General features: G+C 42.6%; 1 pseudogene; it reads right to left on the bottom strand.

The window, feature by feature from the left end:
- Window positions 1-97918: 97918 nt before the first annotated feature.
- On the bottom strand, window positions 97919-98062 carry LOC118654888 (annotated as a pseudogene).
- Between the last annotated feature and the right edge of the window lie 46117 nt (window positions 98063-144179).

Raw genomic sequence — 144179 nt, 5'->3', positions numbered from 1 at the left:
AGGTGACAACTAAGTTCCTCTGAATATCCACTTACCCCAATTTGCCAATTTACGTCAGTTTGAAACAACATTTCTAATTGCTTTCCAGTGAGGGGAAGATAGATGCATTTAGGTTCTTCTCCTCTAAGCTCCCTGCAACGCTTCCTAAGCTGATATATTAATTGAGCCATCAGTTCTATATAAGTAATAGTAGTTTTAGAGGACTGATGGCCTAGGTCGACCCATTCAATAATAGCGGGAGTGTCTTTATTTTGGAAGATGACTCCAGTGGGACTATTTGCTGTGTGGTTAATCTGTCCCAATAAAGGCAATTCAGGCTGTACCCGTGCTACTTGAGCTGAGGATATCACCTGTTCAATTCTTAGCAACTCCTTTCTGGCATCATCTGTTAGTGTTCTGGGTGAAGAAAGGTCAGAGTCACCCCTAAGTATATCAAATAAATGTGTCATTTCTCCCGTAGAGATTTTTAGGTAGGGTCTTAGCCAGTTAATGTCCCCTAATAATTTCTGAAAATCATTTAAAGTTTTAAGACAATCTTTTCTTAGTTCCACCTTTTGTGGCCTAATGCATTGGTTTTCAATTATGGTTCCCAGATATTTAAAAGGTGTTTGTTTTCGTACCTTTTCTGGAGCAATTTTTAAGCCCCATTTAGGGAGCTCCTTCTCTAACTGGAAAAATATTTCTAAAGTCTGCTCTTCCCGTGGACTTGCTAAGAGCAAGTCATCCATGTAATGGATAATGTAACATCGGGAATATCTGTCCCTTAAAGGTTGAACAGCTTGAGCCACATATTTTTGGCACAAGGTAGGGCTATTGGCCATTCCTTGAGGCAAAACTTTACACTGATATCTTCTCATGGGTTCTATATTATTAATAGATGGCACTGAAAAGGGAAATATTTATTTATCTTGAGGTGCCAAGGGAATGGTGAAAAAGCAATCCTTAAGATCTACTACTATGAGAGACCAATTTAAAGGGATTTGTGAAGGTGCTGGGAGTCCAGGTTGCAAAGCTCCCATGGTATGCATAGTAGCATTAATTGCTCTGAGATCATGTATCCATCGCCATTTCCCTGCCACCTTCTTAGGTATAATAAATATAGGCGTATTCCAAGGGCTATTGGAAGGCTCTATATGACCAGCTTCTATTTGTTCCTGTATCAATCCATGAATATGACCTAATTTCTCCTTGGTTAATGGCCACTGATCCACCCATACAGGTTTATCATCTTTCCATTATATAGGATCAGCATGGAAGGGAGGAGACTGAGCAGTGACCACTCCTAAAAAGGTTGATATCCTCGCCTTCCTGGGTTTTTTACACCTTGATCACTCTGATGTCCCATCTGAGTTATAAGCTGCTGCCCTTTGCCAGTAATAATACAAGCTTGTAAACCTTCTAAGACATCCCAGCCCCATAAATTGACTGTAATTCCAGAGACAATGTAGGGCTGAAACCATCCTGTCTGTCCTTCCTCATCTTGCCATTTTAAGACTGCAGCACTATGTTGTGTGTTATCAGGAACTCCCACCCTTCTAATTGAGTCCATAGCTTCTACCATGGACCCACTAGGAGGCCAGAATTCTTTGCTGATAACGCTGACATCTGCCCCAGTGTCTACTAGGCCTTTAAACATTTTTCCTTCTATTCTCAAATTAATCATAGGACGAGTTTTGCTAATTTCCTGTATCCAATAGATGTCTGAGCTTTCAAGTCCTTGCATTCCTCTTTTCCTATTTATAGCCTTGCCTTGTTGAGCATAAGGTAGAAGTAGTATTTGAGCAATTCTTTGTCCTGGGTTAATTTGCATAATATGATTGCATTCCAATATAACTTTAATCTCTCCCTCATAATTTGAATCTATGACTCCAGGCAAAACAGTTAATCCTTTCAGAGTGTTTCCACTTCTCCCTAAAATTAATCCTAAAGTTCCTGATGGCAGAGGTCCCCAGATTCCTGTAGGAACAGCTTGCTGAGCCATATCAGGGGTCAAAGTGACCACTATAGTACTGTTAAGATCTAGGCTTGCACTTCCTGGAGTGGCCCAAATCAGAGATTCCACTGTGAGCTTTGCAAGGCAGATCTCCCCTTTTATTGACGGGGCTGGGGGTTGCCCCGTTGGCCGTTTCCCTGCGGTTGGCCATACCCTGTGTCTTGATTTAACGGCTGCCCATTTTTGTGGAATCTCGATTTACAATGGCCGGCCCAATGGTAGCCCTTCTGGCATCTAGGACACAGAGAGGTTGGATCTGTTTTGATAGGCTCACTAGGTGAGATGTTAGCGCCTTTCCCTGGAGCGCCTCCTTGTGTCCTTCTTGGTTGTCTACATTCTTTTCTAAAGTGTCCTATGTTTCCACAGTTATGACACCTTTTATTTACAGTAGCAGCAGCAGTGAGTAAATTCACTTGAAAAGTGCCTGACCCCACATTCTGACATGCTCGAATCATTTCTGTAATGGTACTACCTTTTCTCAGAGGCATCAGGCATTTCTTACAATCATCATTGGCATTTTCATAGGCTAATTGTTGAATTAAAATGTCTCCTGCTGCCTCATGTTGAATCTGTCGTCTCACTGCTCGAGTGAGACGAGCCACAAAATCAGAAAATGATTCTAAAGGCCCCTGAAAACATTTACTAAAAACTCCCTCAGAGTCCCCTTTTGCTGGTAAAGCCCACCATGCTTTCCTTCCACAAGCTCTAATTTGCTCATATGCCAGTTGCACATAATCTAACTGGGTTCGCACATCGTTGTATTGTCCCAGTCCTGCTAGCATTTCGTAAGTTATTTGAGCATTCAGCCCTCGGTTTATTTGGGCTTGCTCCTGGCATCTCTCCAATAATTCTCCTTTCCATAGTAAATAATCTCCTCCATCCAGAGTTGCACGTGCTAGAGAATACCAGTCATGAGGGATTAGGAAAGCTTCAGAAATACTATGCATAATTTCTCCTGTAAAAGGAGCTGTTGGACCATTTTGGACTACACTTTCACGAAAGGCCTTTATCATTTTAAAGTCAATTTTTACATGCTGTCTGATTACCTGATTCGGTAGCTGTGGATCAGGTACCTTTATGATAGGGAAAGCAAGCCTTTCTTCTGCCGGTATTTCCCTCAATCCTTCTCTGATGGCTTTTTGCACAGGTGATTCAAATGACAGCGAATTAAGCATATCAGAATTAGGACGTGCATTCGGACGTGGAGAGGACCATGAAGGCCATTCCTCTAACGTGTGTTCCCACTCCTCACTAGGAGGAGCGGAGGGAACCAGTTGAGGAGACTCCTCCTCAGCCTCTGTAAAAGGCTTTAGCAAATGCGATATTATGTTCCCCATGGAAAAAGTTTTTTGAGATGAGGTTTTTCTTGCTGCTAACCTTTTTTCAAGTTCTAACTAACTTTTTTGGCAACCTTTTAAGATCTAATGTACCTTCTTCAAGAAAAGCAAAGGTGATGTTCTATAATAACATGCAAAAACTGTAAAAGATTACCTTCTAAAATTTTAACACTTTAAACATGCAAATCAAAAGCACATAATACAGTTTCTTAGTTTTTTAAAAGCCAAATATACCTTTTTAAAGCCGAATCTACTTTCTTAAAGCCAAATCCTGCCCCCTTGGTTAGCCTGGTTAAGAAAACGTTCCCAGTTTACTTACAGACCCGGGCTTCTGTAGTTGATCCTGGGCATTGTGTCCGGTAGAATCCCCCTCACCTTTTTTCGGTGAGTTTTCCACACCTTTTCGGTGAAAACTTCCTTTTCTCGCTCCAGCGAGGCCTGCACTTACAGATTACCCGTCGGGCGCCAGATGTTGAGTATTTCCTTCCACGTCCCGTGTGGAGTAGGGTTCGGTATCTGAAAGGGGAGCCACACAACAAATAAGAGAAAAAGACACGAGATAATTTTGCAATATTGGAGGGCCAGGCGGACAAGTCCAACTCAAGGAGAGGGACTTCCACCCATGCTCAGGCCTCACCAAGCTTTTATTGATCTGGGATGCACCCATAGCATAGCACTTAGGCAGGCGACCCCCATTAACAGGCAGACTAGCCCATCAGCAAGGATTTACATAATAATAAATGGGGGAGTAGTTTCAGCTACCACTGTCTGGACAAACAGAGGTGGCGCCTAGCTCCGACCTTTGCTAGGGCTTCAAAGGCACCCAGCCTTCGGGGGGGGGGGGGTTTCGGGGGGTTTTCTGTCTATGCTTATCAGATAGTGAAGGCAATAAACAGTTATATATATATATATATATAATGTCTATGTTTATCAGGGGTATTGGGATGTAGTTTTCTTGTAGTATCCTTATCTGTGTTTAGTATCAGGGTAATGCTGGTTTCATAAAATGAGTTTGAAAGTGTTCTTTCTTTGTCAGGTGTTTGGAAAAGTTTGAGAAGGATTGGTGTTAATTTTTCTTTAAATGTTTGAATTCACCAGAAACCTTCTGGTCATGGCTCTTTTTTTGGGGGGGGGGGGAGAGTTTTTGATTACTGATCCATTCCCCTTACTTGTTATTCCTCTGTTCAGATTTTCTATTTCTTCATGATTCAGTCTTGATAGGCTGTATGTGTCTATGAATTCATTAATTTCTGCTAAGTTGTATGATTTGTTGGAGTATAGTTAATCATAGGAGTATCATATGACCCTTTTTATTCATGTGGTATCAGTTGTAATGTCTCTTCTTCCATTTCTCTGATTTTGTTTGAGCCTTCTTTTTTTTCTTAGTTTAGCTAAAGGTTGGTCAATTTTGTTTATCTTTTCAAAGAACAATTCTTAGTTTCATTGATCTTTTCTATTGTATTTTTCATCTCTATTTCTTTTATTTCTGCTCTGATGTTTATTATTTTCTTTCTCCTGCTAAGTTGGTTATATTTTTTCTTCTTTTTCTAGTTTCTAGCCGTGCAATGTTTGGTTATTTAAGAGCTTTCTTTGTTTTCTTAAAAATTATTACTGTCATCATACTAGATAAAATCTAACCATAAGAGGATACAAAAAGATACATAATAAAGTGTATTCTTTCAATGTAATGATTAACATTTTTCTTTTTAGAAATACTATAATGCATAAAATATCTATATGTTAGACACTTATAAAAGTTATAAATATTGTTAGTGTGTGTGTGTGTGTGTGTATTTTTTCTAGAGCTTGCTTTTTCCCCTTATGCTTTTTTCCATTTTTTATTGCTTAAAATATTACAAAGAGTAGTACATTTGTCTCCTTTCTCCCCTTGACCTTCCCCCAGCCTCCCCTACCCCCCCCCCAATGTCTTGTGTCCATTGGTTATGCTTATATGCATGCATACAAGTGCTTTGGTTGATCTCTTACCCCCCCCAACCCTCCCCAGCCTTCCTACTGTAGATTGACAATCTGTTTAATGCTACTCTGCCTCTGAATCCATTTTTGTTCATCAATTTATAATGGTCTTTATTATCCATAAATGAGTGAGATCATGTGGTATTTTTCTTTCACTGACTGGCTTATTTCATTTAGCATAATGCTCTCCAGTTCCATCCATGCTGTTGCAAATGGTAAGAATTCCTTCTTTTTTACAGCAGCATAGTATTCCATTGTGTAGATGTACCACAGCTTTCTAACCCATTCATTCATTGATGGGCACTTAGGTTGTTTCCAAATCTTAGCTATGGTAAATTGTGCTGCTATGAACATAGGGATGCATATATCCTTTCTGATTGGTGTTTCTGATTTCTTGGGATATATTCCTAGCAGTGGGATCAATGGGTCAAATGGGAGTTCCATTTTGAACTTTTTCAGGAAACTCCATACTGTCTTCCATAGTGGTTGCACCAGTCTGCATTCCCATCAGCAGTGCAGAAGGGTTCCTTTTTCACCGCATCCTCTCCGGCACTTGTCGTTTTTGATTTGTTGACGATAGCCATTCTGACAGGTGTGAGATGGTACCTCATTGTTGTTTTGATTTGCATCTCTCAGATGATTAGTGACTTGGAGCATGTTTTCATATGTCTCTTGGCTTTCTGAATGTCCTCTTTTGAAAGGTGTCTATTTAGGTCCATTGCTCATTTCTTGATTGGATTGTTTATCTTCCTTTTGTTAAGTTGTATGAGTTCCCTATAAATGTTGAAGATTAAACCCTTATTGGTGATAACATTGGCAAATATGTTCTCCCATGCAGTGGGCTTTCTTGTTGTTTTGTTGATGGTTTCTTTTGCTGTGCAGAAGCTTTTTATTTTGATGTAGTCTCATTTGTTTATTTTCTCTTTAGTTTCCAATGCCTTAGGAGATGTATCGGTGAATAAATTGCTTCGGCATATGTCTGAGATTTTGTTGCCTTTGGATTCCTCTAGTATTTTTATGGTTTCCCATCTTACGTTTAAGTCCTTTATCCATTTTGAGTTAATTTTTGTGTATGGTGTAAGTTGGTGGTCTAGTTTCATTTTTTTGCATGTATTTGTCCAATTTTCCCAACACCATTTATTGAAGAGACTGTCTTGACTCCATTGTATGTTCTTGCTTCCTTTGTCAAATATTAATTGAGCATATTGGTTCGGGTCGATTTCTGGGTTCTCTATTCTATTCCATTGATCTATATGTCTGTTCTTGTGCCAGTACCAGGCAGTTTTGAGAGCAGTGGCTTTGTAATATAGCTTGATATCTGGTATTGAGACCCCACCTACTTTTTTCTTCTTTCTCAGGATTGCTGCAGCTATTCGAGGCCTTTTTTTATTCCAGACGAATTTTTGGAGAGTTTGTTCTAGGTCTGTGAAATATGTCTTTGGTATTTTAATGGGACGTGAGTTGAATTTATAGATTACTTTTGGTAGTATGGACATTTTAATGATGTTGATTCTACAAATCCATGAACATGGTATGTTCTTCTATCTGTTTATGTCTTCCTCTATCTCCTTTTTCAATGTCCTATAGTTTTCTGAGTAGAGGTCTTTTACTTCTTTAGTAAAGTTTATTCCTAGGTATCCAAATGTTTTTGGTGTGATGGTAATGGGGATTGTTTTTTTAGTCTCTCTTTCTGTAAGTTCATTTTTGGTGTATAGAAATGCCATCGATTTTTTGGCATTAATTTTGTATCCTGCTACATTGCCAAATTCATTTATAGTTTCATAGTTTTTGGTGGAATTTTTATGGTTTTTTATGTACAGTATCATGTCATCTGCAAAAAAGGACAGTTTTACTTCTTCATTTCCAATTTGGTTGCCTTTTATTTCTTCCTCTTGTCTAATTGCAGTGGCTAATACTTCCAGTACTATGTCGAACAGGAGTGGTGAGAGTGGGCATCCCTGTCTTGTTCCGGTTCTTAAGGGAAATGAGTTTAGTTTTTGTCCATTGAGTAGGCTGTTGGCTGTGGGTTTGTCATATGTGGCTTTTAGTATGTTGAGGTATGATCCTTCTATTGCTATCTTGCTGAGAGTTTTTGTCAAAAATGTGTGTTCGATTTTGTCAAATTCTTTTTCTGCATCAATTGATATGACTATGTGGTTTTTATATCTCAATTTGTTTATGTGATATATTACGTTTATTGATTTGCAGATATTGTACCATCCTTGCATCCCTGGGATAAATCTTACTTGGTCATGGTGTATGATCTTTCTGATGTACTGCTGGATCTGATTTGCTAGGATTTTATTGAGGATTTTGGCATCTATGTTCATGAGGGATATTGACCGATAATTCTCTTTCATTGTGTTGTCTTTATCTGGTTTTGGTATTAGGGTGATGCTGGCTTCATAAAATGAGTTTGGAAGTGTTCCTTTCTTTTGAATTTTTTGGAATAGTCTGAGGAGGATAGGTTTTAGTTCTTCCTTGAATGTTTGGTAAAACTCCCCTGTGAAACCATCTGGCCCCGGGCTTTTGTTTGCTGGAAGCTTTTTGATTACTGCTTCAATTTCTTCCATAGTTATTGACCTATTGAAATTTTTAGATTCTTCCTGATTAAGTTTCAGAATGTTGTATTTTTCTTGGAATATGTCCATTTACTCCACGTTGTCTTGTTTGTTGGAGTAGAGTTGTTCATAGTATTTTTTTTAACAATCCTTTGTATTTCTTTGGGGTCTGTTGTTATTTCTCCTCTTTCATTTCTGATCTTGTTTATTTGGGTTCTCTCTCCTTGTTTCTTGGTGAGCCTGGTTAGAGGTTCATCAATCTTGTTTATCCTTTCAAAGAACCAGCTCCTGGTGTTTTTGATCTTTTGTATTGTTTTTTTGGTCTCTATGTTGTTTATCTCCGCTCTGATCTTTTTTATTTCCTTCCTTCTGCTTACACTGGGCTTTTCTTATTGCTCTCTTTCTAACTCTTTGAGTTGTAGGGTTAGGTAATTTATTATCATTGTTTCTTGATTTTTGCAGTTGTCTTGTAGAGCTAGGAACTTCCCTGTCAAGACTGCTTTCACTGTATCCCATAGGTTTTGGATTGTTGTGTTTTCATTGTTGTTTGTTGTCATGATGGTTTTTATTTCTTCTTTGATCTCTTTGGTAACCCAGTCATTGTTTAATAGCATGATATTTAGTCTCCATGTGTTTGAGTTTTTTTGGATTGTTTTCATGGTAGTTGATTTCCAGTTTTATGCCATTGTGATCCGAGAAGATGGTTGATATGATTTCAATTTTCTTCAATTTGAAGGGACTTTGCCGATGACCAAATATATGGTCTATCTTTGAAAATGATGCATGTGCACTTGAGACGAATGTATATTCTGTGGCTGTGGGGTGAAATGTTCTGAAGAGGTCACTTAATTCCATCTGATCTAGTGAGTCATTTAGGATTGATGTTTCTTTGCTGATTTTTTGTTTAGAGGATTTGTCCAATGGTGATAATGGGGTGTTAAAGTCCCTTACTATGATTGTATTGCTGTCAATCTCTCCCTTGATCTCCTCCGGTAGATTTCTTATGTATTTGGGTGCTCCTATATTGGGTGTGTATATGTTTACCAGAGTTATTTCTTCTTGTTGGATTGCTCCCTTTAGTATTATGAAATGACCTTTTTTATCTCTTTTCATGTACTTCAATTTGAGATCTAATTTGCAGATATAAGTATTGCTACCCTGGCCTTTTTTTTTCACTTCCATTCACCTGAAAACCTTTTCCATCCCTTCACCATCAGTCTGTGTGCATATTTTTTTCTGAGGTGGGTTTCCTGTAGACAGCAGATATATGGGACATGTTTTCTTATACACTCAGTTACCCTATGTTTTTTGATTGTGGCATTTAATCCATTTACATTTAAAGTTATTATTGATAGATACTTGTTTGTCGACATTTTTATTCTTCATCCCTGTGTTCCTTCTTTGTTTCCTATTTTTTCTTTTTACAACAGACCCTTTAGCATTTCTTGTATCACTGGTTTGGTGGTAATAAACTCCCGTAGACCGTTTTTGTCTGTGAAGCTCCTGATTTCACCCTCAATTTTGATTGATAGCCTTGCTGGGTACAGTATTCTTGGGTTCAGACCCTTCCTTTGCATGACTTTGTATATTTCATTCCATTCCCTTCTTGCCTGATGTGTTTCTGTTGAGAAATCAGTCGCTAATCTGATGGGGGTTCCTTTGTAGGTAACTTTCTGTCTCTCTCTGGCTGCTTTTAAGATTCTTACTTTGTCGTTGGTGTTTGCCAATTTAATTATAGTGTGCCTTGGTGTCAGTCTTTTGGGGTTCATCTTGTTTGGGACTCTGTGAGCCTCTTGGATTTGTGTGAGTTTTTTCTTTCCTATATCAGGGAAGTTTTCTGTCATTTTTTCAAACAGGTTTTGCATTCCTTGCTCAGTTTCCTCTCCTTCTGGCACCCCTATAATGCAGATGTTGTTTTGTTTCATGTTGTCCCAAAGTTCTCTTAGGCTCTCTTCCTGCTTTTTAATTTTTTTTTTCTAGAAGATGCTCTGCTTGGGTATTTTTTTCCTACCTTGTCTTCTAGCTCACTGATGTGGTCCTCTGCTTCTTCTAGTCTACTGTTGATGCTTTCTATTGAGTTCTTTATAGCAGTGATGTCATTTTTCATTTCTTCTTGGTTCTTCATTTTCTCTTGGTTCTTAGACATATTGTTGAATTTGTCTTCCATTCCTTTCATCCACCTTATGACCATTTCTCTGAATTCTTTCTCTGACAGGTTGCTTGCCTCCATTTCATTTATTTCCTTTTCTGGCGATGCCTGTTTTTCTTTCATATGTGGGCTGTTTCTTTGTCTCCACATGATCTCTCTTCTCCAGGTGTTTGGTTATGTAGTTCTCTCTCTGCTGCATTGATTTAAAGGAATAAAATACAACACAACAAGGCACAATGCACAAGGCACTGAACACAAATGTATTCATGATACTGATAACTCAAAATAAAGGTGACCACCAGAGCAAATAGTATTAGGGGATAAGGAAGAATGAAGAGAAAAAAAAGAGGGGAAAAAAGGAGTGAAAAATGAAATTGGGAAAAGGAAAAAAAAGTAAGAGAGAATAGAAAGAGAATGAAATAGAAGAGGGGAAGAAACTATTTATATGGGGAGAAAACTCCAATAGAACAGCCAGTAATCCCAACAAATTCCAGAAACAGATACCTAGAGATAAATGCAAACTACAAACAACTACTAATATCAAGTGAGGCAAGGGAAAATAGAAGCAAAAAAATAACTGGAAAGAAAAAGAACCAACAAAAAAAGAAAAAGCCAAACAATCTCACAAACAAGCATAAAAAAACCAATATAATCAATAATCAAGAAAACAATAATAAAACGACAGCGATAAAAAAAGAAAAATAATTTGGATAGTGAAGAATGAGAAGAAAGAGGTGTATATGGACTTAGAGAGGGGATTGGAAATTATATATATAAGTAGGGTGAAATTTTAACAGGGGGTAAAAAGAAGGAATAGGGAAAATCTAAAGCAGGAATAGGGTAAGAGAAACAGGACAACAAAAGGAGGAAAGTGAGGAAGAGAGTTTTGGTATAAAGGTAAAGTTGAGAGTAAAATGATGCTGAAGGAAAGATGAAAATAGAATGTAGAACACTAATCCCAAAATAAAATAAAGAGAAAATAAAATTACACTTTTAAAAAAAGGTAAAATGGTAGCAGTAATAATACTGGTTAAAAATAAAAATGTTGCAATTAAAAAGGTAAAATCAGGTGATGAAAAAAGAAAAAAAATTTTGTTTCTTAAGTAAAAGGTGAAATGAAATAAAAATGTGAAGTAGTGAAGGTCCTTCACTTCCTCTACTCTTCTGTTTGGCACACCTTAGTCCTGTCAGGTATTCAGGAAAGTGTTGAAGTTCCCTGCGATACACTGTTCCTCCGTGTTGTAAACCATAGTCCTGATTTTAAAGCAGGCAGTGTTTGTTTCCCAGACTGCCTTTATTTGTGTTTACAGAAGAGTCTGTTTGTGGTTCAGCCCCTGGGTGGCAGTGTTTCTGGATTGACCTCTGAGGCTATAAGTCCTCTCTAGCCAGTATTTAGTTTTCGTTTTCCCTATCGCACTTAATACTGGTTTGGGAGAGTTGACTGCCCCAGAGCTGGTTCCTTGATCGTTGCTCCCTGCTCTGATTCCCAGGTTCCACAAAAACAACTTTCCCTGTGGTTTCTGTGAGTGACCCCGATTGGGCAATCCTATGTATTGGGTTTAATAATCAAACGCAAAGATTTAAGGAGGGGGAAAAAAAAAAAAGAGCCTGAGTAGATGCACAAGCTCACAACACTCCACCTTCCAGCTCTGTGTGCAAATCTCCCAAAGTCTCTTCTGCACGTCCTCTCTCCCCTGGCACTAAGTAGCTGGCACAATGGCAAAATCTGAGACTGCTTTTTTGCACCCAGTCCAGCTATGGGCTGATTTTTAGAGTTCCCTTCTGCCAGCAGCCCTGCGGGACCCCTTCCACACTCGTGGATCATGCTGGCCTTAAGGGCCGCAGATTTTGTGGGGCGCAGACTTCCCCTGTGTGCGTTCCTCTCTCCAACCTGAATTACAAACCGCAACTTTATCTAGGCAAAATCTGACCTTTCCGTGAGGAGGAGCAGGGCTCATCTGAGTCCATGTATTCATGCTGCTTGAGATCCAGTGTTACCAGGTTCGTAGCTAGTCCCTGGATGCCGTGGTTGCAGGGTCCCTGGATGCATATGCTTCTGATAACAGCCACTCAAAATGGCTTGGTTTCCGCGGCTGAGCTGGCTGCTCCAGGAGAGATTTCAGCAGCAGTGGAGGCTGCCCGGTTAGGGGAGCCCGATCTGGAAAACTCTAACAGTCCCCTTTCTCCTGGAGTCCTCTGCCTTTCCCTGCTGCAAACTGTCTCCCAGATAATTTCCTCTGCCAATTCAGGCTGGATGTTACTTGTTTCAGCTGCTCACCCTATCTGCTCCAGGACAAGGCACGGGACATGTCTGTCTATACCGCTGCCATTTTTTCTCCTTATGCTTTTTACATGAACTCTATGATGTGTGTAGGGGATTATATTAGATGTGAAAAACAAAAGGGTATTTTTGGAGGTAAAAAGTCATCTGAGCCCTAGCTGGGTTTGCTCAGTGGTTAGAGTGTTGGCCCACTTGCTTTTTTATTTAATGTAACTTGGGTATCTTAGCACATTACTGCATAGAGAGATGTCTCATTCTTTGTACCAGTTTGCTATAATGGCTATACCATAGTTTAATCATTATTGATAGACATTAAGTTGATTCAAGGTTTTTGCTATCAAAACTAGTGCTGTAAAGGATATACATATATACAATAATATGAATATATACATATGTAATATTTACATGTAATTTATCTATATAAAAAGTCAGGACGTAAAGGCCATAACGACCTAATGACTGGTCGCTATGATGCTCACTGTGGCCAGCAAACCGGCCAGATCAGGGGTTGGGGCTGGTGGCCAACCTCGCTGCCCCTCACCCCTGCCGGCCTGCCCCTGATTGGACTCTCCCATCCTGATAAAGAGCAGGCCACACAGAGCCTGGACCCTTCCTGGCAGCCCCAAGTCCCTGGGGTTGAGAATTCTGATGGCCCTGCCCAGAGAGTAGAGGCACCTGATGGGCAGGGACAGTGACCACAGGCCTCCAGGAAGCACCACAGTGTTGGCAAGGAGAGGAGAGGACCTGTGGAGGGGGAAGAGGTGAAGCCAGTAGACATCAGCTTAGAATCCAGCCCTTCACCCTAGAGCAGCCGTGGGCAAACTACGGCCCGCGGGCCGGATCCGGCCCATTTGAAATGAATAAAACTAAAAAAAAAAAACCCGTACCCTTTTATGTAATGATGTTTACTTTGAATTTATATTAGTTCACACAAACACTCCATCCATGCTTTTGTTCCAGCCCTCCAGTCCAGTTTAAGAACCCATTGTGGCCCTCGAGTCAAAAAGTTTCCCTAGAGGCAGTGGGCCCTCAACCCAGAACCCCAGCCCGAATCGGAAGAGCCCATGGGAGGCTTCAGGAAGCTCTATGCAGGACTGTGCCTTGAGAATGAGAGACTTCATGAGGCCCTGACCTTGACCGTGCTGTAGCTGGTGCAGCTCAAGGTGGAGTTGGATGAGCCATGCAGGGGTCGGCCCTCCTGGAGCTGGAGAGATTTGAGCACAGGGCCCTGGAGTGCAAGGCTGCTGAGCTGGAAGAAGAGCTGAAGGGCCTGTCCAACCTCTGGGCTGACAAACAGCACCTCAAGGACAAGAACATGGCCCTGATCTGCATCATCAGTAAACTGTCCAAGTGACTCTGGAGGACTTGCCCCTGCACCCACATTTATACAGCTGCTTCTGCCACATGCACCCCTTTCCCTATGTGAACATGAGTGACAGGCTGCCAGGGAGTCTCTGAGAAGCCATAATCTCCCCTTGGGACCTCCAGACTGGGAGGGGAGGACAGAGCCCTCAGGAGCCAAGGGGGCCATCTGAGGCCAGGATGGAGAGGGGAGGCTGAGCCAGGTAGGGGGACCAGGGCAGCAGGCAGGACCAGGAAGGAACCGAGGACCAGGAAGTGCCAGGACCAGTAGCCAAGACCAGAGTGGCCACCCGGAAGTCCCCTCTCACGTGTGCAGCCACCAGTCACCTCTCCTGCCACTGAGCAGGGATCTGAGAATGTGCCAAGCATCCCGCCGACCTGGGCTGGGTGGGCCTGTATATAGGTTCCATGCGCAATAGGGACGGGCGTCTTCTATTTTTTGCTGTCCCCTCCCAATGCTGTCTGGGCAGGGGGAGAAGGTATTTTTGAGACATAACACAGGCACCCAAATAAAAGTTGTGAAGTTGCTCCCCCCCCAAAAAAAAGAGCAGGGCCGCAGGCCAAATGTCCCCTTCCTCCCCCCCCCCACCAGCCCCACCCTCATCAGCCGGCCCCATCATGATGGGCCTGCAGCCCCTCCCTCTGGCTGGTCTGCACGGATCACACCCTCCCACCCCAATAGGGGGCGGGACTGGCCAGCCAACCTCCTGCAGGCCCTTCCCCCAGTCAGCTTGGCCCTGATAGAGCTGATCAGGGTGGACCGGCTTGCCAACCTCCCACTATCTCCTCCTCCCGACAGGCTCAGCCCTGATCAGCCCCGATTGGGGCCAGGCCAGCCGGACCCCATCCATGCACGAATTCGTGCACTGGGCCTCTGGTATGTATGTATATATAACCCTAATATGCAAATAAACGGAATGGTGGAACAACCGAACAACCGAAAAACCAAACAACTGGTCACTATGACTTGCGCTTACCACCAGGGGCGTGTGTGGAACATGGCAGGCATTGGCCAAGGTGGAATGGTGGAGCAGGTGAGCGGTGGCGCCAGACCAAGGCGGGGTGCAGGTTGCTGTTATTGGAGCAAGCCTCTGGTAGTTACTGAAAATTCTTTGCTCCCGTGCACCATGGTCCTGCCCAGCACTCGCACTTGCTAACAGCACCAGCCCCACTTGCACCCACTGCCAGTGCCTGGCATCGGCCCTGATCACTCGGCACTGTCAGTGGGTGTGAGCATTGACTGCCGACCCTGACCACCCCTCAGGGCTTCTCCACCTCCTCCTGCTCCTGAGGGGTGATCGGGGCAGCAGCCACCGCTGGCACCCACTGATGGTGCTGGTCCTGCTCACACCCGCTGCTGGTGCCGGCCCCAATTGTTCTGCGCCATCAGCGGGTTCAAGCAGGCCAGCACTGTCAGCGTGTGGGAGCAGCAACAGCGGGTGTAGGGCTACCAGCAGACAGAGGACCGGGGACCACAGCAGGAGGGGCCAGGCAGGGGCTTGGAGGATGGGCCGAGACCTGCCCCTGTGGCCACCGCAGCCTTGCGGCCCACAGTTCCTTTCAAGGTGCATGAATTCATGCATTGGGCCCCTAGTATGTATATAACATATATATATATATAATATATATATATATATATATATTATATATTATATATTATATATATATATATATATATATATATATATATATATATATATATATATAATGTCTCTTTGCCTTCTATTACAAGTATATATGTAGGATAATTTTTAAGACAAGTTTAAGTTTGCAGGTATTTTTCACTTGATAGAGATTATCAAATTGCTTACATCTATTTACATTCCCTCAGTAGCATTTAGGGGTGCCTATATTCCCACATTATTTTCAACACTGGATTTAATCAGACTTTTTAATATATGACAAGCTGATGGGTAGAAAATGAGGATGGAGGTTTAAAGGGTAGCCTATCAATCCCCTTATTGTTGCTTTCAGCAATGACTGAACAAAATGCATTTGTAGGATTTTACTCAGTCTGGATTTGAGTGGTTTCTGTTTTTTAAAACAGCTGTGTGTGTGTGCACTGCATAAGTAAACCCTGAAGTTTGGCTTGAAATGACGGTAGTTTGGAGAAGCAGGATTTTTTGTAGGCCTGATTGTAGACCTGCCAGAAAGTGCTTAGATCCTTTGATACTCCTGTGATTACTGAAAGGAACATAAGAACTAACACTGATTGATCACTTATTATGATACCGTTGTAAGCACTTTGCATGTATTGTCATTTAACACTACCAGCAATCTTATGACATAGGCACCGTTACTATCTCCCATACCCAGTGAGGGAACTGAGGCACAGAGAGGTTGTGGAACTTGTTCCAAGTTACACAGCTAGCTAGTGGCAGAGATTATGTTCCATTTCTTACAGGCTGGTTGCCAAATCTGTGCTTTCAATAGTGCTCTCACACTTCAATATGCATACAAATCTCCTGAGAATCTTGCTAAAATTCAGGTTTTGATTCAGCAGGTCTAGGTTAAGTCCCAAGATTCTCTGTCTCTAGCTAGTGCCGCTGGTTCATTGAGCAGACTGGAGTACCAAGCTATATATCTGAATCACTATATCTATACTTTTATGGGACTATCTAACAACAAATTTGACTGATTCACATAAAACTTCATGATTTTAATTTTCTCTCCTTCATACTAAAGATTACTTCTCCCACAAATACAAGAATATCAGCTCTCCAGTTTGCAGTTTATGCTGAAGGGAAAGATTCACTGCCTGGCACATTCTTTTGCAGAATTAAGGACTGAGCATCTGCAAGTGAATATGTAGATTTCTTTTTTTCTGATAAATGTAATTTTAACTGTTTATGGAAGACTTTTTAGAATTTCTTTAAAAGCCCAAACAGAAGATGTTAAATTATTTCATAAAAATAAAAGAAGAGACATTTTATTACAACATTCCAAGATCAGATAGAAAATATGATCTGGATGCTCATGGAACCATTCACATTTTATTTTATTTTTAAAATTTTTATTGTTGAAACTATTACATAGGTCCTCTGTTTTCCCCCTTAGCCTCTTCCAGCCAGCTCCCATTTCTACTCCGCAGGCCCTCACCACCCCATTGCCTGTGTCCCCGGGTTATGTATATATGTTCATTGGTTGATCTCTTCCCACCCTCCCTTGCCTTCCCTCAGAGGTTCAACAGTCTGGTCATGCTTCTATGTCTCTGGGTCTATTTTTGATCATCTGTTTATTTGGTTCATTAGATTCCACATATGAGTGAGATAGTGTGATACTTATCTTCCTCTGACTGACTTATATCGCTCAGCATAATACTCTCCAGGGCCATCCATGTTCTTTCTTTTTTAGAGCTGTGTAGTATTCCATTGTGTAGATGTACTACTGTTTTTTCTTTCTTTATTTTTTAAATTGTTTTATTGTTTAAAGTATTACAAAGAGTATTACATATGTCTCCTTTTTTTTCTCATCTTGACCTTCCCCCAGCCTCCCATACCCGCCAGTGTCTTGTGTCCATTGGTCATACTTATATGCATGCATACAAGTCCTTTGGTTGATCTTTTAAACACCCCCCAAACTTCCCCGGCCTTCCCACTGTAGTTTGACAGTCTGTTAGATGTTGCTCTGCCTCTGTATCTATTTTTCTTCATCAGTTTATAATGGTCTTAATTATCCATAAATGAGTGAGATCATTTGGTATTTTTCTTTCATTGACTGGCTTATTTCACTTAGCATAATGCTCTCCAGTTCCATCCATGCCATTGCAAATGGTAAGAGTTCCTTCTTTTTTTACAGCAGCATAGTATTCCATTGTGTAGATGTACCACAGTTTTCTAACCCATTCATCTACTGATGGGCACTTAGGCTGTTTCCAGATCTTAGCTATTGTAAATTGTGCAGCTATGAACATAGGGATGCAAATGTTTTTTCTGATTGGTCTTTCTGATTTCTTAGGATATATTCCTGGAAGTGGGATCACTAGGTCAAATAAGAGGGCCATTTTAAATTTTTTGGCTGCATCAGTCTGCATTTCCACCAACAGTGTACTCGGGTTCCCTTTTCTCCACAACCTCACCAACATTTGTTGTTTGTTGATTTGTTGATGATAGCCATTCTGATAGATGTGAGGTGATATCTCATTGTCATTTTGATTTGCATCTCTCAGATGATTGGTGACTGAGCATTTGTTCATATGTCTCATGGCCTTCTATATGTCCACTTTGGAGAAGTGTCTAGGTCTTTTACCCATTTTTAATTAGATTGTTTGTCTTCCTTTTGTTAAGTTGTGTGAGTTCCCTATTTGTTTTGGAGATTAACACCTTATCAGATGTATCATTGGAAATATGTTCTCCCATGCAGTGGACTCCATTTTCATTTTGTTGATTGTTTCCTTTGCTGGGCAGAAGTTTTTTATTTTTATGTAGTCCTATTTGTTTATTTTCTCATTAGTTTCCATTGTCCTAGGAGATGCATCAATAAACATATTGCTACAAGAGTTGTCGGAGATTTTGGTACCTATGGTTTCTTTTAGAACTTTTATGGATTCACATCTTACATTTAAGAACTTTATCTATTTTGAGTTTATTCTTGTATATGGTGCAAATAGGTGGTCTAGTTTCATTTTTTTCTGCATGTATCTGTCCAATTTTCCCAATATTGTACCATGAAGAGATTGTCTCTGCCCCAATATATGCTCTTTGCCTCCTTTGTCAAATATTAATTGAGCATAGTGGCTTGGGTCAATTTCTGGGTTCTCTGTTCTATTCCATTGATTTATATGTCTGTTCTTATGAAAGTACCAGGCTGCTTTGAGCACAGTGGATTTGTAGTATAACTTGATATTGGGGATTGTGATTCCTCAACGTTGTTCTTCTTTTCAAGATTGCTGCAGTTATTTGGGGTCTTTTTTGATTCCATATAAATTTTTAGAGTGTTTGTTTAGGTCTGTGAATATGCCGTTGGCATTTTAATGGGGATTGCATTGTATATGTAGATTGCTTTGGGTAGTATGGACATTTTAATGATATTGATTCTACCAATCCATGAACATGGGATATTCTTCCACTTGTTTATATCTTCCTCTGTCTCTTTTTTCAATGTCCTGTAGTTTTCAGAGTATATGTCTTTTACCTCCTTGGTTAAGTTTATTCCTAAGTATCTTAATTTTTTACAATAGTAAATGGGATTGGTTTTTGTGTTTGTTTGTTTGTTTGTTTCTCTTTCTGAGAGTTCACTATTGGTGTATAAGAATGCTATAGATATTTGGGTATTAATTATATATCCTGCTACATTGCCAAATTCATTTATTAAATATAATAGATTTTTGATGGAACTTTTAGGGGTTTTCTATGTACTATATAATTTCATATGCTGAGAATGAGAGTTTTACTTCCTCCTTTCCAATTTGGATGTCTTTATTTCTTCTTATGTGATCACTCTGGCCAGGACTTCCAGAACTCTGTTGAACAAGAGTGAGAAGGAAGGGATCCCTGTCTCATTCCTGTTCTGAGGGGAAATGGTTTTAGTTTTTGCCCATTGAGTATGATGTTGCCTGTAGGTTTGTCATATATGGCCTTTATTATGTTGAGGTATGATTCCTCTATTCCAACTTTGTTGAGAGTTTTTATCAAAAATGTGTGTTGGATTTTGTTGAAAGCTTTTTCTGCATCAAATGATATGATTATGTAATTTTTGTCTTGCAATTGGTTTATGTGTTGTATCACATTTATTGATTTGGGAATATTGTACCAGCCTTGCATCCCTGGAATAAATCCCACTTGGTCATGATGTATGATCTTTTTGATGTATTCCTGGATCTGATTTGCTAAAATGTTGTTGAGGATTTTAGCATCTATATTCAACAGGACATTGGTCTGTAGTCTTTATTTAGTTTTGGAATTAGGGTAATGCTGGCCTCATAGAATTTTGAGGTGTTCCTTCCTCTCAACTTTTTGCAATAATTTGAAGAGGATAGGTGTTAGTTCTTCTTTAAATATTTGGTAAAAGTGCCCTGTGAATCCATCTGGACCAGGGCTTTTGTTTGCTGGGATTATTTTATTATTATTACTGCTTCAATTTCCTCATTAGTTATCAGCCTAAATTCAGGTTTTCTGATTGTTCCTGATTGAGTTTTGGAAGGTTTCATTTTTCTAGGAATATGTCCATTTCATCTAGGTTGTCCCATTTATTGGAATGATGATGTTCATAGTATTTTTTTTTTTTACAATCCTTTGTATTTCTGTAGGTTCAGTTGTAACTTCACCTCTTTTATATCTGACTTTGTTTATTTGGGTCTCCTCTCTTTGTTTCCTGGGGAGTCTGGCTAGAGGGTCATCAATCTTGTTTATCATTTCAAAGAACAAGTTCTTGGTTTTATTGATATTTTGTGTGTGTGTGGTGTTTTTTTTTTCTCAATGTCATTTATTTTTGCTTTGATCTTTATTATTTTTTTCCTTCTACTGTTCTGGGATTTTCTTATTGTTCTATTTCTAATTTTTTAAGTTGTAGTGTTAGATAACGTATTACCAGTTTTTTCTAGTTTTTTTAATTTATTTTTTTGTTTTGTTTTGTTTTGTTTTTGAGGTAGGCCTGTAGTGCTATGAACTTCCCTCTCAGGACTGCTTTCTCTGTGTCCCATAGATTTTTGGATTGTAGTGTGTTCATTTTCATTTGTTTCCAAAATGGTTTTTACATCTTCTTTGATCTCTTTGGTAACCCATTCATTGTTTAATAGCATGCTATTTAGACTCTGTGTACTTGATTGTTTTTAAGCATTTTTATTGTAGATGATTTCTAATTTCATGCCATTGTGGTCTGAGAAGAAGCTTTATATGATTTCAACCTCCTTGAAATTGTAGACTTAGGTTGTGTTCTAACATGTCATCTATATTTGAAAATGTCCCATGTGCCTTGAGAAGAATGTATATTCTAGTACTTTGGGGGTGGAATGTTCTGAAAATGTCAATTAGTTACATCTGTTCTACAGAGTAATTTAGGATTGCTGTTTCCTTATTGATTTTTTTTTGTCTAGAACAGTGGTTCTCAACCTTGGCTGCACATTATAATCACCTGGGAATCTTTTTAAAATCCTGATTTCTGGGCCTCACCCCATAACAAAGAAACAGAATTTCCAGAGGATGAGGCCCAGAAATTAGGATTTTAAAAAGATTCCCAGGTGATTCTAATGTGCAGCCAAGGTTGAGAACCACTGGTCTAGAACATTTATCCAGTCATGTCAGTGGGGTATTAATGTCCCCTACTATGATTGTATTGCTGTTGACCTCTCCCTTGATACAATACAGAAGGTTTTTTAAAATGTATTTAGATGCTCCTATCTTGGGTACATATATGTTTACCAGAGTTATATCCTCTTTATCTATTGATCTGCTTAGTATTACGAAGTAGCCTTCCTTATCTCTCATTATGGCCTTCACTTTGAGGTTGTTTGGGGGTTTTTTTGTCAGATATGATAATTGCTACTCCAGCTGTTTTTTCATTCCCCTTTGCTGGAAAAAATTTTTTCCATCCATTCACTTTCAGACTGTGTGATTTTTTTGTTCTGAGGTGGGTCTCTTGTAGATAGCATATATATGGGTCATGTTTTCTTATCCGTTCAGCTACCCTATATCTTTTGATTGGAGCATTGAATCCATTTACATTTAAGGTTATTATTGATAGGTACTTGCTTCTTGCCCTTTTTATTCTTTATGCTTATGTTCTTCTTCCCTTTCCATTTTTTCTTTTTACAACAGACCCTTTAGCATTTCTTTCATTGCGGTTTTGGTGGTAATAAACTCCCTTAACCTGTTTTTGTCTGCGAAGCTCCTTATGTCCCCTTCAATTCTGAATGATAGCCTCGATGGATAGAGTATTCTTGGATTCAGTTCCTTACTTTTCATCACTTTGTATACTTCATTCTGTTCCCTTCTGGCCTGATGTGTTTCTGTTAAGAAATAAGTTGATAGGCTATTGGGAGATCCATTGTAGGTAACTTTCTGTCTCTGTCTGGCAGGCTTTAAGACTCTTACTTTTTTGCCCATTTTATTATGGTGTTTCTTGGTGTTGGTCTTTTGGGTTCAACTTGAGTGGTATTCTCTGTGCTTCCTGGACTTTTGTGACATTTTTCTTCCCAAGTCAAGGACGTTTTCTGTCATTATTTCTTCAGACAGGTTTTCTATTCCCTTCTCAGCTTCCTCTCTTTCTAGCACCCCTATTATGTGGATGCTGTTTCATTTCAGGTTGTCCCAAAGCTCCCTTAGACTCTCCTCCTGCTTTTTAATTTTTTTTTTCAGTTGCTGCTCTGCTTGGTTGTTTTTCACTATCTTGTTTTCTAACTCACTGTTTGGTCCTCAGCTTCTTCTAGTCTACTGTTGAAACCTTCCATTGTGCTTTTTATTGCAGCTATGTAATTCTTCATTTCCTCTTGATTCTTATTCATGTTGGTGAATTTCTTATCCAGCCCCTTATAATTCTCATTGAGTTTTGTGCATTTCACATCAAAATGTTTGAGCATCTTTATAACCATTATTCTGAATTCTTTCTTTGACAAATTACTTGACTCCATTTCATTTAGTTCCTTTTCTGCCAACTCCTCCTTTTCTTTCATTTATGGGTTGTTTCTTTGTCTCCCCATTTTTGCTGCTCCTTTGTATTTGTTTGTATGTATCAGAACAAACTACTATGCTACCAAGATTTCTTGGATTGGTCTTATGTAATAGATGTTTTGGGGGACCATGTGGTGCAGTATCTCAGGTCTCCTGGGCTGGGTGTTCTAGGCAGGCCCCCTACTTAGATATTTGGGTTTTCCTGATGTAGTTGGGTCTTGAATGTTATTGTCCAATTTATGGATGGAGTCTCATCTCAGGGTGTCTTATTATGTGGCTCACTACCTACCACATTGTGATAGTTGTTGTGGAGGCACTGACTGAACAGCACAAAATACAACAAGACAAGACATGACACAGAAGAAAAAGAACATGAATGTACAGAAGACCCCTATGACCCAATAAAAGTGATCATCAGTTAAAAGAGAATTAGGAAAGAGAAAAGAGAGCAAGAATGATAGAATAAAAAAGAAATAAAAATATGTGGAGCCCTGGCCGGTTTGGCTCAGTGGATGGAGTGTCTGCCTGTAGACTGAAGGGTTCCGGGTTTGATTCTGGTCAAGGGCATGTACCTTGGTTGTGGGCATATCCCCAGTGGGGAGTGTGCAGGAGGCACCTGATTGATGTTTCTGTCTCATTGATGTTTCTAACTCTCTATCCCGCTCCCGTCCTCTCTGTAAAAAATCAATAAAGAATATTTTTTAAAAAAGAAAAATATGTGGAGAAAACACAACAGAACAAACAAACAAACCAAAAAGCACCTAGAAAGAGGGGGCAGAAACTGTAGATGCAGAGCTTAAATAAAGAAATTAAGGTTAAGGAATTGGAGGAATAGGGAAAGGACCACAGTTTAGAATAGAGGAGGAAGGAAAGAAATGAGAAGACAGGAAAACACATTTTTGAAAAAGAGGATAGAAGAGAGAGCAGGTAGTCTTGAATTCATGAAGTGAAACAAGTTAAAAAATTAGGAGAAGAAGAAAAGAGCAAGAGAAGAAAGAGAAAAATTAAGTAGTGAAGAAAAAGAAAATAGAAAGGGATATTGAGTGGGAGCAGGGAAGAAGAAATTAGATATATGAATAAACCAACAGAGATTAGATTAAAGTAGATAAAGATCTTTTTTAAAAAAAAAAAGGAGGAAAAAAAGAAAGAGAAAAACTAGAAAGGAGAAAGGAGAAGAAAAATGGGAGGAAAAAAGAGAAGAGAGGAAGAAACAGGTGCCAAAAATAATAATGAAAAAACAAAATGAAAAATGAAACAAAAAACAGTGAAGTGTTGTTCATTTCAGCCAAGTTTTAATGCCCCATGGGAGCTGGCTTAGGACCCTACTACTAGTATTCTGTTCTGTCTTCCAATTCTGGGCTTCCTGTTAGATACTTAGGTGCTAACCACTGTCAGGGACTGCCTTTTGGCTTTCAGCACCCTGCTTGAAGCTCCAAGCAATCCACCAGCCCACTGCCTCTGTCTGTCTCCCCTTAGCTGCAAGCAGATGGGGCCAATCTGACCTCTTTGCCTTTCTGCCAGCTGTCAATCTTAATCACTCAAGAGTCTGACAGGGCTTTAGGTGGTGTTGGTGCTATTTTGCTTTCAGGAAATATGATGGGCATTTTTTCCTGTCTCAGAGCTACTCCTCTGCGAGGCCCAAAATATTACTCTGCCCTTGATTAGACAGAGATCCTTGTGTGGAAACCAATGGGGTCAGATAGTAACCTGGAGTTTTTATCAATCTGGTTCCCAAAATAGCAGAATGGACACTGAGGGCTCCTTGAGACTGTTCAGACCCAGAAGCTTTGACTCTACCTTTGTTTCCTGTGTAAAGCTCAAAATGCAGGGTGTTGCAAGCTGTATCACTTGCTCTGAGGCTACTCAGAGGGGCTATCTCCTCTGCATAGAAATTGCCCTTTAGGTTTGGAAGCCTAAGAAAGTCCCAATGCAGGACGCCTGGCTACTGCTTTTCCATGTCTCCCTGCCCTGTTTCCCACACCCGCCTCTCTTCAGTCACCTCAAGTCCACTCCACCCTCCATGCAAAGCCTCAGGTGAGTAGTTGCAACTGAAAAGTCCTGTTTTCTGCATTGAGAGAATAAAAACAAAAACAACAATGAAACTATGGATTTCTCTCCCACCAGCACAGTGTTGCTTTCTCCTTTTGCGAGGGCTGCCTTTCTCTGGGGCTGCCTTTCACAATACAGCCTTTCACGGCTATGAACTTAAGTCCAGGCTCCCTGGCAGCCCGCAACCCTGCGGCTTTTTCTTTTCACAGTTGGATGGTATTCCTTCTGGTGTGGGACATAGCTGTGGTGCTCAGCCTGGGCCAGGCTTATATTTTTCTGAGGAAACGGATTTTCCTGTAATGCAGCTTCCTCCTCTCACTCTCAGCCCATGGCCAGCCACTGCTCTCGCAACCTCGCTGCCCTTCCTACCAGTCTCCAGGTGTTGTCTGTTCTTTCTTGCTATAAGTAGCCTCTCTGGCTGGGATCCATTTGTTAATTCTGGATGGATGTTCTCCAGATTAGTTGTATTTCCAGACTGGCCCTGGTATGAGATGCAGGACAGGTCTGCCTTTTTGACCCCCATTTTCTCCCCGCTTGGAACCATTCCCATTTTAGAATTATTCAATTATATTTACTTGTGTGACATAAAGTAATATGGCTCCTAACTCTAAAATAGTTTAATTTGAAGATACTTAGAGACATTTTTGTTATTGTTTTATTTAAAAAAACATTTTTTTTTCTGATACAGTGATTTAAACCTAGGCAAAATAATCCAGATTTTCTTAGATATAATTTATTTATACCTTCTCTCTCTCTCTCTCTCTCTCTCTCTCTCTCTCTCTATATATATATATATATATATATATATATATATATATATATATATATAATTATTGATTTCAGAGAGGAAGGGAGAGGGGAGAGAGAAAGATAGAAATACCAGTGATGAGAGAGAATCATTAATTGGCTGCCCCCTGCATGCCCTACACTGGGGATTGATCCCACAACCCAGGCATGTGCCCTGACTGGGAATCAAACCTGTGACCCTTCAGTCCACAGGCTGATGCTCTATCCACTGAGTCAAACTGACCAGGGCTATACCTTTTCATTTATTAACATACACTCCCCTAAAACCTAAACTAGAATCCAGGCTCTACCACAGTAACTGGTTGACCTTAACCAAGTTACTTAGCAAAGTTAAACATATTATTTGTATTATAATTATTTGAAGACAGCATAGTTTGTAATTTTCTTATTACTGAATAAATAGGCATAGTAAAAATTCTTTTAAATGTACTGAATTATTTGTTTTGCCAGTAATTCAACCTCCCATCCTAATATATATAAAAACCCTGGGTCCTTCACATCTGCAACGACCAGGAGGCTCGACCAACTGGAAGTCAGTCCAGCAGTCAGCCCTGGGTTGCCAGCGCTGATCGCTATGGCTGCAGGCATGGTGACCCAGCACTGCCTGCTGAGGGGGGCCTAGAAAGAGGCCTAAAGAGAGAAGCAGGGTCTGGTCCATAGCCTCTGTGGCAGCTGTTGATCAGTACTGGCCTCTCTCTTTAGCTCTGGTCAGTAGCTGTGCCTCCGTTTCTCTCCAGGCCTCCACTGGGGCTGCTGATCAGCCCCACCTTTCTGATCAGGCCCTGTTGATAGGCCTAGAGATGCTGACTAATAGGAAATGACCAATCAGAACCAAATCTGGGTCAACTGTGAGGAGCCAATGGCTGCCTAGGAGGAGAAGCTTTTGACACTGACTGGCATAGAAACCGACCAATCAGAACCAAATTGGCTGGCAGGGGAGAGCAGTTGGGGGCGAGATCAGGTTGGCATGGGAGGGCTGTTGGGGGCAAGATCAGGTCGGGAGGGGACGGCAATTGGGGGTGAGATCAGGCTGGCAGAGAGGGCAGTTGGGGGCAACCAAGCAGGTAGGGGAAGACAGTTGGTGGGGACCAGGCCTGCAGGGGAGGGCAGTTGGGGGCCAGCAGGACAGCAGGGGAGGACAGTTGTGGGGGACCAGGCCTGTAGGGTAGGGCAGTTGGGGGCGACCAGGCTGGCAGGGGAGGGCAGTTGGGAGGGACCAGGCTTGCAGGGGAGGACAGTTGGGGGTGACCAGGTTGGCAGGGGAGGGCAGTTGGGGGTCAGATTGGGCCAGCAGAGGAGGGCAGTTGGGGTGAGATCGAGCTGGCAGGGGAGGGCAGTTGGAGGTGATTGGGCCAGCAGGGGAGCAGTTAGGTGTTAATCAGGCCATCAGGGGAATGGTTAGGGGTGATCAGGCTGGCAGGCAGAAGCAGTTAGGGGCAATAAGGCAGGCAGGCAGGCGAGCGGTTAAGAGCCAGCAGTCCCAGGTTGTGAGAGGGATGTTCGACTGCCGGCCTGTGGGATTGGGGCTAAACTGTCAGTTGAACATCCCCCGAGGGGTCCCAGATTGGAGAGGGTGAAGGCTGGGCTGAGGGACACCCCCCTCCTGGTGCACAAATTTCATGCACCAGGCCTCTAATTGTTGTATAAAAAGGTTGTTTAAATGGAATTTCACTATGTTTATTTACCTCTGAATGTGAAAATTATAGGTTGTATTAATTATTAACTTGGTTAATTTCAGTTTTGCTGGTTAATTTAGTGAGTGATGTTTGTCATGTGAATGGCTCCTACACAATATACAATGGCTTTCCTTCACATGGCAGTGCAGTCTTTTAATACCCCCATGTGGTGATAGTCTTTTGGTAAACTGGCTGACAGTCCATGATGTATTCAAATAAGTGTTTCTCTTCGTGATTTACTTTTACTAATTGATGTCTGACATACATTAATTAATTAAATACAATGCCTTAGATGTTTGGTTTGTCTGAAGGAAAAAAAAAATATATATATATATATATATATATATATATATATATATATATAATCACTTATCTTTTCCTAATTATTTCCTTTATGGATTTAAGTTAATAGACTCGTTATTCTTGGGTTGCTAGCCACTTGGACAAACTGAATTTTCAAGACATCATTTGATCCGTTCTTTATTTTAACAAACTAGGCAAAGGAGTGTTTGTGTAAGATCACATTTCCTTTTCTCATTAGCTTTACCCCATTCAACAACCCAGACAAATGAATGACTTTGATGCATTAAGCGTGAGTGTTGTTACCTGGGTTATAAAGAAGCTGTTTCCTACATGAAAAGCAGGAGGTGGCAAAACAAATACTGGTCATAACATTATGTGCAATTAGCTGTTACTGTGCCCATCTGCTGCCTCCATTACGTTTATGGGATAGATTCCCTGTGCTCAGTGGTGTGTTGAAATCTGGTGTCCATGGCAACCAAAGCATCACCAAACTCAAAGTAAACACTAATGGGGACCAGCTGAATCCCCACTCATACAATGACTTTAAGAAGGAGATTTCTAGCCGAAACCGGTTTGGCTCAGTGGATAGAGCGTCGGCCTGCGGACTGAAAGGTCCCAGGTTCGATTCCGGTCAAGGGCATGTACCTGGGTTGCGGGCACATCCCCAGTAGGAGATGTGCAGGAGGCGGCTGATCGATGTTTCTCTCTCATCGATGTTTCTAACTATCTCTCTCCCTTCCTCTCTGTAAAAAATCAATAAAATATATAAAAAGAAAAAAAGAAGGAGATTTCTAACATACTTTACAGCTATTAAAGACTAAAGAGATCCAGTACACAATCAGAAAGGAAGCATTGTCCTCATGCACATTTCAATAACATCATTGCTACCTGAAATGTTTTATTCTGTCCTTGTGAAGCAAAGGGAATTTCACATATATCATAGACTGCAGCTGCTGAAATAGATTGGACTCTGAATGTAGGCATTAAAACACTTGTGGTTAAATACAGAGTATTTGAATTAAGATAGCCTTGGGATTTAATCCAGGCTCTACAACAGTTACTGGTTAACCAAGTTACTTAGCAATGCTGAGGCTTAATTTCTTCCTCTGGATAATGCAATGCAAGTACCACCCACCTCATAGGTGTGTTAAGAAGATCCACCAAGAATGTGCATGTAGTGGGCTTAGCAAAGACTCTGTTAGGCATGAAGACTGTATAAGTTAGCCATTATTTTATTATTATTTTGAGTATTCTTATAATTAATGTAAAGTGAGACTCTGCATTGACTAAAGAATATAGGTATGTTTATAAGATATTCAGCTACTCTGTCTAATATCCTTGTGGTGGTATTCAGAGCTGCTATGTCCCTGATCTCAACAGCAGAGCTTTACGATATTCACGTAGAGGCCATAAAGGGCTGGAGAGACATAGTCTCTGCTATGTCATGCAGGAGATTAGGCTGAGCTGCTCAGAGAGATTATATGTCAAATTGAGTGGCTGTTTATCACCCTTGAACACGAACCTGTGTGAGTTATCCTCTGAGATTTGCTTTGTCCAGGGACAGAGGTTTTCTTTGCTCTTTTTAAAACGTCAGGCTCTTGGAGGACTTAATCTAGGGATTGTCTTTTTTGTGTCTCTGATTTGTACTCAAAGTAAATCACCTAATTGGTTTTAACTGACTGTAAATTGCTACACAGGTGATGTTGGAATGTTTGTTTCTTGCTTGGTTCCCCAGATTCTGAATGTCAGATTCAAGGAGCTCTTTCTTGCTCTTAACTTCTTTGCTTCTAAAGATCATTTACTTGAATGGCACTAATTCAGAATTTCAAACAAATTTCAATAGTTGTGTCTCTGGCAAAGTGACAGCTTCAAATGAATTTTCCTCAGCAAATATTTCTGACCATGTACATTTGGTAGCTTGTTTCTGAAAAACATTAATACAATAAAGGATTCTATCAAGTGTTTCTTCAGCTTATGGGCCCGGAAATTATGAGCCCATAATTTTTCTTGCATTAAGGTACTTTTCTAGTTTCATTTTAAAACTATGTGGTATACATTCACTGTCAACTTTACAAGCTTGAAATCTGCATTTACTCCTTAGCTCCCAGCTGCAATTCATATTCATTAATAACATGATGATCTTAATATTTACAACTACAAGTATACTACTCTAATAATAAAGGTATAAGTATGACTTCCTCCTATCACTTATTATATATATATATATATATATATATATATATATATATATGTGTTTGTTGGTTCTGCTTATGATCTTCAATACCACACCTGTGAAGGAAAACCCCTATTCTGTAAAACTACTGTTTGGAATTCTCTGCTATTCTTTAGACGGCCTCTTATTCTGAAAAAGTAACTTTGCTTTCTAGCCTGCTTGAATAGTGAGGGAGATAAACTTAGCTATCTGACCTTGTAGGCCAGAGACTAGATACACCCAATGCCATGCCAGGTGCATTTTTAATTGGATAGAACTGTATAGTTTTCAAGGCCGCCACCAGCAAGCACACAAAGGGCTGGCTCTTCTATAAAAAGGGAAGTTCTGCTTGTAGTTTTGCTTAGATTTGGATTCATTTCCCTAAGCCTGCCGCGGTGAATAAAGTGTAACTCCAAACTCTCAGAGCGCTGTTTGGTTCTGGTCCAGTTTTTCTGTAACACACCAACTGACTCTAGGTCTTGACATTCATCTTCATGGGGGTATGCTATATTTTCCTTTGATCTGTGGCCTTAGGTCAGTGTTACTCACACTTGACTATGCATTAGAATCCCCTGAAGGGCTTGTTATAACACAGGGCTGGGCTCCATCAGCAGTTTCTGATTCAGTAGTTATGGAGTAGAGCCTAAGACTTTACCTTATTAACAATTTCCAGAGATGCTGCTGCTTATATGGAGACTACATTTTTTGAACCACTGCCTTAGATTATACCCTTCACCTTTGCCAAAAATGTCTGAAGTGTGGAAGCTAGGTGAAGGCATATGGTGGTGGTACCAAAATGTCATTATCACCACCAGAAAATAACTCAAAGAATAGGCACTGTAATAAGGATACAGATTTCAGGGGAGAAAATTATGACAGAGAGGTTCAGTAACTTACTGGTCATCACACAGATGGTAAAGTAATTGAACCCACATTTTCTGACTGTAGAGCATCTTAACTTCTAGAGATTTAAGTCAGGTAAGACTTCTGTCTGTTTTTCTACTAAAGTACACACTGCCAAGAGGAGAGTGAGTTGTACCACAAGACATTTGGAAGAATAGTCTGACCTTAACTCTATGAAGCTCAAGGTGTTTCTGAGGTTGAACTTAAAACTGAATAAAAATGACATTACAGGAAATTACTCTACAATTGTCTCAAAATTCCAGAAGCCTGGAATTTCAGCTTCAGCTTCCTAAAGGTTCAGAGACTGGAGGTTCTTAAAACCTCTCATGGTAATGGAAGTTTGGGTCAGACCCAAAATCAGAAGTACTAGTTGAAGTTTGATGAAGATTGGATCCTTTCCCAAACTCAGGCAACTAGATGATGGTCTTAGGCTGGGATCTCCAAAAGCTGATTCTAAAATGTAGATTCATATGGAAGTGCTTCGTTAAAGGAAGTGTTCCCAGGAGAAACCACTGTGGGAGTGGGAAAACAGTGAAGGGTAGGAAACCAAGAAAAAGGGTGATTTTAGACTAAGTCCCACTTTCTGCCACATCCTGTAGGGGAGCTCTGGAGTGTACATTGCATCTCAGAGTTTGTCCTGACTAGAGGCACACTCTTGCACAAATAATTCACTATAGCTGGAGGTGGGGGTATTATTTTCCAGGTACATCCAGCTCTGTTGGTAGGCTGCCAAGGTGGCTCTTGTAGCTTAAAAATAAGACACCGAAGATAGCTGCAGGTGAGGTGAGAGTTATTAGAAGAAAAGCACATGGACACTGGGGGGCTGATTCATAGAATCAATAGGAAGGATCAGAAGGGACCTGGTAGGAACACCCACAGTTTCCATTTATGTGCCCTCCAGATCTTAGTAGAAGCCTTGAAATTCATTTTCTTCCTAAAATGAACTACAGAGGTAAGAGCTTTGAGTCCCAAGGCACCATCAAGGGTAGAGATAAGGTACTTCACCAAAAAAAGCAGCAATACATGCTTAATGGTGAGACATAACCCCTATCTGCTATTCCCTCACATACACACCTAACTTCTTTCTCAACTCAATTCCTGGAACACTAGCAGGTACCAAGTGCTGGGTTGAAGGAGAGTCCATGGTTGCCAGTTAGACTCAACAAAAAAGAACTACAAATACTCATATTTTTTTTTAGTTGTATCCCCTACCAACAAAAAAGAAGTTACACTGCTTTGTCATCCTATAGTAAATCCCACCAATTGGTTAGTCCTCTTCCACACCCAGAATTCCCTATGAATTTTTTAGGTTGAGACTCTTAAGTAGGAACTGTTAGTCAAAAATATCTGAGCATCTGATGTGAAAGGCAGTGATCATAAAAAATAAATAAATAGGAAAACTGAATTTGGAGTGAGCAGTTAATATTGGGAGCTGGAGAAAATTTCCTAAGTGCCCAAATATATAATTAATATTGTCAGAGATGAAAGCAATCACTTGTATGAAATAAAAGCAGAATGATATTAAAAGCAATATTCATAGAACAAAAAAAAACGCTCTTAGAAATGAAAAATATGGTAAGGGAAATAAAATAATTCAGTTGAAGGATCAGAATATTAAGGTGAGGAAAGAGCCCCAAAAGTTCATCCATAAGACAATGAGATTGATATTAAGAAAAAAGATGCATTAGAGGAAGTTCAACCTGTCTTGTAGTCAGTCTTAATAAAAGAGAACAAAGTAAATGAAAGGGAAAAATTGTGAAGAAAAAAACAAGAATACCTTTCACAAGTAAAAGACATGAGTTGCCAGATTTAAGGGGCTCACCAACATGTTGGATGGAAAAATAATAAAAAGATCCTAAATACTTCCAAGAAAAAAATATTAGTTCCTGTATGGCAGTAGAAAATTACCAGCCCTGCATGGGGAAGTGCAGAACTCGAAGCAGTCACCAGGGATTTATAGCCCCGGACGCTGAGAACCGGCTGAGGGAGTTAGGCTCTGATTAATTGTTAGGATAAGCTGGATGTGAGAGTACCAGGCAGGAGTGATAAACTCCCATGCCGTTAGGACACAGCACAGACCCCTTTGGAATTTCTTTGTTCCCCCTTTTACTCCCTCCTGAGTGAGAAAATTTATAGTCTGGCCATCTGGCCCGGGGTCTTGGCTGGCAGGTCAAACTGACCTAACGAGCAGGATGTCTTATCAGGTAATAACAAATGTCCCAGGAAGCCCCTGGCCGATGCGTGAACCCTCTTTGTCCTCGTTACCCCCACCCCTATTTTGAGTTGTGTATAAAAAGCTGTAACTGTAACCGCTCGCTGCTGCTTCCTGCGCGCGTCCTGCCGCGGCGGCAGCCCGGATTCAAATCTGTTAATAAAGAAACTCCCTCTCCAGATTGGCAAGGGAGAGGATCTGTTTCACCAAATTCTTGGTTTGCCGTGGTTTCCTGTCTCGCGGGTACTTTCTCCTTATAACAGTTCCATTAAAGGATTATCACTGGACTTTGGATAGCAACTTAGAAAGCTATAAGACTATGGAATAAGATCTCCAAAATTTACAGAGATAATTTTTTTTTCAACTAGAATTCTATAGTAGCTAAATTTATCAATTAAGTGTGAAAGTATAAAAAATATTTGAAGGGTCTCAAAACATTTAAACAGTTCTTTTTTTTCTTTCAAAAGCAAAAAGACAGAGCATGTGATAAAAAAGAACTTAGGAGCCAGAGGTTGCAACTGAACCAGCCACCATCTGAAACATTGCAACAGCTTTCTAACTTGTAAAAATGTTTTGTTTCGGTTCATTGCAAAGGAGAAATGAACCAAGATACAGGAAAGTGTGGGATCTGAAAACCTGGAAAACAAATACAGATGGAATCATAGGAAACTTCCAGAGTGATGATAAAGGACAGCTTAGGCAGGAGTGGGCAAACTTTTTGACTCGAGGGACACAATGGGTTCTTAAACTGGACCGGAGGGCTGGAACAAAAGCATGGATGCAGTGTTTGTGTGAACTAATATAAATTCAAAGTAAACATCATTACATAAAAGGGTACCGTCATTTCTTTTTTTTTAGTTTTATTCATTTCAAACGGGCCGATCTGGCCCGCGGGCAGTAGTTTGCCCACGGCTGGCTTAGAGTGACAGCTGGGTATCAGACCTTGAAGACAGCCAGTGAATACCAAAAGCAAAAGTGCAGCCCGGATGTTGCCAAGAGGGGAAAAAAAATAATGCAAGGCTTACCTGAAGTTTTTGGCTGTACCTAGGGGAGTTTTTCAGGTCTTTTAGAAAGTTTGGGTATGAATTTGTTCTAGACTGCTGTGCCACAAGAATTTTTAAAACATACAATACCTGACTATTTTAATTAGGGACGCTGGCCTCTTTTCCCTTAGATTGTCAAATGAAAAATGACAACAGTCAACACAACAAGAGCCATCTGGTGTGAATGAATCAAAATTATACCTATTTTTTGTTAGATCAGCAAAAGAAACAGAATATGATTTTTGATGTGTTGCAGAGTTTTAGTAATTAATTTGTGTGTGCCATGAGATAAAAATGGTTAAAAATCATTTTTCTAGTCAAAAAGAAAACCAAACATCAATATAAAAAGAAAAGAAAGTTATTAACTTGGGGTGGGGAATAGAAGGAGAAAGAAAATGGTAATCATTGAATGCAGTTTCACTCAATGAATATTGACTTAACCAAGTAAATATCATTTTGGTAAAAAATGCGATAAGACTGTTTTGGGGGTGTTTGAGGAAGGAAATGTATGAAGACATTATAGGAGAACAAAATCTTCATATTCCATTTTAAGAGATAGCACCTAAAATGAAAATCAAAAAATAATGATGTAAAAACGATGTCATTTAGAAATATGAAGATACAGCAGGTCCTAAAATAATATCATTTTGTTATAATGCTGACATGCTGTTGGAACTTAACTCTTATTTATATCAATTAGCCTATGGTAAAATTGGTTTTGTTGTATATTGTTTCACCACAGTTCCAAGAACCTATGAACAATGTTAAGTGAGGACTTACTCTAAGTAGCTAGAAAAAAATACAAATAAAAATGTTTTAAGTTTTTGCTTTGGAAGAGTCAGAATATGGATGGAGAGGGGTAGGGAAGAACCTGATATTTTAAATATCTCTTTACTTTTTAAAACAAATGCACATATATTTCTTTAAGAACTATGAACACAAAGAAAGTAAACAGCTTTTTCTTAACCATACCTGTGCTTTTTTGGCTGTGAATTCCCCATATTCTATTATGTTCTTCACATTTATTTTATTCTTGATCAGTTATTAAAAAGAATATTTGCATAGGAGAACATATTTGCCAATGATACATCCTATAAGGGGTTAATCTCCAAAATGTATAGGGAACTCATACAACTCAACAAAAGGAAGATAAACAAGCCAATTAAAAAATTGGCAAAGGACCTAAATAGATACTTCTCCAAAGTGGACAGAAGACAAAAAGACATGAAAAAATGCTCAAAGTCACTAATCATTTGAGAGATGTAAATCAAAACGACAATGAGGTACCACCTCACACCTGTTAGAATGGCTATCATCAACAAATCAACAAATGACAAGTGTTGGCAAGGGTGTGGAGAAAAGGGAACCCTCGTACACTGCTGGTGGGAATGCAAACTGGTGCAGCCTCTGTGGAAAACAATTTGGAGTTTCCTCAAAAAATAAGAAATGGAAATTCTATTTGACCCAGTGATTCCACTTCTAGAAATATATCCCAAAAAATCAGAAACACCAATCCGAAAGAATATATGCACCCCTATGTTCATAGGAGCACAATTAACAATAGCTAAGATTTGGAAACAGTCTAAGTGCCCATCAGCAGATGAGTGAATTAGAAAATTGTGGTACATCTACACAATGGAATACTATGCAGTTGTAAAAAAGAAAAAAAAGAAAAAAACTCCTGAAGCCATTTACAACAGCATGGATGAGTCTAGAGAGCATTATGCTAAGCAAAATAATCCAGTCAGAGAAAGATAAGTATCACATGATCTCACTCATATGTGGAATCTAATGAACAACATAAACTGGTGAACAAAAACAGACCCAGAGACATAGAAACATGGAACAGATTGTCAAACCTCAGAGGAAAGGCGGGAAAGGGTGGAAGGAAACAGATCAACCAATGAACTCATATGTGTATATGCATAACCCATAGATACAGACAATAGGGTACTGAAGGATTGAGGGGAGAGGGAATAGGTTAATGGAGGGAAAGGGGAACATATGTAATACTTTCAACATAAAGATTAAAATATATATTACTAGAGGCCTGGTGCGCGAAATTCATGCACTAGGGGAGGGTGTTCCTCAGCCCAACTTGCACCCTCTCCAATCTGGGACCCCTCAGGGGATGTCTGACTACGACTACCGGTTTAGTCCCTCTCACAGTCCGGAACTGCTGGCTCCCAACCGCTCGCCTGCCTGCCTGCCTGATTGCCCCTAACCGCTTCTGCCTGCTGGCCCAATCGCCCCCAACTGCCCTCCCCTGCCAGCCTCATTGCCACCAAACTGCCCTCTCCTGCAGGCCTGGTCATCCCTAACTGCCCTTCCCTGATGGCCTGGCCCCCCTCACCTGCCCCCCCCCACCTGATTGCCCCTAACTGCTTCTGCCTGCTGGCCCAATCGCCCCCGACTGCCCTCCCCTGCAGACCTGGTCATGCCCTTCCCTGATGGCCTGGTCCCCCCAACTGCCCTCCCCTGCCAGGCTTGTTGCCCCTAACTGCCCTCCCCTTTAGGCCTGGTCACCCCTAACTGCCCTCCTTTGCTGGCCTGCCCCCCCCATCTTCCCTCCCCTGCAGACCTGGTCACCCCTAACTGCCCTTCCCTGCAGGCCTGGTTGCTCCCAACTGCCTTCCCTCCCCTGTAGGCTGGGTCACCCACAACTGCCCTCCCTTGCTGGCCATCTTGTGGCCACATAGGAGCAACCATCTTGTGGCTACATGGGGGTGGCCATCTTGTGTGAGGGTGTGATGGTCAATTTGCATATCACCTCTTTATTATATAGTATTTTTTCCGAACATTTATGGCAGTGGTTCTCAACCTGTGGGTCACAACCCCTTTGGGGGTCAAACGACCCTTTCACAGGGGTCGCCTAAGACCATCAGAAAACACATATATAATTACATATTGTTTTTGTGATTAATCACTATGCTTTAATTATGTTCAATTTGTAACAATGAAATTGGGGGTCACCACAACATGAGGAACTGTATTAAAGGGTTGCAGCATTAGGAAGGTTGAGAACCACTGATATGGTCTGTTACCTAATAACAAAAATCATGTGTTCATTTATAGATAAATTTTGTCAACAAATATTTCTCAATCAAATATGGCTTGATATATCCCTTATATCCTTATAAATAAAACTAAATTTGGATATAATGATGGTTTTATTAGTCTCAATGATTGAAGAACTCTGTCAGTTAAAATCTTCATATGGTTTAATTCAAATTGTTGCATCTTCCTTAATAAAGTATTGAGTGAAGTAATGTGGCTAAGAACTACATTTAGTAAGCTTTTACCCAGGAAAGGAAGAGGAGAGAGCCCAGTTAAAATAATTAAAAGTGAACAGATAGATTGTTAGAATATGATAAAGACTGGCTGAACCATTTATGTAAAGCAGAACAATAATAATTTTTTTCATGCCAGTGACTAAAATACTCCAAAATCCTAAAATGATTCCAAGTCATTACTACTAAAAGTAACTAATAATTATTTAGAACATTAAGTCTGCTAAGTATTTTTTACATAAGCTGTCTCTTTTAATTCTCATAATTCCTCAAGTTAGATATGTATATTACTACTTCCATTTTTAGAATAGAAAATAGAAAACATTGCATAGGTTAAGTAACTTTCCCAAGTATACAGGGTTGATAAGTAGGGTAAAGGTAAGGTAACATTTGTTGTCTAATAAGATACTTTTTTCATTTAAATGTATTTTTATTGTTGACACTATTACAGATGTTCCCATTCTCCCAAACCCTTTCCCAGTGCCACCCAGCTCCTGCCGCCCCTTGCCTCTGCCCATCACCTCTCTGTTGTCTGTGTCTATGGGCTAGGCATATATGTTCTTTGGCTAATCTCTTTACCTCCTTTTATCCAGTCACCCCTACCACATTTTCTCTGACAGCTGTCAATCTGTTCCATGTATCCATGCCTCTGGTTCTATTTTGCTCGTCACTTTATTTTGCCATTAGCTTCCACATATAAATGAGATCACATGGTATTTGTCTTTTTGTGACTCGATTATTTCACTTATCATAATAATCTCCAGGTCCCTTTATGTTTACTGCTGCATACTATTCCAAGGTATAAATGTGCCAAAGCTTTTTTATCCACTCATCTACTAATGGGAACTTAGGCTGTTTCCAGATCTTGACTATTGTAAATTGTGCTGCTGTGAACATAGGGGTGCACAAATTCTTTCTGATTGGTGTTTCAAGTTTCTTAGGATATATTCCTAGAAGTGGGATCACTGGATCAAATGGCAGTTCCATATTTAATTTTTTGAGGAAACTCCATACTGTTTTCCATAATAGTTGCACTAGTCTGCATTCCTACCAGCAGTATACTAAGGTTCCCTTTTCTTCACATCCTCTCCAGCACTTGTTTGCTAATTTATTGATGGTAGCCATTCTGGCGGGTATACCTCATTGTAGTTTTAATTTACATCTCTCTGATGATTAGTGATGAGCATTTTTTCATATACCTATTGCCACCTGTATGTCCTCTTTGAAGAAGTGTTTATTCATCTCCTTTGCTCACTTTTTAATTGGGTTGCTTGTCTTCCTTTCATTGAGTTGTATGAGTACTTTATATATTTTGGAAATTATATGAGTACTGTATATATTTTGGAAATATTTTGGAGATGTATCATTGGTAAATATGTTCTTCCATATAGTGGGTTCCCTTTTTATTTTGTTGATGCTTTCTTTTGCTGTGCAGAAACCTTTTAATTTGATGTAGTCCCATTTGTTTATTTTTTCTTTGTTTCTCTTGCTCTAGGAGATATATCAGCAAACATATTGCTATGAGAAATGTCTGAGATATTACTGCTTATGTTTTCTTCTAGCTTTTTTTTGTTTTTTTTTTGCCTTACATTTAGGTCTTTTATCCATTTTCAGTTTATTCTTGTGTATGGTATAAGTTGTTGGTCTATTTTCATTTTTGTGCTTGTACCTGTCCAATTTTCCCAACATCATTTATTGAAATACTGATTTTACCCCATTGTACCCTCATGCCTCCTTTGTCTAAAATTAATTGACTATAAAGATGTGTGTTGATTTCTGGACTCTTTTCTATTGATCTATATGCCTGTTCTTATGCCAGTACCAGTCTGTTTTGATTACAATGTCCTTGTAGTATAGTTTGATATCAGGTATTATAATACCTCGAACTTTGTTCTTCTTTCTCAATGTTGCTGAGTCTATTCAGGGTCTTTTTGGTTCCATATACATTTTTTGAATATTTGTTATAGATCTGTAAAATATACCATTGGTATTTTAATAGGAATTTCATTGAATCAGTAGATTGCTTTGGGTAGTATGGGCATTTTAATGATGTTATTTCTCCAAATCCATGAACACAGTATATGCTTCCACTTATTTCTATCTTCCTCAATTTCTTTCTTCAATGCCTATAGTTTTCTGAGTATAGATTTTTTTATCTCCTTGGTTAAATTTATTCCTAGGTACCTTGTTTTTTGTTGTTGTTGTTGTTGTTGCAATAGTAAATGGGATTGTTTTATTAGTTTCTGTTTCTGATAGTTCATTACTGGTATATAAAAATGCCACTAATTTCTGAATATTTATTTTGTATCTCCAAGCAGGCTACTTTTGATAGTAATCATCCAGTTCAGAATCTAAGACAAGAGGTATAAATCAAGACTTACCTATGGGACTTATGGCTCCCAATTAATAAGGGATTGAGTCTAGTCTACAACTCAAGTTCTTCTCCAAAATTGTGATCTTTCTGCTCCACTGGGTTGATGGTACCATTAGTGTTAAACAAAATTTCCCATTCCCAAAAAAGGTTGACTAATAAAACCAGTAATTGTTTCTGTTCCTTTGAAAGGATCCTGAAGGGAGTGGATGTAGCTTCTGAATCAGTTATATGGGTTCAGGACTGAAGTAGTTGCTCACTTTCACCCTAGATTCCTCACAGTAAAGTGAAAACTCAGAAAGGAGGTGTTTGGAAGGCATTCATGTTCAGGTGAGAAGTTTCTAAATAGAACATGGTAAAATAACTGGTAGTGAGATATTGGAGAGAAATATGGATGATTAACTATGAGTGTTATAGGCACCTCTCACTAACACTAGAGAGGTGTTACTGGACCGGACAGCCCCAAGTCAGTGGAGAGGGCTGTCCCCAACCTCGGTCCTAGTCTACTCATATAAATGGATTTATATGAGAGGCCTTGATTGCATTGTGAAAAGCCAATTTATTAAAGCAATTAAAGCAGGCACCTTTATTGAAAAAGCAAAGCAAGCAAACCTAAACATCTGACTTATGAAGCACAGACGGCTCTCAGCTAATTTGAAGAGCAATTGGGGTTGGGATCTGAAGCATTTTATACCCTCCTGTCTATAGGCTTCAAAATTTCTCTGCTGACTATTTTGGTATATAAAAATGCCACTAATTATGGATATTTATTTTGTATCCCCAAGCAGGATTGTCAAAGTCCCTTTTTTTCTTTTTACTTTGTTGTGGCCTTCCCAGAAGTCATGAGAAGCACTTTATCTTGCCAAACCTTGAGACTGCTGACTTAGGGAGTAAAACTGCCCTTTTTCCCTTTCCCCTTTCCCCCTCCATTTCTTCATTCTCTCATTAGGGAGGATTTTTTAACCATTTGCTCTGGTGTCCTTGGTTGGGGAATATAATGGCTTGTTAGTTACAAATTGGCTGCAAATTGCCTACATGTTTTGCCTTGTTTTAACTTTCCTGTCTCAGTTTTCCTATTTCTCTGCCTTGGAAACCTGTAATATGAGGATTGAAAGTAGATGGTAAATTGGGAGATAAATAATCCTTAGCAGAAAGTTTCTCACATCACATTTGTTCCCTGAGTTTCTTTTGCTATTTTTTTCACAAGCCGTTTTTCATAACTGACCCCTTTCTCCAGCATCTCTGGCTGCCATTTTGGATATATCATTCACTACACATGTCATGTTTGTTTTCATCTTCCACATTAAGAGGGAGCCTTTTCTACAACATAACTGGGGCAACTGCAAGCTCTTAATCTCCACTCCCTTTTTACTACCACTAAGTTGAGTAACAGGCACACATCTGGCAGACAGGAGATTCTTGATACAAATTTACTGAAGAAAGAAAGAAATAGAGATTGTTCTTAATTTCATGAAACTAAATAGCCCTCTTTATTTGAAGCTCTGGAAGGGACAACCCACATTTATTCTTTTAAAAAAAATTATTAAATTTATTATGGTGACATTCGTTAGTAAAATTATATACGTTTCAAGTGTACAATTCTATAATATATCATCTGCATATAGCATTGTGTGTTCACATGGCTGGATCTTGAAAATATCATGCTGAGTGAAATAAGTCAGACAGCTAAAATCGAGAACCATAGGATTTTACTCATGTATCAAACAAACAAACAAAACAAACAGAAAACCCATATTTTAAAAGGAGTACCTACCTAAATGTGCTTTAGCTTTATGGGCCTGGCAGCAGTACCACTTAGGATTAAGTATTTAATGGACAGGTTACTTGGTTGTTCATGAGTATTACCATATTTTCGCTCACAATCAGCCTTCTTACAACCAAAGGATGGTAAAATTCTACCATTCTTAAAAAATGTGCCCACTTATGCATTTCTGTGCTGACAAATAGAACTCTCTGATTATTAACATAAAGTTACCTTTTAGCAAGGAAGATAAACAATCCAATCAAAAAATGGGCAAAGGACCTAAATAGACACCTTTCAAAAGAGGACATTCAGAAAGCCAAGAGACATATGAAAACATGCTCAAAGTCACTAATCATCCAAGAGATGCAAATCAAAGCAACAATGAGGTACCATCTCACACCTGTCAGACTGGCTATCATCAACAAATCAGCAAACGACAAGTGCTGGAGAGGATGTGGAGAAAAAGGAACACTTGTGCACTGCTGGTGGGAATGCAGACTGGTGCAGCCACTATGGAAGACAGTATGGAGTTTCCTCAAAAAACTTCAAATGGAACTCCCATTTGACCCAGTGATCCCACTTCTAGGAATATATCCCAAGAAACCAGAAACACCAGTCAGAAAGGATGTATGCACCCCTATGTTCATAGCAGCACAATTCACCATAGCTAAGATCAGGAAACAGCCTAAGTGCCCATCAGTAGATGAATGGATTAGAAAAGTGTGGTACATCTACACGATGGAATACTATGCTGCTCTAAAAAGGAAGGAACTCTTACCATTTGCAACGTCATGGACAGAACTGGAGAGCATTATGCTAAGTGAAATAAGCCAGTCAATGAAGGAAAAATACCACATGATCTCACTCATTCATGGATAATAGAGACCATTATAAGCTTTTGAACAATAATAGATACAGAGGCAGAGCTGCCTCAAACAGATTGTCAAACTGCAGCTGGAAGGCCAGGGAGGGTTGGGGGGCAGGAGGTAGGGAGGTAAGAGATCAACTAAAGGACTTGTATGCATGCATATAAGCATAACCAATGGACATAAGACACTGGTGGATAGGGGAGGCTAGGGGACTGTCTAGGGCGGGGGGATAAAATGGACACATATGTAATACCCTTTGTAATACTTTAAGCAATAAAAAAAAAATAATTAAAAATAAAGTTATCTTTTAGCAAACTATAATTTTGGGTTTGTATAATATCTGACATCTAAAAAGGATTTTGTTTTCCTTTTTAAAATAATCTGTTACTTTTGTATTCATGCAGGTGATAAAATCTTGTGTATGTTTCTCAACCTTTATCTCCCCATATTTTAACGCTTGCATTCACTTTTGATAAACATCAACAGATGTAGACCCTTAAGGAACTATTAGAATTTCTTGTTTGTTTGTTTGTTTGTATTGAAGGATTTATGCTTTTTTTGTAAAGAAAGGAGAACTTCATGTAGAAAGCTGTCACTTTAACTGCGTCTTAAAATACTGTTCCTCAAACAGTTGTTGAATTAAATATTTATGAATCATATATGTATAGGAATAGACTAGTCAAAGCCAGCTTTCAGTAAGTATATTTTATCACAACTAAAAAAATGAATGCCTCATTATGTCCTTTCCAGAGTGAAGAAGAGGATAATTAAATCAGAAATTAGGAGGAAAAATGGACCCTCAGAATTTTCCTGCAGCATACTGTGACTTAATTTAATATTTATCTTCATCTTAGTTAGTGTGAGCTTTTATTTAGCAAGATGACAGAGCTATTTCTGATTTATATTCTTGAGTATTGACCAACAGGTAATTCCCCATCAGTATCTCCAACATTCAGAGAAAAGTCTTTATTTTTCCCCCTTGGTGCAGGTGACTTCATAGAGATTCTAATTAAAACTACTGTGTCAAATGGCTTTTAACATTTAGCTTTCAAGTTTGAGGCATTTTATGTTTTCCATCAGGCAAGCTATGTTCCTGTTCTGACAAACCAAATGTGAATCAAAGGCAGGACAATACCACTGTGACTTCTGTTTCTATTTAGTGTTTGGTTCTTGGTCCCTCGTCCCCCCAACTCCTGGCCCTGAGATTTCAGGCCCAATGTAATACTTTCTAAGTAGTCCCTTGTTCTGATGTTTTGTTCTCTAGCAGTTAAGATGATGTGATGATTTCAGTATGTCTCAGTATGCCCTCTGAATTTTGATTGCCGGGGATTTTTTTGGTCTTTTGTTACTTGCAGTTTTACTATAGTGTGTTTAGAGTTGATTTCATTTTAATTATTCTAGTTGATATCTGTTGTGCTTCTTGTATTTGTGTATTTGTGGGTTCATGTATTTAATGAGTTCTGACAAATTCTCAATCATCATTCCTTCAAAGATAGCCTCTCCTCCATTTTTAATAACTGTATTGAGCTATAACTCACATACCACACAATTTTCCCATTTAAAGTATATAATTCAATGATTTTAATATGTTCATAGGGTTTGCAACCATCACCACAATCGATTTTAGAAGATTTTCATTACTCCAAAATGAAACCTTGAAACATTAGCAGTCACTCCTCTCTTCTACCCAACCTTATCCCTACCCCAACCCCTACTGCACTAGGCAATCACTAATCTACTTTTTGTCTTTAGGATTTGCCTATTCTGAACATGTCATACAAATGGATATAATACAATATGTGGTCTTTTACAATTGGCTTCTTTCACTTAGCAAAATATTTTCACGATATATCTGTGTTGTAGCATGTATCAGTGCTTTATTACTTTTTATTGCCAAATAATATTCCATTGTATGGATACATCACATTTTATTTATCCATTCATCAGTTGATGGACATTTGAATTTTTTCCAGTTATTGCCTATTATGAATAATGCTTCCACAAACATTCATGTACAGTTTTTTTTTTGTATGGACATGTTTTTTTTTCTATTGGGTGGAATTGTTGGGTCATATGGTAACTCTGTTAACATTTTCAGAAACTATCGAACTGTATTCCACAGCAGCTGCATCATTTTACATTGACACCAGCAATGCATGAGGGTGCTAGTTTCTTCACATCTTCACCAAAAATTGTTGTTATAGACTTTTTTATTATAGCCATGTTAAGTGGGTGTGAAGTGGTATATAATTATGGCTTTGGAATGCATTTCTCTGATGAGTAATTGATGGTGAACATCTTTTTAGTTGCTTATTGGCCATTTGCACATCTTTGGAAAAATGTGTTTTTTGATCCTTTGCCCATTTTTAAATTATTTGTTTTTTATTATTGAGTGGTAAAAGTTGTTTATTTTGGGGGATAAAAGTCCCTTGTCACACATGTGATTTGCAAATATATTCTCCCATTATATGGGAGTCTTTTAACTGTATTGACGATTTCCTTTGAAGCACAAAAGTTTTAATTTTTATAAACCCCAATTTATCTACTCTTTTTTTGTGTGCTTTTGGTGTCATATCTAAGAAGACTGCTTAAACCGAGTTTGTGATCTTCATTTTTTTAAAATATCAATGCTTCTTTCTCCACCTTGGTTGCACATTCTAATCAACCTGGCAGCTTTAAGATTTTCTGAAACCCAGGCCATGCTCCATACCAATTAAATCAGAATTCTCCTGGGGTATGACCTAGGCACCAATAGTTTTATTGTTCCATAGGTGAGCCCATGTGCAACCAAGGTAGAAAACCACTGGTCTATATCCCTCTGGGATTCAAATGAACATATATTACACCTTTGTGTCACTTCATATTGCTTATCCTCTCCTTTGCATTTCCATTTCATTATTTCTCCATGGTGCATTCTTGGTAACTTCTTCAGATCTATCTTCCAATTCACCAGTTCTCTTTTAAGCAATGCTTCACCTGCTTTTTAATCCATACATTCAGTTTTCTGTCAATTTTATTTTTATTTTTATAAGTTCCAGCTGAACCTCTCTCATGGTTTCATTGAGTGTGGGACAAAAGTTGGCTTAGAGTTGTGAGTACGCAAAAACACAGAGTTTATTATTGTACTATTATTTAGTAACTAGGAGCCTGGTGCACAAAATTCATGCACTGGCCGGGGGGAGGTTTTCCTCAGCCCAGCCTGCTCCCTCTCACAGACTGGGAGCCCTCAGGGGATGTCCTATTGATGGCTTAGGCCAGCTCCTCCTCTGCGGGAGGTGACCAGGCTGATCAGGGGAAGGCACCCCGCTGCTGCACCCACTGCCAGCCACCACAGCCACCAAGGTGTTTGAATCAACACGGACTCCAGTCCCTTCACCACGAAAAAAATGACAACTTACTTTTTTTTAAAGTATAATTTCTGTACTTTTAATATATTACTTTCCATAACCCTTTGTAAAATCCTATAATTCATTTCTTTTCTTTTTTTAAATTTTGTTTTATTGCTTAAAATATTAAAAAGAGGAGTAAGTATGCCTCCTTTTTATTTTCCCCCTTGACCTTCCCTAGGCCTCCCCTACCCCCCAGTGTCTTGGGTCCATCGGTTATGCTTATATGCATGCATACAAGTCCTTTGGTTGATCTCTTACCCCCACCCCCACCCTCCTCAGCCTTCCTGCTGTAGTTTGACAGTCTGTTCGATGCTGCTCTACCTCTGTATCTATTTTTGTTCATGTTTATAATGGTCTTTATTATCCATAAATGAGTGAGATCATGTGGTATTTTTTTTTTCATTGACTGGCTAATTTCACTTAGCGTAATGCTCTCCAGTTCCAACAATGTTGTTGCAAATGGTAAGAATTCCTTCTTTTTTACAGCAGCATAGTATTCCGGTGTGTAGATATACCACAGTTTTCTAACCCATTCATCTGTTCATGGGAACTTAGGCTGTTTCCAAAACTTAGCTATGGTAAATTGTGCTGCTATGAACATAGGGATGCATATATCCTTTCTGATTGTTGTTTCTGGTTTCTTGGGATATATTCCTAGAAGTGGGATCACTGGGTCAAATGGGAGTTCCATTTTTAACGTTTTGAGGAAACTCCATACTGTCTTCCATAGTGGCTGCACCAGTATGCATTCCCACCAGCAGTGCAGGAGGGTTCCTTTTTCTCCGCATACTCTCCAGCACTCGTCATTTGTTGATTTGTTGATGATAGCCATTCTGACAGGTGTGAGATGGTACCTCATTGTTGTTTTGATTTGCATCTCTCAGATGACTAGTGACTTTGAGCATGTTTTCATGTCTCTTGGCTTTCTGAATGTCCTCTTTTGAAAAGTGTCTATTTAGGTCCTTTGCCCATTTTTTGATTGGATTGTTTATCTTCCTTTTGTTAAGTTGTATGAGTTCCCTATACAGTGGGGCCTTGACTTACGAGTTTAATTCGTTCCAAGACCGAGCTCTTTAAGGAGCTCATTAAGGAGCTCGTTAACTCAAAGTACTCTATCAACTCAATGCAAAAAATCTGCCAAAAGATAGCTGGTATCTCAAAAAACTTGTTAGTTGGGACACTCGTAAGTCAAGGCCTCACTGTAAATGTTGGAGAACTTTCTTCAGGCATTTTCAAGATGTGTCTTTCATAGGATATGACATTTCTTTCTTTCTTTCTTTTTTATCCTCACCTGAGAATATGTTTCCATTGATTTTTAGAGAGTGTGGAAGAGAGAGGGAGAGACAGAGAGAAACATCAATGTGAGAGGGACACTTTGATTGGTTGCTTCCTGCAAGATCCCTGACCTGGAACCCAGCCAGGGAGGAGCCTGCAACCTAGGCACATGCTCTTGTTCATAATGGAACCAGGACCCTGCGGTCGGCAGGCCAAGGTTCTGCCCACTGAGCCAAGCCAGCTAGAGCAGTATATGACATTTATTAGGCCCTCCCGCAGTGGATCTTCGTTTTTTTCCTCCGGGAGTGAGGAGAAAAAACCCGAGATCACCTTCTTGGATTATTATAACCCAAGTTACCAAGAACACTGCAAGTGGCAGCGTACAGGGAGCTTAGCCAATGAGCGGTCAGAAAAGATATTTATGCTTGAACTTGTTTGGCTCAGTGGATAGAGCCTCAGCCTGCAGACTGAAGGGTCCCAGGTTTGATTCCTGTTAAGGGCATGTACCTTGGTTGGGGGCACATCCCCAGTGGGGAGTGTGCAGGAGGCAGCTGATAGATATTTCTCTCTCATCGATGTTTCTGACTGTCTATCCCTTTCCCCTCTTCTCTGTAAAAAAATCAATAAAATATATTTTTTTAAAAAAAAGAAAATGTGTTTCCTCTGCAGCTCATGCACAGAGGACCCCCTGCGTTGTGTCCACTGAGCTAGGGGCTTGTCCCCACTGCTGGGGGGGCATGCCCCCAAGGCCAGCAGCTAGCCCCGCATTGTGGGCGCTGGGCTGGGGGGCGTGGACCCGGGCCACCGCTTGGCACTGGCACACACACAATTGGCCATGGGGTGGGAACATCCCCTTGGTGCCTGCACCCATAGGCCCGGAGTGACTGGGGGCATTCTGGGACCCTGGCCGCTCAGGGCCTATACGCAGGCCTAGAGGCTAGGAGTAGCCTGGGTTTCGAGGATGTTCTATGGACCCAGGCTGCTCGGAACCTGAATATGCAAATTAACCTGGGTTAATTTGCATAGTCACTCCTGATTGGCTGGTGAGCATAGTGGAGGATGGTCAATTTACATGTTTCTCTTTTATTATATGTAATTATTGTATTATTTTCCATACAAATAACTGTAAACCTACTTTTGCCTCACCCTCTATTGCTTGCTAAGTTTAGTGATTTTACTTTTTTTTGTAAGCATTTAATGCAATTTTTTTTTGCATTCCATATCTGGTAATTTTAATATTGGAACTCCTTGTTGGTCTAATTTTCTTGTTTATTGTTTCTGCATACCTTCACTCATGGTGGCTTATTTCCTTGGGTCTTTGATATTTCATCATGATTACATATTTGATTGATTTAAATAAGTGGTGTCTAAATTAAGGATGTTTCCCTACAGAGACTTGTGTTTGCTGCTTCTAGGATGCAGGGATACTGTCTGCTTGGAACCACTTTAACCTTTTTCCTGGGTCTCCAGCTTGATGTGAGAGAAATCAACGTTTACCCTCAGGGCAACCTTGCCTTGTTTGTCACATCCACTTGAGCTCAATTTTTTTTTTCAGGGGAAACTTAGGGCTTCCTCTTACTGTATTTGAGCCAAACTATGTATTGGTAAATAAGTTTTAGAAAGGATATACAATATTTAATCAATTATAATATTCTGCCATTTATAAGATGTATTTTTGTATGCCAGTAAGAAAGAGGAAAAAAAATAGTCAATTAAGCTGACATAATACTTAACATTTTGTACTTATTGCAAGAACTCTTTTAGAATTATTTAGACATTGATTTTTATCATGTTTCACACCGTAAAGAAAAATATTAGCAATATAAATTTATTAAGATAGTCATAAAACTTTATCACATTCACATTACAACAGGTCTGAATTATTTTGTCCTCAGAATCACTGATGCCCATGATTTTCCACAAAATATCCTCTGTGCCATCAGAAGTGCTAGTGATGCAGCATTTCTTAAAAGAGTCTTCTACTTTGGAACTTTTTCTAAGTGGTTGACAACCATTTGGAAGGTTTTAATGCACTAGCACAGAACATGAGAGCTAAGTTTTACTGCCTCCACGAGGAAAGTGATTTTGAAATATATTCCAAACTCAGAGATGGTACAATGTGAAAAAAGTGTGTTCTAGCTGGGTGGCTCAGTTGGTTGGAGCATCATCGCTTACACTGAAAGGTTGTAGGCTCGATTTCTGGTCAGGGCACATACCCAGGTTGCAGATTTGATCCCTGGTCAGGGTGCATACAGGAGACAACTGATCAATATTTCTCTCTCACATAGATGTTTCCTTCTCTCTCTTTCTCTCTCTCTCTCTCTCTCTCTCTCTCTCTCTATCTCTATCTCTATCTCTCTCTCATTTCCCTCCCTCTAAAACCAACAAAAAATATCCTCAGGTGAGGATTTTTAAAAAGTGCATCTTAAAACCGAGAAAAGTATGTAGTCACTTTATAATAGGCAAAGGCCTTTCTGAGTATCTAGACAAGTGCTACTCAAAGTGTAGCTACCAGGCTTTTGCCATTCTGCAAAATTGTTGCTGCTCTAAAACGATGTAAGTACAGTAAATGAGAGTAAGCATTTAAGAATTAATCTAAGTAACCATTAATCAGTTTAATTTAATAATAAAACAATGGGAATTACACTTCATGTGTCCTTTTTATTTCATTTTCCTGGCAATGTATCAGTATGTTATTTTATAAAAGTATCAGTTCATGATGGATTAGAAATAAACAAAACAAAACAAAACAGGTCCTTCACCAATGATAGTTTGGATAGCATTGATCATAATGTTCCTCAAAGTTTAGCTCCCAGCAGAATCACCTTGAGGGCTTATTAAAAGGCAGGTTTCTGGCCTTGGGGAAGGTCTGGGGTAGAGTGGGAGAATTTGCATTTCTGGCAAGTTCCCAATTGATGCTGATGCTGCTATTTTAGGGACTACACCTCCAGAACCACTGCCTTAAGCCCCCATATTGCTGGAGCAGAAATCTTATTGCCAAGAATTTCCAGCTTGGTTTGTAGGACAAGATATACTGATGTTCTCTTGGAAAGTCTCTTCTTCCAGTGATTACTCTTACTTTTTTTATTGTCTAAAGTTTTACATATGTCTTCTTTTTCCCCAATTGACACCCCCTCCCCGCCATTCCCACACCAGACAAGCCCCCACCACCCCAGTGTCTGTGTCCATTGGTTATGCTAATATGCATGCATAAAAATCTTTTCATTGCTCTCTACCCAAGTCCCCCCGCCCCCTCGCCCTACCATTTGTCTTTAGATCTATCCTTGTTCATCAAATTATGTTGATCATTATATCCCACATATGAGTGAGATCATGTGATATTTATCTTTCTCTGACTAGCTTATTTCACTTAGCATAATGCTCTCCAGTTCCATCTATGCTGTTGCAAATAGTAAAAGTTCCTTTTTTTTATAGCGGCATAGTATTCCATTGTGTAGATGTACCACAGTTATTTTATTCTCTCATCTACTGATGGGCACTTAGGCTGTTTCTAAATTTTACCTATTGTAAATTGTGCTGCTTAGGGGTGCATATATCGTTTCTAATTGGTGTTTGTGGTTTCTTGGGATATATTCCTAGAAGTGGGATTCCTGGGTCAAATGGGAGTTCCATTTGTAACTTTTTGAGGAAACTCCATACTGTCTTCCACAGTGGCTGCACCATTCTGCATTCCTACCAGCAGTGCAGGAGAGTTCCTTTTTCTCCACATCCTCATGAGCATTTGTCCTTTCTTGATTTGTTGATGATAGCCATTCTGACAGGTGTGAGATGGTACCTCATGGTTGTTTTGATTTGCATCTCTCAGATGATCAGTGACTTTGAGCATGTTTTCATATGTCTCTGGGCCTTCTATATGTCCTCTTTCCAAAAGTGTCTATTTAGATCCTTTGATCAGTTTTTGATTGGATCATTTATCTTCCTTTTGTTAAGTTGTAGGAATTCTCTGTAAATTTTGGAGATTAAACCCTTATCTGAAATATCATTGACAAATATGATCTCCCATGCAGTGGGCTTTCTTGATGTGTTGTTGATGGCTTCTTTTGTTGTGCAGAAGCTTTTTATTTGGATGTAGTCCCATTTGTTTATTTTCTCCTTAGTCTCCCTTGCCCTAGGAGCTGTGTCTGTAAACATATTGCTATGACATATGTCTGCTAATTTGCTGCCTATGGAGTCCTGTAGGATTTTTATGGTGTCCTGTCTTATATTCAAGTCCTTTAGCCATTTTGAGTTTGATTTGTGTATGGTGTAAGTTGGTGATCTAGTTTCATTTTTTTTGCATGTATTTGTCCAAATTTCACAGCACCATTTATTAAAGAGACTGTTTGACTCCATTGTATGTTCTTGCCTCCTTTGTCAAATATTAATTGAGCATAGTGGCTTGGGTTGATTTCTGGGTTCTCTGTTCTGTTTCATTGGTCTATATGTCTGTTCCTGTGCCAGTACCAGGCAGTTTTGAGAACCGTGGCTTGGTAATATAGCTTGATATATGGTAATGTGATCCCTCCAACTTTGTTCTTCTTTCTCAGGATTGCTGTGGCTATTCCGGGTCTTTTTTAATTCAAGATCAATGTTTGGAGAGTTTGTTCTAGATCTTTGAAATATGCCATTGGTATTTTGCGAGAGTCCATGGCAAGCGTGGCTTTCGCGGGTTCAAAGACTTGGAGGAAGGGCTGATGCACAAAGGATACACAAGACGAAATACTATTTTGAATACCAGGGGAACCAGAGGACAACTCAACTATAGAAGTCAAGTTCTCTCTGTTGCTCCTTTCCCAGTTGCTTTTATTAGCTAGAATACACAATTGCCTTTAGGAATGCAAACAGACATATCAATGGTAATGTTTAGTAAACAGTAAGATTGTCAGGTTTGGGGGGAGTTTGGTTTAGGCCATTGAATTAGCAGCAGGTAATAAAATGTAGATATTCACCCTGTGAATATCAAAAGGAGTCCTGGTCAGCCTTCTGCCAGACTCCTCACATTTATATCAATTACTGTTGATCTTGGTCTCCAGCACTATTTTAATGAGGATTGCATTGAATTTTTAGATTGCTTTGGGTAGTATGGACATTTTAATGATGTTGATTCTACCAATCTATGAACATGGTGTGTTCTTTCATTTGTTTATGCCTTCATCTCTTTTTTTTCAATGTCCTGAAGAAAATTTTCCAAGTACAGGTCTTTTACGTCCATAGTTAAGTTTATTCCTAGATATCTTAATTTTTTTGGTGCAATGGTAAATGTGATTTTTTGTTTGTTTGTTTCTCTTTCTGTGAGTTTATTATTGGTGTATAAAAAGCCATAGATTTCTGGGTGTTAATTTTGGATCCTGCTACATTGCCAAATTCATTTATTTGGTCTAGTAGTTTTTTGATGGAGTCTTTGGGGTTTTCTATGTATAGTATCCAGAAATCTGCAAATAAGGACAGTTTTACTCCTTCTTTTCCAATGTGGATGCCTTTTATTTCTTCTTCTTGTATGATCACTATGGCAAGCACTTCCAGTACGATATCGAACAGGACTGGTGAAAGTGGGCATCCCTGTCGTCTTCCTGTTCTTAGGGGAAATGAGTTTAGTTTTTTTTATTTTGTTTATTTTTTATTGCTTAAAGTATTACAAAGGGTAATACATATGTGTCCTTTTTTTCCCCCGCCCTTGACAATCCCCTGGCCTCCTCTACCCACCAGTGTCTTATGTCCATTGGTTATGCTTATATGCATGCATACAATTCCTTCGGTTGATCTCTTACCCCCCTCCCTCCTGCCTCCCAACCCTCCCTGGCCTTCCCGCTGCAGTTTGACAATCTGTTTGAGACAGTTTTGCCTCTGTATCTATTATTGTTCAAAAGTCTATAATGGTCTCTATTATCCATGAATGAGTGAGATCTCCAGTTCCATCCATGCTGCAGCAAATGGTAAGAGTTCCTTCTTTTTTACAGCAGCATAGTATTTCATCGTGTAGATGTACCACTGTTTTCTAATCCATTCATCTACTGATGGGCACTTAGGCTGTTTCCAGATCTTAGCTATGGTGAATTGTGCTGCTATGAAAATATGGGTGCGTATATCATTTCTGATTGGTGTTTCTGGTTTCTTGGGATATATTCCTAGAAGTGGGATTCCTGGGTCAAATGGGAGTTCCATTTTTAACTTTTTGAGGAAACTCCATACTGTCTTCCATAGTGGCTGCACCAGTCTGCATTCCCACCAGCAGTGCACGAGTGTTCCTTTTTCTCCACATCCTCTCGAGCACTTGTCGTTTGTTGATTTGTTGATGATAGCCAGTCTGACAGGTGTCAGATGGTACCTCATTGTTGTTTTGATTTGCATCTCTTGGATAATTAGTGACTTGGAGCATGTTTTAATATGTCTCTTGGCTTTCTGGATGTCCTCTTTTGAAAGGTATCTTTTTAGGTCCTTTGCCCAATTTTTGATTGGATTGTTTATCTTCCTTTTGTTAAGTTGTATGAGTTCTCTATAAATTTTGGAGATTAGGCCCTTATCAGATATGACAGCGGCAAATATGTTTTCCCACGCAGTGGGTTTTCTTATTGTTTTGTTAATGGTTTCTTTTGCTGTGCAGAAGTTTTTATTTTGATGTAGTCCCATTTGTTCATTTTCTCTTTAGTTTCAAGTGCCGTAGGAGCTGTATCAGTGAAGAAATTGCTTTGGCATATGTCTGAGATTTTGTTGCCTTTGGATTCTTCTAGAATTTTTATGGTTTCCTATCATACATTTATGTCCTTTATCCATTTTGAGTTTATTTTTGTGTATGGTGTAAGTTGGTGGTCTAGTTTCATTTTCTTGCATATATCTGCGCAATTTTCCCAACACCATTTATTGAAAAGACTATCTTGGCTCCATTGTATGTTCTTGCCTCCTTTGTCAAATATTAATTGAGCATATTGGTTCCGGCCAATTTCTGGGCTCTCTATTCTATTCCATTGATCTATATGTCTGTTTTTGTGCCAGTACCAGGCAGTTTTGAGAACAGTGGCTTTGTAATACTTCTTGATATCTGGTATTGAGATCCCACCTACTTTGTTCTTTCTCAGCATCGCTGCAGCTATTTGGGTCTTTTTTTATTCCAGATGAATTTTTGGAGAGTTCGTTCTAGATCTGTGAAGTATGCTGTTGGTGTTTTAATGGGAAGTGCGTTGAATTTATAGATTGCTTTGGGTAGTATGGACATTTTAATGATGTTGATTCTACCAATCCACGAACACGGTATGTTTTTCCATTTGTTTATATCTTCCTCTATCTCATTTTTCAATGTCATGTAGTTTTATGAGTAGAGGTGTTTTACCTCTTTAGTTAAGTTTATTCCTAGGTATCTTAATTTTTTTGGTGCGATGGTAAAATGGGATTGTTTTTATAATCTCTCTTTCTGAAAGTTCAGTATTGGTTTATAGAAATGCCTCAGATTTCTTGGGGTTGATTTTGTATCCTGCTACATTGACCAATTCATGTATTAAGTCTAGTAGTCTTTTGATGGAGTCTCTAGGGTTTAGTATGTACAATATCATGGTGTCTGCAAATAAGGACAGTTTTACTTCCTCTTTTCCAATTTGGATGCCTTTTATTTCTTCTTCTTGTCTAATTCCAATGGTTAATACTTCCAGAACTATGTTGAACAGGAGTGGTGAGAGTGGCCATCCCTGTATTGTTCCTGTTCTTAGGGGAAATGGTGTTAGTTTTTGTGCATTGAGTATGATGTTGGCTGTGGCCCTGTCATATATGGCTTTTATTATGGTGAGGTATGATCCCTCTATCCCTATCTTGCTGAGAGTTTTTATCAAGAAAGGGTGTTGGATTTTGTTAAATGCTTTTTCTGCACCAATTGATTTGACTATGTGGTTTTTATCTCTCAATTTTTTTATGTGATGTATTACGTTTATTGATTTGTGGATCATGTACCATCTTTGCATCCCCGGGATAAATCCTACTTGGTCATGGTGTATGATCTTTCTGATGTACTGCTGGATCCGATTTGCTAGGATTTTGTTGAGTATTTTGGCATCTATGTTCATGAGGGATATTGGCCTGTAAATCTCTTTCATTGTGTTGTCTTCATCTGGTTTTGGTGTTAGGGTGATGCTGTCTTCATAGAACAAGTTTGGAAGTGTTCCTTCCTCTTGAATTTTTTGGAATAGTCTGAGGAGTATAGGTTTTAGTTCTTCCTTGAATGTTTGGTAAAACTCCCCTGTGATGCCGTCTGGTCCTGGGCTTTTGTTTGCTGGGAGCTTTTTGATGACTGCTTCCATTTCTTCCATAGTTATTGGCCTATTGAGATTTTTAGATTCTTCCTGATTAAGTTTTGGAAGGTTGTAGTTTTCTAGGAATATGTCCATTTCCTCCAGGTTGTCTTGTTTGTTGGAGTAGTGTTGTTCGTAGTATTTTCTAACATTCCTTTGTATTTCTGTGGGGTCTGTTGTTATTTCTCCTCCTTCATTTCTGATTTTGTTTATTTGGGTCCTCTCTCCTTGTTTCTTGGTGAGCCTGGTTAGAGGTTCATCAATCTTGCTTATCCTTTCAAAGAACCAGCTCTTGTTTTTTTTTTGATCTTTTGTATTGTTTTTTTGGTCTCTATGTTGTTTATCTCTGCTCTGATGTTTATTATTTCCTTCCTTCTGCTTACACTCGGCTTTTCTTGTTTCTCTCTTTCTAACTCTTTGAGTTGTAGGGTTAGGTAATTTATTCTCATTGTTTCTTATTTCTTACAGTAGGCTTGTAGAGCTAGGAACTTCCCTCTCAAGTCTGCTTTCGCTGTGTCCCATTGGTTTTGGATTGTTGTGTTTTCATTGTTGTTTGTTGCCATGATGGTTTTTATTTCTTCCTTGATCTCTTTGGTAACCCAGTCATTGTTTAATAGCATGATATTTAGTCTCCATGTGTTTGAGTTTTTTTGGATTGTTTTTATTGTAGTTGATTTCCAGTTTTATGCCATTGTGATCTGAGAAGATGCTTGATATGATTTCAATCTTCTTGAATTTGAAGAGACTTTGCCTGTGACCCAATATATGGTCTATCTTTGAAAATGACCCATGTGCACTTGAGAAGAATGTATATTCTGTGGCTTTGGGGTGAAATGTTCTGAAGAGGTCACTTAATTCCATCTGATCTAGTGAGTCATTTAGGATTGATGTTTCTTTGCTGATTTTTTGTTTAGAGGATTTGTCCAATGGTGATAATGGGGTGTTAAAGTCCCCTACTATGATTGTATTGCTGTAAATCTCTCCCTTGATCTCCTCCAGTAAATTTCTTATGTATTTGTGTGCTCCTATATTGGGTGTGTATATGTTTACCAGAGTTATTTCTTCTTGTTGGATTGCTCCCTTTAGTATTATGAAGTGACCTTCTTCATCTCTTTATATGTACTTCAACTTAAAATCTCATTTGCAGATATAAGTTTTGCTATCCCGGCTTTTTTTTTTCATTTCCATTCACCTGAAACACTGTTGTCCATCCCTTCACCATCAGTGTGTGTGCATCTCTTTTTCTGAGGTGCGTTTCCTGTAGACAGTAGATATATGGGTCATGTTTTCTTATACACTCAGTTACCCTATGTCTTTTGATTGTGGCATTTAATCCATTTACATTTAAAGTTATAATTGATAGATTCTTGTTAGTCGCCATTTTTACTCTTCACCCCTGTGTTCCTTCTTTGTTTCCTATTTTTTCTTTTTACAGCAGACCCTTTAGCATTTCTTGCATTGCTGGTTTGGTGGTAATAAACTCCCGAAATCCTTTTTTGTCTGTGAAGCACCTGATTTCACTGTCAATTTTGATTTATAGCCTTGCTGGGTACAGTATTCTTGGATTCAGACCCTTCCTTTGCATGACTTTATATATTTCATTCCATTCCCTTCTTGCCTGAGGTGTTTCTATTGAGAAATAAGTCCCCAGTCTGATGGGGGCGCCTTTGTAGGTGATTTTCTGTCTCTGCCTGCTTTTAAGATTCTTCCTTTGTCTTTGGTGTTTGCCAATTTAATTATAATGTGCCTTGGCGTATGTTTTTTGGGGTTCATTTCGTTTGAGACTCTGAGCTTCTTGGATTTGTGTGAGTTTTTTCTTCCCTATATTAAGGAAGTTTTCTGTCATTATTTTTATCAAACAGGTTTTCAATTACTTGCTCATTTTCCTCTCCTTCTGGCACCCTTATTATGCTGATGTTGTTTTGTTTGGTGTTATCCCAGAGTTCTCTCAGGCTCTCCTCCTGCTTTTTAATTTTTTTTCTAGAAGCTGCTCTGCTTGTTTTTTTTCCCTACCTTGTCTTCTAGCTCACTGATGCAGTCCTCTGCTTCTTCTAGTCTACTGTTGATGCTTTCTATTGTGTTCTTTATTGCAATGATGTCATTTTTCATTTCTTCTTGGTTTTTCTTCATTTCCTCTTGGTTCTTACACATATTGGTGAGTTTGTTTTCCCTTCTTTTCATACACTTTTTGACCATTTCTCTGAATTCTTTCTCTAACAGGTTGCTTGCCTCTGTTGCCCACATTTCGTTTGCTTCCTTTTCTCGTGATGCCTGTTTTTCTTTCGTATGCGGGCTGGTTCTTGGTCTCCCCATGATCTCTCTTCTCCAGGTGTTTGGTTATTTAGTTCTCTCCCTGCTGTGCTGATTTAAAGGCACAAAATACAACACAACAAGGCACAATGTACAAGGCACTGAACACAAATGTATTCATGATATTAATAACCCCAAATAAAAGTGACCTTCCGAGCAAAGAGAATTAGGGGATAAGTAAGAAAGAAGAGAAAAAGATGTAAGCAAAAAAGAAAAAAAAGAGTGAAAAAATGAAACTGGGGAAAGGGAGAAAAAAAAGTAAGAGAGAGAATGAAATAGAAGAGGGGAAGAGACTATTTATATGGAGAAAAAACTCTGATAGAACCGCCACTAATCCAAACAAATTCCAGCAACAGATCCCTGGAGATGAATGAAACCTACAAACAACCACTAATATCATGCGAGGCAAGGGAAAACAGAAGCAGAAAAATAACCAGAAAAGAAAAGAAAAAGAAGACCAACAGAAAAAGAAAAAGAAAAAGAAAAGCAATCTCACAAAAAAGCATAAAAACCCCCAATATACTCAACAATCAAGCAAACAACAAGAAAACAACAGAGGAGAGAGAAAAAATTGGATAGTGACGAAAGATAAGGGAGAGGTGTATATGGATTTAGAGCAGGGGATTGGAAATAGGATATATAAGTAGGGTGAAATTTTGACGGGGTAAAAAGAAGGAATAGGGAAAACCTAAAGCAGGAATAGGGTAAGAGAATCAGGACAGCAAAAGGGGAAAAGTGAGGAAGAGAGTTTTGGCATAAAGGTAAAGTTGAAGTAGAGAAAAATGATGCTAAAGGAACGATGAAAATAGAATGTAGAACACTAATCCCAAAACAAAATAAAGAGAAAATAAAATGACACTTTAAAAAATGGTAAAATGGTAGTGGTAATAATACTGGTCAAAAATAAAAGTCTAGTAATTAAAAGGGTAAAATCAGGTGATGGAAAAAGAAAAAAAATGGTTTCTTAATTAAAAGGTGAAAAAAGAATAAAAAGATAAATAAAAATGTGCAGTAGTGAAGGTCCTTCTGTTCTTCTACTCTTCTGTATGGCATGCCTTAGTCCTGCCAGGTATTCAGGAGAGTGTTGAATTTCCCTGCAATACACTGTTTCTCCATGTTGTAGACCACAGTCCTGATTTTAAAGCAGGCCGTATTTGTTTCCCAGACTGCCTTTATTTGTGTTTACAGAAGAGTCAGTTTGTGGCTCTGCCTCTGGGTGGCAGTGTCTGGATTGACCTCTGAGGCTATAAGTCCTCTCTATCCAGTAGTTAGCGTTTATTTTCTCTATTGTACTTAAAACTGGTTTGGGAAAGTCCACTGCCCAGAGCTGGTTCTTTAATCGTTACTCACCGCTCTGTTTCCCAGGTTCCTGAAAAACAACTTTCCCCTGCAGTCTCTGTGAGTGTCCCCAACTGGGAAATCCCATGCAGTGGGTTTAATAATCAAACGCAAAGATTTAAGGGGAAGAAAGAAAAACAAGAGCCTGGGAAGTTGTGTGAATTCGCAACCCTCCACCTTCCAGCTTTGTGCGCAGTCTCCTCTGCATGTCCTCTCTACCCTGGCACTAAGCAGCCACCACACTGGCAAAATCCGAGGTTGCCTTTTTGCATCCAGTCCAGCTATGTGCTTATTTTTAGCATTCCCTTCTGCCAGCAGCCCTGTGGAAGCCCTTCCACACTTGCGGATCATGCTGGCCCCAAAGGCCGCGGACTTGGTGGAGCGCAGACCTCCCCGTGCACGTTCCTCTCCCCAACCTGAATTGCAAACCACACTTTTAGGTGAAATCAGCCTTTACGTGAGAAGAAGCAGGGCTCCATGTAGTCACGCTGTCCCAGATCCGGTGTTTCCAGGTTAGCAGCCAATCTCTGGATGCTAGGTCTTTGGATGTATAGGCTTCCAATAACACCCACTCAAGATGGTGCGGTCTCCGCAGCTGAGCCGGTGCTCCGGGAGAGATTCCAGCCAAAGTCTCCAACTGTCCCCTTTCTCTGGGAGTCCTCCGCCTTTCCTGGCTGCAAACTGTCTCCCAGCTGAATATCTTCTGCATATCCGGGCTGTATGTTACCCACTTCAGCTGCTCAACCTTATCTGCTCAGGGACAAGGCACGGGACACGTCCGTCTATACTCTGCCATTTTTTGTGCTCTCTAAGGCTATTTTGTTTTTAAGTATAGTTTTATTGATTTCAGAGAGGAAGGGAGAGGGATAGAGATATAGAAACATCGATGACAGAGACACATCGATAGGCTGCCTCCTGCATGCCCTCTGGGGATCGAGCCTGAAACTTAAGCATACGCCATGACTGAGGAATTGAACCATGACTTCCTGGTTCATAAGTTGACACTCAACCACTGAGCACGCTAGCTGGGCATATTAGGTTTTTTCCTCCCTGTATACCTTGAGGGACTGTTCATTATTATTTACTAGAGGCCCAGTGCACAAAAATTTGTGCACTCGGGGGGTGGGGGGTCCCTCAGCCCGGCCTGTGCCCTCTCACAGTCTGGAACCCCTCGGGAGATAACGACCTGCTGGCTTAGGCCTGCTCCCGGGTGGCAGAGGGCAGGCCCAATCCCCAGGTGCAGCCCCTGGTCGGGCTCAGAGCAGGGCCGATTGGGGAGCTGGGCCACCGCTCCCTGTCATGCACAGAGCAGGGCAGATCTGGAGGTTGTGATGCCACCCTCAGTCATGCTCAGGGTAGGGCCGATTGGGGGGTTGGGGCACCGCCCCCTGTCACACTCAAGGCAGGGTCGATGGGGAGGTTGGGGCTCCATACCATGTCACGCACAGAGCAGGGCCAATCAGGGGGTTGGGGCATTGCCCCTTGTCACACACAGAGCAGGGCCCATCAGGGGGGTTGGGGCTCTGTACCCTGTCACGCACAGAGCAGGGCCTATCAGGGGGTTGGGGAGCTCCCCACTGTCACGCACAGAGCAGGGCCCATCAGGGGGTTGAGGAGCTCCCCCCGTCACTCACAGAGTAGGGCCGATAGGGGAGTTGGGGCACCGCCCCCTGTCACACACAGAGCAGGGCAGATCAGGGGGTTTGGGCGCCGCCTTCTATCACCCACAGAGCAGGGCCGATCAGGGGGTTGGGGCGCCGCCACTGTCACACTCAGGGTAGGGCCGATGGGGAGGTTATGGCTCTACCCCATCACACACAGAGCAGGGCCGATCAGGGAGTAGGGGCATTGCCCTCTGTCACACACAGAGCTGCAGGGCGATCAGGGGGTTGTGGAGCTCCCCCTATCAGGCACAGAGCAGGGCTGATCAGGGGTTTGGGGCGCCTTCCCCTGTCACGAACAGAGCAGGGTAGATAGGGAGGTTGTGGCCCCGCCCCCTGTCACACACAGAGCCGCAGGGCAATCAGGGGGTTTGGGCACTGCCCCTTGTCACACTGATCCCAGTGCTGGGAGGCATATTACCCTTTTACTATATAGGATAGAGGCCTGGTGCACGGGTGGGGCCGGCTGGTTTTCCCTGAAGGGTGTCCTGGATCAGGGTCGGGGTCCCCACTGGGGTCCCTGGCCAGCCTGGATGAGGGGATGAGGGCTGTTTTCAGGCTGGCGGGTGACTGAAGCTCCCAACTGCTCCTTTTTTTCTTTTTTTAAAAATTCTGGGCCAGCTTTAGCTCTCCTGCTTGGCTCCAGCTCTTAGGCCTCCACTGCTAAAAGCAGGTTTCTGGCCTTTGTTTACCTTCTGTATTTGAAACAATGTTGCAATCCTGCTGGCTGAAGCCCGGTGGACTAGAGCAGGTTTCTGGGGTTTTGTTTAGCTTCTATATTTGTAACATAGTTGCTTAGATTTACAGCTCAGAGGCCAGCAGTGGCAGGCAAGGAACGTTGGAGTCCTCTGTCACTGAAGCAAGCAAGCCTCATGTTCTCTTCCAGCTGCCTGGCTGCCGGCTGCCATCTTTGCTGGCAATTAATTTGCATATTGCCCTGATTAGCCAATGGGAAGGGTAGCAGTTGTACGCTAATTACCATGTTTCTCTTTTATAAGATAGGATTATATTTATTTTTATTAACTACATCTTTATTTTTTAAATATTGCATGTAGTTCACACACACACATACACACACACACACACACACACACACACACACACACACACACTGAAGTGTACAAAGGGTATGTAAAATGAGAGGTAAGTCTTCCTCTTATATCAGACTCTGAGTCACCTTTATTCCTGTAGGCAATTTTACCTATTTCTTGTGAATCTTCCCAGGAACATGTTAAATACACATACATATGTGAATGAACCATGAACACTGTTATGCACCCTATTTTTTTAATCTGACCATCTATGTTAGAGAACTTTCCATATCAACAACCATTCATAGCTGGATAATATTTCATTGTATAGGTGGTACCACACATCATTTATCTAGTGCTTGTTAACAGGCATTTTCACAGTTTCTAGTCCTTTGCCATTGTATGTAATGCTACAACACATTATACACACTTCTCTGCACACGCAGACAGAAATATTTGTTGGAATTGCTAAGACAATTTTGATCCATTTGCCAAATCGCCTTCCAGAGAGGCGGCACCTATCTAACTTCTCCCTCAATCGTGTATGAAACAAAAAAGGGGAAAAAAAGTGTATGAGAGTGCCTGTTTCCCCATGAGTTGCCTGTGCTATAAATTTTACTTACCCATTCTTGCCCCTGTGCTATTTTAATTTGCATTTTTCTAATTATGAATGAAAATCATGTCCTAGATTTTTTGGCATACTCTTTGACTGTATTATATGACTCTCAAACAGTACCATGTGCACACACCCATGGGTGGTTACAGTTGAAGTTCACTTCGATCATTAGTTCGGAACCTGGAATTGATAGCCAGGTACAGCTGGGTGAATTGCAAAACACTCTTATTTTTAAATTAATAGCAAGCACCCCTAAATCTTTTTTTTTCTTTCCCTTACTCATGGGGAAGTTCTGTGTGGGTTCAGGTTGACTCCATGTGCGTCCTCATTCTCCTTGGTCCATCAGTTACCTGGAGGATGTTCTTCTCATGGCAAGTGCAGAAGTACAAAAGGAAAAACCAATTCACCAAGGTTAAGTTGAAGGGACTTCCAAGTAGCTTCTGCCTACCTATGATAGAACACAACATTGGGAACTAGTAAAGTTAATGGACTTTGGAGCCTGACAACAATGGAATGACAGGCACTGCTGAGTGCCTACTCAAAAATTATTTCTCTCTCCTTCCTTCCATTATGGTAGACCCTAGTCCCCACAGGAGAGGCTCATGATGCCAGATGCTTTTCCAACATCTATTGCAATTGTAGTTAGGTATGTTACACAGTTCTGGCCACTGAGACATCAGGAGAAATCTATGTGCCTCTGGAAAATTATTTTCCTGTTTGAGCAAGCCATTTCATTTTTCAACTCCTCAGTGTTCTCATCTGCAAGTTGGGAATAGATGTAATTCACAAAGTTGTATTAGTCAAATTTACTTTGTAATAACTAATCCTAAACCCAGTGGTTTGCACTAACACATTTTGTTTTTCTTGCTAATAGTCTTCAGGCCATCTGGGGTGGGAGTGACTCTGATTACTCTGAACAAGTAAGGTTAAGACCACCTCCATGTGTTTCAGGACAAGACAGACTATGCAAGTATGTTTAAACTAAGCTTTTTATCCCTAACATTCTTATAACCAAAGCAGTTCACATGGCTGAAAGGTTTGGAGTGGGCCGTGGTCACGGACCTATGACATGAGGCCATAATGTATCAAAAGAACTTTTATTTCAGGCACCTGGGTGCAGGTGGGCTGAGTCTGACAAAGGAATCAGTGGAGAATGAAGGTGGAGGCAGGGTCTCTTATTAACTTCTGCTGGCTGCAAGCCGTTCTGCTGATGTAAGGGTCCAGTCCATCCTTGGTTCCTCTCGATGCCAGGTGTCTTCTGGTTACCTAAGCTATGTGGTGCTCAAAGCTGCAAGCTTTCTGCTAAGCACAATAAGTTTTCTCTGCCACATTTTATTCTCTTTAACTCTTTAATTCCTTCTTAAATGGTATATATAACGGAAACGAAGGGGGATGGGATCGCTGTTTCTCTTTTATTACTTCCTGCATGGGAGGGGGTGTCGTGGATTCCTAAGGAGTAAATTCAGATTATTTTCTGGAATATAGGCCTATAGGGTCCCTTTACCTGGGTAAGGACAAACTGTCCTATTGTCTGGTTAACTAGGACTTGTAATCTTGTTTGTATAAATTTGGTAATTATCCTGAAAATGCAGGGCTTGAGGAGGAGGAAGAGGAGAAATAGTGTTAGGGGGGGCAAAAGGGGTAAAAGCCAGGTTAATTTGGGCAGAGCTGCTTGTAGGCTGGATTATATGGACTGCTCTATGCTGTCCTGACTGATCTCCTTGAGTTATAGAGTATTCTGCAGAATGTGTTCTGTTCTTTCCTCTATTTAACCTGTAGAGTTTAGATAAAAACAACAGGGGTTGTTTATCATCACAACCTCCTTTTGTGCCCAGGCCTCATCGTCCCTCTGACCCCCAGAGCAAGGACAATGGGCCAGATACAGGTGTAGAAACTCACCAGGGCAGAAAGCTCCAGATGCCTAGCAAGGGACAAAACTGGGGAAAACAAAAACCTCACCCCCAGCGTAACCTACCTTCCCATTTGCCTTCCTGGAAAAAAAAATAGCCCCTCTTACATATCAGCCAAATGACTAATAAATTATACACCTAGGCTTTCACATTCCTGCAAATTGTTAGTGACAACATTCCCCCACCTGGCGCAGACTATCCTATCTGAACAGTGCAAGATATTTTCAAACTTATTACAGACCTCTGGCTCCAGGGTTATTTACAGGATTTCTCTCCAGATCACATCTATTTGTTTACCTTCATAGTGCTTCTGAATCTCGCAGATCTTTTATATCCCCAAAATGGTCCCCCTACTACCCCTAGACTATCTTTTAGCCAAAGAGGAAGGGGTTTGTTTAATTTGTAAATTTTTTATTGATTCCTAAACTATATAGTACACTCCACGGTGCCACATGCCATACAGCCTGAGAAGCAATTCAATTACTGCATGAGTCATTTCCTGGTAGTGTAATTTCCCGTTTTGGTGATGAAAATTGGCCGCCCAGATAATGCGATTTAATGCCATTGGAATTTTTTCTTTGGGGTTTTTTGAAGTCTAAAGTTTATGCCAACAAGCCCATGACCACCCACGCCGTGAAGGAGGAAATTGAGCGCTGTATCAACAAAATTCAGCCACATTTATGCAAAACAGTCATGGAAAATTTCAACAAAAGAGTGTGTATGTGCCAGCAAAGCCGTGGAGGCCATTTACCCTATATGCTATTCCACACATAACCCTATTCTATATACTTTATGAATCAATACAAAATTTACAATTTTTAATTATAAACCCGTGTTTTCTATCAAAATTACTTCTTGCGTGAATTTTGGGACACCCTTTATAAGTAGGGCTTCTAATATGGTGGAGACAAACTGTTCTATACATTTTAGTATTACTGGGGAAAAAAGCTAGAACAATAAGAGTTATGACAAATGGTCTGGTGGAAGGAAGGAGACATTAGTTTGGAGGACTGATGTCTAATATACCCAAATGAGGTTTATTCTTAAACTAGAGGCCCGTTGCAGGAATATTGCTGCAAGAATAGGGCTTCCTGTGGCTGGAGCAAAGCAGAGAACAGAGCGAAACTTGCTGAGGTGGGCTTTGCTCCCGCTTCAAGCCCCTGCAGCTGGTCTTGCCCTCCTGCTCCAAGCTGCTACCCCTTATGCTCCCAGCCACAGTGGTTGGGCTTGCCCTCCCGATCCCAGTTGCTGGGGCTGGGCTTGCCCTCCCGCTCCCATCCACTGGAGCTGGGCTTGCCCTCCCACTCTCAGTTGCTGGAGCTGGGCTTGCCCTCCCGCTCCCAGTTGCTGGAGCTGGGCTTGCCCTCCCGCTCCCAGCCACTGCCCCTCCCGCTCACAGCGGCTGCGGCTCCGTTTCTGTCCTCGGGGCTGCTTGGCCTCCATGTTGTCGTCAGTCGCTCGCAGCTAGTATATGCAAATTAACCGCCATCTTTTAGCTTCTATAATTGAAACATTGTATCTTTTGGAGCTGTTGCTTCAGGAGCTCAGAGGCCGGCAGCGGCAGGTGGGGAACCTGGCTTCCTCCGTCACTGGAGCAAGCAAGCCTCCTGTTCGCGTTAGTTGCCTGGCTGCTGGCCGCCACCTTGGTTGGCAGTTAATTTGCATATTGCCCTGATTAGCCAATGGGAAGGGTAGTGGAGGTATGGCTAATTACCATGTTTCTCCTTTATTAGATAGGATTATTTACTTTTAAGTGTTTTTGGTTTAGGGAAGATAGGATTTACTAGATGGCTGTGGACTGCTGTATTACTATCTCAGTTTTCCTATTCTGCTTGTTCTGGCTTACTGGTGTGTGTCATTTATATAACTTCCTTTTAACATTTCTCCCTACAAACATAACTTTCACAAACCTTCTTACAGCTTTCATAAACATTCTTACAACTTTAACTCACTTTCTTTTTCCTTTAAAAATGCATGTCCATGCCTTCTATTATTAAAACCATACAATTTCTAAGCCTTAATTTTCCAATGATAATCAAAAAGTAAACAGCCAACATTTCTTAGATTGACATTTATGAACATTCTCACTTTTAAGAAATATATCTTTAATAAAGTATAAGACATTATATTAACAGTTATAAATTTACTTTATAGCTTTTCTATAATAAAAGCTAAAATTGTAGAACTTGAAGTGTATTGAAATATTTAGATGTTTATCATTTAACCCAGCAATGCTCCAAAGCTTTTAAGTTGTCAAAGACTTTGGAAAATTATGTATAGGCATATGAGACTGGAGAAAAGGAGGGGGGAGAGGGACCAGGCCTAGCAGCCTGTTCCCAGGCCTCTAGCTACTTGGATTTAAAACTGCCATATTTTCCCCTAGAGATAACATGCTAAGGCTTGTGTGATAATGAGTTCAGCTTCTGATAGTAGCCAGACTGTTAAGTAAGCATTTGTAGTTTTGCAGTAAAGAAAGTTGTTCTTTGGGAAAAGGGGTATGTGTGTGAGAGAGAGAGGCTCTGATGTCAGAGCAGTTTTCAGAGTATTAAAGGGGTGATAATTCTGGCCTTGGGATCTAAAGGCTCAGTGAGGAGTCCCTTCATCATGTCATGTTATAGAGGAGTTTTGCAAGAAGACTAAAGTTGGGAATTCAGAGGCAAGAGTACCTAGCAAGCCCAAGTAAGGAGAGTATTTCTTGTTCAGAGGAGGGGACAGTCATGGAGAAGATAAGGCATTTACAGAATAAGAAATGGCATAGCTTTGTGGGGTGAGAGTGAAACAGAAGTGACTGTCATTTGGGACAACTGGGCTTTATGAGGGGATGCCTGTATCATTAGGGTCTGGCAAAAAGAGTGTATAAGCGGGTATTTAATAAGATGCAGTGTAGAGGTGACTCTACGCTAATGACTCTGAGACTAATCTGTCAACCTCCATAATAGAGACTAAGGAGGGGACAAGGGTCCCAGTGAATTTGGAGAGGGCAGAAAAAATGTCCCCCCTGTCAATTAAAAAGGAGATTGGCTTACCTGCCACCACAATCGTTACCTGAGGCTCTGTCCTAATGATGTAAGTCTGTGGGGCCTTGCCAGGGCCTGGGCAGCTTCAGTCTTCCGTGGCCAGTCCCAGGACATCTGGAAGATCCAAAATGGATCCATAGGGTGGCCTTGATGAAGTCCTATCTGGAGGGGCCAGACTACAGTCTCATTTCCAGGGGCCTTCCCTTCTGCACCTTGGGCAGAGCCCAGGTGGGGGTCTCAGGTTTGGGCAGGACTTGGTCCAGTGTCCTCTCTTGTTGCATTTGAAGCATGGGCCCAGAGGAGGCTTAGCCCCTGACTTACCTTTGGTTGGAGGACCAGCACTTATTTTGGGGTTCATGAGAGCAGTGGCTAGTAGCTGAAAGGCCTTCGTCTGGGCCTCAGCCTTGGCCTGATCTCACTTTTGTTTTTGGATTTGGGTCTCCTTTTCTCTATTATTAAAGACCTTAAAGGTCATGTTTAAAATGTCTCATTGGGGGATTGTCCCTTCTGGGCTTGTAGGGTTAATATTGATGTATTTTCTCATGGCCTGTGTAAGGCAAGAGAGGAAGACTGCTGGATTTTCATGTCTTTCCTGAGTGACCTCTGCTAATTTTTTATAATTAACTGCTTTGTGGGCTGCCTTTTTCAGTCCTTTTAGCAGGCAGAGAACCATGTGGTCCCAAGACCTTCAATCTGCCTGCCCTTACTGATAGTTCCATTGTGGGTCCCTGTTAGGGACAGAATCTGCTCCAACTGGAAGGGCAGGGGTCTGCCGAGGGAGGGTATCTGCATGGCCCTGGGCATGAAGCCAGATTTGGTGCCAGCAATCTCCTAAAGGGGGCGCTTTAAGCCTAGTGCGGGAGTGGGGTGAGGAAGAGAGCCCCAAACTGCTCTGGAGTGGGTATGAGACGGGGTGGTGGTGGTGGGATCCACTGGGTAGGGTGGTGAGCTCTTAGGCTGCTGAGGTGAGCCATAGGCTGGGAGACCAGGGAATGGCAGGTGAGATTAAAAGTGGTGAAGGAAGAGCGGGATTCAGGATTCTCGGGAAGCTTAGAGTGAAGAAGAAAAACCTGTGAGGGAGAGCAGCTGTTACAGAGAGAAAGATGTGTCCTTGAGTATTATTTAAAAAAAAAAAAAAAAAGCCTGGATATAGGGAACCTCAGACTACTTGCCCTGCCTGTGGCAGAAATTGTCAAAGTCAGTTAGAATCAAAAGTGCTGTTTTTAGGCCATTGGGACTGTGCTAGGGGCAGGGGCCTGACAAAGAAGAATCACTAAGTAGGCTGAAGGGCAGGGACCATGGGAGAGAAAAATTGCTAATTATCTCGCTAGAAAAGCAATGTGTTATGATTGAACCCAGCCAGGTGTGACCCTGCCCGTAAATTTTATGTAAACTTTTTACCCTGCCAGTACCAGGAACGGCTAATGAACCGCTTTGCAGTTTGTTTTTTCTTTTTAAAAAAAATACTTTGAAGTCTTTGCAGATAAAAGGTCTTGCTGTACTTTCAGTCAGCACTGCAAGCTGTGGGGCTCTTATAGGAAGGGCACGGCTGGAAGTCAGCTGGCCAGCTTAATAAAGGCTCTTAAAATTTAAATTCTGAGTCGGTGGTCTATCTCGCTGAGCTAACCCATAACATTTGGAGGCCCCAGCGAGATCCCCGGCATGGGTGAGAGGGACCCCTTATTTAGGGCAGGAGGCTCTCCCCTGGCAGTGGTGAGAGGTACCCCTATTTAAGGAAGGAGGCTCTCCCCCACTTGTCACCGGGCACGCAGCGAGATACACCACATCCCTGTGGGGAACGACTACCAAGGAGGCCTCCAGTCCACCCAAAAACTTTCAATTCGGAAAACGAGCCACCTGGACTCTCGAGAGAGGTAAGGACTGGTCGTTAAACAGGAATTGGGACATCCCACGGAAGGACCTATACAGAGGAGTGGATGCAACAGTACTCCTGGTCCTGACCCGCGGCCACAACGGTGGCCAGGGTCCCTGGTAGGTGCGGCTTTAGGCTGCACTGGGTTTGTCTGTCTAGTGTTTGTTTGTCTTAGTATTTGTTGTTTTGGTGTTTGTCAAAATGGGGCAGTCGTCATCTGCTTCAGTGTGCTCCCCGCTGCAATGTTTTTTGAAAAATTTTCAGGACTTCAAGGAGCAAGCTGCAGGTTCCGGGCAACCTTAGGTTGCATTTGGCTGATTTGTTTTGTCTTTGTTCTTTGTTGTTTTGTCTAATTTTGTGGACTTACTGGATGGACGTTATGGGACAGACTCAAACTACTCCTTTAAGCATTATGGTCATTTTAAAGTCAAGGGCTGGGCCAAACCTGCTTGCCAGCCTCAGGTGTGGTTTTTCAGAACCGCTGGGAACTTGGGACCTTGAAGCTTACTGAATTCAAATGATAAAAAACTTATGTCTTGAATTTTTGAAGTTTATTCTTAAAAATGTTACTGATTGAGAAATGCTGAATATTTGACTTGCCAGCTAAAAGTTTAAGGTTCAGATTGAATTGGGAAAAACTGTATGTTGTGGTAGCTAAATGCCTTTGCTGAATGAATGTCTGGTGAAAGTATATGAGTGTGAAGGGAGGGGGCCTGCCCTCTCCTCTCCTTTGTGTGGCTCTACAACTTTGGTCAGGCAGGCATCTGAGTAAGGATCTGTGAAAACAGGTCACCCCCTCCCTTGTCTGTCTCTCGTCACCGATCATCATGGGGTCGGGACAAAGTTTGTTTGTATAGGACTACCCAATTTACTACAGAGAAGGGGGACTGGATACAACTCCAGCCTGGGCTAATCTAAGAAAGTGTAAATACAGGGTGTTCGCCTTAGCTGCTCATTACTGGTCTGTATGCGGTGAAAGCTACTTTGATTTATTTTGTATTTCTGTTAATTCATCTGGCTGAACATTTGGACTGGACCTGCGATGGGCTGCAAGAGTCTCTAGCAGTTCTCAGAGTCTTTTGCTTGCCATTACAGAAGGAATCAACCCACTTAGCTAACAAGAATTTCTGTCTATCAGTTGCTCTTACTGGGGTTGTAAATCGCTGTAATTCCAAGATTACTTAGTTCTGAGATTTCTTGTAAAAAGCAAGAGAGAAGTCCTTTCAAGTTAACTGTCTGCTTAGCAAATTAACAAGGTAGTAAATTTCAAAGAACTTGTTATTTATGGTTTTCTTATCTCTTTACTGCCTGTGACTGTGTTTTGTTAACTGTAAACACAGTAGTCTTTCTCTGCCCTGGGTTATTCTTTTTAACCCCTCCAATGCTAAATTAGACCGATACCTGTTCTTAGTTTTATCACAAAAGGTCTAGATATATCTTAAGAGTAAAAGTGCATTTAAAATGTATTCATAAATATTAATCTAAAATTGCTGACTGTTCACTTTTGGTAATCATTAAAAGATTAAGGTTTCTAAAAATAAAAAAATTCTAATACCTTAAAAACAACTAAACTCCCAGGAGACAAGCGGAGGAGGAACAAACCTGAAATCCACAGCTGCCCTGCTGATTTAGAAGTTTAGAACTGTTTGCCAGGCAGACTCAGCCCCTGAGAGCCAGGTCAAAGAAAGGGGGCTGGATGCCTGAGCTGCCTGCTGCAGCCCTGAGGGAAGAAGCAGCAGCGAGAGAAGTGGGGAAAGCAGAAATTTACCTACCACTAAAGCTGCGGATAGAGCTAGCGAAAGCTCCCTGTTTTGCAAATGTACTGAAAGGGTTTAGTACCTGTTGCTGCTGGAAGAGGAGGGGCTGATATCCCCTTCCAGTGCACTCCCTTGGAAGAGGCCTGGTTGCTGCTCTGCCATAGGGGACTGATAGGAAGACAAGGAAAGCAGGGCCCTATAACTAATAAAGAGGGTTAACAAAAGGGCAAAGAAAAGAGCACTCTCCCTGAACTGGGGAGCCATCAGGACTTTGAAATTCTCCAAGAGAGGAGGAGTCTGACTCAGAGACTGGCCAGAACTTTGTTGAGTTAGGAGGACCAGAGGCTGCATATTGAACTTAGAGACTGCAGTTTGCTAGGCAAAGGTCCAAGCCAAGTTGTATAGGGGTTAAGCTACCTGTATACAGCAAAACAACCTTCTCCTGTGCCAGAATACATTTTAAGAAAATTGGACAGACTATGTTTATAGCTAAAAAGAACTGGCCGCTATGCACAGCTCTGACAGTGGCCTACAGAAAATTGTATAATAAACTTAGATGATGCCTGCATCTTCATGGACATGGCTCCAAAGAGACAAGGACAATTTTGCCTTATATAGGAAGGTCAAAAGTAGACTTTAGTCACCTCCCTAAGATGGTTATATAGCCCTACCATATCTCATGTGTAGTAGCAGAAGATTTAACTGCTTGAAGTGGTCATAGTGCCAATATTATATTTCATTGTATTAATATGTTATATTAACCTTTAATTCTCTTACAGGTTTGAATGTAGCTGTAACTGCCAGCAGCTGCTGTAGACCGGTGATGGTCTACCGTCCTTGGTAGTCTTTAGGAGTAACTCACAAGTGTCCAGTCTCCCACATTGAGGGCCATTGTTATGGCTATGTGTAAAACATCCTGGAAGAAGGCTATGTAAGATGAACCCAAAAAGTAACGGGTGTCTAGCTGCCAAGAAGGCAGGTGCCCAACTGGGCAAAGAAGAATACCCATCAGATTTTGGTCTCTATTGGAAAATAATTAACAGTTGGCAGCCTGTATACTGTCTTGCAGGCCTGTATGACCATGCCCATGTCAGGGGTGGCACAAAACCTCTACTGTAGAAAACTGGAAAAGGCCAATAGAAGAAAGTAATAAAGTAATAAATACTAGCCCTCCATTACAGGAATTACAGACCCTGTGAGGACCTGAGACATATAAAAAAATAAGATGTAAGAAAATAAAGCTCTTTTAGCCTGTTCTAAGAGAACAAGTCAAGTACGGGGAGCCCTACTACAGGGGGAGCTATAACTATCTATTTAAATATAGATATATTTTAACTTTCTTCTTGTCATTTGAAGACAGTTATATTACTCTGAAGAGTCCATGAAAAGGGACTGGCAAGGAAAATCAGAAAATCTTAGAGCAGATCAGTATCTTTTTTCTCCTTATATAATTCCTCTGAAATTTGACAATGCTTAATAAATCATAGAAATATATTTCTTTGCATAAATTCAATAATACTGGTTCCTAATAGTGATTTTATCAATGGAAAACTTTGACTGGAGTATCATGTTTTAAAGAGACCTGTCTGGACTCTGAAGACTTGAAGCCAATAAGAATGCCACTGGAAAAGCCTGGTATCCTGCTTGGGAGCCCTGAAAATGGCTGGCTCTAGAGTGTCAGTCCCATGCCCTAACATCACTGGCAGTTGGTCAGAGTAGAAGGGGAGAAATAAGGACGTCTCTGCATCCCTGCGGAACCCCCACTCACTCTGGGCCACAATGAGTAGGAGGGCTACTGAGATGGGCCTTAAAGTCTAGAGCGTGGGCCCAGGTGAAGTCGCTACAGGTGAGGGATTCACCTAACTCAGCAGATACTGCAGGCAGGCCTGATGGCAGCTGGATGGCTTGGCTTCCTGGCCCTACGGGGCACATTAAGATTCAATCATGAAATTCCAGCAAAGGTAGTCAATTACCATTCTTGTTGTATTTATACAAACATCAAACCAAATTGAATACAGTAGATAAATTAGTCTTGATTTGGCTTTTTAATAACCATACAGGAATTTTAAGGAGAAAAATCCTATTTCAATAGAGGTTGTTAAAACTGAAATGTTTTCTTTCCCTTCAGCCAGACCATTTGTTATAATTTGTCTCTGCCAGGTCACAAGCCCATTTCCTTCTGTGCCCAGGACAGCAAGGAGCATGACTGGAAGGTGACCTCTGACCAGGCACACCTGCTGCAGATCACCCTCAAGAAGACAACGAACCTGGCCAATCAACCTGCTCCAAAGGATTCAGAGAACACCCTGTTGAATTCTTCCTTACACTTTGTTTCTTATCTTCTCTTAAGGGCAAAATGCTCTGGTATTTCTGGATAATCATTGTTTTTATCTTTCTAGTAATTCTCATTTTGTCCTTTTATGAATGCCACAGGAACCCGAGGCTAGTCCCAGGAGGAGAACTCTTCTTCCCTTGCTGGAATACAGAAGCACCATACATTACTGCTTCCTACACTAAAGAAAAACAAGATGAATAAAACAAAATTCCCTACAAACCTCTCCAAGAGGAAGAAATGGGATGTTAACCCCTTGGACGTCATCCCTTTCCAGCAGGAAGTAGTAAAAGATCAATCGACACCCCTGTTCACCATAACATCCCGTGGTTATTGTACCACAAGGCTGAAAAGCTTATGGAACAAAGGGAGGGGAATATAAAGGAAAACCCCTACTCTGTGATACTGCTGTTTAAAGTTCTCTGCTGTTCTGTGGACGGCCTCTTGTTCTGGAAGATAGGTTTGCTTCCTAGCCCATTTTAGCCTGCTTGAATGGTAGGGGAGATGGACTTGGCTGTCTGGCCTTGTAGGCCAGAGACTAGATACACCCAATGCCATGCCAGATGCATTCTTTGATTGACAGAACTGTGTGGTTTTCAAGGCCGCCGCCAGCGAGCGCACAGAGGGCTGGCTTTTCTGTGGAGAGTGAAGTTCTGCTTGTGGCTTTGCTTAGAGTTTTAATTCATTTCCCTGAGCCCGCCGTGGTGAATAAAATGTAACTCCAGAATCTTAGAGGTGGACGCTGAATCAAAGATTTGATTCAGGCATAAGACCAGTAGGGAATGTGCTAGGGGCAGGGGCCTGACAAAGAAGAATCACTAAGTAGGCTGAGGGGCAGGTACCATGGGAGAGAAAAATTGCTAATTATCTCGCTAGAAAAGCAATGTGTTATGATTGAACCCAGCCAGGTGTGACCCTGCCCGTAAATTTTATGTAAACTTTTTACCCTGCCAGTACCAGGAACGGCTAATGAACCGCTTTGCAGTTTGTTTTTTCTTTTTAAAAAAAATACTTTGAAGTCTTTGCAGATAAAAGGTCTTGCTGTACTTTCAGTCAGCACTGCAAGCTGTGGGGCTCTTATGGGAAGGGCACGGCTGACAGTCAGCTGGCCAGCTTAATAAAGGCTCTTAAAATTTAAATTCTGAGTCGGTGGTCTATCTCGCTGAGCTAACCCATAACAGGGACCTGTTGTCTAATTTATACTGAGGCCAGACAGACAGTATTGCAATAAAAAATAAGTCGCTTAGGGTGTAAGTCCTGCGTGAGGGTGTGGTGTGGGGAAGGGGGTTGGGGGGGGGGGGTCAACTGTTAATTTCCCCATAGTGACGGGCTGGAGCTTAAGGTCTGTTCTCCATCAAACATTAAGGTGGAGAAAGGAGTGCCCTTCTTCCCTAATGTTCAACAGAAATGGACAGAGCCCTCCCTCCATGACAGGCATCCCTATCAGGTGAGTGGGCAAAGGAGCCTCGTTCCCGGAGGACTTATCCCGACCAGCACTGGAGTTTCTGTGTGGCCATCCATACAGTAACAGCTTGGAGCCTGGCTCTAAACCCAAAATGACAGGACAGTCCAGAATGTGGGAAAACAAACTAAAGCTACTTACCCATGAATCTATGTCCGGTGTTGATGGAGGAGGAGGTAATGCAAGGAGAAGTCCACTATCCAGTCATGGAACAACCCAGACTGGTCTGACAGAAGGCTAGGGGTGGAGTCCTAAGCAAGTGTCACGAGTCCAGCAGAAGTTCAGCTGTGCAGAAGCGTGGCTGTGGGCCCTCCCAGATATAAGGGGAGCTCAGGAGCCAGATGATCATGGCCTTTCTGAGTTCCAAGTATCCAGTTACTGGAACCCTGCAATGACTCCTCACTAGACCTTCCCAGGTTTTGGTGCCCAATGATAGGTTCAGAGTGGGCCGGAGTCGTGCACCACATGAGGTCATAGTGTAACAAAATAAGCATTTATTTCATGCACCTGGGTGTAGGTGGGCTGATGTTGGGGGCTAGATGTAAGCTGGCAAGGTCCTTACACCTGAAGGGGCTAGCAAGGCTGGAACCCTTACCCACACAGTTTTCCCAGACTTGTTTGGATGGTGATTATCAGTAGAACGAGAGCAACCTTTGTAGAATAAGAACAGCCTTTCATAGCTTACCAAAAAGTCTGTAACTATTTACTGAGATATGGTGTACTGAGAACTTGTCCTTCTGCTGTGTCTCTCCCTCAGAGATTAAGAGGAACAAAGAATACATTCTTCTTGACAGACCTCCTATTCAGTGTGTTGTGTATAAATAAGATTGTGTGGCTAATAAACTTGCTTCAGTTCATTGAGAGAACTGGAGTCCTCCCGATCCTGCTTTCCTGTCTTTCTTTCTTTTCTCAATTCCCACCTCCCTGCCTCAGCCCGGCTCAACCTTGTCAGGCTGGCCCTGACAGATCTGGCGCCTGAGCTACAGGACTGAGGAACTGGGAAAAAGACGGTGAGGAACTAAACTCGGGCTTGGAAAGACGACGGTGCAAAGAGTGCACTCGTTAAAGTAAGGGAGGAGAAATATTTTGATAGTTGGGAGTCAAGCATGGGACAGTTAGAATCTAGAGAAAATTCCCTTTATGGCCAAATGTTAAAGTTTATGCTCAATAGTAAAGGAACTAAGGTTAATGACAAGCAAGTAGAAAATTTTTTAAAATTCACTCAGGAGGTCTGCATTTCCTTATCGAATTTAATACGGGATTGTTTGGATCCCAGGCATGACCATAATCAACCGTCTCTTAAGCCAGAAAAAAAGGAGAAGCAGTGTGATAGCACAAAACAGGGGTCTAAAAAAGACAGCATATTAAAAAGAAATAATGTAACTTTTAAAGACAATTTTACTCCTCAAGATGAGGAGGATTTTGAGGAAGCTGCTGCTCTTTGTCATGATGATAATACAGGTATTGTTCAGGCAGAAGAGGTGGAAGAATGTTTTTCTGCTGGAACTGAAGAGGGCAGTGATATAGAGGATGTGTTAGAATGCTTTTTAGAAACATTAAAGCTTCTTGGCAAGAAAAAAAGAAGCCGCGGGGGCCGTTCCCACCGCTCTCCGCTGCCTTGTGCAGCACCAGTTCCACTTTCCCCTCTTTAGATGGCTTTGCAGGAAGCACGAAAGTGTGGTGAGGAATTGGGCATTCACTCCTTCCCTGTTATGGAACAGGTGAGCGTGTTTATGACCCGCTTCCTTTTAAAACCTTAAAAGAGTTAAAAACAGACTGTGCTCAGTATGGGCCCACTTCCCCTTATACTTTAACCATCTTGGAAGCTATGGCCTCAGAGGCTCTCCCACCTAATGATTGGAGAGCTATTGCCAAGGCTTGTTTATCAGGAGGGGATTATCTCTTGTGGAAAACAGAATATGATGAAAAGGCTAAGGAACAAGCTTCTCGTAATCGAGCTGCCCAGATTAATATTTCTTATGAAATGCTGGTAGGTGAAGGAGTCTATGCTGATACCCATAATCAAATTCAATACCCCCAGGAAGCTTATGGACAGATTAATGGAGCTGAGATCAGAGCCTGGAAAAAGTTACCCACTTCTGGTCAGAAAACAGAGGAGCTCTCAAAAATTATTCAAGGGCCAGATGAAAAGTATCAGGATTTTGTCTCTCAGCTATTACAGGCTGTTGGCCAAGTAGTGGTGGATGGAGAGGCCGGCATGTTAATAGTTAAACAGTTGGCATATGAAAACGCCAACACTGCCTGTCAAGCTGCACTGGGGCTGTATCAAGAAAGGGGACTCTCTCAGATTATATCCGCATTTGCGCAGATATTGGTCCCTCATATATACAAGGAGTCGCCATTGCAGCCGCATTAAAGGGAACCACCATTGAAGGAATTCTTCAGCAACAATTTAGCACAGGGAAAAGTCAAACACACAAGTGTTACACTTGTGGAGGAACAGGACACATAGCAAAACAGTGTCCTTCTAATAAATGGATTAACAAAGGAAATGGCAGAGGTCCCAAACAACCTGGACTATGCCCTAAATGTAAAAAAGGAAAACATTGGGCAAATGAGTGTAAATCTAAGACAGATATCCAGGGAAATTCTTTGCCTCAACAACAGTCGGGAAATTACTAAAAGGGGACAGCCCAGCCACGGCAAATAACAGGGGCATTGTCTATTTACCCTCCTGTCCCTGTGCTGTCTCAAGGCCAGCAGGCTGCACAACACCCAGCCTACCCTAGAGAGCAAAATAGATACAAGGGCTATTCCGAGCAACCCCCGGAAGTACCGGGCTGGACCTTGGATCCATAGGAATAAGACATTCTGTCTGCCCTGGGAGCTGCCCTTGCCTACTGAAATAAACAAAATATCATTAGATTGAAAACCTCCCACATAAAAAAGAAACGATGATTTCTTGCATTTCTGATACACCTACAGCAAATGCCGCCAGATCTGAAATTTAAAAATACGTCTGGGATTTCTGTACATGTGTAAAGAGAAAACTAGCTTGGAACTAAGGCGCGCATTGTCCGATTTTGGACATTTAGATAGACTTTTGAGCTGAAATCTCTTTACAAATATACAAAATAAAACCCAAGACTGATTATTTCCTAATAAAAATAGCAAAATTTGACCCAAAGGAAAAAAGATACTGGCTAGATTCTACCAGCAGGATTGGCATTTCCATAATAAAGAACAGTTTTTAAATGCTGATAAAGAATATTAAAAAGTTAATTTCAAGGCCAAAAAGGAAATTCAGTAAAATTGTCTCTGTTACAAAAATTTGCTAAAGAATATGCCTTAAAATAATAAATTGGATTTAAATCTCAAGTGTTAGGTCGGAGAGAGCCCAGGATCAGATACATGCAGACATGTGATGAGACACTGGACTTCCCCTGGGATTTCTCACAGATCAACTTGCCAGACACAGATACCAGCTTCTTCTCCCTGAATCCACATACCCCCACACAGATAGGGACTTCTTCTGAATACCCCCGCCCATCCCCTGCTGCAGAGAATACCTCAGCTCATGTCCCCGCCCCTCACCCAACAGCTGTATAAAAAAAGCGCCCCCCTCCCTGTTGGTGTGAATCCACGTGCCTGTCCTGGGGATACTTGGGTCTCCCGGGGACGCAGAATAAACCTTTTCCTTTCCTTTCTTTTCTGATTCACTGGACTCTATTTCTTGTGCCACCTCCTGAGCCACATAACCTAACATTTGGTGCCTTGAAACCCGGGTGGCGCGAGCACTCCATTTGGCCGTCCCTTCACGGCTTGGGGTGCCCGCCTCTCCCTCCTCATGGCTCTGGACCCATCAGGACCTCATCTCTTCAGCTCAGCAACTTTTCCCAGTTCGGCAGCATCAGCAGTGAGTCCCGCCCCACCCCAGTGCCGGTTCCACGTGGCCACCCACCCGCAGGCATCTCTGTCCGTAAAACGTGGCCACATCAGAGATTGCCTCTCCGGACCTTTCCAGGAAGGCTCCTCCGGACCTGGGGGGAGTAGCAGGGACGCCTCTACCCCGCCCACGGTCCCTCCGTCTGTCCGTAGTGTGGGTTAAACCGCTGGGACGCCAGCCTTTATCCCCCCTACAGGCCACGGTGATCACGCACAGGGGGAATCCAAATTCCAAACCTGACCTGAGCACACCTCTAGGGTGCTGGCTCACCGATCTAGCTAATGAAAACGGGACCCTGACTTTACCGTCACACCGATCTCAGTAATTTCTGCCAGCAAACTGGGAAATTTGCCCAAGTCTCTCTCTCTGAGTCTCTCTCTCAGCCTCTCTCCATCTCTCTGCATCCCCGTCCCTCCCCCACAGTTCCTTCCGCCATCTCTCCTCACTCCGCCCTTCCTCCTCCCTCTGGGCTGTCCCTGCACCATGCCGCTCCCGGCACCGCTGAGCCCGCGGTGTGTGTGGTGCATGTGGGGGTGGGTTCATGTGCTGTGTGTGGGTGGCGGAGTGCCGTAATCATCATCATTGTCTCCGTGCTCTCCCAACCCGCCTTCACCAGAGGCCACCACAAATTCCCCTAGCGAAAGCCGCCCACTCTCCCGCGGACCTCCTGCCCCTGTCCATCCACACTCTTCCCTCCTCCCTCCCTGTTGGACTCTCCTCCAGCCACGCCTTCACCACTGCCTCCTGACCCCGCCTCCTGATCCCGCCTCCCTTCTTCCGCCCCCCCCCCAAGGCAGCTGAAAACTCAAACCGCCTTTTACAACCCCATAACCCTGCATGCCTCCACAGCCATTGTGCCCCATTACGCCGCCACGCAGTCAGTCCGTCTGCACACCACCACAGCCGCTAACGCTGTAGGCACTGCAGGAGCCAGAAACTCAAGTCCCCTGCCGCCCCTGCCTGCTTTCCCAGTCGGTACACACACGCTTCCATAGGCTCTACCTTCCTTCTGTCCTTCCTGCTCCATTCTGCCCCTGGGAGGTTGCGGCTTTTAAACTCAACTGCGAATACCTCTCCCAGCCCCACCCAGGCCACCTCTCCGGCAATCTCCCCTCTCCTTACAGGCCTGCCTTAGTAACCTGTACCCCACACAGTGTCCCCTGTAAGGTCTAACCGCCCGCCTTCCTCTTTGTGCTCCACTGAAACTCCGCCACCATGACTGCCAGCACTTTAATTCACAGGTGGCCGGCCAGTTCCCTTTGCAAGAGGTTGCAGCTGTGCTCTCTTCAGACCCTCTTAACGAGAAGCTTGCTTCTCCCCTAGAGCCCAGATCCTAAGAATGTCAGTTCCAAAACAGCCTCTTCCATTTCTGCACCCATTCTACCCCTGCCATAGTCCCGTGCAGGAACTGAGGGCATAGTCTGAATCGATGCCCCCCACTCTCTAACCCGACCTTTAAGGTCTTTATTAGTCCTCAAACCCAGGTCCGAGATCGAGTGAAAAATGGCCTCGAAGGTTCTTAATGCCCTGGAGGAGGAGGCACAGTCAGAATGGGAGGCCTGCCTTCCACAGGAGGTAGACCTGCAGACACGCCTTAGTTGTGGCCCTGAGGTTGACGGCAGCCGCCATGGCCCTAAGGGGGCTGTGAGCGGTGGGGGTGCAACGAAAGGAACGCCACCGGAGAATGCTCCAAATGTGGAAATGAAGGCCACTGGGCAATGCAGTGCCCCTGGCCCCAAGCTCCGATCAAGCCCTGCCCGGCAAGCGGTCAAAATGGTCACTGGAAGAGTGACTGCCCTGGAAAAGTGGCGGGCCTCCTATGCCTCAGCGTGGGGGGGGGGCCACCCTTCCAAGCCAGAACCCACCCGCTGGCCATGTTGGAACTGGCTGAAGACTGAAGAAGCCCAGCCTCCATGACTCCAATCAGCCTCACAGAGCCTCAGGTCACAATGAAGATAGTAGGTCACCTTCCCGGTTGACACGGGGGCTGCCTTCTCTGTCCTGCCCTCCTTTTTAGGGCCCATTTATCCTTCCAAGATCTCGGACATGGGTATTGACGGCAAATCCACCTGCCCTCTGGCCACTGGACCCCTTCCCTGCCTCTTGATGATAGCATGCCCCATGCCCCTGTTAGGATGAGACATCCTCACCATCCTACTGGCCACTCTGCAGCTCACTCTGAGCCCTTCAGCTTTCCCTGCTCCTTCCACTCCTGGCCCCCTCCCTTTACAGGGACGCAGATCCCCACTGTCATGCGTCCAGTTATGGGGCCCAGTTGTCCCAGACCACAGTAGCCTAGCTCAGTCTTCGCGTAGCTCAGTCTTTGCCTAGCTCAGTCTTCGCCTACCTCAGTCTTGGCTGTGAACGCCATTTCTCCTTCTCTCCGCCACAACTGTCCCCTCCTCTGAACTGAAAACTGCTCTGACTTCGCCCCACACCCCTTCACCCTTCCCAAAGGAAAAAATGTGGCAGTTTTAAAATCCAAGCGGCTAGAGGCCTGGGAACAGGCTGTGCGACCTACTCCCTCCCTCCCCGCCTTTTCTCCAGCCTCCAAGTCCCTGGCTTCCACTGCTCCTTCCATTTTCCCTTGGATAACAGCGCATTCTAACATTTTCTCCTGCTTTCGCTGCAATACCTACCTCTCTCAGGCTCACCGAGTGCCTCCCACCATCCCCGAAGAAGATTCGGCGACACCATCAAGGACCGGATGACCCATCATTCCTCACAGGCTCTTACCGGGCAAGGGACCCTCCAGTTCTGCTCAGGTTTTTCATATTTTCAGGTGAAACGGGCATGGAATGATGAGGGAGTCATCAAGCCTACTGTCCGGATGGGAAATCCCCTAGTGTCACTCTCTATTTACAAACCCTGGACCTACTCCGATGCCCACCCTCATCAACACAACTTTCCATCTACTCTCGAAAATCAATCCCTCCTCCTCTACATCCTGCTGGATTTCTATCACTGGCTCGAACCCTCATCATAGCCACTCAATTCCAACCTATTGGACCATCTAACTAAACTCTCTCTAGAAATTCCCAGCTTCTGGACGAACCTCCTGCCCATGGCCCTGACCAAATTCCGGCTACACCAAGGAGCCCCATTTTCTTGAGCCCTTTTGACTCTTCTTGCTCAACCACTGTCTTCTTACTGAACCCCCTCCCCTGGGTATGTCTCTCCCATATCTGTCTTTAACCAGGCAATTGCTCCGAGAACACGAGAACAGGTTTCTGCCCAAGCCAGAGCCGACCGACCAGGACTCCCAAGACCAGCCCTTCATCCTGGTGACTCGGTCCTCCTTAAGAACCTACAACCACAAGCCTTAAAGCCTAGGTGGACGGGACTTCACACTGTAATCCTCACAGCCCCCACCGTGGCCAAGCTGCTTGGCGACCCCAGCTTGACGACCTGTCCTGGCACCACCTCTCCAGACTCAAGAGGACCCCGGAGCAGCATGACTTCTATAAATGTGATGTGTTGGGCCCCACTAAGGTCCGCCTTAACCGCCCTCCCCTCCTCCTTCTCCTCCCGTCCCTGAGCAACCTACACCCACCCCCACCCGCTTATGTGTCAAGGTTCAAGGTCCGTGAAACCTACTACCAGAACGGCAAACAAGTCACCTGGCAGGTAGGATCTCAGGACTGCCCTCTGTTCGGATGTCAGACAAAGATCCAGATGGCTGTCGACATCTAGTCAGTGTCCAATGCTGGCTGACCCTATGTCTGTTTTGCTTATGACCAGCGGAACCCAGACAGGTGTAATGAAGATGTCAACACCTATGGGGTTGCCACGGAAGAGACTATCATACCACACCACAGCCAGTCTCACCAAGGCCAGCCCAGGTACCTTCTTTTGGTTCAATGGCACCTTAAGCAACTGCATGAACTCCTCTGACCCCGGGCCTTGCTTCGTGGTCACAGTAGTTCCCCATCTAACCTTGTTTGGAGAGTCGGAGCTCACTTGTTGCTCCCTCCATCCCATCCCTGGACCAGCTGGGCTGCCTTCCTCCCTGTCATGTTAGGGGTGAGTATGGCTGCCTCAGTAGGCCTCACTGGGGGGCCCTCGTGAACAGTCTGGTCACTGCTCAGTGTTAGGTTATGTGGCTCAGGAGGCGGCGCAAGAAATAGAGTCCAGTGAATCAGAAAAGAAAGGAAAGGAAAAGGTTTATTTCTGCGTCCCCTGGAGACCCACGTACCCCAAGGAGAGGGCACGTGGATTCATGCCAACAGGGAGGGGGGCACTGTTTTTATACTGCAGTTGGGTAAGGGGCGGGGACATGAGCTGAGGAATTCTCTGCTGCAGGGGATGGGTGGGGGTATGTGGATTAAGGGAGAAGAAGCCTGTATCTGTGTCTGGCACCTTGATCTGTGAGAAATTCCAGGGGAAGTCCATTATCTTGTCACATGTCTGCATGTATCCGATCCTGGGCTCTCTCCGACCTAACACTCTGTACTTTAATGACAAGCTCCAGTTAGCCCTGGAGTCTTCTACCGCCTCTTTTAGCCTCCCTACAGCAGCAAGTGACATCAGTAGCCCAAGTAGCCCTACAGAACCAGCTCACCTCAGACCTTCTGACTGCAGAAAAAGGAGGAACCTGCATATTCCTTCAGGAAGAATGCTGTTACTACATCAAGTCCAGAATAGTGGAGCAAAATGTAAACGTACAGACCCTGACTAAGCTGAGTGAAGAACTACATGCAGGACACTTCCAGGACAACTCTCCTTCCGGCTGGTTCCAAAACCCCTTAGCCATCTGGGTCCTACCCATGATAGGGCCCCTGATTCTCATCTGTGTCTTTTTTCTTCTAGCCCCCTGCCTCCTCAAGTTCATCCACTCCTGCATAGCAGAGATGTCACGGGTGACTGTGAATCAGCTCCTGCTCCATCCCTACGCTCGGCTGCCCCCCAACCTGCCTCTGCCTAACCCTGGCCTTTAAATGACCCCCCTCATTGCCCTTAGCCAGCTGGAAGCAGCCAGAACGGGTCGCCATCCCTTATCACCAAAAGGCCGGGATGTTAGATTGGAGAGAGCCCAGGATCAGATACATGCAGGCATGTGATGAGACACTGGACTTCCCCTGGGATTTCTCACAGATCAACTTGCCAGACACAGATACCAGCTTCTTCTCCCTGAATCCACATACCCCCACACAGATAGGGACTTCTTCTGAATACCCCCGCCCATCCCCTGCTGCAGAGAATACCTCAGCTCATGTCTCCGCCCCTCACCCAACTGCAGTATAAAAAAAGCGCCCCCCTCCCTGTTGGTGTGAATCCATGTGCCCTGTCCTGGGGGTACGTGGGTCTCCCGGGGACGCAGAATAAACCTTTTCCTTTCCTTTCTTTTCTGATTCACTGGACTCTATTTCTTGTGCCGCCTCCTGAGCCACATAACCTAACATCAAGAATTATTAAAATATATTAATTATAAAAATCTAAGTAGCCCAGGTAAAAGACGGCTACGCCCTTTAATTAAAGCTGGCTTCCCAAAGCAATTTTTAATAGAGGAAGGGCTAGCCTCCCTTCCCCCAACACACCAGGTAGGCCAAAAATTTTCTGCCAGTGACAGCTTTTAAAAAGAGGCTTGCTTCTCAGTTTCCCATCCTTAGTAGAAAGAATGTAACTAATTTGCATTTTAATGGTTACCTGTTTTCAGTCAATGGCACCCCGAGGCTTAGGAGTTTACTAAATTAAATTAGATATTCTGAAATAACAAAATGCTAAAATATTAATCTAAATTCCCCTCACAAAAAATCTAGAGGACTGTTAGGTCAGAGAGAGCCAGAATCAGATACACGCAGACATGTGACAAGATAATGGACTCCCCCTGGCATGTCTAACAGATCAGCATGCCAGACACAGATACAGGCTTCTCCCTGAATCCACAACAACCCCCACACAGATACTGACTCATTCCTGAATACCTGGCTGACCCCCTGCAGCTGAAAATTCCTCAACTGAATACCTCAGCTCATGTCCCCACCCCTCACCCAACCACAGTATAAAAAAAGCGCCCCCCTGCCTGTTGGCGAGAATCCACATGCCCTGTCTTTGGGGTACCTGGGTCTCCCAGGGACGCAGAAATAAACCTTTTCCTTTTCTTTCCTTTTCTGATTCACTTGACTCTTTCTTACGCCGCCTCCTGAGCCACCTAACCTAACAAGGACAGAATTAAATCTATTGATTATGTCATGTATTTTTAAAGTTTATTCTTAAAAATGTTACTGATTGAGAAATGCTAAATATTTAACTTGCCAGCTAAAAGTTTAAAGTTCTGGTTAAATAAATTGTGCAAAATCATATAATTATAGTAGAATTTCAACATTTGTCTAATTGAAAAAAGAGGATAAATTCTATTATCCCAACCGAAATTTTTAAATACAAAGATTAGTTTTAATTTAATTGATATATTTTAATAATTATAAAAGGTATATAATCTTTAGATTATATATACATATATATTTAATAGTCTTTCAAGTTAGATTTCAAAACTATAATCAAGGAATAACTTTAGGACATTTCATGGGCCCTGAAATGTTTTCAGAAGTTTATTCTCTCTTCTTAAAGGATTTTTTTAATAAAGCCAATTTAATACACTTGAAATCACATGGAAAGTCTTAGGTTTTACGCCGCCGCAAGGAAAAACCGTGAGTCCAAACAGAGACCAGATTAAACAGGCTTTATTGGGAGCACACGGGCGGGTTCACCAGCTCAGAGAGGGGAGCAGGAGAAGCCGTGCCCAACCTGGGCAGGGGCAAGGTTTTATACTTTTCTGAGGCAATTGTTGCTGGCCGAAACTGGTGGCAGTCGGGGCTTTCCAGGGTCAGGTGAAACCTGCGGTCTGTCCTGCGGTTTGGTCATTTTCTGGAGCCGTTTGTCCGGCAGAGATTTTTCACTGGGGTGGGGTGGTTTCCAGACGTCAGTGTGGACAGGTCAGCTTCTCACCAGCCCAAGAGAGGGAGGGGGTCCTTTCGCCCCCGGGGCAGGGTGCCAGCGAATACCAGACATTCCGGACTCTCTATGATGGGATAAGAGGACGACGTGATCATCTGGCTACTTCCTGCTGACTAGGGACGTCGGGGGGGGGGGGGGGAATAGAGAGGCTCCGAATGTTCTGTGTCGCTAGGCAGACGCCACAGGGGGCGGGGGAAGAGAGAAAATAAAAGAGAAAAGGAAAGAAAACAGGTTACACAGCATTCATGTATGTGTAGGCTGAGGCTGTTTACTTGCAGACATGGGTGTTTCAGCATAAGGGCCGGTTGAGAGAGCCCCCGAGTTGAGGGCTAGGTACAGTTCTCCAACCTTTGCATTCGTGAGGGCTTGTATTCTGTTTTGGAGGAAGCTAGTAAGACATTTCATGAGGCATGGGCCAAAGAGAAGGATTAGGAGTAGGGATGTTAGCGGCCCCAGGAGAGGGAGGAGCCAGGGAGCTAGGGAGCTGAAGAATGCCATCCCTCCAGCTTCCTCCCTCCGCCTCTGACTAATTCTGTCCCTTAGTGTTTTTATATGGTCCTTTATTATTCCTGATTCATTGACAAAATAACAGCATTCTTCCCTGAGGAAAATACATGTACCTCCCTTCTCGGGGGTGAGGAGATCAAGGGCCCTGCGGTTTTGCAGAGCCACAGCTGCCAGCGAGTCTATCTGCCTTTGTAAGGATTCAATGGAGTCACTTATGAGAGCTATGTCTTCAGAGAATTCTGTGGAGAGCTTGTGATAGAAGTGTACTGAGGAAGAAATCCCTCCGACCCCGGTTCCCACGGCTGTTAGGACCCCTGTCCCCACAAGAAGGGGAACAAGAGCTGCTCTCTCTTGCCTGGAATGAGGGAAGGCCGGGGCGAGAGATGACTCTAGCTCGCCTTCAGTTCTAACAGAGAGATTTGGTGTCAGGAAGACATAGAGACAGGGGGCTTGTTCAAGGTTCTCGGGGACACATGTATAGGCCGTTGTTCCGCAGAGGATGAAGATCCCCGGTGGAGGGCAAAAATTTGCAGGGGGAAGCGAGGTATTAGAGGTGCACGGTATGGTTGTCAATATTTGGGTATGGTTGATGAGGCAAGTCATGTCTTCGGTACCAAAGAGGGATATATTGTACAGTGTGTGTTGAAGCCTGCCTGGGGCGAAAGTAAGGTTGTTTATGAGTGTGTTAGGGAGGGGGGTTGCGGAAACCAGAGTTCGGGTCAGGGACAGGCATATCCAGCACGAGGTCGAGAAGGAGGGGTTCAGGTTGGAGAGGAGGTGGAAGGTGGTGTTTATTAGGGCAGGCAGAGGGGAAGGTTTTGCTGTGGGGCGGGAGAGAACATTCTGTATAGCAGGTAGAACAGGACGAGGATTTATGAACGTTTTGACAAAAAGAATAATGCCTCCCGGGTCTCGCCCTTGACCATCGATCCTGATTCCTGCTGGCTGAGCCTGGTTCCAGCGGTGGTTACCTGGGTCTTTAATAGTAAAGCTGACAGGGTTACAATTGTCTGTATTACAGCCAGGGGGTGCTCTAAGATTGACTAACGGGCTAGTCAGGGACCCAGAATGGTAGTGGGGGCATTTCCAGTAGGGACAATAAAATTCCCCTACGTTGTCACAGTCCCCTCGCTGCCTATATTTCATGCAGAGATACTTGTGATTAGTGGCATATGTCTGGAACCACCCTCCACAGCTCGACCACCCTGGTGCCATAGCAGCGCAGGCATCAAAATATAGGGTGACTTGCGATGACTTACCATCCCAGGTGGTTGAGTTGATAACCCCTTCGTCCCCCCAGGTTCGTTTTACCTGAAAGGACCAGAAGCCCTTCGGGGTGTTATGGCCGGGGGCTCCGGGAAGGTGGAGAAGCAGGATTGCGAGTGAAGCGCAGGGTAAGAGGCCCGGTAGGCGTGGTCCTCCATCCTGTTGGGCGGCCATCATAGGGGGAGGGAACTGAGCTGGGTTTCTTGAGGCGGGAACGGTGAATCCAGGAGGTGATGCCGAGGACCTTAACCGCCGAAGGTGTGGTTAAGATGACAGTGTATGGGCCCTCCCACCGGGGAGTTAGTGGTTTGGGGGAGAGAGATTTGATTAGTACCTGGTCTCCCGGAGCGAGGGAGATCAGGGCCTGATCTCCCGGGGTAGGTTCGGGGAGGGCAGAGTTGGCATGTTCCCTAAGGAGGTCTCTTAGTAGAGAGAGATAGGGAAGATTGGAGGCCAGTGGAGATGTAGATGGGGGCGGGGGTGAGGAGAGCAGGAACGGGCGTCCATACAAGAGTTCAAAGGGGCTGAGGTGTGAGGGTCCCCTTGGGGAGGCTCTTAGTCTGACTAGGGCCAGTGGGAGGAGCTCGGGCCACGAGAGGCGAAGCTCAAGGCTAAGTTTAGTTAACTGTTCCTTTATTAGGCCATTAGCCCTTTCTACCTTACCCGATGACTGAGGGTGGTAGGCAGAGTGAAGTTTCCAGGAGATTCCTAGAGAGGAAGAAACGGCCTCCGTGACCTTAGAGATGAAAGCAGGTCCGTTATCCGATTGGAGGGACGTAGGGAGGCCAAAACGAGGAATGATGTCCCTGATGAGGTGGCTGGACACCACTTCCGCTGTCTCTGAAGGCGAGGGGAAAGCCTCAATCCATCCTGAAAAAGTATCAACCATGGTCAGAAGGTATTTTAGATTTTTGTGTCTAGGCATGTGTGTGAAGTCAACCTGCCAGGCTTGTCCAGGCAGGTGCCCTCGCATTTGGTGAAGCGTCCGCCGGACGTGGCAGGCCCCCTGGCTGTTGGTGCGGGAACAGACTGAGCAGGAGGCGTGGACCTCATCGATGGTACTGCGTAGCCCCGAGGGATGAAAAATAGGGGAGAGAAAACGGTGAAGGGCCGCCGGGCCTATGTGGAGGGAGTTATGGATATCTGAGATTATCTGGTGTTTTTGCGACCCCGGGAGGACTAAGAGCCCGTTATGAAACGCCCAGCCGTCCCTGACCTGGATGTCAGGGGAGTCTTGATGGGTATTAAGCTCGCTTTTAGAATATTGGGGTTTGTATGTGCGAGAGAGAAAGCAGACATGCTGGACGGGTTGGGGAGAGGCTTTCGTTGTAAATGATCTGGCAGCGCGATCGGCCATGGCATTTCCTATGGCTACCGGAGTATTGGGTGGCTGGTGGCCTCTGCAGTGGATGATGGCTATTTTGGAAGGCAATTGGATGGCCTCCAGAAGTTTGGCAATTAACTGGCCGTTTAAAACTGGGGTGCCTTTGGTGGTTAGGAATCCCCTTTCCTTCCATGTCATACAGTGGGAATGGGCTATAAGGAAGGAATACTTGGAATCTGTGTAGATGTTGACTTCCTTTCCCTTGGCCCATGTCAGAGCTCTGGTCAGAGCTACCAACTCTGCTTGTTGGGAGGTAGTTCCTGGAGGGAGGGGTCCCGCCTCTAAGACAGTTCTGTCACAGACTATGGCGTAGGCCGCCCGTCTGATCCCGGAAGGGTCTATAGTTGAGCTGCCATCAACAAATAGGGTGTGCTGTGGATTTGGTAAGGGATGATCTGTGAGGTCAGCCCTGGGGGAGCGACAGGCCTCGAGGACTTCTGGACAGGAATGAAAAGGTCCCTCCTCTCCTGGAGTAGGGAGGAGGGTTGCAGGGTTAAGAGCAGGACAATTAGCGAGGGTAATAGTTGGGTTTTCTAAGAAGAGGAGATGGAAGAGTTGGACCCGAGAGGGTCCAAGGTGTGCCAAGGCCTGGTGTGATAGGAGATCCGAGAGGCGATGTGGAGAGAAGACTTTTAGGGGTTGGTGAAGGTTAATTTTTAGAGCCTCAGTGGCCAGCTCGGCGGCCGCAGCCAGGGCACGGAGGCATGGTTGCCACCCTCTGACCGTGGGGTCGATCTGCTTGGAAAGGTAGGCTATTGGAACCAGGGTCCTTCCTACCGGCTGGGCCAGGACTCCTACCGCCAGATGTTGCCTTTCATCAGTGTATAAGTAAAAAGGGCGGTTGGGGTTAGGTAGTGCCAGAGCCGGGGCCTCAATGAGGGTTTTTAGGAGTTTATTGAAGGCCCTTTTTACTTCCTCCGGAGAGGTAAGTGGGCCTACTGGTGTCTCTTTGGCTGCTTGGTACAGCGGTTTGGCTAGGAGGGCAAAGTTAGGGATCCATTGTCTGAAGAATCCCGCCAGGCCAAGGAAGGACTGTATTTCTGCGGCCGTAGTGGGTGGGAGAAGCCCCTTGAGGGCCTGGATTCTGTCTGGAGTAATGGCCCGCTGGGTGGGAGTAATTGACAGTCCCAGGTACGTGACCGAGGGGGAAGCAATTTGGGCCTTCTTGATGGAGACCCGGTACCCTTTAGTAAAAAGAAAGTTAAGAAGGGTAGTAGTATCTTGGAGACATTGGTCACGCGAAGGTGAGCACAGGAGAAGATCATCTACATATTGTAGGAGAGTTGAGGGTCTCAGTTGGCATTCTCGGAGGTCTTTTGCTAGAGCCTGGCCAAAGAGGTGGGGACTGTCTCTAAATCCCTGGGGTAGGACTGTCCAGGTCAGTTGCTGGGCCGAGTTGGTAAGGGGGTCCTCCCAGGTAAAGGCAAATAAAAAATAGGAGTCCGGGTGTAGGGGGATAGTGAAGAAGGCGTCCTTGAGGTCAAGGACTGAGAAATGGGTAGTAGAGGGAGGTATATGTGAGAGGAGGGTATAGGGGTTGGGGACGACTGGAGAGATAGGGATTATAGCCGAATTGATTATGCGGAGGTCCTGAACCAGTCTATACTGCCCGTTGGGTTTTTTAACTGGGAGGATGGGGGAGTTACAGGGGGAGTTGATGGGAATGAGGAGCCCCTGGGTTTTTAGCTTGGTGATTATGGGACTAAGTCCCATCCGGTGAGTGTGAGAGATGGGGAACTGGGGGCGGTTAGGATAGGAATGAGGAATTTTCAGTTTTACAAGGGCTGGTGTATGATGCCTGGCCACAGAGGGAGTTTCAATATTCCAGACCCCAGGGTTTACTTCGGGTAGAAGAGGGTGTGAAGGAGGGGAGGGGGCATCGGACATATAGTCCAGGAGAACAGCTATGAGGGGGTGGTCCGAGGAGGAGAAGGTTATGGATGCGTGGAGTTTAGTTAAAATATCCCGCCCCAGTAGGGGGACAGGGCAAGTTGGGATAATGAGGAAGGAGTGTGAAAAAAGGCGGTCTTGGAACTGGCAGGCTAAAGGAGTTGTTTGCCTAGGGGTTGAGGGGGACCCATCTATCCCCGTAACTGAGATCTGGGAAGGAATACTAAGGCCCGGATGAGAGGGGAGGACCGAGTAGGTAGCCCCCGTGTCTACCAAAAAGGAGATAGACTTACCCGCTACCTGGAGAACTACCCTGGGCTCGGCGAGGGTCACCGGAGCCGTGGAGCCAGGGCTACTTCATTCGTCCGCCAGCCCGAGGAGCTCCATTGCTGGGTATACCTGGTTCTCAAGCCCCCCACATGGAGATGTAGAGGGTCGAGCCAGGGTCGGACAGTCCGACTTCCAGTGCCCAGAGCGTTTGCACAGAGGACAGGGCTTTGTTGGCGGCCGGGGCTGGGGGCACGATTTAGCCCAGTGGCCTTCTTTACCACATTTAAAGCATGCCCCTGGTGGGGATCGGAACCCACCCTTTGAGGGCTGGCGCCGACCCAGTTCCCCCGCCGGCCGCAGAGCCGCCACCAGAGCCTGGGTCTGAAGGGATACCTTCTCACGGAGCCGCTCCTGTCGGGCGGCTTCTGCCGTCTCCTCCCGGGCATTAAAGACTTTAAAGGCCATTTTTACCAGGTCCTGTATGGGGGTTTCAGGGCCCTCCTCAATCTTTTTGAGTTTCTTTCTGATATCGGGAGCAGATTGGGAAATAAAGTGTGAGGCCAGGACAGTAGCCCCGTTGGAGGAGCTAGGGTCAAGACGGGTGAATTTTATGAGGGCTTCTTGAAGGCGGTTAAGAAAAAGGGCAGGGTTTTCATCAGCTTGTTGGGTGATTTCTCTTAATTTATCATAGTTTACTACTTTATTGGAGACAGCATCCATCCCTCTGAGGAGGTATCTTAGCAGGGTGTTATGGTTAGGGATGTTAGAGCCTTGCCCAGTCTGGTAATTCCATAAAGGATCCTCCCGGGGAACAGCCTGCTCTCCTATGGGGACAGTGGGATCTACTTCATGGTCCCGGTCAGCCTGGTGTCGAGCCGCGGCGATGATACGTTCGCGCTCATCCGGGGTGAGAGAGGATGAAAGGATGACATGTACATCATGCCAGGTTAAATCATATGTCTGAGTTAAGTATCGAAATTCTTTTATATATGAGGTCGGATCAGCCGAGAACGATCCTAGGCGTTTCTCAATTTGGGAGAGATCTTGGAGTGAGAAGGGGACATGAACCCGGACCAGACCTTCGGCCCCCACTACCTCGCGGAGGGGGCAAAGAGGGGCCGGGGTTGAAGAATGTGAGCGGGTATGAGAGGCAACCGGAGAGGAGAGCGAGGACGATTGAGGTTCGGGTTCCTGAGCCGGGGATTTCGGGGGAGGAGAAGGGACAGAGGGGGTTTCGGGGACGACAGGAGAAGTCGGGGGACGAACAGCTCTGTCAGGGGGGTGGTAAGGAGGAGGAGAGGAAAGGAGGTCAATGAGGTCAGGGTTATCGGTTGAATCAGAGGCCTTTGGGGGAGGTGGGGCGGCGGGTGGGTCGGGATTTTTGGAAGAAGGCGGAGCAGTGGGAAGAGGAGGGGTGCTGATGGCTAGGAGTATCTGACGGGTTGAGCAGGGAGAACAGAGGTCGGGGCAGGAACGTATGTCCCAAAAAGCCTGGACGTAGGGGACCTCAGAATCTTTGCCCGTGCGCCGGCAGTAATTATCTAAGTCTGTTAGAACATTAAAGTCAAAGGTGCCAGTTGGGGGCCAGCGGGACTGGTTATCTAGAGGATATTGAGGCCACTGTTGTTGTGAGAGAGAAATTAAGCGTTTGGCCTTGAGTGTCTGAGTGTACCCCAATTTGGAAAAATTTTTAAGGAGACACCCTAGAGGTGTCTTAGGATCCGGCCTGGACTCCGAGACTCCCATAGTTGAGGGGTTTCCCGCTCCCCGAGATTAGAGACAAAGCACCAAGGGAGGCGTCCCACCGATTGGTACAGAGTCCCGGTTCTGGGTTGGGGTCTGAAGAGGACCAAGGACGTCTCCTTTGTCCTCAAAGAGACCGGACAGTGGCCCTCTGAGGGCGGAGGAGTTCTCTCGGCACGGCCGCGACTTAGGACGAGAGGCTCCGGACGGATCTCGGAGAGCAGGAAGGAAAGGGAGGGAGGTTTCCCGTGTGACTTACTGGAGATGGAGTCCGGGGGAAGTCCAGGCCGAGGTCCCGGGCGGCAAACCAGGGAAGTGAGCTGGACCGGCCAATCGACTCGGACCCGGCACCTCAGAGTCTGGGAGTTAGCCCGGGCGAGCTGCCGCTGCCCACTGCTTCCCAGGTCATAAGAGGAGACCGGGGCGAGGATCGTCCGAGTCCGAGACCCACTCCCGGGTTTCGGCACCAAATCTTAGGTTTTACGCTGCCGCAAGGAAAAACCGTGAGTCCAAACAGAGACCAGATTAAACAGGCTTTATTGGGAGCACACGGGCGGGTTCACCAGCTCAGAGAGGGGAGCAGGAGAAGCCGCGCCCAACCTGGGCAGGGGCAAGGTTTTATACTTTTCTGAGGCAATTGTTGCTGGCCGAAACTGGCGGCAGTCGGGGCTTTCCAGGGTCAGGTGAAACCTGCGGTCTGTCCTGCGGTTTGGTCATTTTCCGGAGCCGTTTGTCCGGCAGAGATTTTTCACCGGGGTGGGGTGGTTTCCAGACGTCAGTGTGGACAGGTCAGCTTCTCACCAGCCCAAGAGAGGGAGGGGGTCCTTTCGCCCCCGGGGCAGGGTGCCAGCGAATACCAGACAGAAAGCTTTATCAAATAAAAGTTAATAAATATATATTTTAAGTTTTTGCCTCTAAGAAAGGGCAAAACAAGTTATTTTATTTAAAATTTCTTAAAATACAGCAATAGAATTTTAAAATGTAATTTAAAATAACAAAAGCTCCTCACTGCTACATTTTAAATTAGGCTAGAGATAGGCAGCATTTACACCTTGTAAATCAGACATAAAAATTTACTAAATTTACTAACTTTATTAATAAAAGTATCTACCATAAGAAGCCAGTATCTTTATAAGCAATTAAATCCTAGTAAAGTAAATTATTCTAAAAAAGTTACTAAAGACTTCCCATAATCCCTCTATGTATACAAATAAGCAAAAAGGGAATATTGTTTAAAAATATTATCTTAAATTTAATAAAAAGAAGAAATTTTAAAATTTTGAAGTATCTTCCACTAATATTTATAAGGTAGTCTAATGATTTGCTGTTAAAATACCAAATCTAAAAATAAGTACAATCACCATAAATATTAAATATTTAATAACTTTAACTTGCTATACATAGCCTTACAGCACTATCAATCCACATCCAAGAAGTAACCTGTAGATTACTTAGTATAAAAGAAAAAGATTTTTTTTTAATTGAAGTTCTCCAAGTATAACCCAGCAGGAGGAAGATGAGCCAGACAACAAACAGCCTGGACACCACCTGGGGCATAGTAAAGAAGACACCTGAAGCCTGAGAACATCTTTCTTGCCATGCTAGCAGTAATCTTCTGTACGGTAATATTACCTAGAACAAATATAGAAGTATTTCAGACTTATGCTCCTGACCCTTCATAAGTAAGAACCCTTAGGTGGGCTGATCCCTTGCCTAATTTAGTATCCAGTAGGAACATAAATAGGGCAAGGAAATAGGGGACCGTCACTACTTGCTCCTGGGAGAGGCACAGAAAATATAACTAAGAGCTTGTCTATACAAAAAGAAATTGACAGCCAGTTTAAAATTGAATTGCCATGGCCTAGAGCAAAGAATATCCTTACATGATATTATTCTACAAAAGCTCATTAATAATTTTTAATATTTTACAAGGGCATATTGTACATTTATCCCAAACAAACTTACAAACTAATTCTTTAAATGTTTAGCAGCAATTTAATAAGGATTTTATCCCTTCCACTTTGTGGAAGGCCCCCAAAGAAGGCACTTAAGCATTCTATATTGACCTCTCTTGACGTTTTTACCAAGGGGGTCCCTCTTCCAATTACCCATAGCTGTTACCTAAGCTCTCTGTTCATGCTGAGGTTAAAGCCTCATGGTGGCTAGTACCATAGATCTGTCTCTCGCCCAATGGCATAAGCTGGGCCCTCTCTAGAAAAGAAACCTAGGTTCCCCATGATCAATGCCAGGCCCCGCCAGCAGGTGAGGGGATCCCAAGGCTGTTGCTGGGCATGGAGGCCACAGGGGCATACGCTACCAAGGAGACAGAACTGAACCTCACATCACCCTGCTTGGCCCCGGAGGCTGGCTGGTTAGTCAATGACGGGTAAGACCCCCCCTCAGGGAGGGGCAACCTAATACAGGCACAGTCACAGGGGGCCTCAGGGGAGAACTTGGGGGTCAACAGAGGTGAGGCACAGATCCTCACTCACCCCCCCCAACTATGCAGGGGCTTGAACACTCACCCCCTCTGAGGGAGGTCTCCTGCCCCCATGGCTATTTTCTGCTTCCCATGCCCAGCTCAAATCAGGACCCAGAGAACATAAAGAGACTTAGCCCAGCCGAGATCAATACCCAGAAAACAGAGGCTTCGCTAACAGCAGCTACCCTATATCTAAATCCAGCTTAACACTAGGGATGCTCAGGGCCTTCTCAAGGATACAAAATAATCCTTTCCATTAATATTTACAGTGTAAACTAAGATTGTTATTAGATTGTTAAATTTAACAGTAAAATAGTAGTCAAGTTTCCAGATTAATTAAATTTTACTAATTAATATAAGTAATTATTCAAAATGTATTAACCAAAATTATAATTTCATGGTAAAATTACTTAACATACAATAAACCTAAAACAATCATATTTTTATACAAAAAATTAAAATTAAAAGTTATCAAGACTACATTATAAAATTTCCAAAAACCTCCTAAAATTAAAAAATAAAACAGGGGGATAGTGGAATAATAACCTGTTAAGTAAATGCCTTAATTGCTTTAATATTTTTACTTGAAAATTAATTTTTTCATTTATAATGCTAATAGCAAAACACCCATGAAAAACATACGTGGTGTCAAAATAAGCCAAAGGAAAATCGTTTAGACAAAAATTAAAAGAATCCCAAGTCTAAATTATAGATATGATTCCTTTATTAACCTTTGGTCGAGAATACATTTGTGTATTTTCAGAAAACAACTCCAAGACCATGTGGATTCCTGCAACAGAAAAGAATTATCAGGACTGCTCCAGCCACAGAATAGCTGTGGCCCCGTGAGACAACGAGAAGAGAAGCAGTCCAGAAATGAAGACGGTGAAGACGCCTTATCATGCTAGCGGTCAGCAGCTGTGCGTCACTGCAGGTTGCCCAGGACCAAACCAGAGAGGGTCGGACCTGCATTGCCACCATTTGTCCACCATCCAGAACTGAAATATTACTGCTGACATGTACACATAAGAAAGTGTCGGACACTGAAACATGAACTTCGCCTAAAAAACAAAGAATGGGGGATCTGTTGGGGGCCAGATGTAAGCTGGCAAGGTCCTTGCACCTGTAGGAGCTAGCAAGGCTGGGACCCTTACCCACACAGTTTTCCCAGACTTGTTTGGATGGTGATTATCAGTAGAACGAGAGCAACCTTTGTAGAATAAGAACAGCCTTTCATAGCTTACCAAGAAGTCTGTAACTATTTACTGAGATATGGTGTACTGAGAACTTGTCCTTCTGCTGTGTCTCTCCCTCAGAGATTAAGAGGAACAAAGAATACATTCCTCTTGACAGACCTCTTATTCAGTGTGTTGTGTATAAATAAGATTGTGTGGCTAATAAGCTTGCTTCAGTTCATTGAGAGAACTGGAGTCCTCCCAATCCGGCTTTCCTGTCTTTCTTTCTTTTCTCAATTCCCACCTCCCTGCCTCAGCCCGGCTCAACCTTGTCAGGCTGGCCATGACAGGCTGAGTCCAAAAAAAGGAGTCAGCGGAGACTGAAGGGAGAGAAAGGTTTTTATTAATCCTTGCTGGCTGCAAGCTGTTTGCTGACATAAGGGTCTGGTCTGTCCTTAGTTCCTCCCGATGCCAGGTGTCTTCTGGTTATCTAAGCTATGCAGTGCTCAAGGCTGCAAGCTTTCTGCAAGATATCTGCTAAGCACAATACGTTTTCTCTGTCCTGTTTTATTCTCTTTAACCCTTTCAATGGCCAAGGTCATCAAGGGAGAGAGGACATAACGCTCCAGCCACAATAGAAAGTACTACAGTTACATGGCAAAGGTGTGAATGTATAATTTTATCATAGTAGAGTGAAGATTAGAATAGTCACTCAACCTCTCACACTTCCTAGTGTTATGGGTTCACTCAGTGAGATAGACCACCAACTCAGAATTTAAATTTAAGAGCCTTTCTTAAGCTGGCCAGCTGACTACAGTTACAGCACCCTGCCGAAGCAGAGGGCTGAACTGCAGGGGTGACTACAGGAGTTACATTTTATTATTAAATTTTGTGGAGGCCCATAGAAAAATGTGTCCTTCAAATTCTGGGCCCCCCAGTATGAAGGAAACTCTCTTTATTTATACTTTTTCCAGTCCTTTGTCTCCCAAATTTGTAATGAGACTTCCGGACCTTCTGAGAAAGAAGGCCTGCATGCTGGGAAGGGGCCATGAGACCATATCTCAAGGCCTGGCCTGATGTCAGTACCTTCGTATCTATGTGTTTTAGGAACAGATAGCACAGCATGACCCGTCTGGCCAAAGTGCCAGATATGCAGCGCAGCACACTAGGTGTGTGAGCAGAAATAAATCACTAGCTTCTTAGAACTTTAGTTTCCTTATCTTCAAGATGGCACTGGGCTCTTTTCTCTGGGTTGGGGTAAAGATTAAAAATACGCCATGTGCCTTGGAGGCCCTTAACAAAAGTTAGCCCTCTGTCCCAACCACCAAATGTTATGGGTTGGCTCAGTGAGATAGACCACCGACTCAGAATTTAAATTTAGGAACCTTTATTAAGCTGGCTAGCTGTCTGCAGTCCCAGCACTCCGCCAAAGCAAAGGCTGAACTGCAGCAATGACTGCAAGCGTTACAGCCTATTTATTTGCAAAAACTACAAAGTTACAAAGCCTTGTTTACACAATTTGTTCCCGACACAGTATAGCATTATCACCTTCCTATCTATGTTTTCCGGGAACAGAGAGCACAGTATATTGAGGAGGGACCATGAGACCATATCTCAAGGCCTGACCTGATGTCAGTACCTTCCTGTCTGTCTGTTCCAGGAACAGACAGTACAGCTTCCCCCGATATGCAGTCCAGTACACAAACTCTGAGTTTACTAGATGAATCCTTCCCAGAAGTCAGGTGTGTGATTTAATGCTGGCGTTCTATGAGGATGATAAATGAATGTGAAGTCACTAAGAGGAAGGCCCCCTGAGGGACAAGACAAAACATTTCTTCACTAAGCAAGCATTCATTGAACACCTGAAATCATTATTTCAAGATCATTATCATGCTTTCACACTTCAATAAGCTAAAACTTTTCTTTTTTTTTTTTTTTTTTCAAATGATCCTTAATACACTCTGACAAGATCAGAGTGATCTTTGGCTGTTTCATAGGCTCCCTCTGCTGGACTAAAATGGCATCTTTTTTTCTTTCTTTTTTTTCCCCTTTCTTAAGACCTGGGGTTCCCAACCTGTGGGTCAGGACCCCTTTGGCAGTCGAAGGAACCTTTCACAGGGGTCGCGTAAGACCATCCTGCATATCAAATATTTACATTATGATTCATAAAAGTAGCAACATTACAGTTATGAAGTAGCAATGAAAATAATTTTATGGTTGCGTCACAACATATGTATGTATTTATTTATTTATTTATTAGGAACTGTATGTATTTATTTATTTATTTATTTATTTATTTGTGTGTGTGTGTGTGTGTGTGTGTGTGTGTGTGTGTGTGTGCCTCAAGCATGAAACAGCTCTGGCCACTGACACAGGCATCAAGCTAGGATGAACTAAGGACTGTACATCTGCTTTGCCCCTGAATGATATAAGAGTAACACCACCAATCAGGTGTTTCCTTGCCCATTGCCAGGGTGTGAGGAACTGTATTTAAAGGGCCAGAAGGTTGAGAACCACTGCTTAAGATGAAGATCCTTTCCCTTTCATTGAAAGCAAATGTAATAAATAATTTCCTGCTTTGCTAGCCTGGCTTTTCATATAGTGTTTCTGCAGCCATATCTTAAATTTACCTGCCACAGAGCTGTAACAAACACTGTAACAAACACTGCCTTTTCAAAACAGAACCTTAAAAGGACACCGATTATAAAGAATTTGCCAGACTTTTTAATTGTTAATAATAAACTAATTCTTGTTTCCTGTGAGGAATGCCCTTGTTACTTCAATTCTAACCTTCTCAGTTTTAGGACATCTGGGAGTATTATGGGAAAGCTGGGAGGGGCTTTTTACAGGTGCTTGCTGAAAGGAAATTAGCCTGAGTCACCAGGTTTGTTATGTAGACAGACTATAATTTTCTAAGGAAAAAGTGACATGCAGGTTTTTAGGGCTATCAACATGAGATATTATATGCATTTATTTTTATAAGGTCATTATTTATTGCTTAAAATGTTTACATAGTTTAACTCTATTTCTGGCTTGGTGATGTGCCAAATATGTCTCCTTTTCCTTCCTCATCTCTCCATCTTTTTGGAGTCACTTTTTTGAGCTTAAATGACTTGGCAGGATATTCATTGACTTCTGAAGTGATTGAGTAAAAGAAGCTTCTATGTGATGGTAGAGAGTAAAGGGGAATCTCACAATAATGCTGACTTCAATGTACGTGAGGTAGTGGTAGCACCTTCATTTTCTGCTACAGCCTAAGTCCTACAGCTTTGAAACTCAAACTATGGTCTGAACTAGCACCACCAATATCACCTGTGAACTTGTTAAAACTGCAAAATATCAGGCCTCACCCCAGACGTACTGAATCTGACTTTGCACATTCACAAAATCTCCAGAAATTCATATGTACATTAAAATTTGGGAAGCACTGGTCTTGAGGAAAGAGACATCTCATGGTAATGCCACCCCTGAGGAAAGTGAGATAGTGCTGGCACCTTCAAATCTGCCACAGCCAGGAACACTTTACTCCTCCACCCCTCTGAAGTCTGTGACTAACATCCATGGGCCCACGGCCAGATCCACCTGTTAGCTCTATAATGCTGGGCATTGAGCCCACAACCCCTGCCCTGCAATCAGTGCTTACTGTCCTTATTGACTGGAGCTTACTGACATTGACCTCATGGACTCTGATTTCCTGGATGTAACTGTCTACCCCCTCCCTCTGACTTAGCTGACTTCCATGGTATACCAGGTATTTAGCATCTGCTCTTTGATCCAAAGTCCTAAATTCATTTTCTTTCCACCTTTGATGTAGCAAGTCTAATAATACACCTTACAGTTGAGGCCATATTAAAAGGGCCTGTGGCTCTTCAGCAACTAAAGCCTTAAATAAGTCATCATTTAAAAAATCTCAAATGATAGAAATTCAATCTGAAGCAGTTCAATTTTGAAAGGGGGGCGCCAATATGTATCAAATATGACATCATTTCTGTGATATTTCTGCCCCAAATGCATAACTTGAATATATTTGATTGTGAGGAACATTGGATACATCCAAATTGACGGACATCCTATAAAATAAATTGCCTGTGCTCTCCAGAAATGTCAAAGTCAAGAAATACAAAGAAAGGCTGATGATCTGTTCCAGATTAATGGCATGTAAGGAACATGACAACTAAGGGGCATTATTGGGAAAACATTTAAATTTAAATATGGACTATAGATTAGATGTTAAATTTCATGATTGTTATAATTGTACTGTAGTTAGGTAAGAGGATGTCTTTGTTTATAGGAAATTTACACTGAAGTGTTTTTGAGTAAAGGGGCACTATGTCTGCAATTTACTCTAAAATACCTCCTCCAAAAATAGAGAATAAGAAAACAAATGTGGAGAGAAACCAAGATGGCGGCATAGGTTAACGCCGGAGATTGCTGCCTTGAACAACCACTTCAGAGATATAACTAAAGGACAGAACAGACATCATCCAGAACCACAGGAAGGCTGGCTGAGTGGAAATTCTACAACTAGGAGGAAAGAGAATATCATACCCAGACTCAGAGGAGGCGCAGTGCTGAAGTGAAATACTCAGGTGCGGCTGGCGGCGGAGGGCGCGGTTGTTGTTTTCAATCGGGACGGAGTTTCAGACGCTGAGCTCCAGATCCAGGCGAGTCTCTGGGGACCCAGACTCAAACGGGAGAAGCGGGACTGTCTGGCTTCGGTTGGAACTTGAAGGCAGCTTTCTCTCCGAGGTTTGCAGCTGTTGCTGGGACTCTGTGAGGCAGAGCCCCTAGGGACTGAACTGAGAGCAGCCATAACTGCTCGATCCGGCCCACCCTGTAGATCCCCGGGGACCCGCCCTGCCCAAGCCCTGCGCAGAGCCATTTGCCAGATAGCCTCAGGCAAAGGCTAGATTAGCACCGCCCTAGAGATCCAGCACAGAAGCTCTCCCACTGCAGACACAGCTGACTCTCATAGCCAGTTAGCCTGGAGGTCAAATCACCCCTGGTATTACCGACAACAATCAAGGCTTAACTACAAGACTGCGCACAAAGACCACTAGGGGGTGCACCAAGAAAAGATATAAAAATGCGGAGACAAAGAAACAGGACGCAAATGTCAGAAATGGAAGATATAGAGCTCAAAACCACACTTTTAAGGTCTCTCAAGAACTGTCTAGAAGCTGCCGATAAACTTAGTAAGGCCCTCGAAAAGACTGGTGAGACCGCCGATAAATGTAGTGAGATCCTCAAGAAATCTAATGAGACCCTCAATGTTGTGATAAAGAACCAACTAGAAATTAAGCATACACTGACTGAAATAAAGAATATTATACAGACACCCAACAGCAGACCAGAGGAGCGCAAGAATCAAGTCAAAGATACAAAATGCGAAAAAGCAAAAAACACCCAACTGGAAAAGCAAAATGAAAAAAGAATCCGAAAATACGAAGATAGTGTAAGGAGCCTCTGGGACAGCTTCAAGCGTACCAATATCAGAATTATAGGGGTGCCAGAAGATGAGAGAGAGCAAGATATTGAAAATCTATTTGAAGAAATAATGACAGAAAACTTCCCCCACCTGGTGAAAGAAATAGACTTACAGGTCCAGGAAGCGCAGAGAACCCCAAACAAAAGGAATCCAAAGAGGACCACACCAAGACAATCATAATTAAAATGCCAAGAGCAAAAGACAAAGAGAATCTTAAAAGCAGCAAGAGAAAGAAACCCAGTTACCTACAAGGGAATACCCATACGACCGTCAGCTGATTTCTCAACAGAAACTTTGCAGGCCAGAAGGGAATGGCAAGAAATATTCAAAGTGATGAATACCAAGAACCTACAACCATGATTACTTTATCCAGCAAAGCTATCATTCAGAACTGAAGGTCAGATAAAGAGCTTCACAGATAAGGAAAAGCTAAAGGAGTTCATCACCACCAAACCAGGATTATATGAAATGCTGAAAGGTATCCTTTAAGAAGAGGAAGAAGAAGAAGAAAAAGGTAAAGATACAAATTATGAACAACAAATATGCATCTATCAACTAGTGAATCTAAGAATCAAGTGAATAAATAATCTGGTGATCATAATAGAATCAGGGACATAGAAAGGGAATGGACTGACTATTCCTGGGGGGGAAAGGGGTGTGGGAGATGCGGAAAGAGACTGGACAAAAATTGTGCACCTATGGAAGAGGACAGTGGGTGGGGAGTGAGGGCGGAGGGTGGGGCGGGAACTGGGAGGAGGGGAGTTATGGGGGGAAAAAAGAGGAACAAATGTAATAATCTGAACAATAAAGATTTTTTTTAAAAAAAATAAAAATATTTGGGGGGGAAAAATGGCGGCGGTATAAACGGACATGTCCTGTGCCTTGTCCTGGAGCAGATAAGGGTGAGCAGCTGAAACGGGTAACATGCAGCCCGAATAGGCAGAGGATTTTCAGCTGAGAGACTGTCTGCAGCTAGGAAAGATCGAGAACCCCCAGGAAAAAAAGGACGGTTGGAGACTGTGGCTGAAGCCTCTCCTGGTGCGCCAGCTAAGCAGCGGAGACTGCGCCATCTTGGGTGGTTGTTGCCGGCATCCAGAGACCAGCTACTAACCTGGAAACAAGGGATTTCAAGCAGCGTCACTGCCTGAACTCAGACAAGCACTGCTTCTTCTCACGGAAAGGTTGGACATCCCCTAAAGGTGCGGTTTGAAGTTCGGGTTGGAAGGAGGACAGAGCTCGCGCGCGCGCGCGCGCGCGGGGCGGAATCTGCGCCCCACAGAGTCCGCAGCCGTTGGGACCAGCGTGACCCGCGAGTGGGGAAGGGGCCCCACAGGGCTGCTGGCAGAAGGGAACGTGAAAAATGAGCCCATAGCTGGACTGGATGTAAGGGAGCAGCCTTGGACTTTGCCAATCTGCTGGCTGCTTGGTGCCAGGGGCGAGTGAGCGCGCGGAGACTGCGCGCGGAGACTGTGCGCAGACCTGGAAGGTGGAGGCTTGAGAATTCGCACAACTATCAGGCTCTTGTTACAGTTCCCCTTAGATCCGTGCATTTGATTATTAAACCCAGTGCATGGTATTCCCCAGTTGGGGTCATTCACAGAGCCTGTAGGGGAAAGTTCTTTTTGGGGAGCCTGGGAAACAGCGGGCAGTGGCAAGGAACCAGCTCTGGGCAGTGGTCTTTCCTGAATCAGTTCCCAATACCATAGAGGAAAAAAAAACAAAAAAACAAAAAAAACCCTACTGATAGAGAGGACTTATAGCCTCGGAGGTCAATCCAGACACACTGCCACCCACAGGCAGAGCCACGAACTGTCTCTTCTGCTATCACAAATAAAGGCAGTCTGGTAAACAAATACAAGCTGCCTTAAAATCAGGTCTGTGGTTTACTGCACGGAGGGACAGTGTATCGCAGGGAAGTTCAACACTCCCCTGAATGCCTGGCAGGACTGAGGCGTGCCAAAAAGAAGAGTGGAAGATCTGAAGCACCTTCACTTCCGAATATTTATATATATATATATATATATATATATATATATATATATATATATATATATATTTTTAATTCTTTTTTCACCATTTCATTAAGAACCTATTTTATTTTTTTTTTATTTTTTATTTTTTTCATCACTTGATTTTACCTTTTTAATTACTACATTTTTTTAACCAGTATTATTGCTATCCTTTTACCATTTTCTCAAGTGTCATTTTATTTTTTTTATTTTTTTAATTTTTCTTTATTTTATTTTGGGATTAGTGTTATACACACTATTTTCATCGTTCCTTTAGCATCATTTCTCTCTAGCTCACATTTACCCTTAAGCCAAAACTCTCTTCCTCACTTTTCCCCTTTTGTTGTCCTGTTTCTCTTACCCTATTCCTGCTTTGGATTTTACCTATTCCTTCTTTCTAACCACTGTCTAAATTTCACCCTACTTATATATCTAATTTCCAATCCCTCGCTCTCCCCATACAAATAGCCTCTTCCCCACCTCTATTTCATTCTCTTACTTTTTTTTTTTTTTTTGTATTTTTGGTTTTTTTCTTCTCTCCCTTTTCCCAATCTCATTTCGGCACTCCTTTTTGTTTTTTATTTTTCTCTTTAATCTTTTTCTCTTTTTTCTTCTATATCCCCTAATTCTCTTCGCTCGGGGGGGTCACCTTTATTTGGGGTTATTAATATCGTGAATGCATTTAGTTTGTTGCCTTGTACGTTGTGCTTTGTTGTGTTGTATTTTGTGCCTTTGAATCAGCGCAGCAGAGAGAGAACTACATAACCAAACACCTTGAGAAGAGAAATCATGGTGAAACAAAGAACCAACCCAAATATGAGAGAAAAACAGGCATCATCAGAAAAGGAAGCAAACGAAATGGAGGCAATGGAGGCAAGCAACCTGTCAGAGAAAGAATTCAGAGTAATGGTCATAAGGTGGATGAAAAAAATGGAAGACCAATTCAACAATATGTGTAGGAACCAAGAGGAAATGAAGAAGAACCAAGAGGAAATGAAGAGAAACCAAGAAGAAATGAAAAACGACATCACTGCCATAAAGAACTCAATAGAAAGCATCAACAGTAGACTAGAAGAAGCAGAGGACCGCATCAGCGAGCTAGAAGACAAGGTAGAAAAAAATACCCAAACAGAACAGCTTCTAGAAAAAAAAATTAAAAAGCAGGAGGAGAGCCTAAGAGAACTCTGGGACAATGCTAAACGAAACAACATCCGAATAATAGGGGTGCCAGAAGGAGAGGAAACTGAGCAAGGAATAGAAAACCTGTTTGAAAAAATAGTAACAGAAAATTTCCCTGATATAGGGAGGAAAAAACTCACACAAATCCAAGAAGCTCACAGAGTCCCAAACAAAATGAACCCGAAAAGACCGACACCAAGGCACATAATAATTAAATTGGCAAACACCAACGACAAATCAAGAATCTTAAAAGCAGCCAGAGAGAGACAGAAAGTTACCTACAAAGGATCCCCCATCAGACTAGCAACCGATTTCTCAACAGAAACACATCAGGCAAGAAGGGAATGGAATGAAATATACAAAGTCATGCAAAGGAAGGGTCTGAATCCAAGAATACTATACCCAGCGAGGCTATCAATCAAAATTGAGGGTCAAATCAGGAGCTTCACAGACAAAAACGGTCTACGGGAGTTTATTACAACCAAACCAGCAATGCAAGAAATGCTACAGGGTCTGCTGTAAATAGAAAAAACAGGAAACAAAGAAGGAACGCAGCGGTAAAGAACAAAAATGGCGACTAACAAGTTTCTATCAATAATAACTTTAAATGTAAATGGATTAAATTCCCCAGTCAAAAGGCATAGGGTAAATGAGTGGATAAGAAAACATGACCCATATATCTGCTGTCTACAGGAAACCCACCTCACAAAAAAAGACGCACACAGACTGATGGTGAAGGGATGGAAAAAGGTTTTTCAGGCCAATGGAAGTGAAAAAAAAGCCGGGGTAGCAATACTTATATCTGACAAATTAGATCTCAAAGTGAAGGACATAAAAAGAGATCAAGAAGGCCACTTCATAATACTAAAGGGAGCAGTCCAACAAGAAGAAATAACTCTGGTAAATATATATGCACCCAATATAGGAGCACCCAAATACGTAAGAAATCTTCTGGAGAAGATCAAGGGAGAGATTGACAGCAATACAATCATAGTAGGGGATCTTAACACCCCTTTATCTCCACTGGACAAATCCTCTAAACAGAAACTCAGCAAAGAAACATCAATCCTAAATGACTCACTAGATCAGATGGAATTAATTGACATCTTCAGAACATTTCACCCCAAAGTCACAGAATATGCATTCTCCTCGGGTGCACATTTGTCATCTTCAAAGATAGACCATATATTGGGTCACAGACAAAGTCTCTTCAAATTCAAGAAAATTGAAATCATATCAAGTATCTTCTCAGATCACAAAGGCATAAAACTGGAAATCAACTACAACAAAAACAATCCAAAAAAATCAAACACATGGAGACTAAATAGCATGCTATTAAACAACGACTGGGTCACCAGTGAGATCAAAGAAGAAATAAAAAACATCATGGCAACAAATGACAATGAAAACACAACAATCCAAAACCTATGGGACACAGCAAAAGCAGTCTTGAGAGGGAAGTTCATGGCTCTACAAGCCTACTGCAAGAAACAAGAAACAATGAGAATACATGACCTAACTCTACAACTCGAAGAATTAGAAAGAGAGCAACAAAAAAAAGCCCACTGTAAGCAGAAGGAAGGAAATAACAAAGATCAGAGCGGAGATAAACGACATAGAGACCAAAAAAACAATACAAAAGATCAACAAAACCAAGAGCTGGTTCTTTGAAAGGATAAACAAGATTGATACACCTCTAGCCAGGCTCACCAAGAAACAAAGAGAGAGGACCCAAATAAACAAAATCAGAAATGAAAGAGGAGAAATAACAACAGACCCCATAGAAATACAAAGGATTGTTAGAAAATACTATGAACAACTCTACTCCAACACACTAGACAACCTGGAAGAAATGGACATATTCCTAGATAAATACAACCTTCCAAAACTTAACCAGGAAGAATCTAAAAATCTCAATAGGCCAATAACTATGGAGGAAATCGAAGCAGTAATCAAAAACCTTCCAGCAAACAAAAGCCCGGGGCCAGATGGCTTCACAGGGGAGTTTTACCAAACATTCAAGGAAGACCTAAAACCTATCCTCCTCAGACTATGTCAAAAGATCCAAGAGGAAGGAGCACTTCCCAGCTCATTCTATGAAGCCAACATCACCCTAATCCCAAAACCAGATAAAGACAATACAATGAAAGAGAATTACAGGCCAATATCCCTCATAAACATAGATGCCAAAATCCTCAACAAAATCCTAGCAAATCGGATCCAGCAGTACATCAAAAAGATCATACACCATGACCAAGTAGGATTTATCCCAGGGATGCAAGGATGGTACAATATCCGCAAATCAATAAATGTGATACATCACATAAACAAATTGAGAGAGAAAAACCACATAGTCATATCAATTGATGCGGAAAAAGCATTTGACAAAATCCAACACCCTTTCTTGATAAAAACTCTCAGCAAGATAGGAATTGAGGGATCATACCTCAACATAATAAAAGCCATATATGACAAACCCACAGCCAACATCATAATCAATGGGCAAAAACTAAAACCATTCCCCCTAAAAACAGGAACAAGACAGGGATGCCCCCTCTCACCACTCCTGTTCAACATAGTACTGGAAGTACTAGCCATTGCGATCAGACACGAAGAAGAAATAAAAGGCATCCAGATTGGAAAAGAAGAAGTAAAACTGTCCTTATTTGCAGATGACATGATACTGTACATACAGAACCCTAAAGACTCCATCAAAAAATTATTAGACTTAAGAAATGAATTCGGCAATGTAGCAGGATACAAAATTAATGCTAAGAAATCCATGGCATTTCTTTACACCAATAGTGAACTTACAGAAAGTGAAACTACAGAAGCAATCCCATTTACCATTGCACCAAAAAAATTAAAATACCTAGGAATAAACTTAACTAAGAAGGTAAAAAGACTTATATGCTGAAAACTACAGGACACTGAAAAAAGAGATAGAGGAAGACATAAACAGATGGAAGAATATACCGTGTTCATGGATTGGTAGAATCAACATCATCAAAATGTCCATACTACCCAAAGCAATTTATAGATTCAATGCAATCCCCATTAAATTACCAACAGCATATTTCACAGATCTAGAACGAACGTTCCAAAAATTCATCTGGAATAAAAAAAGACCCCGAATAGCTGCAACAATCCTCAGAAAGAACAAAGTAGGTGGGATCTCAATACCAGATATCAAACTGTATTACAAAGCCACTGTTCTTAAAACAGCTTGGTACTGGCACAAGAACAGACATATAGATCAATGGAATAGAATAGAGACCCCAGAAATCAACCCAAACCACTATGCCCAATTAATATTCGACAAAGGAGGCAAGAACATACAATGGAGTCAAGACAGTCTTTTCAATAAATGGTGTTGGGAAAATTGGACAGATACATGCAAAAGGATGAAACTAGATCACCAACTCACACCATACACAAAAATAAACTCAAAATGGATAAAAGACTTAAACGTAAGACGGGAAACCATAAAAATACTAGAGGAATCCACAGGCAGCGAAATCGCAAACATATCCCGAAGAAATTTCTTCTCTGATAATGCTCCTAGGGCAATGGAAACTAAAGAGAAAATAAACAAATGGGACTACATCAAAATAAAAAGCTTTTGCACAGCAAAGGAAACCATCAACAAAACAACAAGAAGACCCACTACATGGGAGAACATATTTGCCAATGATACCACCGATAAGGGTTTAATTTCCAACATTTACAGGGATATCATGAAACTTAACAAAAGGAAGATAAACAATCCAATAAAAAAAATGGGCAACGGACCTAGATAGACACTTTTCGAAAGAGGACATACAAAAGGCCGAAAGACATATGAAAACCTGCTCAAAGTCACTAATTATACGAGAGATGCAAATCAAAACGACAATGCGTTATCATCTCACACCTGTCAGAATGGCTATCATCAACAAATCAACAAACAACAAGTGTTGGAGAGGATGTGGAGAAAAAGGAACCCTTCTGCACTGCTGGTGGGAATGCAGACTGGTGCAGCCACTGTGGAGAACAGTATGGAGCTACCTCAGAAGACTAAAAATGGAACTCCCATTTGACCCAGTGATCCCACTACTAGGAATATATCCCAAGAAACCAGAAACGCCAATCAGAAAGGATATATGCACCCCTATGTTCATAGCAGCACAATTCACCATAGCTAAGATTTGGAAACAGCCTAAGTGCCCATCAGCAGATGAGTGGATTAGAAAACTGTGGTACATATACACAATGGAATACTATGCTGCGGTAAAAAAAAAGGAACTCTTGCCTTTTGCAACAGCATGGATGGAACTGGAGAGCATTATGCTAAGTGAAATAAGCCAGTCAGAGAAAGATAAATACCACATGATCTCACTCATTTGTGGATTATAGAGAACAACATAGACTGATGAAAAGGGACAGACTCAAAGACTGAGAAACAGCAATCAGGCTATCAATCCCCAGAAGGAAAGTAGGGGAGGGCGGGGGTAAGGGGAAGAGATCAGCCGAAGGACTTGTATACATGTATATAAGCCATACCAATGGACATGGACAACAGGGGGGATGGGAGCATGAGTGTGTGTGGGGGGGAGGTTGGGGGTTAATGGGGGGGATGAGGACACATTTGTAACACCTTAACTAATAATAAAAAAAATAAAATAAAAATAAAAATAAAAAAAATAAAAATAAAAAAAAATAAAAATATTTAAAAAATAAAATAAAAATAAAGAAAACAAATGTGACAAAATGTTAACAAAAGATGATTATGGGTAAATGGTATATGGAAAATTTTGTACTATTCTTATAACATTTAGGAATTCTATACTTAAAAAAAACAAAAATGAATTAAAAGGGGTTTTTATTAACATAAACACATGGAATTTAAAGAAGATGTATAAGACTCAGGGCATCATGGGATTTTGAAAAATGGAAGTGAAGACTTGATGCCACCAGAGCAAACTCTGATCTGGATAAACATTTTTAACAGAGTAATAGAAACCTGGAAATTTAGAGCAAAAAAGAGCTTTCAAAGTCCTTTAATGTCTCATTTCATGGATGAGAATACTGAGAATCAGGCAGCAAAAGTGACATATTCAAGGTCTCACAGATAACAGATTCCGACGGTGAACATTTAGAACTCACATTCATATTGGTTTGTAAATGTATCACCAACCAAAAGTTGCTGTTTTTCATTCACTCTTAAGTTAATGAGTTGTGGTAAGAACAGATTAACATGAATGTTATATGATAAAATATCTAAACAAAATCTCTCCCAAATTGATTAACATAATTCCCCCAATTTTTTCATAAAATATGTATATAATAAATAAAATATTTAAGCATAAAAACAATGGTAGTTGACTTCTAACATGATTTTACTTATATGTGGAAATCAGCTAGATTTGAATTTTTCCACTTATCATGTGGGTGAATATATTGTTATTTTCCATAGCACTTTTCTCAACTCATAGAATATATTGTCTTTCAGTTGAAAAACAACATTAATCTAGCTGCATTTGTTTGAAATGTTCATCATGATTTGGAGTAACTGTGATTGCAGTCCATTCAGAAAGCATAACATCAGGCAGGTAGGGATGCTTAGAAGCCATCTAGTCTCACCCATTCCTTTCAAAGGTGAAGACTGTCTGAAGTTGGTTATCTACTCTCCCTTCATCTCTTGCACCTGTTTCATACAAAGGAACACATTTAAAATGGGATAGCATCTGTGTATATTGAAATAATTATCTTTGATATCACTTCTGAAATAACAGTGCTTTTAGAGAAAGCAGAGGTACTTTAATCATGCTTCTTCTATTTACAGCAGACCCTGTAGCATTTCTTGCATTGCTGGTTTGGTTGTAATAAACTCCCGTAGACCGTTTTTGCCTGTGAAGCTCCTGATTTGACCCTCAATTTTGATTGATAGCCTCGCTGGGTATAGTATTCTTGGATTCAGACCCTTTCTTTGCATGACTTTGTATATTTCATTCCATTCCCTTCTTGCCTGATGTGTTTCTGTTGAGAAATCGGTTGCTAGTCTGATGGGGGATCCTTTGTAGGTAACTTTCTGTCTCTTTCTGGCTGCTTTTAAGATTCTTGCTTTGTCGTTGGTGTTTGCCAATTTAATTATTATGTGCCTTGGTGTCGGTCTTTTCGGGTTCATTTTGTTTGGGACTCTGTGAGCTTCTTGGATTTGTGTGAGTTTTTTCCTCCCTATATCAGGGAAATTTTCTGTTACTATTTTTTCAAACAGGTTTTCTATTCCTTGCTCAGTTTCCTCTCCTTCTGGCACCCCTATTATTCGGATGTTGTTTCGTTTAGCATTGTCCCAGAGTTCTCTTAGGCTCTCCTCCTGCTTTTTAATTTTTTTTTCTAGAAGCTGTTCTGTTTGGGTATTTTTTTCTACCTTGTCTTCTAGCTCGCTGATGCGGTCCTCTGCTTCTTCTAGTCTACTGTTGATGCTTTCTATTGAGTTCTTTATGGCAGTGATGTCGTTTTTCATTTCTTCTTGGTTTCTCTTCATTTCCTCTTGGTTCTTCTTCATTTCCTCTTGGTTCCTACACATATTGTTGAATTGGTCTTCCGTTTTTTTCATCCACCTTATGACCATTACTCTGAATTCTTTCTCTGACAGGTTGCTTGCCTCCATTGCCTCCATTTCGTTTACTTCCTTTTCTGATGATGCCTGTTTTTCTCTCATATTTGGGTTGGTTCTTTGTTTCACCATGATTTCTCTTCTCAAGGTGTTTGGTTATGTAGTTCTCTCTCTGCTTTAGGGGATGTCCAACCTTTCCGTGAGAAGAAGCAGTGCTCGTCCGAGTTCAGGCAGTGACGCTACTTGAGATCCCTTGTTCCCAGGTTAGTAGCTGGTCTCTGGATGCCGGCAACAACCACCCAAGATGGCGCAGTCTCCGCTGCTTAGCTGGCGCACCACGAGAGGCTTCAGCCACAGTCTCCAACCGTCCTTTTTTTTCCTGGGGGTTCTCGGTCTTTCCTAGCTGCAGACAGTCTCTCAGCTGAAAATCCTCTGCCTATTCGGGCTGCATGTTACCCGTTTCAGCTGCTCACCCTTATCTGCTCCAGGACAAGGCACAGGACACGTCCGTTTATACCGCCGCCATTTTTCCCTCTAATCATGCTTCTTATAATTCTGTGTTATCTTCTGGTATAGCAAAGACATGTGTGTAGTGGTTCAATAGTTAGACTGGAAGCTGATAAACCTACCTTAACCAATTACCTCCATGACAGCTATTGAAATAGAATGCAAATGTCAATTATATCCATCTGATCTTTACCAATACAGCTAGTAGGACATTGGAAACTAAGGAGAAAATGAATGAGACTACATCAAAATAAAAAGCTTCTGCACAGCAAAAGAAACCATCAACGAAACAACAAGAGAGCCCACTACATGGGAGAACATATTTGCCAATGTTACATCTGATATGTGTTTAATCTCTAAAATTTATAGGGAACTCATACAACTTAACAAAAGGAAGATAAACAATCCAAAAAATGGGCAAAGGAACTAAATAGACACTTTTTCTAAAGTGGACATACAGAAGGCCTAGAGATATATGAACACATGCTCAAAATCACTAATCATCAGAGATGCAAATCAAAATGACTATGAAGTACCATCTCACACTTGCCAGAATGGCTATTATCAACAAATCAACAAATGACAAATGCTGGCGAAGATGTAGAGAAAAAGGAACCCTTGTGCACTGCTGGAGGGAATGCAGACTGGTGCAGCCACTGTGGCAAACAGTATAGAGTGTCCTCAAAATATTAAAAATGGAACTCCCATTTGACCCAGTAATCCCACTTCTAGGAATATATCCCAAGAAATCAGAAACACCAACCAGAAAGGATATATGCACCCCTATGTTCATAGCAGCACAATTTACAGTAGCTAAGATTTGGAAACAGCCTAACTGCCCATCAGCAGATGAGTAGATTAAAAAACAGTGGTATATCTACACAATGGAATACTCTGCTGCTTTCCAAAAAAAAAGAACTCTTACCATTTGCAACAGCATGGGTGGATCTGGAGAGCATTATGCTCAGCGAAATAAGCCAGTTGGAGAGAGATAAATATCAGATGATCTCACTCACTTGTGGAATATAACAAACATAAACTGATGAACAAAAATAGATACAGAGACATAGAAGCATGGAACAGAATGTCAAACTTCAGATGGGTGCATATATGTTTACCAGGGTTATATCCTTGTCTTGGATTGATCATTTTAGTATTAGGTAGTGGCCTTCTTTGTCTCTTGTGATGGACTTTGTTGTTGTTTTTTATATCTTTATTGATTTCAGAGAGGAAAGGAGAGAGCAAGAATCAAACCTGGGACCTTTCAGCCCACAGGCTAATGCTCTATCCACTGAGCCCAAACCAGCTAGGGTTGATGGCCTTTGTTTTGAAATCTATTTTGTCAGATAAGAGTATTGCTACCCCAGGTTGTTGCTTTTGTGGGGTATTTTTTCATTTCCATTTTCATGGGAAAATTTTTCTCATCCCGTCACTCTCATCCTGTGTGAGTCTTTTGTTCTGAGGTGGGTTTCTTATAGACAGCATATATTTGGGTCATGTTTTCTTATCCATTCAGCTACTATATGTCTTTTGATTGGAGCATTTAATCCATTTACATTTAAGGTCATTATTGATAGACTAAAGGCCCAGTACATGAATTCATGCATGGTATGGGGGCCCATTGGGGCAGGCCAGCGGGGAGGAGAGGCCGCAAGTGGTTGGCTGGCTGGCCCTGCCCCTGATCAGGGTATTAGAGGCTGATTGGTAGCGGGACCAGCCGGGGTGGGGGGGGGCACAGGCAGTTGGCGACCAGCCCTGCCGGGTGGGGGGGACCAATCAGAGCCCCAATCAGGCTGGTTGGATGCCACAGTGTGCATTCATAGCCACCAGTCGTTCTGTTCGTTCTATTCGTTCTGGACATTCTGGTTGTTCCACCATTCCGGTCACTGGGCTTTTATAGAGAGAGATATTTGTTGACATTTTAATTCTCTATGCCTATGTTTTGATCTCTCTCTATTATTATTTCAGAAGTACCTATAGTGTTTCTTACAATGCTGATTGGTTGGTGATAAAATCCTTCAGCCATTTTTGTTTGGGAAGCTCTTTATTTCACCATCTATTTTGAATGAAAGCCTTGCTGGATATAGTACTCTTGGTTTTAGATACTTCTTTTTTATTACCTGGAATGCTTCATGCTATTCCCTTTTGGCCTGTAGAGTTTCTGATGAAAAATCAGCTGACAGATTTATGGGAGCTCCTTTGAAGGTAACAAATTGCTTTTCACTTGCTGCCTTTGATTCTCTCTTTGTCTTTAATTTTTGGCATTTTAATTATGATGTGTCTGGGCATGGGCCTCTTTGGGTTCTTGCTTGAGACTCTCTGTGCCTCCTTAACTTGTGTGATTTTCTTTTTCACCAGGCTAGGGAAGGTTTCTGTCCTTATTTTTCAAACAAGTTCTCTATCTCTTGCTCACTTTCTTCACATTCTGGCACTCCAGTGATACAAATATTGTTATGTTTCATGTTGTCTCACAACTCCCTTAAACTGTCCTCTTGTTTTATTTTTCTGTTTTGTTTTATTTTTCTTTTTGGTTTTCTGATTGAGTGATTTTTTTCTACCCCATCTTCTAATTCACTGATCCAATCCTCAGATTCCCCTAATCTTCTGTATATTCTTCCCAGTAATCAGATAGATTTAACTGACATTTACAGAATATTTTACCCCAGTGCTGCAGAATATACATTCTTCTCAAGCACTCATGGAACATTCTCAAAGATATATCACATTTTAGGACAAAAAACAAGTCTCTACAAGTGCAAGAAGATTGAAATCATGCCAAGCATCTTCTCGGATAACAATGGCATGAAATTAGAAATCAACTACAATAAAAATACTCAAAAAATTCAAATACATGGATGTTAAATAGCATGTTATTAAACAATGAATGAGTTATCAATCATATAAAGAAATAAATAAAATGACTTCCTGGAAACAAAAGAAAATGAACACACAGCAACCCAAAATCTATGGGCACAGAAAAAGCAGTACTGAGAGGGAAGGTCATAGCATTACAGGCCTACTTCAAAAAGCAAGAAAATTTATTAATAAACTATTTAATAAACAACATAAAGAATTAATGACAACTTAAAGAATTAGAAAGAGAACAAGAAAAGAATGAAGTAAATAATAAAGATCTGAGCGTAAATAAATGATATAGACACTAAAAAATTTTTCAAAAGAACATTGAAATCAAGAGCTGGTTCTTTGAAAATATGGACCCAAAAAAGACCCCAAATAGCTGCATCAATCCTGAGAAAGAAGAAGAAAGTAGGAGGGATCACAATACCAGATATCAAGTTATACTACTTGAAGCTACTATAATCAAAACAGCCTGGTACTGGAACAAGAACAAGAATATTAATCAATTGAACAGAACAGAGACCTCAGAAATTGACCCAAGCCATTATACTTAATTAATATTTGACAAAGGAGGCAAAAACATACAATGGAGTCAAGACAGCCTCTTCAGTAAATGGTGTAGAGAAAATTGGACAGATTCATGCAAAATAATGAAACTAGACCACCAACTTACACCATACACAAGAATAAACTCAAAATGGATAAAAAACAGTAAAGGCTGAAGAGTGCCGGCAGGAGAGGAGTGCACAGAGGTGCAGCCTCTCTGGCCTCTGTGGCTTGCGCCTTTCTTCATAGAGCCTAGATCGTAGGACCTTTTGGATACCGACACTGAACCATGGCTGGAGTGTGGGAGAAGTTGCAGACTTATGGAGTCTGGGGAGAGAGGGGGGTCCAGGAGGAGTGGCAGTGAGTTTGGTGCTGAATCATGCCTGAGCCTGGGACCTGGGCAGCCATTTTGTCCTGAAGAGATAGCCCCTCCCTCCAGTATCCAGGCAACTGATACAGCCACACTCAGATTCCACCCTGAATGGTACAAAGGATTGAAGAAAAAAAAACCAAAAAAAACTAAATAGTCCCTGAGAGTCAAAAGGAACTGGCCTAAAGAGAGACTTTCAGTCCCAGCAATTGGAACCTGAGAAACACTACAGTACAGAAGACTGGGATCTTATGCCAGCCAAAGGAACATTTCACTTCTTCATCTTTATTTTATTTTATTATTTTATTTTTACTACTTTGTTATCTCTCTTTTTTCTTTTCCTGTTTTTGTTTGTGCTTTATTTTCTATTTATTTTCACATTATTTTTCCATCACTCTATTTTATTTTATTTTTATTTGCTATTTTTATACCATTTTTGAAATCAATTTTTTTGTAAATTTATTATTGTTTTTTCTCATTCTTTTTCCTCATATCCACCCATCCCATTTCTATTTCCTCTATACTGAACTGAGATCCCCCCATGCCGGAAGCCGGTCCATCCTTGCTGCTTGACACAGTCGCTGCAGGATAGAAACATCTGCACAGCATATGTTTCAAGGGACCTGGTGTATATAGCATACTGTTCTTAATATGTTTGCTCCCCTTAGCGCTGTGTGTTTTAACCAAGGTCACCTCTCCGAGAAAGGTTGTTTCCCCAGGTAGGAATTTTTCCCTGAAGTCAGGGAGGGGATGCCTCTCCTAGAAAGGTTGTTTCCCCAGGTAGGAATTTTTCCCTGAAGTCAGGGAGGGGATGAAACTCCTTAACTAAGTGCCAGGCGTGTAGTTAATCACTACAAACAATCATGCTTAAGCTACATAATCTTTACTCCCTGGAATGGAGATAAGAAACGTCCTAACCTTTGTAATAGAAATTGACAGGATTAAAATCAACTGGGATAAATACGGATGTAACAAGACAATAAACAGCAGAACCTCTCTGGAGATCCAGACCAGAACTTGGCTGGAGATCCTGGCTAGAGATCCTGGCTAGGCTGCTGATCAACTGAACTCCATCTCCGTGTCATTCCTTCTTCGCCGACTCCATCCACACCTTTGGGGACCCCTGGACCTGCTGGGGTTGGACTCCGGCACCCCCATATTCATCCAATTCTTAATCTTATCTTCTATATATAAGTTCAGCATCTACAGATTCTGCCCCCACCCTCTTTGCTGGGGATTTGGTGTTTGCATTTTTTTGTTTGTTTGTTTTGTTTGTTTATCTATAGGTTCTGTGGTGTTTCATATATATATATATATATATATATATATATATATATATACATATATATAATTTTCTCCTTTTTCTTTTCTCTCTTATCTTTTTCACTCTCTTTGATACCATTTATGCTCCCTTTTCTCACCCCTAATTCTCTTTTCTCGGGTGGTCACTTATAGTGGGATTATTATTGTCGAGAGTACATTCGTTCTTTGGTCCCTTTGTGTTGTGTCTTCTCGAGGTGAATTTCATTCTGTCTGGCCAGGTGCTAGAGAGTGAGCCTCATAACAAAACACCTGGAGAGGAAACTCCAACCACAAATGGGTCAATATCACCCCAGAGCCAACTACAGAGGCAGGAAAAAGGCAGCAGTGAGGAAGAAAACCTGAGTCAGTGAGGGACCAAAAGAGGAGTGTGTGGTCATGTGGGATGTGTGTGTGTGTGTATGTGAGTGAGGCACAGATAGATCTTGCAGGACCTTTGAGGTCAGGCTAAATGGGCTTGCTTAACTAGGCAACCTCTGCTACCGTTGTAAGCCGTTCCAGGAGGCCGGCTCATCCTCAGAGGCCTAGCATTTTTAACTGGGAGCCAGGTCTCACCCACACCCAGGGTGCCCTCATATAACACCTGGGACTCTACAGACACCCCTGCCAGGAACCTGCTAACTCGGCTGTGGTCCCACGGTCAACCAGTCTCCAGCCACACTGGGCACAGGCTCCTATGAGTTCTGAAGTGTGCTCCCCTCTGACTGGCCCAACACCCTAGCCCAGGTCACTGCAACCATGCAAGAAGCAGACACGTGAGCAGCCCACTCCTGTCCAAGAAGCAGCAGCCCTGTGAGCAGCCTGCCCCAGGCCTAAGAGCAGAAGTCTTACGTAGCCTGCCCCTGTCCCAGGAGTAGCAGCTGTGTGAATGGCCTGCTCCCATGTCTGAGGAGCAGCAACCATGTGAGCAGCCTGCCCTGTCTGAGAATCAGCAGCCGCATGAGCAGCCGGCCCACGATTGAGGAGCAGCAGCCCCACGCAGCCTGCCCCCATCCGAGGAACAGCAGCTGTGCAGCCCACACCCTGCTCCTGTCTGAGGAGCAATAGGTGTGCGAGAAACCTGCCCCCATCCAAGTAGCAGCAGCTGCACGAGCAGCCTGCCCCCATATGAGAAGCAGCAGTGAGTGAGCAGCCCATGCCCATTCAAGGAGCAGTAGCCACCCGAGCAGCGTGCCCTAGTCCGAGGAACAGCAGCACACGAGCAGACCACCCATGTCTGAGGAGCGGCAGCCCTGCACAGTCCACACTCGTCTGAGGAGCAGCAGACACACGCAGCCTACACCTGTCCAACTAGCAGCAGCTGGGTGAGCTTCCTGCCCACGTCCGAGGAGCAGCAGCCACAGGTGCAGCTTGCTCCCGCCCGAGGAGAGCTGCCACGCAAGCAGCCCATCACCCATACGAAGAGCAGCAGCCACACGAGCAGACCACCTCCTTACGATGACCAGCAGCTGCACGTGCACTTCGCTCCACCCCCAGGATCAGTGGCCTCCCAAAAAGCTTGGCCCTGTCTGAGGAGCAAAAGCCACATGAGCAGACCAACCACATCTGAGGAGCGGCAGCCGCGCGCAGCTCACACTGGTCCAAGGGGCAGCAGACACATGCAGTCTGCACCTGTCCAACAAGCAGCAGCTAGGTGAGCATCCCGCCCCCATCCAAGGAGCAGCAGCCACATGTGCAACTCACTCCTGCCCGAGGAGCAGCAGCCACACAAGCAGCCCATCCCCCATATGAGGAGCAGCAGCTGCATGAGCAGCCTGCACCAGTATGAGAAACAATAGCCTTGTAAACAACCTTCCCCAGTCCAAAAAGCAGCAGCCTCACGAGCAGCCCACTGTATTTCAGGAATAGCAGCAGTGTGAAGCTCAGCCCTGATCCAAGGAGCACCAGCTGTGAGAGTAGTGTGTGCCCATCCGAGGAGCAGAAGCCACATGAACAGGCCACTCCTGTCCAAGGAGCAGCAGCCACGCACAGCCGGCCCCCACCTGAGGAGCAGCAGCCTTGTGATCAGCCCACCCCTGTCCAAGAAACAGCAGCTGTGCGAGCAGCCTCCCCTACCAGCCAGAGGAGACATTACTGCTGCAAACAGCACCCACCAGAGGGGCAGCTGCCAACTGAGGAGCAGCCACTACCACAACCAATTGAGGAGCAACTGCAGCCTGAGGAACCACTGCACCCAAGGAGCAGCCCCTGCACGACTCGACATCTAGATCAATTGGTGGGACCAAAAATGGGTAGAAAAAGAAACCCCCAAAGGAAAGAAAAGAAGAATTCGCCAGAAAAGCAGCTAAGTGAAACAGAGGCATGCAATATGTCAGAAAAAGAACTCAGAAAAAGGGTCCTAGAGTGTATAAACCAGATGGAGGAAAACATCAACAACTTACGCAAGAATCAAGAAGAAATTGAAGGCAAAAAATCAATAACTTATGTAAGAATCAAGAAGAAATGAAGAGTGATATAGCTTCAATAAAAAACACTATGGAAAGTTTCAACAGTAGACTAGGTGAAGCGGAGGACTGAATTAGTGAATTAGAAGACAGGGAAGCAAAACACAACCAAACTGAACTACAATTGGAGAAAAAAAATAAAAGACAGGTAGAGAATCTAAGGGAGCTATGGGGCAACATGAAACGAAGTAATATACAAATAATAGAGGTGCTAGAACAACAGGAAGAGGAACAAGGGTTACAAAACATATTTAAAGAAATGATGTCAGATAATTTCCCTGAGGTGGGGAAGAAAAAAGACACACAAGCACAGAGAGTCCCAAACAAGATGAATCCCAAAAGGACCACACCAAGACACATCATAATTATCATGGAAAATGTTCAGGAAAAAAACAGAGAATCTTAAAGGCTACAAGAAAGAGACAGAAAGTTCATACAAGGGATCTACCATTAGATTATGAAATTATTTATGAACAGAAACACATCAGGCTAGAAAAGGATGGATAGAAATTTACAAAGTGATGCAAAGAAAGAGACTGAATCCAATAATATTCTATCCAGCAAAGATATCATTCAAAATTGAAGGGGAAATAAGAAGCGTAAGAGACAAAAAAAATAAAAAGGCTAAGGGAGTTTATCACCACCAAGCCAACAATGCAAGAAATGCTAAAAGGACTGGTGTAAAAAGGAGAAATAAAGACCTAAGAAAGAAAACAGGAACAAAAAATAAAAATGGCTACAAACAAGTACCTTTCAATAATAACCTTAAACAAAAATGGACTAAATGCTCCAATCAAAAGACATGAGTGGCTGAATGGATAAAAAAACATGACCCATATATTTTTTGTCTACAGGAGACCCACCTCAGAATAAGAGACTCAACAGACTGAAACTGAAGGGATGGAAAAAGATATTTCAGGCAAATGGAAATTTTAAAAAGCTGGGGTAGAAATACTTTTATCAGACAAAATAGACCTCAAAGTGAAGGTCATAACAAGAGATAAGGAAAGCCACTTCATAATACTAAAGGGATCAATACAACAAGAGGATATAACCCTGATCAACATATATGCACCCAATGTAAGAGCAACCAAATACATAAAAAAAAAAACCTGAAAGAAATCAAGGGAGAGATCGACAACAATACAATCAAAGTAGGGGACTTTAATTCAGCACTGACATCACTGGATAAAACCTCTAGATAAAAAATCAGCAAAGAATCAGCAATCCTCACTAGATCAGATGGACTTAATTGACATCTTCAGAACATTTCACCCCAAAGCTGTGGAATATATATTCTTCTCAAGTGCACATGGGACATTTTCAAAAATACACCACATATAGGGTCACAAGCAAACTCTCCCCAAATTCAAGAAGATTGAAATCATACCAAGCATCTGCTCAGACCACGAAGGCATAATATTAGAAATAAATTACAATAAAAACAATCCAAAACACTCAAACACTTGGAAGCTGAATAGCATGTTATTAAATATTGATTGGGTTACAAATGAGATCAAACAATAAATTAAAAACATCCTGGAAAATAATGACAATGAAAACACAACAATCCAAAACCTATGGGACACAATGAAAGCAGTCCTGAGAGGGAAGTTTAAAGCTCTACAGGCCTATCTCAAAAAAACAAGAAAAAATGGTAGTAAATCATCTAACTCTACAACTCAAAGAATTAGAAAGACAGCAACAAGGAAAGCCCGGAGTGAGCAGAAGGAAGGAGATAATAAAGATTAGAGCAGAAATAAGTGACACAGAGACCAAAAAAACAATACAAAAGATCAATGAAACCAAGAACTCGTTCTTTGAAATGATAAACAAGATTGATGAACTTCTAGCCAGGCTCACCAAGAAACAAAGAGAGAGGACCCAAATAAAAAAAAAAATCATAAATGATTTAGGCAAAATAACAACAGACCCCACAGAAATACAAATGATTGTTAAACAATAGTATGAACAAATCTACTTCAACAAACTACACAACCTGGAGTAAATGGACATACTCCTAGAAAGATCCAACATTCCAAAACTCAATCAGGAAGAATCTAAAAATCTCAATAGGCTAATAACTATGGAGGAAATTGAAGCAGTCATCAAAAAGCTTCCAGCAAACAAAATCTTTGGGCCAGACAGCTTCACAGGGAAGTTTTACCAAACATTCAAGGAAGAACTAAAACCTATCCTCCTCAGTCTATTCCAAAAAATTCAAGAGGAAGGAACACTTCCAAGCTCGCTCTATGAAGTCAGCATCACCCTAATACCAAAACCAGATGAAGACAACACAATGAAAGAGAATTACAGGCCAATATCCCTCATGAACATAGATGCCAAAATCCTCAACAAAATTCTAGCAAATCTGATCCAACAGTACATCAGAAAGATCATACACCATGACCAAGTAGGATTTATCCCAGGGATGCAAGGATGGTACAATATCTGCAAATCAACAAACGTGATACATCACATAAACAAATTGAGAAAAAAACCCTACATAGTCATATCAATAAATGTCGAAAAAGCATTTGACAAAATCCAACACCCATTTTTGATCAGAACTCTCAGCAAGGTGGCAATAGAAGGATCATACCTAAACATAATAAAAGCCATATATGACAAACCCACAGCCAACATCATAATCAATGGACAAAAACTAACACCATTCTCCTTAAGAACAGGAACAAGATAGGGATGCCCACTTTCACCACTCCTGTTCAACATAGTACTGGAAGTATTAGCAATTGCAATTAGACTAGAAGAAGAAATAAAATGCATCCAAATTGGAAAAGAAGAAGTAAAACTGTCCATATTTGCAGATGACATGATAATGTACATAAAAAAACCCTAAAGACTCCATCAAAAAACTATTCGACTTAATAAATGATTTCAGTAATGTAGCATGATACAAAATTAATGTCAAGAAATCTATGCATCTCTGTACACCAATAGTGAACATACAGAAAGAGAGACTAAAAAAGAAATTGCATTTATCATTGCACCAAAAAAATTAAGATACCTAGTAATAAACTTAACTAAAGAGGTAAAACACCTCTACTCAGAAAACTACAGGATGTTGAAAAAAGAGATAGAGGAAGAAATAAACAGATGGAGGAACATACCATGTTCATGGATTGGTAGAATCAACATCATTAAAATGTCCATGCTACCCAATGCAATCTATAAATTTAACGCACTCCCCATTAAAATACCAATGGCATGCTTCACAGATCTAGAATGAACTCTCAAAAAATTCATCTGGAATAAAAAAAGACCCCGAATAGCTGCAGCAATACTGAGAAAGAGGAACAAAGTAGGTGGTATGTCAGTACCAGATATCAAGCTGTATTACAAAGCCACTATCTCAAAACTGCCTGGTACTGGCACAAGAACAGACATATAGATCAATGGAATAGAATAGAGAACCCAGAAATCGACCCGAACCAATATGCTCAATTAATATTTGATAAAGGAGGCAAGAACATACAATGGAGTAAAGACAGTCTCTTCAATAAATGGTGTTAGGAAAATTGGACAAATACATGCAAAAAAATCAAACTAGACCACCAAATTACACCATACACAAAAATAAACTCAAAATGGATAAAGGACTTAAATGTACGACAGGAAACCATAAAAATACTAGAGGAATCCAAAGGCAACAAAATCTCAGACAGATGCCAAAGCCATTTCTCCACTGATACAGCTCCTAGGGCATTGGAAACTAAAGAGAAAATAATCAAATGGGAATACATCAAAATAAAAAGCTTCTGCACTGCAAAAGAAACCATCAACAAAACAACAAGAAAGCCCAATGCATGGTAGAACGTATTTGCCAATGTTATCATTGATAAGGGTTTAATCTCCAGCATTTATAGGGAACTCATACAACTTCACAAAAGGAAGATAAACAATCCAATCAAAAAATGGGCAAAGGGCCTAAATAGACACTTTTCAAAAGAGGACATTCAGAAAGCCAAGAGACATATGAAAACATGCTCAAAGTTACTAATCATCCGAGAGATGCAAATTAAAACCACAATGAGGTGCCACCTCACACCTGTCAGATTGGCTTTCATCAACAAATCAACAAAGGACAGGTACTGGAAAGGATGCGGAGGAAAAGGAACACTCGTGCACTGCTGGTGGGAATGCAGACTGGTGCAGCCACTGTGGAGTACAGTATGGAGTTTCCTCAAAAAATTTAAAATGGAACTCCCATTTGACCCAATGTTTCCACTTCTCAGAATATATCCCAAGAAATGAGGAACACCAATTAGAAAGGATATATGCACCCGTATATTTATAGCAGCACAATTTACCATAGCTAAGGTTTGGAAACAGCCTAAGTGCCCATCAGCAGATGAATGGATTAGAAAACTGTGGTGCATCTACACAATGGAATACTATGCTGCTGTAAAAAAGAAGGAATTCTTACCATTTGCAACAGCATGGATGGAACTGGAGAGCATTATGCTAAGTGAAATAAGCCAGTCAATGAAAGAAAAATACCACATGATCTCACTCATTTATGGATAATAAAGACCATTATAAACTGATGAACAAAAATAGGTACAGAGGCATGGCAGTATCGAACAGAATGTCAAACTACAGCGGGAAGGCCGGGGCGGGTTGTGGGGGTGGGGGGTAAGAGATCAACTGAAGAACTTGTATGCATGCATATAAGCATAACCAATGGACACAAGACACTGGGGGGTAGGGGATCCTGGGGAAGGTCAAGGGGGGAAAAGAGACATTTGTAATACTCTCTGTAATACTTTAAGCAATAAAAAAAAATTTAAAAAAATGGATAAAAGACTTAAAAGTAAGTCATAAAATCATAAAAATCCTAGAAGAAATCTTAGGCTGCAATATCTCAGACATCTCTCATAGTAATATGTTTGCTGATACATCTCCTAGGGCAAGGGGATCAAAGGAGAATATAAACAAATGGGACTACATCAAAATAAAAATATTCTGCAAAGCACAAGAAACCACCATAAAAATGAAAAGGGAGCCCACACTTTGGGAGAACATATTTGGCAATGATACATCTGAAAAAGGGTTATTATCCATGATATATAAGGAACTCATATAATTTAACAACAGGAAGACAAACAATCCAATTTAAAAAATGGGCAAAGGACCTAAATAGACACTTCACCAAAGTGGACATACAGATGGCCAAGAAACATGAAAAAAATGCTCAAAGGCACTAATCAGAGAGATGCAAATTAAAACGACAATGAACTATCACCTCACACTTATCAGAATGGCTACCATCAACAAATCAGCAAATGACGAATGTTGCGAGGATGTGGAAAAAACACACTGCTGGTGAGGATGTATACTGTTGCAGCAATTATGGGAAACAGTATTGAGTTTCCTCAAAAGATTAAATATGGAACTTCCTTTCTACCCAGTGATCCCACTTCTAGGAATAGATCCTATGAAACCCAAAACACCAATCAGAAAGAATATATTCACCCCTATGTTCATAGCAACACATTTTACAATAGGTAATATTTAGAAATAGTCAAAGTAAATGAGTAGATAAAAATGCTGTATACATTTATATCATGGAATACTAAGCAGCAGTAAAAAAAGAAGGATGTCTTACCCTTTTAGACAGCATGAAGGTACCTGGAGAGGATTGTGCTAAGCAAAATAAGCCAGTCAGAGCAAGACAAGTATCACGTGATCTCACTCATATGTGGAATCTAATGAACAAAGTAAACTAAGAACAAAATAGATTCAGAGACATAGAAGCATGGAACAGTCTGTTGAATCTCAGAGGATAGGCGGGGATGGTTGGTGGATGGGAAGAGATTATTAATCAAAGAACTTATATGCATACTGTTAGATCAGAGAGAGCCCAGGATCAGATACATGCAGACATGTGATGAGACAATGGACTTCCCCTGGAATTTCTCACAGATCAACGTGCCAGACACAGATACCGGCTTCTTCTCCCTTAATCCACATACCCCCACACAGATACTGACTTCTTTCTGAATACCCCCACCTATCCCCTGAGGCAGAGAATTCCTCAGCTCATGTCCCCGCCCCTCACCCAACTGCTGTATAAAAAAAGCGCCCCCCTCCCTGTTGGCGTGAATCCATGTGCCCTGTCCTTGGGGTACGTGGGTCTCCCGGGGACGCAGAAATAAACCTTTTCCTTTCCTTTCTTTTCTGATTCACTGGACTCTCTATTTTTCTTGCGCCACCTCCTGAGCAAACCTAACCTAACATTTAGTGCCAAAACCCGGGTGGTGAGAGCACTCCATTTGGCCGTCCCTCCACGGCTCTGGGTGCCTGCCTCTCCGTCCTCGTGGCTCTGGACCCATCAGGACCTCATCTCTTCAGCTCAGCAACTTTTCCCACTTTGGCAGCATCAGCGGTGAGTTCCACCCCGCCCCCGTGCTGGTCCCATGTGGCCGCCTGCCCGCTGGCATCTCTTTCCTTAAAACGTGGCCACGTCAGAGATTGCCTCTCCGGACCCTTCCAGGAAGGCTCCTCCAGACCTGGGGGGGGGGGGGGGAGGGTAGCAGGGATGCCTCTACCCTGCGCATGGTCCCTCTGTCCCTCCATAGCGTGGGTTAAACTGCTGGAACGCCAGCCTTTAGCCCTGCTACAGGCCACGGGGATCAAGCACAGGGGGAATACAAATTCCAAACCTGACCTGAGCACACCTATAAGGTGCCGGCTCACCGATCTGGCTAAACAGAGGCCCTGTCCCAGACCTGCATCCATTTTCTGTAACGTAGCATGGCCTCAATCTGAAAAAGGGACCCTGACTTTACCATCATACAGATCTCAGTAATTTCTGCCAGCGAACTGGGAAATTTTCCAAAGTATCTATCTCTCAGTCTCTCTCTCAGCCTCTCTCCAACTCTCTGCGGTCCCCATCCCTCCCCCAAAGTTCCTTCCACCATCTTTCCTCGCTCCACCCTTCCTCATTCCTCCAGGTTGTCCCTGCGCCATGCACTGCCGAGCACCGCCAAGCCCGCGGTGTGTGTGGTGCGTGTGGGGGTGGGTTCATGTGCTGTGTGTGGGACGCGGCGACAGCACCGCCATCATCTCCGCGTCCCCCCACCCCCTCCACCGGAGAACTCCTCCGAATTCCCCTAGAGAAAGCAGCACGCTCTCCCGCCGGCATAAGCCCCTATCGGTCCACACTCTCCCCTCCTCCCTCCCTGCTGGACTCTCCTCCAGCCACGCCTTCTACACTGCCTCCTGACCCCGCCTCCCTTCTTCCGCCCACCCCTCGGCAGTTGGAAACTCAAACCTCCTTTTACAACCCCATGCCTCTGCATGCCTCCGCTGCCACTGTGCACCGTTAAGCCTCCACGCAGTTGGTCCCTCCATGGCCGCTAACGCCGTAGCAACTGCGGGAGCCGGAAACTCAAGTCCCCTGCCGCCCCCGCCCCTGCCTGCTTTCCCAGTCGGTACACACACATGTCTGTAGGCTCTACCTTCCTTCTGCCCTTCCTCCTCCATTCTGCCCCTGGGAGGTTGTGGCTTTTAAACTCAACTGCCAATACCTCTCCCAAGCCCACCCAGGCCACCTCTCCCTCGCTCTCCCCTCCCCTTACAGCCTGCCTTAGTAACCTGTACCCCATGCAATGCCCTCTGTAAGGTCTAACCGCCCGCCTTCCTCTGTGCACTCAGCCGAAACTCCGCCACCATGACTGCCAGCACTTTAATTCACAGGTGGCCAGCCAGTTCCCTTTGCGAGAGGTTGCAGCTGTGCTCTCTTCAGACCCTCTTAACGAGAAGCTCGCTTCTCCCCTAGAGCCCAAATCCTAAGAAGGTCAGCTCCAAAACAGCCTCTTCCATTCCTGCGCCCATTCTACCCCTGCCATAGTCCCGTGCAGGAACTGAGGGCATAGTCTGAATCTATGCCCTCCACTCTCTAACCCGACCTTTAAGGTCTTTATTAGTCCTCAAACCCAGGTCCGAGATCGAGTGAAAAATGGCCTCGAAGGTTCTTAATGCCCTGGAGGAGGAGGCACAGTCAGAATGGGAGGCCTGCCTTCCACAGGAGGTAGACCTGCAGACACGCCTTAGTTGTGGCCCTGAGGTTGACGGCAGCCGCCATGGCCCTAAGGGGGCTGTGAGCGGTGGGGGTGCAACGAAAGGAACGCCACCGGAGAATGCTCCAAATGTGGAAATGAAGGCCACTGGGCAATACAGTGCCCCTGGCCCCAAGCTCCGACCAAGCCCTGCCCGGCATGCGGTCAAAATGGTCACTAGAAGAGTGACTGCCCTGGAAAAGTGGCAGTCCTTCTATGCCTCAGCGTAGGGGGGCCACCCTTTCAGGCCAGGACCCACCCGCTGGCCATGTTGGAACTGGCTGAAGACTGAAGAAGCCCAGCCTCAATGACTCCAATCACCCTCGCTGAGCCTCGGGTCAAAATGAAGGTAGTAGGTCACCTTCCCGGTTGACACGGGGGCTGCCTTCTCTGTCCTGCCCTCCTTTTTAGGGCCCCTTTATCCTTCCAAGATCTCGGACATGGGTATTGACGGAAAATCCACCTGCCCTCTGGCCACTGGACCCCTTCCCTGCCTCCTTAATGATAGCATGCCTCATGCCCCTGTTAGGACGAGACATCCTGACCATCCTAGTGGCCACTCTGCAGCTCACTCTGAGCCCTTCAGCTTCCCCTGCTCCTCCACTCCTGGCCCCCACCTTTTACAGGGACACTGATCCTCCACTGCCATGCGTCCCGTCATGGGGCCCTGTTGCCCCAGACCACAGTAGCCTAGCTCAGTCTTTGCCTAGCTCAGTCGTCGCCTACCTCAGTCTTCACTGTGAACGCCTTTTCTCCTTCTCTCCGCCACAACTGTCCCCTCCTGTGAACTGAAACCTGCTCTGACCTCGCCCCATCCACCTCCACACTTCCCAAAGGAAAATGCAGCAACTTTAAAATCCAAGTGGGTAGAGGCCTGGGAACAGGCTGCGTGACCTGCTCCCTCCCTCTCCCCGCCTTTTCTCCAGCCTCCAGGTCCCTGGCTTCCACTGCTCCTTCCATTTTCCCTTGGATATCAGCCCATTCTAACATTTCCTCCCACTTTCGCTGCAATACCTACCTCTCTCAGGCTCACCGAGGGCCCCCCACCATCCCTGAAGAAGATTCGGCGGCACTATCCAGGACCGGATGACCCATCATTCCTCACAGGCTCTTACCTGGCAAGGGACCCTCCAATTATGCTCAGGTTTTTCATATTTTCAGGTGAAACGGGCATGGAATGATGAGGGAGTCATCAATTCTACTGTCTGGATGGGAAATCCTCTAGTGTGACTCTCTATTTACAAACCCTGGACCTACTCCGATGCCCACTCTCATCAACACAACTTTCCATCTACTCTCTGACATCAGTCCCTCCTCCTCTACATCGTGCTGGATTTCTGTCACTGGCTCGAACACTCATCATAGCCACTCAATTCCAACCTATTGAACCATCTAACTAAACTCTCTCTAGAACTTCGCAGCTCCTGGCTAGACCTCCTGCCCGTGGCCCTGACCAAACTCCAGCTACACCAAGGAGCCCCACTTTCTTGAGCCCTTTTGGCTCTTCTTGCTCAACCACCGTCTCCTTACTGATCCCCCTCCCCTGGGTATGTATCTCCCATATCTGTCTTTAACCAGGCAATTGCTCCGAGAACACGAGAATAGGTTTCTGCCTAAGCCAGAGCCGACCGACCAAGACTCCCAAGACCAGCCCTTCACCCTGGTGACTCGGTCCTCCTTAAGAACCTACAACCACAAGCCTTAAAGCCTAGGTGGACGGGACTTCACACTGTAATCATCACAGCCCCCACTGTGGCCAAGCTGCTTGGCGACCCCAGCTTGACGACCTGTCCTGGCACCACCTCTCCAGACTCAAGAGGACCCCGGAGCAGCATGACTTTTATAAATGTGATGTGTTGGGCCCCACTAAGGTCCGCCTTAACCGCCCTCCCCTCCTCCTTCTCCTCCCGGCCTTGAGCAACTTACACCCACCCCCACCCGCTTATGTGTGGAGGTTCAAGGTCCGTGAAACCTACTACCAGAACGGCAAACAAGTCACCTGGCAGGTAGAATCTCAGGACTGCCCTCTGTTCGGATGTCAGACAAAGATCCAGATGGCTGTCGACATCCAGTCAGTGTCCAATGCTGGCTGACCCTATGTCTGTTTTGCTTACAACCAGCGGAACCCTGACAGGTGTAATCAAGATGTCAACACCTATGGGGTTGCCACAGGAGATACTGTCATACCACACTGCAGCCAGTCTCACCAAGGCCAGCCCAGGTACCTTCTTTTGGTGCAATGGCACCTTAAGCAACTGCATGAACTCCTCTGACCCTGGGCCTTGCTTCGTGGTCACAGTAGTTCCCCAACTAACCTTGTATGGAGAGTCGGAGCTCGCCTGGCTGCTCCCTCCATCCCACCCCTGGACACGCCGGACTGCCTTCCTCCCTGTCTGGTTAGGGGTGAGTATCACTGCCTTGGTAGGCCTCACTGGGGGGCCCTCGGGAACAGTCTGGTCACTGCTCAGTACTTTAATGACAAGCTCCGGTTAGCCCTGGAGTCTACTACTGCCTCTTTTAGCCTCCCTACAGCAGCAAGTGACATCAGTAGCCCAAGTAGCCCTACAGAACCAGCTCGCCTCAGACCTTCTGACTGCAGAAAAAGGAGGAACCTGCATATTCCTTCAGGAAGAATGCTGTTACTACATCGAGTCCGGAGTAGTGGAGCTAAACATAAACGTACAGACCCTGACTAAGCTGAGTGAAGAACTACATGCAGGACACTTCCAGGACAACTCTCCTTCCGGCTGGTTCCAAAGCCCCTTAGCCACCTGGGTCCTACCCATGATAGGGCCCCTGATTCTCATCTGTGTCTTTTTTCTTCTAGCCCCCTGCCTCCTCAAGTTCATCCACTCCCAGATCACAGAGATGTCACGGGTGACTGTGAATCAGCTCCTGCTCCATCCCTATGCTCGGCTGCCCTCTTATCTGTCTCTGCCTAACCCTGGCCTTTAAATGACCCCCTTGTCGCCCTTAGTCAGCTGGAAGCAGTCAGAACGAGTCGCCGTCCCTTATCACCAAAAGGCCGGGATGTTAGGTTGGAGAGAGCCCAGGATCAGATACATGCAGACATGTGATGAGACAATGGACTTCCTTCTAGAATTTCTCACAGATCAAGGTGCCAGACACAGATACCGGCTTCTTCTCCCTTCATCCACATACCCCCACACAGATACTGACTTCTTTCTGAATACCCCTGCCCATCCCCTGTGGTAGAGAATTCCTCAGCTCATGTCCCCGCCCCTCACCCAACTGCAGTATAAAAAAAGTGCCCCCCTCCCTGTTGGCGTGAATCCATGTGCCCTGTCCTTGGGGTACGTGGGTCTCCCGGGGACGCAGAAATAAACCTTATCCTTTTCCTTTCCTTTCTTTTCTGATTCACTGGACTCTCTATTTCTTGTGCCGCCTCCTGAGCCACCTAACCTAACACATACATGCATAACAAATGATACAGACAATAATGTTGTCAAAACCTGGGGCAGGGGGTGGAGGCGGGCTTGAAGGGGTCAATATGGAAAAAAAGATATGTAGGTAATACTTTCACCAGTAAAGATTAAAATAAAAAAGAATAGATGTGACTAGTGCTGCCCTTCCTCATTTCTTCCTGTCTTGATTGGTGTCTGGATTTATAGCAGCCATTTTGTACATCCAACATGAGGGAAGGAAGAGAGAATTGTGTCATCCTGGTATTGATATCACTAACCATTGAACAATATCATCAGTTGGCTGCTTTCAAATTTTTTTTTTTGTTCTTATATGTGAAAAATAACCTTTTATTTGATTAAGCCACTGGAAGTCAGATTTTCTAATAATTTAAGTTAAAAACATACCTGATACAGGTATAGTAGACCCTACTATGGAAATCTGCCTAGCTCAAAATCACCCCAGTTCTCTGTGAAACACTGTCCCACTTATTCTCTGGGTGTATCTTTGTGCCTATGTTGATGCGTTTGGGCTAAACACACCTGACTGGGGATAACCTCATCAGTTTCTCTCTCTTAGGAATTTGAAATTGGGTTTTAGTGGTTCTAGTTGATCCTGCAGTGTGTCTGAAACAGAGGAACATAATAAAACTTTGAAAGTGTTGTGCGTGATGGTGTGATGGGAGGTCACCCTTCATCCATAGAGAAGTAGAGATAATAGGTCCGTCAAAAGTGAAAGAGAGAGGCAGAGACCAATGTCATCAAGGAGAACACTGCCTGAAGCCTGGCAGTTTTCTGGGTCCAAGTATTAGTCTCTTCTCTAGCCTGGCTGCCCTCAGTTTCCTGGAGTGCTCCAGCTTCCTTCCTGAGAACCATGCATCCCTGTGTGACTGGCAGAGTTATACCCTGCACAAGGGCACCTGGTCAAAAGGATGAGGAAAGTGAAATCCAGCCTTTGTATTTTGGCCAATAAGTCTTGTCCTGGGCCTGTATCAGCCCAGAGGTAATGTGCTTCTTTATGTAATTCATCTGTCCAGAAAGGAGTACACCTTTTTAAATGAATTTCACACAAGATTTAGGAAGGCCATTCTTCAGGATAGCTAGTCTAGTTGGTGTCTTACAACCAAAGGACCTTGACATGTAGATAAAATGTATTAACAAACAGCTAAAACATTTGATATGCCCTCATTTATTTTGCTTTTTAAAATTGAAGTGTAATTGACATGGAGCAAAATGTGCAAATCCTAAGTGTATAGTTGAATGACTCATATATCCACTACCCAGATTATAAAAAGAACATTTCTATCACTTCAGAAAGCCTCCTTATCCCAATCAATACCACTTGCCTATGCACACAGAAAGGAAACAGAGAGGTAACCTCTCTTATGACCTCTATTATTATAGTCTGATTTTGCCTGTTCTTGAAGTTCATATAAATGGAATCATATAGCAAATATTCTTTTGTTCCTGGCTTCTTATGCTCAATGTTAAGCCCAGATTTCAGGATCCCCAAAAGACCACCAGGGAGCCAGCCGAGTCCGATGCAAAAGCAAAGAGTCTTTATTCGAGCTAGCTCAGCTCCCCGACCACACTCACCAATGCAGCGGCAAGTGGCAGAGAGAGAGTGAGCTCTGTGGGGAGAGGGGTTTTATAGGGGGGTTGGAGTAAGGGGAGGAGAGAGGACTGTGGGCCCTGACAATTGGCCAGGCCCAAGTCGGTGTCTTGTTACACAGGATGTGGTCGTACCTATGGTGCGCACTTCCCTTGATTATCATTGGTTAGTTCAAAGAAATCCTAGGTGTGGCTAGCAGAGACTTGGGCTTCTGGGAAGAAGGTCCTTGCCGAGCACATGGCTAAGGCTGCTGCCCAAAAATGGAGGACCTGGGGTAAGATGGAGGGCGTAGCCCTTGCCCTGGGGCAAGATGGAGGGTGTAGCCCTCGCCCTGGGGCAAGATGGAGGGCGTAGCACTCGCCCTTTCACTCAATATGTTCATGAGATCCATCCATGTTGTTGCATTTATCAGTAATTCATTCTCTTTTTATTTAGTAGTATTTCACTAGGTAAATATACCACAATTTAATCATGCAGCCTCCTGTTGATGTACATTTAGGATATTCCCAGGTCTTTTTATTTTATTTTATTTTTATTTATTTATTTATTTATTTTAAATACTAGAGGCCCGGTGTATAAAAATTTGTGAACTTGGGGGGAAGGGGAGGTCCCACAGCCCGGCCTGTGCCCTCTCGCAGTCTGGGACCCCTCAGGAGATAACGACCTGCTGGCTTAGGCCTGATTCCAGGTGGCAGAGGGCAGGCCCAATCCCTAGGTGCAGCCCCTGGTCGGGCTCAGAGCAGGGCTGATTGGGGAGTTGGGGTGCCGCCCCTGTCATGCACAGAGCAGGGCGGATTGGGAGGTTGCTATGCCACCCTCAGTCACGTACAGAGCAGGGCCAATCAGCTCTGAGGCTCCAGCTCTGAGGCATCCACTGCTGAAAGCAGGTATCTGGTTTGTTTAGGTTCTATAATCGAAACTCTGTATCAATTCCAGATCTGAGATCCCGGCTCGCTGAAAGCAGGTTTCTGGGGTTTTGTTTAGCTTCTATATTTGTTACAATGTTTTTTAAACTGCAGGCTCAGAGGCCGGCAAGGCAGGCGGGGAACTTTGGTTTCCTCCGTCACTGAAGCAAGCAAGCCTCATGTTAGTTTCAAGCTGCCTGGCTGCCAGCCGCCATCTTGGCTGGCTGTTAATTTGCATATCTCACTGATTAGCCCATGGGAAGGGTAGCGGTCGTACGCCAATTACCATGTTTCTCTTTTATTAGGTAGGATGTTTTTATTGATTTTTAGAGAGAGAATAAGGGGGAGGGATAGAGAGAAACATTGATGAGAGAGAAACATCATCAATTGGCTGCCTTCTTTGCACCCCCTACTGGGGACCAAACCCACAGCCTTCTGACCAGGAATCAAACTGGTGACCTCTTGGTTCATAGGTTGACGCTCAACCACTGAGCATACTGGCCAGGTAGGATGTTCCAGGTCTTATGACTAAACTCTTACGTATAAAGGTGCTGTGGACATTCTTATAGAAGTAAATCTAGATACTTATTTCCCTTGCACACTGGTGTACTATAGAACTCCAAATCATACGTCTTTCACAGTTAAGAATACAGATGTAGATAGATATAGGTATATAGATATCTCACTTGCACCTGGATACCTTTTTCTCTTGAGTTGCTTCTTCATAGTATAATTGGGAGACCTTATTTTGTGAGTACCTCTTCATAACTAATGATATATGTAATGAATTTACCCCTTTTACGTATTAAACATGGGCTACCCTCTCAGTATTATGGGGATGCATGTTTTATTTAAAATTTGGTAGAGTCAGTAGTAGTTTCTGTTACAATTAATGATGCAAATTTACATAGAGGGTGCCATGACCTTCACTGTGAGGTTCAGGATCTGAAGAAGGGGCCGACGCACAAATGAAAATACTATATAAGTGTTAGGTTGGAGAGAGCCCAGGATCGGATACATGCAGACATGACAAGATAATGGACTTCCCCTGGAATTTCTCACAGATCAAGGTGCCAGACACAGATACCAGCTTCTTCTCCCTGAATTCACATACCCCCACACAGATAAGAACTCCGTCCTGAATATTCCGCCCATTCCCTGCAGCAGAGAATTCCTCAGCTCATGTCCCCGCCCCTCACCCAACCACAGTATAAAAAAGTGCCCCCCTCCCTGTTGGCATGAATCCACGTGCCCTGTCCTGGGGGTACGTGGGTCTCCCGGGGACGCAGAATAAACCTTTTCCTTTCCTTTCTTTTCTGATTCACTGGACTCTATTTCTTGTGCCGCCTCCTGAGCCACCTAACCTAACAATAAGAAATATAAATTTAGAAGGCATTGGGGGACCAGCTGGAAACCTCTTTCCTGAAGAGGCTCCCCGAATTCTGGCCTAGTCTGCTTTTTATTTACTTGAATACACATTGCCCTTTAGCAATGCTTACAGGCAGATCAAAGGTAGAGTTTGATAAACAATGTAAAGATTATCAGGTTGGGAAATCTCCTCTAGCAATTGCAATCACAGTGGGATTCAGCCCTGCTGAATATCAAAGTTCATTGATCTTCCAATGTTTCTTTTTTATGTTAACTGCTGTTTGGTTTAGCCTCTAGAATTTCCCCCTTTTGTTTTCTTAATCAATCTTGAAAAGTGTATGCTGTCTGTAGGGCTTGAGTCTTTTTTAAGACTTTTCATTCCACATCTGCAGACTAGAAATAAACCAAGATAAGACAAAGAATGAGACAGATAATAGTAGTTATGCTAAAAGGCAAATGTAGGGGGATTCAATGAAAAGAATTGAGCTCTTTCATGTCCTTTTTAAAATTGCTGTCAGGAATTTAATGGAATTAGTCTGTAAGTTTGTTTGGGGCTTCTGCTATTTGGGGCCAGAGTAGTCATCTGTTTGCAGCTGCAGGTATAGGTTGAGGCTCCAGGTGCAAGGTCCTCATTAGTTTGGTCAGTTCCTTCCTCAGCTTCATGTTGGAGTTTGATGTTCCTTGCAGGAATCCACATGGGCTTGGAGGAGTTTTCTTGAAATACAGAAGCATATTCTCAACCAAAGGTTAATAAAGGGTTAGACCCTTCCATAAACCAGACAGGATTCTTCTGTTTGATCAAGCCTTTTTTCTTTCTTTTTTTTTTTTAAAAAAATATATATTTTATTGACTTTTTACAGAGAGGAAGGGAGAGAGATAGAGAGTCAGAAACATCGATGAGAGAGAAACATCGATCAGCTGCCTCCTGCACATCTCCCACTGGGGATATGCCCGCAACCCAGGTACATGCCCCCGACCGGAATCGAACCTGGGACCTTTCAGTCCGCAGGCCGACGCTCCATCCACTGAGCCAAACCGGTTTCGGCAAGCCTTTTTTCTTTTGGCTTATTATGACACCAGTGTAATTCCATTGGTGTCTTGCCATCAGCATTACAAGTGAAAAAATTTAAGGTAATTAAGGCTTGGTGTAGTTTACCTATAGTAGATTTCTCCAGCATCACTATTCCCCCTTTTTGTTTTTCAAGTTGGGATTTTAACCCCTGATGTTTGTATACTATAATTGCCTGTCCTTGGGAATTGTTTGGTATTTCTGTAATGTGTTGAATTTTTACAAAATTACTGGAAATGACAGCTTGTATATGCTATCCTATTATCAGTTTTAATAATTTTTGGAATTTCCATGACAGTAAAAGCAGCTAGGCAATGATTAATGACCTGTTTCACCATTTCTCCTGTAAATGCAGCAGCCCATAGTAACTTTGAAAAGGTATTTACAGAGATGCAATGCCCCAAGGTGTCCAAAAGGAGTATAATGTGTTACATCCATTTGTCATATATGGTCCCTTATTAATCCTCAAGGGTTAATTCCTGTATTAGGCCCTTGAGGCAGATGTAACATATAAGTGGGACATTCCTTGATAATTTGTTTTGCCTGCTGTAATAAAGCAACTAACTGATTGGTATTTGCATTTCCTTTTGTTAAAGGACCAGGCAGGGTGGTATGAGCCCTGATATGAGTAATATAAAAAGGATATTGTCTTTGCTGTACAATTTGCTGTACATGTTTAAATAGTATAAATAGACTGGTCACTGAGCCATTTTAAATAAGCAGTCTCATTTCTGGTTTACAGGCCAGCAGCATAGGCAAAATTAGAAATAATATTAAGAGGCTCTTGGAAATTCTGTAATGCAGCCTTGATAGCTTCTAATTCAATTCTTAGTAAAGAAGTGTGACTAGTCTGGATGACTTGGTCTGAATTTACTATATGATAAGCAGCTTTACCATTAGATAAACCATTAGTAAAAACAGTTAAGGCTACAGGAATAGGTTCCTGTCTAGTATTTTTTGGTATAATAATAGGAGTGTAATATAAAAACTGTAGTAACTTGTTTTTTAGTAGGTGATAACTAAGTTCCCCTGAATATCCATTTATTACAATTTGCCAATTTAAATTAGTCTGAAATAAGGTTTATTTTCTAATTTCATTTGTCCTTGGGTGTGGACAGTAAATGAAACTAATTGGATTTCTGCTATCAGTCTCTCTGAGTATATTGACATAAGCTACTTAGCCTCTGTTTAAGGAGGCAAAATGCAAATTATTTACTTTTAAGTGTCCTTGGTTTATGGAAGACAGGATTTACTAGATGGAATCAAACTGTTTGACATTTATATTTTTTAGATGGTTGAAAACTGCAGTTACTTGCTGTATTTGCCATCTCACTGCTCAAGTGAGTGAGCCACAAAATTAGAAAATGATTCCGTAGGTCCCTACATACACTTATATAAAGCTTCCTCAGGATTCCCTAAATATATTGAATAAATTTGTCATTTCTCCCATAGAGATTTTTAGATAAAATCTTAACTATTTAATGTCCTCTAATAATTTCTAAAAGTCATTTAAGGTCTTAAGACAATCCTTTTATATTTCCACCCTTTGAGGCCTAATACATTGATTTTCAATTACAGTTTCTAGATAATTGAAGGGCATTACTTTCTGTACCTTTTCCAGAGCAACCTTTAAGCCCCATTTAGGGATTTTTTTTTCTAATTGGGTAAACATTGCTAAAGTTTGCTTTACCTGTGGGCTTGCCATACATTGCTACATTAAAGACTTTTACTTTTTTTTTAAGCAGAGCAACCAACTTGGTTGCCTTTTAGAAAAACAGGTAGGAAAGAGACATACTGGCCAGTACTGCAATGTATACATCTTAAGTAAAAGTAACTTTCTTTATATATGGTGAGATTCAATGCTTGAATAATAACTTTTAGTTTACTTTGTAAATAGTAGCAGAAGAGATTTTTAAATTTCTCCTTAAGCTAAACTTTACTTCTAAACAGTATTCATTTTGGCTAGTGCTCATTTGCATATGTATGTAAATTTTACTTTGGACTTTTTTAGAACTTTTTTATATTTGCTTATAAAATATTGGCTTCACATATAAATGAGTTTATATGAGATCTTGACTATATTGTGAAAAGTTTACTTATTAAGTAATTAAAGTAGGCATCTTTATTGAAAAAGCAAAGTAACCAAACTAATACATTTGATCTATGAAGTACAGATGCCCCCCCCCCCCAACCAATCTAAAGAGCAGGCTGGGTGGGGGTCTGAGGCATTATGTATGCTCCTGCCTTGAAATTCCGCTGTCTGCCAAGCTTAGAGGCTGAAACCTCTATAACATTTAATATATATATGTATATATATAACACAGTTATTAATTTTTATTTGACAAAGCTTCCCATGTGATTCCAAGCATATTAGATTGGCCTAATTTACTTCAAAAATATTTCTTTTAAGAAGAGAGAAGAAATCCTTGAATCATTCCAGGCCCCTTGAAATGTCCCAAAGCAATCTCTCAGTTAAAGTCTTGAAATTTAACTTGGAAAGACTATCAAATATACATAACCCAAAGATTATATTATATACTTTTTGTAATTTTTCTAAAAGATATCAATTAAATTTAAACCAGTTTTAATGTTGTGGCAGAATGCATGGCGGAACGATCAGCCAGCACTCTGAGGGAGGAAAGTTTAAACTTTATTTCATAGATCTGCTAGTCCAGGGGAATTTCGGATCCAAAGCCTGAACTGAACTCCTGGGGAGGCTCTGACCTATATATCTCCTCCTGTGGTGGGCCCCTGAGCATCCCCGCAGCTCCGCTCAAGTCAGTCTTGGCGGGGCCTTGAGGGCATGCACCACAGCTCAGCCCAAGTCAGCTGTGGCAGGGCCCTGGGGTCAGGCTCTCCAGCTCTGTCCAAGTCAGTCAGAGTGGGGAAGTAAGACTACAGTTTTAACCAGATACTGAACTGGGTTGCAAACCCCCCACCACCATTTTTCTTTTCATTAATATTAAAAATTTGGTTCAGACCATAAAATTAATTCTCTTTTTTAATCAGGCCAATAAAATATTATATACTAGGTTGAAATTTCACTACACATAGTACACATAAAGACTACAATAGATTTTGAACTACTAATTTTTCCAGAGAAGACACAAGAATTATTTTCCTCAAAAATGAATTTCCATACTTCATGCATTCTATTGTCACAACTATATAATTTCTCCCAACTTAGTTTGAACTTTTAACTCTTAGAAGCCTCAAATTTTAGGTGGCAAGTTAAATACTTAGCATTTTTCACATTAGTAATATATTCATATTTTTAAGAATATCTAATCTAATAAAAGACAAACATGAAAATTGACTGTACCTTTGCTACATCTTAAGCCACACCCACCAGCCAATCAGAGAGACAATATGCAAATTAACCCAACCAAGATGGTGGCAGGCAGCCATGGAGCTGGAGCGAGCAGGAGGTTTGGTTGCTCCAGTGATGGAGGAAGCCAAGCTTCCCGCCTGCTGCGGCCAGCTCTGAGCTCCACTAAAGACAACAAAGTTTCAATTATAGAAGGTAAATAAATCCCAGAATTTTAAAAAAAAGGAAAAAAAGGAGAGGCTAGGAGCTTCCGTCACCGGGGGGGCTTGGCCAGCCTGAAAATGTCCCTCAGACCCTCACCCAGACTGGCCAGGCACCCCAGTGGTGACCCCCCAGCCCTAAAGGGGGTGTGGCCAGCCTGAAAACAGTCATCAACCCCTCACCCAGGCTGGCCAAACCTCCATGGGGTGAGGGTCCCCACTGGGGGTGGGGCTCGATAAGCCTGCAAAAAGCCATCAGCCCCTCACCCAGGCTGGCCAGGCACCCCGGTGGGGACCCTCACCCTGAAAGGGGTGTGACCAGCCTGCAAACACCCATCAGTTCCTCATACAGGCTCGCCAGGCACCCCAGCGGAACCCCCACCCTGATCTGGGACACCCTTCAGGGCAAACCAGCTGGCCCCCACCCATGCACCAGGCTTCTATCCTATATAATAAAAGGGTAATATGCAAATTGACCCTAACAGCAGAATGACTGGTCACTATGACACAAACTGACCACCAAGAGGCAGATGCTCAATGCAGGAGCTGCCCCCTGGTGGTCAGTGTGCTCCCACAGGGGGAGCTCTGCTCAGCCACAAACCAGGCTGATGGCTGCCAGTACAATGGTGGTGGTGGGAGCCTCTCCCGCCTCCTCAGCAGCACTAAGGATGTCAGATTGCAGCTTAGGCCTGCTCCCTGCTGGCAAGTGGACATCCCCTGAGGGCTCTTGGGATGCCAGAGGGATGTCTGATTGCCAGCTTAGGCCTGATCCCCGGGGGAGCAGGCCTAAGCCAGCAGGTGGTCATTCCCCGAGGGGTCCCAGACTGCAAGAGGGCACAGGCTGAGCTGAGGGACTCCCCAAGTGCACAAATTTTTGTGCACCAGGCCTCTAGTATTTAAAATAAAATACAAGGCATATTCAATTAATAGATTAAAATCTATCCTTTAAATTTTTCATATGAGGTAATGCAGATTAATTGATGTTTCAGTATTTTGTCATTTTAAAATACCTAGATATTTAATAATTTTTATTATTTAATTCAGCAAACTGTAAAGTTTTAAGTTACCAAAGACTTTGGAAAACAATGTTTAGGTGTATATAATTACCATTGAAAAAGATTTATCATATACCCTTCATTTTAGTTACATATATTATGCCTTAACAACTTTGAGATCTTAAAGCCAATTATTATTACCCAAGGCATTTTCTTTGGCAAATTCTGTAACAGGGATAACTCACAGGCTTTCAGTGGCTTTAATGTTAAAGTATTATTTTATTATATTGTCCGTTATAAAAACTGGCGTGCCCTCGGGACCTGGGAGGCAACCTTGGAATGTGGTCTATTATTATTCAAGAACTTCCCATTATTATGGAAATACTAATCTTGTTGCCCAGATCCAGCCTTTATATTTTCCTTGTGTCATTTTTGGCATCTTCCAAAGAAAAACAGAGGCTGAAAAAATTTAAGATAATTAATTTTTTTGCCTGTTCTATAGCATTCATGAAGAGATGGGGCTTAGGCCAAGAGGCCACCCAAAATCAGGTGAGGCATGTCTTCTCTTGAACTAACCAATTCCATTTCATGGATATAGAAGTCCTGGACACATTTCCAAATTGTGAGAAATGGTTTATTTTTCCAAATTTCAAATAACAGACTGGAAAATAAAATCATGGCGAAAATGAGACTTTTAATAGCACTCCCAAGAGAGGGCATCCATTTTGCAGGACCACCAAGAAACCTAGTAATTAATGGGCTAGGGCCTTTTTTAGTCACCTATGCCTCCCTTTGTCTAGGGGAATTTTCTTAGGACCTGTGTTATCGGCCATGTGTACCGTTCATATTCTCTCTCCCCACCCCCACATCCTGTTTGCTCTGGTGAAATTCTGTAATGACCTGACCAACTACTGTTTCTTTTTTATGAAGATAAATCAAAGGCCTGATTAATAGACTAACAATAAACAAATTTAACTAAACATAACAGACATATAAAACAACAATCAACAGATAATCGCACATAACACATACACAAGACTTAATAAATCAGAGTTCATTTCATGGATCTTCCTGATGTTTTACATTGCCTGGGACTTACAGCCAGATGTGGCCCAGATCTTAGCCTGTTATTTAGAGATCTCACCATATTCTGCTCTCCATAGTTCGACTTGCATCTAAAGTCATTTTAGCTAAACTCTGCCAGTCCCAAGGTGTCATATATTAATTTTCAGACAAAGCATTAAGGAGTCCTTTTTTTAAAATGGACTGTTAGCCCCATTTTCTCTAGTTGATGAGCTTTCCCACACCACAGGCGGAGGATCAGGGGGATTTACAGGCTCTACATTAGGAGGAGGAGGGGGTGATGGCAAATACTCCTGGCATTTTGTAGGCTTTTGATCCTCAACATGAAGAGGGCATAATACATTTCGAACAAGAGCCCACATAGTTAAAGATGACAAGGGCACTCGTTTTCCTTGAGCCTGATACCTCCTTAAATTCCTATATACTTGTTTCCAGAGATTAAGGTCTAATGTTTTAGCATCAGGGAACCAAGGATTATACTCTATGATAATATACAAAAACTGTAACAGAATACTTTCTGACACCTTAATTCCTTTATCCTTGAGCATGCAAGCTAAACGTCTACAATAATGTTTTTGCCTTTTACTCAAATTCTTCCCCATTATAACCTGGTTGATTCCAGAAACGTCCCTGTCCACTTATGGTTGCAACTTCGAAGCTGGCATGGGCTTTGTGTGCAGTGAATTTCCACCTTTTGGCGAGTTTCCACTTTTTCTTTTTCACTTCATTTTTTGCTCAGGTGAATCTTCTTCTCCAGTCTCTGTTTGGGTGCCAGATGCTGCGACCTTCACAGTGAGGTTCAGGATCTGAAGGAAGGGCAGATGCACAAATGAAAATACTATACAAAAAATGAATTTAGAAGTCATTGGGATGCCAGGAGGAAAATTCTTTCCTGAAGAGGCACCCCAACTTCTGGCCTAGTCTGCTTTTTATTTACTTGAATACACATTTGCCCTTTTGCAATGCATACAGGCAGACCAAAGGTAAAGTTTGGTAAACAATGTAAAGATTATCAGGTTGGGAAATCACCTCTAGCCATTGTAATCACAGTGGGATTCAGCCCTGCTGAGTATCAAAGTCCATTGACCTTCCAATGTTTCTGTTATGGTGTTGACTGTTGTTTGCTTTAGCCTCTGGCAGGAGAGTATCTGGCATTAAGCTTATAATTAAGAGTTTAGTCCAGTCGTGGGCAAACTACGGCCATGCTTTTGTTCCGGCCCAATGGTCCAGTTTAAGAACACATTGTGGCCCTTGAGTCAAAAAGTTTGCCCACCCCTGGTCTAGTCCTTTCATATTACAGATGAGGAAACAGAGCTCTGATGACTTAACCGTGGGTACTGTGGCAAAATTGGATCTCAAGCCCAGATCTCCTAAATCCTAGTCTAGTGCACTGTCTGCTGTGTTCTGTGGCTTCTCCATTACTCTGCCACAAAATGTGCATTGGTTCCTGTGTTGGAAACACTGGTTGAGGTTCAGTGTACCTCTGGCCTAACGCAGCATGTCCATTCATGTGCACAAGGGGTTTCTCTGTTTCAATCTCCAGTGACTCAGACCAAAGTTGTTTCTCTATACCTGGGACTATCTTTTGCTTGTCTTTCCTATAGCTCTCTTCATCACCATAGTCATCATCATCATTCTATTTTTACTACTTTGCTTTTAAAAACCATTTTTGCATTCATTCAACATTTCATGGCAATGATACTGAAACTTGACCACACTTTGCAATCTCCTGGAGAGCTTTAAAAATACTGATGCCTAGTTCCACACCCAGAGGGTCTGATATAATAGATTTGTAGTGTGGTCAGGGCATCAGAATTTTTAAAAGATCCCTAGATGATTTCAGTGTGCTGCCAAATGTTGGGAGCTGCTTTTTCTAAGAGTCTCACCATCATCCTTGGAGGTCTGTGGAGCAAGTCATTGTGATCCCTTTTTTTGTAGATAAAGAAGCTCAGGCCTGCTCTGAGATATTTATTGTTTTACAGGAAACAGAATGAATCATCTACTGACACTTGGTGCACACTGGGTTACCAGGTACTTGTAATATATCTTTAAAGCCAACAGTCAGGGTGCAAAAATGGGATAAAACCTGTTTTACTTTTCTGGTTTCCAGTGTTTACTTGGTTTGTTTTTCTTGATGTGAAAAGGAAAAAAAAAGACTTTGATATGTATCTTGACCAAATGTTTATAACTAAAATTACCTGCTGAATCCCTTTAATGACTGGAATATACTGGTAATCATTAGTTATTGTACAGCAACCCACCTCTCATTCTTCATCACCCAGTGTAATCATGGTCGGGGAGCATCAGGAAAACTGATGGAAGGAACTTGTATAGTCTGCACTAGCACAAGGGCCCCATTTGGAGACTAATTAAGAAAATAACAAACTTAGCCACATTGGCTAAGAGAACTCCCTACTAGGGGTTACAAATTTGGGCATGTTTTTCCTAAGCATAGTAAATTGCAAGAGAATTTCCCATCGTTGCTGCCTCTCTTTTCTGGGTAATCTAATCATTTAAATAATGGTGTGTGATGTTCTTGCCTGGTACTCCCTTTTGATTCCTTGAATGTCTTTAGGAACTTCTTATAATTCTTTCAGTCTAATTTCTCACCCTTTCCAAGATAAAATATCTGCTGCAACCAGCCTCTCTGTTCCCATAATCCCTTATTACTTCAAGTGTGTATCCATGGACCAGCAGCAGCAGCATCACCTGGAGGCCTGTTAGAAATGTAGAATCCTGGCCCCACTCAAGACCTACTGAATCAGAATATGTTACTTGTGTGCACATTGTGGATTTAGAAACATTTCCCTAATACACAGGGTGTGCTCCATTTTCCCACAACTTAAAATGTCCCCCCCCCCCCCACTTTCATTTGTCTACTTCCCACTTGTCCTTGAGCACATAGCTCATATCCTTCTCCCTCGGGTGAAGTCCCCAATATTTACTCTCTCCACCTTACACCTGTATGTCATGACTTTTAGAATTTAAACAAATGCTGAATGGTTCATTATTTATATGGTTACATTTTCCCTTAAAGTGCCTAGCACAGGCTTTGCACATAATATGAATTGTTCAACTCATCGAAATCTATTTACTGCTTGAAAGCTTTCCCTTAGCTCTACCTTGTCTCTTTAAGTTTCTTCTTACTCACAGCAGCTCTCCTGATTTTTCATCTTCTTAACACTTGAAGTAACTCTAAGCCAAATTT

This window comes from Myotis myotis, unplaced genomic scaffold (assembly GCF_014108235.1).
Source record: "Myotis myotis isolate mMyoMyo1 unplaced genomic scaffold, mMyoMyo1.p scaffold_m19_p_4, whole genome shotgun sequence".
Taxonomy (NCBI): domain Eukaryota; kingdom Metazoa; phylum Chordata; class Mammalia; order Chiroptera; family Vespertilionidae; genus Myotis; species Myotis myotis.
Note: the sequence above shows the minus strand (reverse complement) of the source record. Positions and strands in the feature narration are given on the sequence as shown.